The sequence below is a fragment of the Ricinus communis genome, chromosome 5 (genome assembly GCF_019578655.1).
Source record: "Ricinus communis isolate WT05 ecotype wild-type chromosome 5, ASM1957865v1, whole genome shotgun sequence".
In the NCBI taxonomy this organism is placed as follows: domain Eukaryota; kingdom Viridiplantae; phylum Streptophyta; class Magnoliopsida; order Malpighiales; family Euphorbiaceae; genus Ricinus; species Ricinus communis.
The window spans coordinates 1,746,682-1,888,641 of record NC_063260.1 but is presented as its reverse complement, the minus strand read 5'-3'; the positions used below and the strand labels follow the sequence as shown (position 1 = coordinate 1,888,641).

Genomic DNA, 141,960 nt, shown 5'->3' with positions numbered 1-141,960 from the left:
ATTAAATCATTTTACTATTAAAGATAAATATTAGTACAATACTCATATTCATATATATTCTTACATATTAACTGAACCTGAGTATTAAACAAATATAAATATTATATATATAAACTTAAATATAAAATTTAATATCGATACAATATTTGTACCCGTTAACAGGAATCAAATATTAAATAAATAACAAATATTACCTATACAAACATAAACTTATTAAAATACTAATGCTCAAGTCCGAATACAATATATAAATTTTAAACCCGTCATGAAATTAGCCGGTCCATTGCCAAATTAATTATTGGGGGAGAATTTTAAAAAACTTTAGGACTTAATCGCAAAATTCAAAAAGTTTTTGTACCCGTGGAACTATAGATTATTTCCGCAAACGGTACCGTTTAGGAGGCTATTATACCTCGCCTGAACTCTTAAAACCCCAGATCCTTCTTCTTCTTCTGCTTCTTATAGGTTCTCTCTCCTTCTCTTCACTCAAAAGTGGAATCCCTAACCTAGCTTATTTTTCTCCGATAAACGACGCCGTTAGGGCACCTATATTCTATCTTGTGTAGTTTAACTATTTCATTATACAAATACAAGAAGAAGGAGAAGAATGCAGGCTCCGGTGCTCGTTCTCAGTAAGTTTCTCTCTTTCTTTCTAAAACCCTAATTTTATATTCTCTTCATTTTACTGTTTTGTTTGTTGCTGTTTCTTATAATTGATGTTCTGAAAACAAATACAGAGGATTCTTTGAAACGTGAGTCCGGTACTAAAGTACACCATGCCAACATTCAGGCTTCCAAGGTAAAGAAATAAATTCATTAACAAATAAATTAGAGCATCTTTTTTGTAAATATTTTTTTATTTAAACCCTAATTTTGATAGGCTGTTGCTGACATTATACGCACAACATTGGGTCCCCGATCCATGCTGAAAATGTTACTTGATGCTGCTGGAGGTCTGGCTTTTTCTTTAAATTCTAGATAATCTCTTCATTCAAGTCATTCTAGATAATCTCTTTATTTAATAGTTGTTAGAATTCAATTCATTTTGAAAGAAATGAAACCAACCAAAAAAGGAGACGATTTTGGAAGAACTCAATTCAGTTGAATTCTTTTGCAAATGATTTATTCCAAAACAAGGTTGTTGCACGGCATAGAATTAGTAGTAATTTATGAATGCTGTGGGTTTATTCTTTTTGCTTGCAGGAATTGTTGTTACTAATGATGGGAATGCTATTCTTCGTGAACTAGATCTTGCTCACCCAGCAGCAAAGGCAATGCTCTCTTTCTCCATTTCCTAAATTATCTGTACATCAATTCAAAAAAAAAAAAAGAAGCTAAACTAGACTTTCAATTTTCACATGTGCTTAACTTATAAGATGGTTTATAGGATGATGGCTGGAAGTTTTGAATAATCTTTTCCAGATAAGCCTGCACTCAAACTCTTAAGTGAACTGGCATATCATATTTTTATTAATTGATATGCATGTCAAGACTTTTTAGTGATTTGGGATTTGATTTTTCTTTTAATAATATTAGTGTTTGATTCCAGTTGAATGTTTTCACTTCATTGGTTTCCTTGTTTCTATCTTTTGACATGTTTATGCAACAGTCAATGATTGAATTGAGCCGTACACAAGATGAAGAAGTAGGAGATGGGACAACATCAGTGATTGTTCTTGGTATGGTTCTGAGATTAAACTATCATCTTGCATGTCTAAGTGGGATTATTCTTATATGATCTGATTTGGGAACAGTTACATGCGTATTTTTTTTGAATGATTTTAGCATTGGTCTATACTCGACAACCTTTACCATAGCAGTACCACCTAAGATGGGGGCTGATAATTTAATTTATAAATTCTTTTGGAAAAGTTTAATATTTTAATATCATTTCTATGTTTTTTTTTTCTATTTGGGATGTCTATTGCAGCTGGAGAGATGCTCCATGTTGCTGAAGCCTTTATTGACAAGAGTTATCATCCTACTGTCATTTGCCGAGGTAATGTTGCAAGTGCTTTTCTGAATCCCCTTTCTGCTTGTGGGTCATATATTCACTTTGATTAAGAACAAAGGTGTTTCAAATTTGACTTGCAGCCTACATTAAAGCTCTAGAAGATGCCATTGCTGTACTTGATAAAATTGCTATGTCCATTGATGTCAATGACCGTAAGTAGCTCAAATTGCTTTAATGTTATTATTTTCCAGATTTCTTTTACAGATACATCTTCATATTTGGATTTACATTGGTAGATCCTATTGTATATCTATCCTGAACTTCAAATGCGGGATTTAATTTGTAATTCTTTTATGTTTTTATTTATGGGTAAAGTTCAAAAAACTATCCTGTGGTTTGACGTTTTTTCACTTGAGTGATAACAATATTTTTTGCATCAAAGGAGTACCACATGTTTTACTTTCTTAGCATTTTTTAGGTACACATTTTATGTTTTTATTATTTTTACATAGTTTTGCATGTATTTAATATGTAATATTACCAAAATTATGATATTATAAACAATGCATCAAAAAATTCATAAATATACTAAAAATTTATTTAAAAATCATTTCTTTAATTTAATTAAAATTTAAAAATATATGTTTTAATAATTTTTTTTATGATCACAAAATATCTAATTGGATGGTAAATTAATTAAAGATACTTATTTTATCAAATATTTATATTTCTATTAATTTTTATAATCTAAAAAATGAGAAAAACATTAAATGTATCGAAGAAATGCTAAAAGAATGAAACAAATGTTACTCCTTTAATACTAAAAATATCTCTGCTCTTCAAGTGTAAAAGCACCAAACCACAGTGTTGTTTTTTGAATTTAACCCCTTATTTATTAGAAAAACCTAGCATATTTTCTTACTAGAAATTGAACTTGCTTATCACTATGAACAAATACTTGTACTCTTATCAGGAGATTTTTTTTCCTGTCTTTTGTTGTGTTAGTAACATATGGACATCCATGGCAGGTGCAACATTGTTAGGTCTGGTTAAGAGCTGTATAGGCACAAAGTTCACTAGTCAATTTGGGGACCTAATTGCTGTAAGCATCTCTTTCAGTTCTATATGTGATATTCTGTTACTACTTTTAACGAGTCTTTCCTGTTATTCAATAATTATTCTCTATGCGGCACCATGAAAATAAGTCAATAATTAACTTGGGATTAAGTTGTAGTTGAGTTATGAACATTAAGAGATGGAATTTGAATCTCCCGGTTAACATGGCTGAATAATGGGTTGATAAAGTGGTTCAAAATGCAAGACTTTTATATCATTACTAGCAATGAAACAATAAGACAATATGCAACAATGAAAGTATGCCTGGAGCAATGTCATAAATCATCCAAGCTCTTTCTATTAAGTTACAAATAATGAACATTTCAACTGGCATACATATTTATATTCCTTCACACAACAGTTGAAGTGATATTCATAGAAATCTAGAAGGGACTACTGTGGTGATTGATACGAGTAAGAATGAATATAATGACACAACATGCATTTAACAGTTTCTTGTCCTTTTGCATTCCTTTGATACTTCTGGTTTCAAGTCCTCTAAAATAAGGAAATGTTTAAAACTAATCATATTCTTCCACTTCTTTTGCCACTTGTAAGGTTTGGTAGTAAATTTGAATGCTCTTTGTTGGCTTTAATTAACTTCCAGGATCTAGCAATTGATGCCACCACCACAGTTGGGGTTGATCTTGGCCAAGGATTGCGAGAAGTGGATATCAAGAAGTATATTAAGGTTGAGAAGGTACCTGGTGGGCAGTTGGAGGATTCTAAAGTTCTTAAAGGAGTTATGTTCAACAAAGATGTAGTTGCCCCTGGAAAAATGAGAAGAAAGATTGCTAACCCACGTATTATTCTTCTTGATTGTCCATTAGAATACAAAAAGGGTGAGAACCAAACAAATGCTGAGTTGGTTAAAGAAGAAGACTGGGCAGTCCTACTGAAAATGGAAGAGGAATATATTCAGAACATGTGCATGCAGATACTGAAATTTAAACCAGATCTAGTAATCACAGAGAAAGGACTCAGTGATTTGGCATGCCATTATTTGAGCAGGGCTGGTGTCGGTGCAATCAGGAGGCTGAGGAAGACGGACAATAATAGAATTGCTAAGGCATGTGGGGCTGTTATTGTGAACAGACCGGAGGAATTGCAAGAGTCTGATGTTGGTACTGGAGCTGGGCTATTTGAAGTTAAGAAAATTGGGGATGAATTCTTTTCTTTCATTGTTGATTGCAAAGATCCAAAGGCTTGCACAGTTCTCTTGAGAGGTGCCAGTAAGGATCTCCTAAATGAAGTGGAAAGAAATTTGCAGGTATGCAGTTATTTCTTTTTTACATTCAAGGCTGTTCATACATGGGTCATAGATTTGCTGAGCGTTATTCCTATACAGGATGCCATGTCTGTGGCCAGAAACATACTCAAGAATCCTAAACTTCTTCCTGGTGGTGGTGCTACAGAGTTAACTGTCTCTGCCACTCTCAAGCAAAAGAGTTCATCTGTCGAAGGAATAGAAAAGGTGAAATTCTCTCAAGCATAAGTGGATTTCTCTTTACATATTTAGCTGCCACTAACCCACTCATAAGTATTTGTAAATAAACTTCAGTTTATCTTCACATGATTATTACATTGTTATGATTGATGCTTATGTTATATGATTATATAACAGTGGCCATATGAAGCTGCTGCTTTAGCTTTTGAGGCTATACCACGAACTTTGGCCCAGAATTGCGGTGTCAATGTGATTCGAACAATGACTGCCCTCCAAGGAAAAGTATGAACTGTTTAGGTGTTGTGATTGTATTTATGAGAAGAATCAATTTTGAATTTAATTAATCTATTTTCTCTTGTTGGTCCCAAAATTGTTTTAACAGCATGCAAATGGTGACAATGCATGGGTTGGCATAGATGGCAACACTGGTGAAATTACTGATATGAAAGAGAGGAAGGTGAGCTAATATTGTTTTGTTTATATCCTAGAATGGCAAAATTTTGTTTTTTCATTGAAATTTTTTTCTACAAAGGAAGTCACATGATATCTTTTCAAGACTTGTGGCGGTCCCTTCTTTTTGATATATATGATAAGATCTTGGCCTTCAGATGTCTTTTAGTTTATTAATATTGTATATGTTGTGATTCCTTTTTGTCACATCAATGTGCAGAATTTACTAGATTTTTGTGATATACTGTACTAGTTTCTTTGGAATTTAGTAATTTCAAAAATAGAACCTATCATATTGAGCACTCTGATAACTGTCCACTTATGTTATCAGATATGGGACGCCTATAATGTGAAAGCACAAACCTTCAAGACAGCAATAGAAGCAGCTTGTATGCTTCTGAGAATTGACGACATTGTAAGTGGGATCAAGAAGAAGCAGGCTCCAGGAGCAGGTCCATCCAAGCCAAAGATTGAGACTGAAGCAGATGCAGATGGTGAGCAGATACTTCCTGACTGAGGATATGGAGCTAGCTGGCCTTGAACTATTATTCAAATGCGCAGCTGTTTTTTTGGGACGGTTAAACGGTTTTTTAGGTGCGAGTTGAGCATCCTTCAAAATTTTGAGTGCTACTCTGTGGACTCTTGTTTTGCGTTATTGTTCTATCTGAATTTCTACTTAAATAGAGTTGGGATTTCTTCCGTGTGCATTAGTGGGACATAGTATTATTATTTATTGGCACCTATCCAAATTGCTAGCTGGTTGATATATGAATATGGTCCTTTGTATTGTAATGTCCAACTCCAAAGTTGTGCTAGAAGTCTTATGTTGAGGATACCTGTACTTGAATTTTTTGAGAAAAAAGAAGAAAAATTCCAGAGATATTTGAGACAAGATCTCTTTGGGAGTAACTTGAGAAATGGAAAAAGTTGCTATATATGCACATAATCTTGTCACTTTCTCCCTTCAATGTTGAAGGTTTTGTTGTCAGATCTGTCCTTTTTCCCTTTATATTTGTTGACACCTTTATTTGTCAATGTACTTAACATCATCTTATGTTGCAATCTTAAATATTAGCAATAATTTTGATTGTTCACTTAGTTCTTGAAAGGTCAAATTGCTTATGCTGGATAAGCTGACTTTTTCTACCAGATTTATCCATGAAAAATTAGTGAAGTCAAAATATGCTGTTCCATTGAAGTGGAAGTGTGCAGGTTCGAGATTTTGAGGCAAATATCTGTATTTACAGGTTATATCTATATTACAATTTGAATTGTATGATCAATGAAGAGTTTTCCTAGGCTACTAAGAATTGATGTAAGATTTCTCTCTATGATTTCTTTTCCCTCTTGTTCCTCTTTCCTCCGCCCGCCCTCCACTTTCTCTTATATAGGTGCAATTTAAAGAAGACTATCGTTAGTTTAAAATGACTTTTCTTTTAAAAAAAGAAAAAACAAAAAAAAAAAAAAATCTTTACCTAGTTTTCAATTGTTAAAAGAAAGAAAAAAAGGGAAAAAGGGAAAGTGAATAGGTGATTTTCAATTTACATAAAAAATATTAATCCATTAACATTATTAAGCTTTTGGCCGACGACAAGACGTTAATATATCCGCACTATTTCATTCGACGACTCAAATTAGAGATACCTTTCAATTCCACTTAATCCTATTTCCTTTCACATGTTGAATAATTATTTCAGTAGCCATTTTAATTATAATTATTTCATTGGAATAATTATATTTGTAATGTCTGAATAATGTTTCAGTATATAAGTTTTTCTTCCCTAAAAAATTGATTGTTGAACCTGGTAAATAGTGAACGTTTTAGTGTCTTTAGGAGGTCAATTTTAGTTTGCCAAAAAATAATTGCCACCGTAGTATGTGAAAAATGCAATTTGTTTAGCTGGTTTAGGGCTGGCAAATTTTTTGACATGATTTAGTTAAAATAGGTTTAGATTTAGAATAAATAGATTTAGGTTTAAATAAAAAACTAAATTATATCTAATTCACGAATAATATGAATAAACACGTTTATTTAACAGATTCATAAATTAATAAATATATACGATATACATAAATACGTTTAAATATATTTATTCTCTTTTTATATATTTATATAAATAATTTTATTATCTATAAAAATATAATTATATTTTAAAATTAAAAACTTAAATTTAAATCATTCTATAATTAAATAAATATATTTTTTAACATTATAATAATTAGTTTGTTATTTAAAAAAATTAAATTTATTAAACGAGTTATAAGATCAACCTATTTAATCTAATTAATAAATGTGTTTGAATTTAATATTTTGCAACGATTAGCTAGGTTCAAATTAACCCTTTTTACATTATTGACGTATGATTAAACACGATACGAATTCCTAGCACCAACCTAGTTAATGAGATCGAAAAAGACATCAATACCACACTGAATATAAGATTAAGAGCTACTCCTCCAATTCAATGAGGAATTCTGGCCCAAATTATTGTAATGGAACAGGAACGATATTTTGAGCGCCCTTCCCTATTTCTACTTTGACTTTTATAAGATTCATATATATATTATAAATTAATTAATTTTGTTTTTGTTTTCTTTTGAGCATTTTTGTTAAAAATGCTTTACTGAATATTTAGTATTATCAATTTTTTAAAATATAAGTTAATATTATATAAAACTTAACACAGATATAACATCAATAAAACTATATTTTATATATATATATAAAAGTAGAACCCTATAACTGCCCCAAACCCACTCCGCCCAATCCTTTATAGAGAAAGAATAAAATTCTCAAAACCAAACCCCTCCTATCTCATTGCCATTCATATAAAAAGATTAAGAACAAAACTAACAGACCGAAATCTTACGTATTTTTTCAATATCAGAATTTTATTCATCGTATTCATTTAGTTCCAGGCATTGTTCAGAAAAAAAGGAAAAGCAGCAATTCCTTTTTTTCTTTTTCCCCTTTCAGCAACTTCGTTAAAAAGGAAGCAATGGGCGAGGTCGGACTAACACAGTTAAAATGATGAAATCAACATACACAAACCGAAAACTCTTGTTTGCTACAAAACCATTTTACTGCAGCCTAGATCAAAAGAACTGATCATCACACTAAAAAATCAACTCAAGTGAAAATGGATAGTTTCCATGCTTACCTTGATAGAATAAGAAACCGGTAGGTATCTTTCCAAGTTCTCTATCAACTTTATTAGCCTTCTCGTGATTTTAGATTAGCAAGTTCCCCAGGCTCACTGTAACTTCATAAGCATCGACAAATATATTCACAATAATCAATCGGAAATTAGCATAAACTACAGATCACCCTTAGAATTGTTAAATGCCTATAAAATCTTACAGAACCACCAAATGAAATACATGATACGATGTCCACATATATACCTAACCTATATAAAGAGATAGCTTCGGACTGCTTAATATCATACTTTACATGGTTGGCGCAAAGGAGCATAATATTACAGCATATGCTAAGTAGGTCGCCTCATTTCCGACATGCTGCACCAGCCAAAAACAAGAATTAGTTCGTTCAGTACTAATCTAACAGAAGCAATTAACTTCAAAAGAAGTTCACAAATGAAAAATAGATAAAACGTTGCTTGGCATCACTGTCTGTAGATGTTGAGGAAATTCTAATCTTGGATGTATTAGATAAAATCAAATGCAATATTGCTCGAGTTATTTAGCATGTTACTGTAAACTCCAAAATTACTTGGAAGAAATAGTCTCAGACTGCTGTTTCTATAGCATCTCAAATGGGTGTTTTCCACACCCAAAAAAAAAAAAAAAAGTTTCCCTATTTAACACAACCAGTTGAAAGAAATCAGAAGAAAGAAAATGCTTATCTCAGCAAAGTTCTGACCTTAATCTGCATTATGAGATTGATCGTGCTCGATAAAATCTAATGCATCGTCCTTGGAAACAACATTGACACGGCTCACCCTATTTTTATGCGTGACCCCATATATCTTATCAGCAACTTTGACAAGTTCTGGCCGGAATGTTGTTGTTATAAATTGTGTATTTGCCATATCAGCCAAGCGACGAATCATATCTAACAAATAAATATCAAGGATATTCCCCAAAGACAAAACCTTCGGATGAAAAGAAAGTAATAGCAGAACACAATGCAGGAAACAGCATAACCAGCAGCGTAAACTGAAAACAGCACAACTTGTTCATCTCTTTATAAGTGCATGAACAAGTCAATGTTTGGCCACAAAAACAAACAGCACCAGCTGAGAAAGTAAGAAGGATAGGGCTACCTAACCTTGATCAAATGACTCAAATCAGCAGTTATACGGAACAGATTTCACCTATTGACAACCAAAACTCCAAATAGATCATATGTTCAGTTTCCTTGTCCAAAAGCATTTGCATGGTGTGTGCCACAAGGAACCATGGTTTGAAAGACACTAGCAGTCTATATGAATTTCATGGAGTACAAAGGACAATGAGATTGACCCTACCGACTATGTTTCCTACGTGGAAGGAAAATTGGAATCACAAGAGACAATATATCTTCTTTATTTCATTGAAGTCCCTAAATGAAGTTACTTTTGGCTGACATGGTTGTCACTTACGTGTAATTGATTTCACCTCGTAGTCCAAGAGATGCTATGTAAACTTCACTACACGTCAAGACGTATTGAGCAAAGGTTTATGCAACTACAGATAACCTGAGTCCATAAAAACCAATACACCCGTGCATGTAGACACATAAGCTTCAACAGATTTACAAATAGATGGAGTTGAAGATATATTACCCACCCACCTTAAACCCATTGCCAAAGTGAGCACAAAAAATAAGCCAAAGACAGCACAATAGAATTTAAAACATAAAATAGGATACTTCCGACAGCAGTTCTGTACTGAGGGTCTAGAGCCGCATCTATCTCATCAAAAAGATAAAAGGGAGCAGGATCGCATCGTTGTATGGCAAAGATCAATGTCAGGGCAACAACAGTTTTTTGTCCTCCCGACAGTTGCTTCATTGATTGTGTCTCCCCTTGCCCTGTGAATGAAACCTAACCAGCCACAGGAGAAAACACAAAATTGTTTAAATAACAATAACCATATGTTCTGTAGTAAAGATGCCATGAACATTTCAGTGTCCAATGCATCCCCAATTCAATAACAAAGCAAAGGAGAAATAAAAATAAGATTAACAGGGATCTTACAGAAAAGTCCTTTTCAAACAAGTAATGAAATCTTCTATTAATTTACCTTGTGGACTAATCAAAAAGTATACCAACCAGCGCTGCTAATGCATGCTAGACTATATCAGCTACTTTATCTTTATTGCTTTTTCTGCTCGAAATAAATCCTTCTGCAATAATAAGCAAAAAAAGTGCATACCTTTACTTTTACGCCAATGTACTTCTCAACCCTGCCCTCCAAATCTGCTTCCCGAGGGCCATCATCGTCATAGTCATCATCACCATGATCACCATCCTGTAGAAAAGCAACAGAATTCAAAATATCTTTCCAGATTCACAACATTCATTATAACGGCATTTTGATGTTAAAATACAATATTCAATCAGCCCAAAAAGTTGAAAATTCTTGAAGAATGGAAGTTGGAACATGGCCTGACAGCAGAAGTGGAGATTATATAAATATCAAGCACATCAATGTTTATGACATGTTAACTATCATCAACACACAAAGGAATCATATTTCTTAAAGACTACCCATATAGAAGATTTGCCTATGCGACTGACAATTAGATTTCAAGCAGGAAAATAATTATGCTTATGCAACATATCAACAAAGGACAAGAAGTAAATGATGAACTAACTTTTGAACTCTGTTTTTTTCTTTGGTCTGAGTAAATAAATCCAAAGAAAGCATTTACACATCAAAAGACAACTTTTCTTATATTTATTTTTTGCAAGGAAAAAGCGGAGAGCTGAGAAGAAAATGTTTGTATAAGACTAAAATCAGCAGGGTCAAAACCTTTCCCATGAAACTGATTCAACAATGAACAAAAGTTGTTTCATATTCCACCCAACCTTAGTCAATATTGCTCTCTAAGTCCTGCTACAATCAAATTCGAGGAGCTTATCCTTCATGAAATGCCCAATGAACAAACAACTCGACCTTTAAGCAAAATCAGTCGGTTCACTTAACACAAGTCTTTTTATAGTTTGGGGGCAGATAATTCTACTTGTGCTCATGACCTCATCTGGACTTGCTCAGAAGAAAGCTGGTTGTAGTAAGTGCAGCCAATGTAATATTTTGCTACTTCCTTATGATATGCATCCAAACAAAAACATTTATTTGGGTTAATGTAGCCCTAATCAGAGTGAATCTAAGAAAAATATTCCAACAAGGAGTCAAATTGACTTCCTACTCACAACAAGGAGAAACCGCGCTTCATACAAGGACTGTATAGTTATTCCTGGTGAGGACTTAACAACTCAGCATATGTAAGTTGTATTGAATGTTAAGATCAGAAGGAGGTGAAGGTCTAGTAAGTACACCGCACTAGGGCTATGTGGTGGGAATTAAAGAGGTAAAACAAGTGAAGTTCAAGAATGCGCTTCTTAAGATGGGATCATAGGACTTGGGAACTCGGATGTGACGGCCAAAGACATGGCTGCTAAAGTTAGAGAGGTAGCTAGGAAGGTACTTGGAGAATCTGAAGAACATGGTCCACCGTCAAAGAAGTTGTGGTGGACGAGGAAGTGCAAAAGGCAACGAAAAGTAAAAGGGAATGGCACAAGAGATTGTTTAAGTACGGCAACAATGAGGCTTATGAGCAATACAAGATAGAAAAATAAAAAGCAAAAAGAGGTTGTAAGCCAAGCAAAAGCAACAATCCCTTGAGAAGATGTATAAGAAACTCAAGACCAAGAAAAAGGAAAAAGTTACATAAGTGAGCAAGGATGACATAAGTGCAGCAATCCAAGCTTCAGATATGTAATTCTACATTGCCCAACATAATTGTAAAGACACAAGGAAACTGAAGTTAGAGATGCAAGATCAAATAAGACCTAAAAGCACAACTAGCAAACCTTTTTCTTCATCATAACTAGATGACCATGACCACCTTGGACAAGTTCAGAGAAAACTTCTCGAAAATGCCGAGCAACACCTTTAAAAGTACGCTCTATAGATTCATCCTTCCGCTGATCCAAAACAGATATTAGTTCTCTGATTTTCTGCAAAGATTAACAGATAAGACAACCTGTTTAGTAAGCATGCCAACAATTTTTGCAGCATAATGTACTGAAGCACTGATGTCAACATTCTAATACCTCATCACCTGCATCAAGCTCAGCTTGCCTTTTCTGGAGTTCTTCTCGTTGCTCTGTGAAGTTTACATACTGATCTAATGCCTTCTTGTTGACATGGCTGAATTGTTGCAGTTGCTCATTGCACCTGTGGAGCATTTTGTGCAACTCTTTGATGCTCTTGCGCTTATACCTGTTATTTGAATTTTCAAGAGAACCTATTAACTTAAAAAAAATAGCAACATTATGCACCTCTAGTAATCAGGGAAAAAATGACATATAATCGCTGTTGACGAGGGAAACAACAATGCATAATACACTCCAAGGATGTCAACTTAAGTTTATTTGGCCAACATAATCAATCACACCTCAAGGATTTAATTAATTATAGAACTTAACAAAAAAGTAAAATCCAAGTGGCTATGAACATGTTTCAAACTGATATCATTTAAAGCATAAATTAAACATTCGAGGAAGTTCAAAGTTCAGATTAATACGTCTCAAAAGCATCTGATGATAAGGGGCCCAATTCCCTAATTTTGTTCGAGTACTCCTCTTGTTTGGCTTGAAGAACATTTCTTTTACTCAATAACTGCTCTAATTCTTTGGCTTCCTCCTGTAGTGTCCTCTCATAGTTGTCTTCCATACCCTGGAGAAAAAGCTACTGCCTTAGCTAAAGGGAAAATATGAAAAGACCAAGAACCAATATTTAGGAGAGGTTTACCTTTAATTTTGTCTTTTCATCTTTGATCTTCTTGAGTTGCTTTGTTAGTTCAGATATACTGTCAGAAACTCCTGAAAACAATGTCCTCAGTCAACACATAGGCATTAATTTTAAACTTTAAAATTGGATAAATAAAAGTAACATGAAGCTTACTTTTCAGCTCCTGAGTTGTAACTTCAACCAATGACCTAGCATCTGTCAATTCCTGCCCCTTCAACTCAGCTTCACCATGCAAGATATCAGTCTCTGCAGATGATATGACAGCTTCCAACTCTTGCTTTCGCCTTTTCAGATTTGTCGTAAGGTTAGTCTCTAGCTCTGCTTTTCTTGTTTCAGTCTATGAATTGGGCATATAAATTCTATGAGACGACAAATATATATGGCATGCTCTATCATAACTGAGACAACTTGAGTTTTTCAACCTCAATGCGATCAGTTCTGCAGGCAATAAGTTTCTCTTTCAGATCTGCTATTTCAGGATTCAGACGCGATAGAAGATCTTTTTCCTCTGGTGTTAAGTGATCAATGAGCTCTGTGCCCATCTCGGCCTGCTTCATGGCCATACTGCCTCTGAGCTGATCTACTTGAGTTTGGACATCTGCAAGTGATTTTCCCTACAAATATGTAATGGAAAATAGCAATAACATTAACAACAAAAAGTACAAGGACTACTGCCCTTGGCAAGGAAAGAGTAGTCGAGAGATATGAAAATACCTTACTAACAAGAGCTTTTGAAATAAATTGTTTCTGTTTAGTAGCATTAGCAATATCCTGCTTCAGCTGTTCCAACTCTGATTTGTCATGGGCCCGCTTGGCATCAATTTTCTGCTGCTCAGTCACTTGTTCAGTAATCTTCTGGTCTATATGTGAGACTAATTAAGTGAAAGCAAAAGCATTGATAGACATAGCACCAGGAACAACAAAATCAAAGAACGACTTTTACGCACTGAGATGTTTATTGATAACTGCCGACAAACTCATTTGTTTACTTCTACAAAAAAGAGTTTAGCCTGTGCAAAGAAGCATTTCATTCCTAGTATAGAGAAATGGCTCTTCAGCTGTGATATTAAATAGATTGCGACTTTAAAACACTAAAAAAATCAACAAGCAGTTGAGGATTTAATCCATTAGGCATGATTCTAGAATGAATTTGCTTTGTCAGCTTTTTCTCCCAGAAATAATCTTTAGAAAAGAATTCTTTCTTCCAAAAGACACTAAAGAAATGTTCAAATCCAAGTAAAAGGAAAGCAGTCCAGCTCAATGCTACTGATGTTCACTCTGATAAGCACATGGAAAGGAGATTGCAAAAGCATAAAAGCAATTATGCAGTGGAATCCAGGCAGTTGCTATCAAAGCCTAGGGGATCTCAGATGAACCGATGAAGCAACAGAAGGATAAAAAATATTATCCCTATGGGGAACGTAAAAATCAAGAATAAACTGCCAATCAACAATTGGAACTCCACATGACTTCTAGAGGAAATTTCAAGTCTGTGAAAGGCTGAAGCATTAGGTAAGGATAATAGAACTTCATACTGCTAATAATCCTTAGACATTTAGATACTCTAATAGTAAATCAGCAGTAACAATTAATATTAAGAAAAAGTGGAAAAGGGTAAATTACACTAATACCTGGCATATGCATGTAACCACCATCCAAGAACAAAACCAAAATGCTTCTCAAAGAATAATACGAAAGAACTACCTGAAATGCCTAACCAAAAGGTGAATTAAAGACCAAAAGAAAAGGATATCTTGTAGCATAGATCTAACTTTTTCCAGTTCTTCTTCCTTCATGTTGATAGATCTTGTATTCTGCATAATTATATTCATAAACTTCAATTTTGAACGACGATGGTCATAAAATCCTCCTGTCATACCACCTTTCTTGCTTACTTGATCACCTGATAAATGTGGATGTTTTAAGGCCTCATGCTTGATCACAGACAGAAAGGTCAGAGTGCAAAACTAACACACACTAGCTAACCTTCCAAAGTTATGCAGTCCAGACCATCAGCTCGTGCAACTCTAGTGGCTACATCCAAATCTCGGCATATTACAGTTCTAGCAAATACCTGGAAGAAGTAGTATAAACAGTAGTAACATAAGCAAGAAAATGCGTTCTGCGTAGCTCAGGCTCCGGAAAGCCCCTGTTAAATCATTTAACTTGAGCATTTACAAAATGTCTTTTCGCCATAAAATCTTTAAGGAACATAATACAAGAATGAACAATAGGAAGTGCAGCGCACTCATTTATAGAAACACACCAGTCTTGTAATAGGAATGTGTCTATATTAATTGGGGGAAGGTGGGATTCAGTTCACAAGTTACATGAAAATTTTGTTTATGATCACTTAAACAGTAAAATAGACTTATGAGCAAGACACAGGGAAGAAAGCCATTCATAAAGAAATGTTGGAAAAAAACAACACACGATTATGCAATCTAATTTTATTTATTACTTAAAACCTTTAGGTATACATAAATTATCAATTCGTAAAAAACTTAACTGTCAATTATCTTTATAAACCAAAAGCAGCCACTACAAGTTTCAAGAGCAACAAAGATAAGCAACTAGTGAAGTAACAATTGAAAAATTATCAACTATAACAGAATCAGTATGGCAACTACCAGCTTATTAATTATCTGTAAGCCAAGATACCTGCGGTAACAGAACTATTAATATCTTACATTGCTTTAACGAAAACAGTATATTGAACAAACTGACCTGGGCAAAAGCAGGGGTAAAATTGGAAGAGAACTTCAATTTCTTCAGCAAAGGTATCACATCAGAACTCTGCGGATAATGTACATGTGGTGCCTTAACCCTGTTCAGTGGTATAAAAGTAACACGTCCACCTTTCGATGAATTAAGGTGTCTAATTATCTGGGTTGATATTTCATCATTCTCCACCACCACATGAAACAAACTGTTCATAAAACAGAACTTATCAAATATATATAAAATATAGTTCAAGCATGGGATATCACAAGTAGAAGCCTGAGTGATCTAGTCTGCAGATCAAGGAGAACATAAAGCTTTGATGAATGAAATCAAATAATAACTAAGGATAGAAGAAAATAAATTATGCATGCCTGTTTCCAGCAGTGACTTCAACTGCAGTAAAAAATTTCTCATCACAATCAATCAACTCAATAATCGGACCAAAAACTCCATTGATTTTATAGTCTCTACAGATTCGACGAATGGAGTTGAGTCCTCTCCTCACATCCTGATAATATGGAACAAGAAAAGAATATAAGAACAAAAACAAGAAAAAAAATGTGTCAGATGATAAATAAAAATAATAAACTCATCCGAGTCTAAGGTCATTAAGAAACCCATTTTAGCAGCCAGTTATCAACACAACTAAGAGACCAATCAACTCTGACTATTAAATCTTCTATGTGCAAACCTGCAGTTATAAATGCAGTGCATATTGATTATAACTAACAGCTCAAGCTCAAGGAAAAGAAGAAAAAAAAATTTCAAACTTACAATGAAAGGACGCCAATGCTATCAAAAGCGCCAGCAAACATAATTACTTATATTTATTTCAACATTAAGAATAAAAAAACAAATAAACAATAATCATAGCAACCTAAATATGGCATAACATAAATAAAACAGACCCGAAACTTCAATAGAATTACATCCTACCCCTCCAACTGATTCCAAAATTGTTTAAGAAGATAGCAATAAATGAGACTTAAGCTACCAAGCTCATTCAACCAACCTTAGACCTGCGTGGCTTTGGCTTATTTCACAAACAAGCATCACGATCTTATAGGTTTGAATCAGTTACATTAAACAAGCCACGCCAGGGCTGTTTGTGAACAGCTCTGTTCATTTGTCAATCCTATACATAGTGATGGACCCAATAACTCAACAGAAACCAGAATCAAAGTATCAGGTGTATGGATAACTGAGCTCATAGAATCAGACAAGAGACCTCCAAAACAGAATAACTTACACCAGGAGTAGCATGATCAAGGCTCTTCTCTGCTTTTTCAACTTCTGTTCTTAGCTTATCAATTTCAGCAATAAGTGCACTTTCTTTTGCCCACAATGACCTGAAGAGAGAGAGAGAGAGAGAGAGAAACAACCTTAGCTATATTCTGATAGTTGACAAAATTTTCAATAAGCCTGATCAAAACAAAGAAGGAAGAAGGTCATACTTCCGCTCATCCTGCAGCTTGTCTCTCTGCGCTCTATGACTATTAAATCCTTCACGGGACTGAAAAATAACAGATTCTGATACTGCAATTTCAGCTTTGCGATTCTCAATGTAGGCATCTCGCTCTTCCAAGTCCACATTAAGTTTGTGAATTTCATCCTGAAGCTTTTGCTCCTGCAAAACATGGAAGCATAAAAGAGCAAGAGGAACATTATAACACAAACTTGCACCAAAGAAGCTACAAGCTCAGAAATATAGATCAATCAACCAACTGGTCATGTTCATTTCGTTCTAATGAATCAAACACCTATGCTAACCTAGCTGGAAATTAACCAAAAAAGGAGATAAAGTTCTGTGGTAGTTTATACTAAAACAAGTAATGAAGTAAGTCAATTACTTGACGTACAAAGGGTCCACTAGCCCCCTGAATTTGTGTCAGGGTACCAAATAGGCCGAATTCAACTTTTTTGGCAAATAACCCCCTGAATTTATTTCCATGGGCCATTTAAGTCCAAATTTGGAATTGGTACTGCACGTGTCTAACAACACTTTTAATTAATATAAATGAGTTAAAAGTAATAAATATTCATTTTAATATTAAAATTTGAACTTATAAATTTATAATTTATTAAAAAATATTCTGCTTGTTTTGTTAACATGCACCCCACTTCCACCACCACTCACCACTCCTCTACTGACACCAGCATTACTACTGCCAGTATAATTGCCTGAAATTATAAAACCACCACCCACCTTCACTGCCACCCATATACATCACTGTCTGTCCCATACTACTGCCTCCTCCATCCAACAACAGAAAATGAAAAAAAGAAAAAAGAGAAAAGAAAGCAGAAAATAGATCTCCCATGCAGAGACACACCACTGCCTCCACAATAAAAGGTTACACCACCACATCCACCGTAAAAGATTACACCACTGCCTCCTCATAAACAGAGATAACAAATGCAGGTGTAACCTGAAAATTCGAATTGTAAAAAGAAAAAAAAAAAAAAAGATCCACCCATCTTGAAACTTACAATTGCGACCACTCACCATCGCCATCACTACCACCACTACCACCCATCACAACATTACCTCCACCATCACAATAAGTCCACCCATCAAATCCATCAGCAATATCACCAACTCATCAAATATAAATCACAAAAGACTCAACACATCCAGAGGAACAGACAGAGATAAAGGGAGTGAAGGCTGTACTCCACATTTCATCAAATCCGAATAATGGAGCTTTTCTTTCCTTTCTAATTTCAATTTGTTTTAACAAAGATAGAAAAGAGAAAGTGATGGCTGCCGATATAAAATGATGGTAATGGTGGTGAAACTAGTTGGTTAGGTTTTTAATTAAAATATAAAATTTCAAAAAAGAAAAGAAGCTAAAGAGGATGTTTTGGTTTGACAAAGATGATTAGATTTTTTAGGGTTTTAATTGAAATAAAAAAATTAAAAGAAAATATTTATTTTCATTATTTTAGCAGTACAATATTCAGTAACACAATACAAGAGCTTGTTTTGCAAAATTCCAAATCTGGGTTTAGTTGGCTCAAAATTGACAACTTGTGGGTCTATCAGGTGAAGAAGTTGAATTTTGTAGATTTGACCCTTTCACAAGTTCAGGGGCGAAATTGACTTTTTGTCCATTACTTAAATCTTTGGACCCAAGGCTGGCAGCCCATAAACATACATAAATATATTGAGATAAAAAGATTGTTGAAGGGCAAGATTTTTTTAAATGAAAAGAAAATGATAATAATTGAAAGATGACTTCAACATGTTTTATGCATATTTTATGCAGTGCAAGCCTCAGTACTCTCCTAGAAATCAACTATTACAACTCTTGTATCCCAGGTCAACACAAGTATGCATATATGATTCTCATGAGAACTTTGCAGGCTTGAGTATAATTTTGGGTTTCCTCTTCTTGCACACAAATGCACGTATACATAGACCTGGTAGAAAACCTTAAAATGACCCTCTCCTCAAGGTCAAATCACCTAAATATGAAAGTTTAGTGCTTTTGACAATTTTAGCCTCACCATTTAATTATCTCAATCATACTCTGGCTTTGGGAAGTTGGGGTCAACTTATTGCGATTCCATGTATGGGCTTTGTTTGAACATTTTCTTAGTGTTACACGCATATGACTCCCTACATGAACACACTTACGACTCTGAATTAGAAATGTTATATCAGCATTTCTCAGAAAGATAAAATATGCATCTAATCTATTGGTGTTTTTATTACTTGGTTCTATCTTCTTTTTCTTCAATTCTTTGGTAATTGTTACCATAACTAGTCTTTCCAATAATCATCAGGCAAAGCATACCATCTCCACCATGTAGGACTGGTTGTTTCCCAAGGAGGTTCACATAATGGATGGCTATAATTGACACTCAAGATCCAAAGTTGAGGACATAATTGACACAATTGCTTTGTGGGGCTCACACTAAAGTTTTGGATTTTCTAAGGCATTTGGGCTTTCTAATATAATTGACTGAGCAAGAGAATATTAAGTTTACATTCAGACTAAAAAAAAGCAGCTAAGCCTCAAATGAAATAAATTTGTTAATGATCACCTGAGCTAAATTTGAAGAAAGAACGCGTTGGAGATCATCAATTTCCTTTTGGAGCCATTTGTCACGAGCAGCTTTGCTGGAAAACTGGGTGGCACGACCTTGTTTTTGATACAGAATGCTAAGCTGCTTTTCACGCTCCATTATTCTGCATGTCACCCAAATCATGAAAAGATTAAAAAAAGAAGAGATAACAAAAATAGCAGTAGCTCTTCTTCAAACAACAAGAAGTCACAATTCGGTACGGCGAACTGATTCCATATATACACAAAAAGAAAAAGGTTTCTAAGCCAGTAACACACAATTGAAAAAAAAAAAATGTATATTTCAGGAATGCAATTAGGAAAGGAAACTTTTATCAACCTCGCCAACAGCATTAAAAGATCTTCCAGGTGACTTGACATCTTAATTTAACAAAGACCTCATTTAAATTTCATAATAATGAAGTCATGGTCATCTTAGATGCTACCAGAATATTGAATTAGTATTTAGCATTTTTGCTTTACATAACAAGTCTCAAGACTCAAACCATGCACTGGCACCAGCATCAAGTAATCTGAAACATCAATCATTCAACCAAAGAATTGCTTGGTTCTCATACAAACTTGTACGCCGTACCCTTTAGCAATCTCCTTTTCCTTAATTGCTTGGTTCTCATACAATGGAGTAATTTTGTCAAGCTCCTCCATCGAATCTTGTATTTCTCTCTGGAGAAAATCAAGTTGCTTCATTGCATCCTCCTGTAATATGCAAATGCAGCAAATAAACACTGCAATATTTATGCTTACAAACTAGCATGCTAGAGTGCTTTTTTTTTTTTTGACAAACATGCTAGAATGCATTTAGCATCACAAAAATTATTACTTTGGCTTGAGCATTTCCAGAAATCCTCTCCTGCATGTCTTTCACATCAAGCTCAAGCTCCGTCTGCTTCTTTATTGCTTCAGTTTGTCGTTTCTCTACTACCTCTTTCTCTTTGTTCAATCCTTGAACCTCTTTAGTAAGATCCTTAAGCATCTTTTCCAAGTCCTTGGACCTTTCATGTGCATCCAGCACATCATTATACATCTTGGCTGATGTTTCAGAAACCCTATTTCGAGCCTCTTCTACCTGAAGCAGGGAGAATAATCACCTTTAGCTGTTAAAATTGCTGTTGCCGCACAAAAAGGCAATGCTGTAAAGTTTAGATCATAGACAGAGTGTAGTACTATTGCACAAGATACAGAAATAATCAAACCCAACATGAAATAAGAAACATCCAGTGCGGCTCAAATGAAAATATAAATGGTACCAAAATGATAGTTTTTAAATACATCCTTCTTGATGGAGAATATTGATAACGTGAAAGTAATCCCACATAGAAAAGAAAAACACAAACACACAGGGAAACTGGCATATAAATGAAGAAGAATGAACCTTAGCACAAGTCATATTGGTTTTGTGCAAGAGAGATTCCAACTTCACTTACATGACCATGGCTGTGAGGTATATTTAACACTCCCAGACCCACTGAAATTAAACAATCTCAAGTTTATGGCTGTTTCTGTGCAATGTGCTATAGAAGAAGTTAGAGGTCATGGCAGAATCTGGTTCATCTACAAATGTATAAATTGCTAATTCTGAGGATTGACTTAGCTGCGATCTACCATATTTACAATGGCATTAAGATATCAGATCAATGGTATCTTCTAACATCTAACTTTTGCCCACACTCCTGCATCCTTATAAATTAGACACTAAATAAATCACTTCAAACCCTTAAGCATATTACCAATATTTTACGATTTTTTCACTGAATATATAGGGTACAAATCCTCTTCCCAGCATAGAGGAAAAAAAAAGAAATAGAAGATTTAATACCAACAAAATAATCAGCTTTAACATATTTTTAACCTCCTTGTTTGTTATTTGTCCATTAATTCTCAAAATCATAATAAATAGCCTTTAGTAGGAAAATGCTTGTCTTTTCTGCTGCTATAAGCGAAAGGTCCAACATTCTTAAAGAATGAGAAAAGCATGCATGAATAAGTATTTATGCATGTTCAAGCATCTAATATTTTCTTATACGCGTGAAGAAGCCTTACTGACCTCCCCCAACTTTTGCCGGGCATCATGAAGTTCCTTATCATAAATGGTAAATTCTAGAGATTTACGCTGTCTGTCAAGCTGCTGATATTTTCTTAGCTCCTCCTTCTCTTCATCCAGTTCCCTCAGTCTCTCATCCAAATATTGAACAACTTGAATAATCTGTTTTCGTTTGTTCCCTGGTTACCAAGAAAAAGTACATTTAGAACAAAATGCATATGCCAAAAAGGAAAAGGAGAGAAATGCAGCTAAAAAACACCTGTTTCTTGCATAATTTTTAAACTTTCACGACGTCTTTCTTCATATACTCGAGTACCACCAATTTCCTTTAGTAAATCCAGACGCTCCGAGTCTTTCATCAATGTCAATGATGCTATCTAGTGGGTACAATAAAAGGAGAAACTTAAAAAAGACAGGAAAAATATCGCCCACAAATTGTTAAGAGATTAAAAGTACAACTCTCTATATTCAAGTGCTATACCTTCCCTTGCTGCACCACATAGTATGGATTTGAGCGGGAGAACCCAGCACTTTCTAGTAAATTCATAACTTCTGTTTTCCTGTAAGTTGTAACATATTCAATTGTGAAAACAACAGCATAAATAGCAAGAGGAAGCAACAAATGAGATTCATGAAGGACATGGATCTTTTTCAAGAAGAATGGATACTTACGTGATGTGCTTCCCATCCAAAAAATACTCATCCTTTTTCAGGCCAATTGTTCTACGCAGACGCACTTCTTCCTTATCAACCTGTTGACAGGTAACAGAAGTATACTTAAAATGTATGTAAACAAAAAATAGACAGATGAAAAAGGCACCTCAAGTGACATGTCATAAATTCTCTTTCTTAACAAAAACAGCATAAGCTAGATGATTGATTAAAAATGATGGTTGAATCACAACTATTCTTATGAAACGGCCGCATTTTCTTCACATAGGATGCTTATATATGTAATTTTCCATTTCAAGTGCACACGTACAGTGAGATGTCCAGTTTCTGTTGGTTAAGCCAAAGACCCAATAGTTAATTAAATACCTTATCAAATAAATTTATATTAAGAAGGTAGTTGACTTGATGGGCATGGCTACAAAAATTATTTGAAGGAACAACCCAAAGAAAAGATAAGTTTTTGGTTGTGTTACAGCCCTTGTATATTAATTAGGGATGTACTGCTATAATAAATAGGAACATACTAAATAGGAGAACAATTATAGGGATTTGATTAGGAATCACTAGTTGTTTTTTATTCCTAAATTAGAGATGTAGCTTGTGTATATAGATCTAAACCATTAATGAATGAACACACAGATATTACTTCTCACTTTTAATTTCAGAGTCTTAGTTTACAGGTAGAGAATAAAAGATTTCACTGAGACCAAGACTGCAAAGATTGGAAACTCTCAAATAAAGAAACTAACCGATGCATTTTTTCAATGATAAGAATTTAGAAAACCAAAAACTAGTTATATATGACTATATCCTTTATCTTAACCTGAAACTAGATGGTTACAAATAACATCAAAATGCTGCTCCTCTATCATGACTGGAAAAAGCCAATTTTTGTCATTACAATATTCAAAATTACAATGTTGACTCAAAAAGAACTTATGCTCTATTTATAAACTGGGACTTATTTTGAAGTAACAGTGGAGAAAAGAGGTCAAATAATAGATATAATGATAGAAAACAAGAAAACAAACAAATAAATCAAGGTCTTTCTTGGCTAAGATCAATGAAACACAATTGATATCTTAGAGAATATTACTATCATCCCCTCCCCCTAAACCAAAAAAAATGATAGGTTAGAGAACATTACTGGAATTCGATTGTCAGAATTATCAAACACAATCTCCACAAAAGCAGATAAAACTTGGTGCCCTGCACCTTCCTGTTGAATAATAAAATGTCAAAATCAAATAACTTAGAATGAGTATTAGACTGATTGCTCCAATAATTCTAAATGGAAGGAAGACTAATAGTATACATACATGAAGTAGTGCATGCCTATCTTCACTCCGTAGGTTTTGAAAAAGATCACTAAGTACAAAACGAATGGCTGCAAAAAGAACATAATTTAAAGCCCATACTAAAACTTCTATATCACATTCTCCATAAAAATAAAAAAAATAACACCGAAACAACCATGTACTGTGCAGAAACTCACCGTGGAAAAAGTTTGTCTTGCCTGATCCATTAGCCCCAACTACAAAAACCATTTGGAATATGTGTAAAATTTGGTAACAGAACATTGCAAAATACATTGATAACACTAAAATAGATAATGATACAACAAGTAATTTAATCAAATAGTAATAAGTCAAATTCTATTCATGTTTATTATTCCAAATTAAATCCCATTGTGTTAGTCGAATTGCTACTTCAAAATATAGTTTAGTGTTTGTTCATTTCTGTAATTGTATAATCTTCTAATTCCAGCAAATTAAACAAAAATACGTTTGGATTACAGAAACATATTTTAACTAAAATACAAAAATCTTAACTACTTTTAAGCAAATATAATCAACCAAAAAACAAAAAAACAAAAAAAAAAAAAAAAAAAAAAAAAGCCTTACCAACACAGTTAATTTTTGGACTGAAATTCTCAGTAGCAATCTGTTCTCTGTAACTCTTAAAACCTTCAATTATAACCTAAATTGAAAAAACACACAAGTTATCCTAGCTTGTCAAAAAAAAAAAACAAAAAAAAAACGCATAGAATTACCTGCTTTATATACATAGTGAAATTCTTAGCCTATCCAGCCTCTGTTTGAAGAACAGTATAAAGAAAGAAAAAAAACTATTAGTGCATAAATTGAAGAAAAAGAAGCAAATTACACTATAAACTAAACGTAGAACACGTTCTGAAGCAGGTAGCTTACAAAACCCTTAAGAAACAAAGAAATCTAAACAAGTGAAGCAAGAGATCGAAATTTAAATTCTGCTTATGAATTTTATTTTATGTTTTTATCATATAATTAAGAATGTATTGAATTTTATGCAAAAGAATTGAAAATTAGAGGACTGATTTACCTGCGTTCTTGGAGCTGTAGTCAGTGCTCATGTAGACATGTGTGTCTGTGGGGTGGTTTAGTCTTTGAAATGTTTTCGAGCAGCGTACAGAAGAAGAGGGAAAGAAACAAGGATGACCAGGACAAGGAGCGCGTGGGGTGTGTGCAAGGAAAACTACGTCGTTTCAGTGGTGTGAGAAAACGATAATATTTTAGGAATAACCGAATAAGGCTCAGTTTGGCTATTTTCACCTTGACTACTAATTTAGCATGTAACGTTTTGAAATAAAGTGAGTTACGGACGTTATAGTATGGCATAAAAAATTAAATTGAGCTTAAATAACTTAGAAGATTAAATTCAGCTGAGTGATAAATTAGAAAATTTTTCTACTTTAGCCGGTTTAAAAAGAACAATGATCGAATTAAAATATTATTTATTAATTTAATCATTTGACGGGTTGATTTGAATATAAAAAATATAATAATTAATTTTATAAAAATGTTTAAAAAATTAATATAATAATAGCGATACATAAAGTACCTCGTATATTAAAATAAAAATTAGAGACAAAAAGTAATTATCTTAAAGAAAAGTTATTTTTTGATCATTCAAAACTTTTTTTTTTTTTGTTAAATCACTAATTTGATACAAACCCATATCACGTACGTTATTAAAATTCATAAGATTTATAAGATTCATTAGTAAATTTAAATTTTAGTTCTTTAAACAAAATAAAAATTCTACATAACTAAATTTATGTGAAATTAGTTATAGCTAAACTAAATTTTAATAAAATAAATAGAATTTTCAAATGAGTTTCACATAATGAATTAATATATTATATAACACTAAAATATCTCATTCAATATAATAATTTCTATTTTAATTTCTTTGTCATACTTTTTTTTTATAAATTTTAATCTAACATAGCAGTAATATAAATTAAAATTAATAATTATTATATTAGATATATCTTGTTTATTTGATATAGGTTATCTTATACTTATTTATATATGATCCTCATTATGATGCTCGGTATAGTCTCTTAGTATTAATCGCTAGTTGTTTGGTTATGGTATAATGACAACAACTATCTTAATTAGTCTACTATTCAAGCACCGAGCAACTGCATATATAAAACTAGTTAATAACTTTTAATTATAGCCTTTTACAAATAAAGCATCACAAAATCATAATCCTTAACATGTAAAACATCAAAACTAACCATAGTTAGCTACATAAAAAGAAAGCAACACCTTCTGCCTATTCAACTGATGAAGATTTTACAGCTCTAACTACATTAATGAGAGTAATGATTATAAAAAATACAATCCAGAGGATTTTCTACTCATTAGTAAACTTCTATCACAGTATGAAATCATCTTCCAATTTCTTACTGTCGATAATAAGTTGTGCATTCAATACTATAAGGTACACCAAATTGTGATTTGCTACATTTAGATCATCAGCATATTTCAAGAGCTTCTTATATTGCCAATGTTTCTTTTAAGAGGCTGTCAGTTTGTAAACCATCAATTTCTACATTTCAAGCTTTATTTTGTTCTTCAAGTGAGTTTCTTTCGTCTTCATCGATTAATAATCCCATTCTGCGATATGGTACGGCAGATTTAACGCATTCAAAAAATCTGGCTTAAGTAGCAATTTGCCCCTTGAACTTGTAAGCCAAGTTCAATCAACCCCAAATTAAAAATCATGGTCAAATTATTCAGCACATTTGACAATTTAGGCAATTCACCCCTTGCTCTAGTCTTAGCCATGCGCGGGTAAGACACGCGCTTATTAATAATAAAAAAAATTAAATAAGCAATTTTATAACAATAAAAACATGAAAAATAAAATAAAGTCAATTATTTTCTATCTCTCTTCTACTCTCTATTGTCTCTTCATCTCCAAAATTCAACAAAATTTGAACTCCAAATTCAATAAATAACACAACATGCTTTAAGAAAAACGTGGTCTCAACTTAAACTCATTAATGAATATACCCATCTCCAAGAGGGAGCCATCCCGCAGAAGTCGCGGTCTCATCGTCGCCTCATCATCATCTCATACAGAAGTCATAGCCTCGCCCTCGCCATCGTGCAAAAGTCATCGCCATAGCACAACAACCATCCAACAACCATACCCATATATGTTCATCAACAATAGTCATACCCATATGTGCTGATTTGAAATGGGTTTCGAAAGCTAATATTGAAAGTGCTATTAGATTATGCCTTTAATGAAAATATGACAAGAGAAATGAGTGATTGATATTGTTATAGAGTTGAAGCAATAAAGTAAAATAAAGGTGGATAAAGAAAAGCTGCAGCAGAGATAGAGCTTTAACGATAGAAAAGCATGTGATTTTATAAGGCAAATCCAATGTTAGATGAATTTTTTTTCAATTTCTCTCTAATCTATAAATTCATTTTACTTTGAAATATTTCTTTTTCTTCATTTATTTTATATATTATAAATTGAATTGTTTTAAGTTATAGATATGGTGTTTGTGACAATTACGGAGAGAAAATAAAGATGGTGGAGAATGATGATGGTGGTTGTGGCGGTGGCGGTCGATGAAGAGTATGCAGTGTTTAGGATGATGGTGCTCTATCTTTCTTTTTCCATTTCAATTGTTTTATCTGTGATTTTTCTTGAAAAAATTCTATAATTAATTTATATTGAAATAATTTTTGTTTTCTTTGTATATATGTACAATATGTATCAAATTATATATGATCCAATTCTAATAGATTTATATAATAATGATTTTAATTTGTTGAGAAAAGAAATTCTTCAAGAAATAAAAGAAAAGAATAAAAGAAATTAAAGATGGAAAAAGAAAAAAATGAACTTAGTCTTATTTTATATATTTTTATTATAACTTACTTACCCATAAATGCGTGCGATGTCCATTCTCCTAAATTTGGGGCGAAACAACTAGTTTATCAAATGTGTAGAGCAATTGGATCAATAAATTAATTTTGGAGTAATTTGGACCTAGCTAACAAATTCATGGGACAAATTGCTATTTAAACCCAAAAAATTTAGTTATCATACTATATCAAATAGTAAATTACCATAAATTTTAAATTTATAAATTAAATTAAACATATATATAAGCTATTATTTAACTTCTTTATATATCTAACATAGCAATGCTAATATTTTCTTTCACAGTTTAAGAGTTTTGACTAGTTTAGTAAATCGACGTCCAAAATATGCTCTCATTGTCTTTCCATGATCGAGCTTGAATATAAAACATAAGCATAAAAATAACTAAGACCTTCTTCTTTAAAGAACTCAAATTGGCAACTATTTTTAATTATAGAGTCTATTATTTCTAATATATTTTTATATGAGTCGTAAATTTTTTAAAAACACTTAAATTTTGATTGCTATGTAAGATTAATTTAATTCACTTAGAACTTTATGGATCAAATTATAAAATTATATTACAAAATGTGATGAGAAAAGTACTAAAGGTCTTGATTTTTTTAATTAAACCTACAAGATACACACTGCTCTGTATATGTATGTTAACAAATTTTTATAAAATCTTTTAAATCGGGATTGAAATATGAATAAAAGCAAGACTGTTTTACATCGTTGAAGATTTACGAACCAATCCAAAATAATAGTAAGTTATCTAGTTACAATAGAATTTCGATAAATTAATATGAGATTAATTAATTTGTAAGCGGTTCAAAGATCAATGAATTAGATTAATTAATTTATGAGGTGATATATAATAACAAAATTGACAAATTTTTTTAAAAGTCCCATTAGTAATATAAATCTATAAATAATATTAAATATATACCATCTGAGCAGAAATACCTTAAGATATGAATTAAATAGGTATAGCAATTTTAGTATATTTATTTATATAATGTACTAATTTTATATATAAAATATAATTAAAATGTCAACTATTGAGTTACTTTTTTTATTAAAGTATAATTCTCAATTCTAAAATATATATATCAATTATATTTTTAATATTAATATATATAAATATAACTAATATAATAATTAATTATATAATAAAATATTATCATTTTATATAATTTACTCTTAATTATATTTTTATTTCATTTTATTATATATTTATTTTAATATTAGTTAATTTTATATATAAATTCAAATTCTTGAATCAAAAATGTTTATAATCAAATTAATAATAACTAATTTATTTATACGTTGCACGATTTTTATTTTCTTAATCATAAATTTTAATTATAAATTGAGCTTACATAAAAAATATAAATGTCTATAATAATTAAAAAATAAAAAATAAAATATTTTTAGGAATCTTTTTTAAATTGAATTCTGATATTTTAAATTTTATTGATGTAATATTATAAAATTATTTTAAAAAGATACTATAAATATAATTGATTTTATTGTTTAATTAAAAACTAATTTATTATTAATATAATATTAAAAATATAATTTAAATTATTATTTTGTAGGATTAATCATTGTTATTTTTTAAAATTTAAATTATCAATTAGAAATGTGCTTATTAATTAATAAATTAATAAAAATTTTAAATATTAAAAATAAATATATATATATAGAGTAAAATTTTATATATCAAAATATATAAAAATAATTTTTTATATGTCAAATATATTAATATAAATTAAAAAATATTTATATTTTTAAAATAATATAATTAATATCTTAATTTGAAAATAGTAATTTTAATTATACTTATAGTGTTAGTTAAATTAAAAATTAAAAAATATATATGTATTATATATTTTGAAATTTTTATAGTATTATGTTAATAAAAATTTTAAAATATTAATCATTTTAAAGAAAGAGACACCTAAAAATATTTAGCATGTTTTCTAAAGTATTATAAAATGTTAAAATTATATTTTATAGAATTTATTTTATAAAATAGTAATAATAATAACCGTATAATCCAGAAAAGGAAATTGTGAATAATGGGATGGAGAATGTGACCGTTATGATTATTTAGAAAAAGGAAATTGACAGCTGTATTAATCTTTTCCATTTTATATTTCGATGTCTATCCAGAAAAGAAAATTTCTAGTCCCAATTAGGGATAGAGAGCGTAAGAGTCGAGCCAAAACAGTTGTCCTAAGTGACCGCCTCTATTTACTAAATTAAATCCTACTCGTTCATATCATCATTCAAAACTTAATCTCGGCCTTCCACTCCAATCATCGCCCTCTATAAATACTACTTCCCTTCAATGCCAATCATCGCCTCTTTTTACAACTGCGCACGGTAACTTTGTTACTCCTTTCGGTCGAGTCTGGTCTCTGATAAAAATCTTTTAAATAAGCGTTCATTACGTCGAGTAATTTGCCATCGCCTCGTCTCTCGAACTGAGTTATCATATATTTTAAATCGGAATTTTGCTTCCAGGCTTGTTGATTCGATAGAACTCGTGATTTGATTTGTTGTGAATTTACATTTGTTCGTCTATTATTGGTTTAACCTAATATTTTTGGAACTTGTGGTGGTAGAGTTGAAGTAAGCGGATTTAAAGGATTTTGGTTTTGGCAGAGTGAATTTGGGTTGCGGAACTTTTGACAATCTGCTAATTGTTTGGTTATTCCATTAAAACATATGATCATGCTAGCACAGAGATTCAGAGCAGAAAATTTGTACGACTTCTGCATCCTTGAAACATTACCAAATGGAGATTCAGTTGGTTGGTTGCCTTCTACTCAGATGGATTCTCCTGCCATTCAGGATTCCATCTGATTGAAACTGGTTTATGCTTTTTGATAAGCATCGATTTTGAGCACTGTTAGTGCGACCGTTGGGATTTTGAATACTGTTAATCTCATTAACAATTTGCGAATTGTTTGATTAAGTATCTCATGGAGGCGTCTGAAACATATCATCTGCTACGCAGAGATTAAGAGCAAAATATTTATACAACCTTTTGAGGTTGTTGATTTCTGCATCTCTAAAACGATACTAAAATGGAGAATCAGTGTTGGTTGCCTTCTTCTTAGTAGTCCAAATTCTGACATGAGGATGGACTTATATTTATGCTTTTTAATAAGCATCCATTTTGAATATTGGGGGATTCTGAGCATTGGTTATGCAATTCCACTTAATGGGAGATTCTGAGCATTGGTTATGCAATTCCATTAATCCATCAACTCGTGCAAAGATATATGGGCAGAGATTGGAAAAATTAGTTTTCTTAAATCTCTTGACAGTATTTCTCTTTTATGCTTCTTGATAGCAATGGATTTTAAGTATTGGTTGTTTGATTTTTCAGGATTCCATAAAGCAATATGGAGCAGTATCGGGTCTAAAAATTCATAATTGGATTTCTTGAATCTTTCTTTTGAGATTCGAATGGTTGTTAGCGAATGTGAATTAACAGGATGTCATCAGCTCGTAAAGCAATTTGTGGGCAAAATGATTGCAGAATGGGTTTTCTTCGACCTCACTTTTTAAGTTACCTTTTCATAAATTCTTCACGATGGCAGATTTTGAGTGTTGGTTATGTGATTTTTCAGGATCCCAACAGCTTGGGGAGCTATATGTGCACTAAAATTGAAAAAATGGTTTGGCGTAGATCTTGATCACATTTTCTCTTAAATTTCTCTATAATTTCGTCTTCATCTTTTATAGTTGTGGAATTTGAGTATTAATTTTGTAAATTTCCAAGATTTCATCAGCTTATAATAGAGGATCTTTTTGTTATGATCATAAGAGTTTTTGTTTTCTTTTTATATCTCTTTGTGTTTAGCATTAATTATAATTTCCCTTGTACATATATAGAATAATTTAAGTTGGTCTAATTTTGTGTGTTTCCAGGGTTTGGCAAATTGAACTGAATTTTCTTTTTTCCTTGCTGTGTTATTTCCTTCATCCTTGGGTGGAACTTTGGAAGGCTATCTTTCTTCCTATTCTTTTGGGATTCCCTTCACTCCAAATTGTTACCAAAGCATTATAATCCTGAAGGAGTTTTAATTTTTTCTGGGAATTTAATTGATTAATGTTTATTTTGCTTTCCAAATTACAGTTGTAAGTGTACAAATCAAGTGTGTATCATGGTTTTTTTTTTTTTTCTTAGGGTCTTCTTTGAACACTCGAGGACTTTGATTGGACTCCTCAGCTTTATTTGTCGCCATGTCTGGTTTGAATCACCATAATTTTTCTACTCAGTTTTACTTTTAGCTAGTGGCCTAAACATAGAGATTAGCCTCTTGATCGATTATCTCTTAGTCTATTTTCTTAGAAAATCTTAAAGATGGTTACTTTATTTTTCCTGTTGCTTTGCTTGCAGCTTTAATTGTCTATCAATCACTATGGCTCTAAGAAATTCTCTATAATTTTTTTGGGCTGCTGTTTGCATTCTTTAGTCCGTGAATATAACTAATTTAAAACTGGAGATTTGGTTGCTCACTCTATAGTGGTCTGTTGTTTGTGTCGGGAGTACACACAGACACTGTTAACGGGTGCCCCCGATTTTTGTAAGTATTCTATAATTATAATTTGTGATTATAGCTCTTTAGTAGGAGTTTGAGTATAGATTGTGTGACGGAAACGGGTGCTTTGATTTTATAAATGTGGACAAACACGGTGGTGAAGAGTAGGATCTGGGTGCTCTCTTGTCTTGTTTTTTGTTTGTTGTATGTGTTGGTCTGAGTTCACCATTATTACTTCCTATGCAAATGGAGAACTCAGTTTGAGATGGTTTGATTGTATGTATTGTATGTGTTCTAAGGATCTCGAGTATTGATTGTTTGATCTTTCAGGATTCCATTCCATAAAGAAACATATTCATAATGGGATTTTTGGATCTTTTTTGAAATTTTTGTGACTCTTGGCAAATATGATTTAACAGGATTTCATCAGTACGTAGAGCTTTTGTGGGCAAAATGATTGCAAAATGGCTTTCTTCGACCTCACTTTCTAAGTTATATCTCGAGTATTGATTGTTTGATCTTTCAGGATTCCATTCCATAAAGAAACATATTCATAATGGGATTTTTGGATCTTTTTTGAAATTTTTGTGACTGTTGGCAAATATGATTTAACAGGATTTCATCAGTACGTAGAGCTTTTGTGGGAAAAATGATTGCAAAATGGCTTTCTTCGACCTCACTTTCTAAGTTATGTTTTGAGTGTTGGTTAAGGATCCCAACAGCTTGCGGAGATATATGCGCTAAAATTGAAAAAATAGGTTGGCGTAGATCTTGATCATATTTTCTCTTAAATTTCTCTATAATTTCGTGTTCTTTTTTTTATAGTTGTGGATTTTGACTATTAATTGTGTGATTTTCCAGGATTTCATGGGCTTATAATAGAGGACTTTTGCTTTATGATCATAGAGTTTTTTTCGTGTTTAGCATTAATTATAATTTCCTTTGTCCATATATAGAATAACTTGAGTTGGTCTGGTTTTATATATTTTCACGATTTGCTCACACTGGACTGAATTGATATGTGTAAATCAAGAAATTCTTTTTTGCCTTACTGTATTGTTTGCTTCATTTTTGAGTGGAACTCTAGAAGGCTATTTTTCACCTCTTCTTTCAGGGTCTCTTCCCTCCAATCCATTGTTACTAGAGCATGATAATCCTGAAGGAGCTCCAATTTTTCTGGGAATTTGATTGATTAATGTTCAATTTGCTTTCCAAATTACGGTTGTAAGTGGACAAAATATGTATCTGTGTATCGTGTTTTTTGTTTGTTTGTTTAGGGTCTCCATTGAATACTCCAACAACATTAGAAGTAATATTGCAGATTTTTACGGTCTAATACTTCCAATCAAGGACAAATCACGTAGGACCTTTTATTGTTTCTCTTTTCCTTGCAGAACTTGGCTCTTTCTCGGAAGTTCCTCTTGTTTTGAGCAAACCTGTTTCTTAACTTCAATTTTGATTTTTGGTTGCTTCCGTAATATTTTTTCTTTTCCATTCCTCCTCTTTTAGAACTTCTGTTTTCTTGAGTTTGTGTTATAGTTATGTCATTCTCCTTCTCTATAGTCTTTGGAAAAAAAATGTATACTCAATCTTCACTCCATTGCTTAAGAAAAATATGGACAGACATTCAGGAGGAACTTTTTAATGCCTTACCTATTATTTCCAAATTTCTGCTTGAACCAAGAATTTTAGAATTCAGCATACTGTCCAAGGTCTTTTCCAATATGTGGAGCTACTGGACATGACTCGTTGCTATCCTGTTCTTTTTGCGTGATCCAGGATGTTGTTAGTGTTAATCAGAAACGTACATTGAAAATTCACTGTTGTCAATTAAGGACTGAAATTGCAATTTTGATCAGTAAGTGTCTCTATTTGTTGAGCTCTGCATATGGAGAAGTCCATTGTTGAGCTTCGAGTCTACTTCCTCTCTTCATTAATCTGCTTGGATTTTCATATCTTTCCAAAAGAATCTCATCGCCGTTGGATACAGGTTTTCTGGCTTCCAAAATCTTTCCTGTTTAATTGTATGGTGGCCTTTCGCTTTCTTGTTTTCTTGTTTTCTTGTCCAGCTGTGCTCTGCATGTTATTGTTAACTTGCTGATGGTAAATCTTCTGTTTGATGTCGTGCTTGTTTATAGATGCAAGACTGCACGCTAATGTGAAGTAGAGGATTGTTCCAGTACTTTCTTTTAGAAAAAGGGGAACGGAGGGTGAGTATGATCCTGACCGAGACCCTGTTAAAGTTCATCCTATCATCCTGGTTCCCATATTTTCTCTATACTGGTTATTCAAAATTGGAGATCAATGTGCTCTCCAACTTCTGGAAATCATAAAAGGTGCCTAGTTGTAGTCCCGATTTATTCTTGCTATATAAAGATTCCCGTCTTGCAAAAGCCATTATCTTATCTATTCTTGTCTGTTGTATATGTATGTACGTACCTTTGGGTAAATACTATCGGTCCCATGCCTGAATCAAGCAGGGGTTTTGGAAACAGAATTGAACTGAAACAAAATAAAAATTTAAATCGAGTTGAATCGAACTGAGCAGAGTTGGTATGATTCTGTTCACTGATTTTATTCTTTTACTGTAATATAACACTAATGTTACTTTGTTGGAAGTGGGGTTCTTAACTCATTCGTTTGTAAAGCTAAGAAATTGCAGCCCCTAGTCTTGAACCAGGGACACAATGAATGAGCTCACTCATGCTTACCGCCGAGTTCTTACATACACTGCTCGAATCAGAGGATGTAATGTGATAGATTTGGTGCTAGGTAAGATATTGTGTAGGTATGGCTCCTAAATCTTCCAGTTCTCATCTGTCTGTTTATGTGTTTGTATACATGCATGTAACTCCGCTTATTGTAAATACAGAGCCGACTCTAAATTCCAGATCAAGGAGGAGGGTTGCAATGTGAGAGGGAACGGAGGGTGAGTATGATCCTGACCGAGACCCTGTTAAAGTTCATCCTATCATCCTGGTTCCCATATTTTCTCTATACTGGTTATTCAAAATTGGAGATCAATGTGCTCTCCAACTTCTGGAAATCATAAAAGGTGCCTAGTTGTAGTCCCGATTTATTCTTGCTATATAAAGATTCCCGTCTTGCAAAAGCCATTATCTTATCTATTCTTGTCTGTTGTATATGTATGTACGTACCTTTGGGTAAATACTATCGGTCCCATGCCTGAATCAAGCAGGGGTTTTGGAAACAGAATTGAACTGAAACAAAATAAAAATTTAAATCGAGTTGAATCGAACTGAGCAGAGTTGGTATGATTCTGTTCACTGATTTTATTCTTTTACTGTAATATAACACTAATGTTACTTTGTTGGAAGTGGGGTTCTTAACTCATTCGTTTGTAAAGCTAAGAAATTGCAGCCCCTAGTCTTGAACCAGGGACACAATGAATGAGCTCACTCATGCTTACCGCCGAGTTCTTACATACACTGCTCGAATCAGAGGATGTAATGTGATAGATTTGGTGCTAGGTAAGATATTGTGTAGGTATGGCTCCTAAATCTTCCAGTTCTCATCTGTCTGTTTATGTGTTTGTATACATGCATGTAACTCCGCTTATTGTAAATACAGAGCCGACTCTAAATTCCAGATCAAGGAGGAGGGTTGCAATGTGAGAGCATTGCCCAATCCTTGCGGCAAGTTTGGCCATCATTTTAATGTGTTTGCATTTTTTATATGAAGTTGTTCTTGAGCTGTAATAATGCTAAATCAGTCAGCTTGCCAAGTCAGCAATGGAATTGATATACCAGTTATACTGCCTACAAAAGCAGGAGTGTCTAACGGAAATGAGTATTAGAGAAGGAATTTCAACTGAGAAGATTGGTTGTTAGCTTATTTTGTCATTTTGCTAGTTGGTTATTTTCCTTGCTCCTTTGTTTGCTATTCTATTTTGTCTGTCTTGGATGTCATAATGAGTCGCAATATTTCAGGATGATTCTAGCAATGATTGGGACCTATATAGTAGGAAGTTATTGATTAGTGATCATCAGACAATTATCAATAATCATTATTATACTCCATATTCTCTTTATTCTCTGCTCTTTATTCTTTCTTCTTTCTTTTTCTTTTACCATCAATGTTTCTGTCCTATTCTCAGCAAACATAATTCTTATTCCGCTGCTATATCAGTACAGGTGCTTGACCTTACATGAGCCAGGAACTTGATAATTTGGTATCAAAGCATTCTAATCTTTGATAGTACCCTCATTCAACTATTACAGATGGCTCGAAAGCACCCTTCAACGGCTCCTAAAACTATTAAAGCAGCAGAAGTTGCTAAAAACACTGAAGCTGCAAAAGCAACCATTATTGAAATACAACAATTTCATGATCTAGAGGTACATGTGCAAGTAATATATTAAAGAAATCAGGAGTTTATGAGGAAAATGTACAATCAATTAGAGGGCCATAGAAGGCAGGAGCGGAATTCTGTCCAGCAAGAAATTCAAACCTCTCAACAGACTGCAGTAATAGATGAGTTAAATGCTGAAACGATGAAAAATCTTGCTCAAGTCTTTTCAAATTCAAAAAATCAACAACATGCTCAGACATCCAACCCAGCAATGTTCCCGAAGCAGTTCACTATTGGAGGTACTAAGCTTGGAGTCGATGGAAAATGTATCCTGCCTGCTAATATTTCTTCTGTTTTTCAGCACATAGGAGAGTCTAGCAGTGCCAATAATAGTGGTAATAGAATTCCATGGATGCCTAAACTAGAATTGACTCAGTTCATGGGAACCAACTTTAGATCTTGGGTGAGAAAGTGTCGGAAATACTTTTAGCTGTATAAGATTCCTAAGGATAAAAAATCGATTTAGCATCACTGTACTTGGGAGATGGGGCAGATGTGTGATTTCATGGGTGGTAGGGTCAAAATGGAGAGAAAACCTGGGAGGAGTTTGCAGAGGAATTTGGCCAGAGATTTGGATAACTTAAAGTCACTGATGTGGTGGAGGAATTCAGCAAGATAAAATAGAGAAGAAATGTAGAGGAATACCGAGAAAAATTTGAGGAGTTGAAATCCTTGATGCTTAAACACTACCCCTGGCTTTATAAGTGGCCTCAGTAAAGAACTTAGACCTATGGTCAAAATTTTCAGACCCAGTACTCTAATTCAAACATGGGAACAGGCTAGATTGCAAGAGCAATCTATATCAACCATGTTCAAAACCAAACACAGTACTATCAGAACCAACACCAGCAAATTTCCACCTAAACCAAACATTAAACCTTCCCTTGTCAATACCCTTTCAATACCTACAGCTAGTCTCCCAAACACTATCAAAGCACATCCTGGAAATCAAACTAATTTTAAAAATTCAACTCAAACCTTTAAGAGGAATTCAGGCATTTGTTATAAATTTGGTGACAAATACTTTGTAGGTCATCAGTGCAAAACTAAGTAATTAATGCTTTAACTGTAATTAAGGAGGAAGAAACGTGTCAAGAAATTGAAGAACTGGAAAATGATGATCAAAACATGGAAATATCCATGCATGCCGTTAAGGGCAGAGAGGTTGCCAACTCTCTTAAGCTCAAGGGCAAGGTGAGTGGTAAGGAAATAGTTATCCTAGTTGACAGTGGGAGTACACAGCTTTGTAGACTCAAAGTTGGTGAAGGAGGGTGGGGTTCAGACTGTCAAGGCTAAAACGCTATGGGTCACAGTAGCTAATAGACAAAATATGATCAGTAAAACTAAGTGTGAGGCATTTACTTGGGTAATGCAAGACTCTGAATTTAGATTCAATTTCAGAATCTTAAAACTAGGTGGTCGTGACATGATGCTGGGTGTTGACTGGATGAAGCAGTTCGGTCCAATGGTTTTTGACTTTGTGAACATGAAACTGTCCTTCGAAAAGGAAGAGAAGCAAGTGGAATTAACTTCTCATAATGACGGCCTGCGGGAAGTTTCAAAATTTTCTCCAGAAGGCTTTTAACCAGACGTCAGTGCAATTATTCTCAATCTCATGTAATTCTGTGTTAGAAGAGATTCTCCAGTAACAAAAATCACAAACTCTACACCACCAGTTCATCCCTCCATTTACAGCTTGATCACCAAATACAACCCAATCTTTCAAAAGCCAACTACCCTCCCTTACTAAACCAGGAACTCAACCAGTCAATATTAGGCCCTATCGTTATCCCCATTTCTAGAAAGAAAAAATAGAAAGATACAAGTCCAAGAAATGCTGAAAAATTTAATAATTTAGGCAAGCAACAATCCTTTTACTCTCTTGTGCTGCTGGTTAAGAAGAGGGATGGGACATGGAGGTTTTGAGTGGATTACAGGCAGTTGAATGCTGTCACAGGGAAAAATAAGTTCCCTATACCCATTATTAGTGATCTACTCGATGAACTCAAGGGTGCTACGATTTCCTCAAAGCTGGACTTATCATCTGGCCATCATTAGATCAAGATGAAGCCTTCTGATACTCATAAGACTGCCTTTAGAATATGAACAAGGCATTTTGAGTTTCTTGTCATGCCCTTTAGCCTCACAAATGTTCTAGCAGCATTTCAATCCCTCATGAACTCCAATTTTTGAACCTTACTTTAGGAAGTTTATTTATTTATTTTTTTTTATGATACACTCATCTATAGTCCTGAGTGTATAGGCACATCAACAAGTTGAGTATCTTAGTCATGCCATGAACAGAGAAGCGGTGATGACTAATGGAAGCAAGGTAGAAGCTATGGTGAAGTGGCCTGTGCCAACAGATTTGAAGTCTCTAAGGGGGTTCCTTGGTTTATTGGATACTCCAAGAAACTTGTAAAAGATTATGGAATTATAACCAAGTCGCTCACAAAGTTATTGAAGAAAGATGCTTTTGGATGGAGGAAGGTTGCAAAGAGGACATTTCAAGAATTGAAGGATGCTATGTGCAAGGCCCCAGTTCTGTCACTACGTGATTCTTTTAGGCCATTTATGTTGGAAAATGACGCAAGTCACAAGGGTATTAGGGTTGTGTTAATGCAAGACCACAAGCCTCTAGCATACATCAGCAAGCCACTAAGCTTAAGGCATTAAGATGCTTCCATATATGAGAAGGAGGTGGCAATCCTCTTTGCTCTTTCAAAATGAAGACATTACCTAGGAACACTCACTTTCTAATCAAAACTGTTCATGAAAGTATTAAACCTTTGCTGCAACAGCGAATGCACACTTACATTCAAGCTAAAGGAATGACGAAATTATTTGGCTTAGACTACAATATTCTTTATAGGAAAGGAGTGGAAAATCGATTGGGTGATGCCCTGTCCAGGAAGCTTGGGATGATCAAGAGGAAGCTCAGAGTCTTATTCAATCTTTGGCAATATGTAAGAATGCTAAGAGTCACTACCCTTTCACTCAAGGCATTTTAAGGTACAAGGGAAAATTATATGTGGACAATGCTTAAGAACTGAGGGATAAGATCATGGAGTTTATGCATAATTCAGCAACTAAATGGCATTAAATCCAAGTCTTTTCCTCTCTTTGAGAGCTCTTACAACAATTGCAAACCTAAGAGAGGAGCGAGAACCTCCAATTGCTTCACTTACAGTAGGTGAAGAAATTGCGATTGTGAGTTTTATTGATTTGTGATGATTTTACAAGTAAAATCCTGAGATTACAAGTGTGAGTATAATCTGTTATATAAATCCTGAGGGGTAACGGTCCTTAAGCTATCTAATGTCCCCTTATAATCTATATCAACATTCTCTTCTAGATTGGGAAAGGTAGAAGCGACCTTTTTTCCTTAGTAAAGAAAGGTTGCTCTTTTTTGCTTCACAGGCCTGTGATGAGATGTCTGTACAGCTTTCTGCTGTACAGACCTGAGGCCTTGACCTTTGGTCCTTGTCCGGTCCCTAAGTTCTTGCTTCAGAGTTTAGTTCTTCAATACTCCCTCTCAATATGGGTTCGAATAAGTCGATAGAACCCATCTTGCTAAGAAGATTTTGGTGGTTTGCTTTGTTAAGAGCCTTCGTAAAAATATCTGCAACTGTTCGTGGCTTTTGATGAATGGGGTCTCAATTTCTCCAGATTGAACTTTTTCTCTTATGAAATGGCAGTCGACTTCAATGTGTTTAGTACTTTCTTGAAGAACAGGGTTTGATGCGATGTGCCTGGCTGCTTGATTGTTGTAATACATTTTCATCGGGCCTTTGCATTCTATTCCCATGTCAACAAGCACTTGTTGAATCCTGAAGTTGACTTTCTGTCACAGCTTCCTGCCCCAATCTGCATCAGAGAAACCAACTATAGTATTAGTATTGTTATTTTTCATCCAAATACCTTCACCTAGGGTGCTTTTGAGATATCTAAGAATTCTATCAATAGCATCCAAGTGGCTGGTACGAGGAGCATGCATAAACTGACTTACCATACCTACTGCGTAAGCAATATCAGGTCTAGTGATGGTTAGGTATATTAACTTTCCTACTAGACGCTGATAATGACCTATGTTATCTAATGAGTCTCCATCTTCCAAATTAAGTTTGACATTAGTTTCCATTGGGGTATTTATAGGTTTGACTCCCATTTTTCTGTTTCTTTCAAAAGGTCAAGAACGTATTTCTTTGAGACAAGAATAGGCCTTTATGAGATTTGGCTATTTCTATCCCGAAAAAGTATGATAGTTAACCTAAGTCTTTGATATCAAATTCTCCTTTTAGTTTTCGCTTAATCTCTTCAATCTCCTCATTATTATTACTGGTTATGATAATGTCATCTACATATACAAGAATAATAATAGTGCATCTGTGGATGTATTTTACAAACATAGAGGAATCAGAGGCACATTTGTTAAAATTGATGTTTAACAAAAAATGGCTTAGCTTGGCATACCATGCTCTTGGAGATTACTTTAATTCATAGATAGCCTTTTTGAGTTTACATACCAAGGGGTGATCTGATGAAAGACTTATGGCTTGGAGGAAGGGACATATAGACTTCTTTGTCTAGAGACCTTTGGAGGAATGCGTTTTTCATATCCATTTGAAACAGATTCCATCCTGAGTTAGTGACAACAGATAATAGATGCGAACAATACTCATTTTTGCTACGGGTGCAAAGGTTCCTAGTAGTCCACCCCATAGATTTGGGTGAACCCTTTTGCTACTAACATAGCCTTATATCTTTCAATTGTACCATCATATTTGTACTTTATTTTGTACACCTACTTACACCCGATGAGTTTTCTATATGGTGGCAGAGTGATAATATCCCAAGTATCATTTTTTTTCTAGGGCCTAGAGCTCTTCCTTCATAGCTTTACACCAATTGGGATTAGAGTTAGCTTCATAAAAAGATGTGGGTCAGTGTGTGTTGTGAGATTGCCTAGGTATGCCTTATATTGATTTGATACTGAACTGTAATTATAATGAAGCGTTGAATTGGATACAACACCTTCTGGGACACATAGTCCCTTAACCTGGCAAGAGGTCTGGTTGGTCGAGAGGATCTTCACAAGGCAATTTCTTCTTGTGACTCATCTTGTCTATTACTCTCATGCTTTCCCTTTGAATGAGTTGTCGCGGGAATTGCCTCTGGAATTGGCTCCCTCCCTGGTGGAGTATCCTATATTTGACTGTCAAAAAAGGAAAAGTTATGCATAAATAATAAGGTATGGGGCCCGTGAGTTTTAGTTGGTCATTTGTGAAGTAAGGTTCACTTTCAAAAAATGACACAACTCGAGAGATGTAGGTCTTGTGAGTGGAGGGATCATAGCATTTATACCCCTTTTTTTCAGAGGAGTATCATGAGAACAAAGTTTTAACCGAACTCTTATCGAATTTGTGGTGGCGTTTGATATGAACAAAGCTAGTGTAGCCAAAAACTCGAATGTGCTATAATTCTATTTTTTTCCTTTGAGAATTTCTAGAGGACTGAGATTTTTCAGTTTGGTGCTGTGTAATCTGTTGATGAGATACGTAGCAGTTAGGAGGGCATCCGACCAAAAAATATTTGGAACATTATTTTGAAAAAGAAGGGTTCTAGTGACTTCAAGGAGATGCCTGTTTTTTCTTTTAGAAACCTCATTTTATTCGGGAGTATAAATGCAGGTGGTTTGATGCAAAATATCTTCTTTGAAAAAGAAGTTTGAAAGTTTTTTATTTATGTATTCAGTGCCATTGTCTAGCGAAAAATTTTAATTTTGGCATCGTACTGATTTTGAATAAAGTTAAAAAAAATTTGGAAACAAGTAAAGACCTCATTTTTTCATTTTAACAAATAAATCAAAGTAATGCGGGAGTAATCGTAAATGAATGTGATAAAGTATCTGAAATGATTGTATGAGGTGACGGGGTAGGTCCCCAAACATCAGAGTAAATTAAATCAAATATATTTTCAGATACAGTAGAAAATAAAGGGAAAGGTAACCGAGTATGTTTAGAAAATTTGCAAATGTCAAAATAACTAGAATTTATTTTTAAACAAAAAAGCTGGTTTAAAATTTTATCGGACGGATGCTCAAACCGCCAATGTATCAACATTCCTTGATCAACTGGACTGGTCGAGACAAGACATTGTTTGGTGGAGTTCGTGAGATAGTATAAGCCATTTTCAAAACGTCCCTCACCAATCGTCTTCCATGTGATTCGATCCTGAAACAACACTGTAGTAAGTGAGAATATAACATTACAATTCAAGATCCTAGTTATTTTTCCACAGATAATAAATTAGATTTAAAATCAGGTAAGAGCAGAATATCTTGTATATTATTGTAAAATAAATTAGAGGAGCTAAAGCTAGAGATTTTAGCTCGACCTCCGTTGGCAACGTCACATGTTGGGAATCTGTAGGTACAAAATTTTATAATTTTGTTAGATCCCACGTCATGTGATCGGTTGCACCAGAGTCAATGATCCAATCTTAAGAAATTTTTAAAGAATTTGTGCAATTTTTAGATACTAAAACTGACCCACGGGGTTGCTGGTGCTGAATTATGGATTGAAGCTGAGAAATCAACTGGGAGAGTTGGGAATTTTGCTATCGGGTCAGATCCGGGTCAGGTCTGCTGTGCAAGTCGGGTCGGGTCAAATTGCTGGAGCAGGGTCAGGTGTAGGTGTTGGAGCCGGGTCGGGTGTAGTTGTTGGAGTCGGGTCGGGTGTAGGTGTTGGAGTCGGGTTGGATCAAATTAAAAGGATTCGACCCGCTACTTAAGTGATAACCCGACCCTAGCATCTTTTCATAACCCTTAGGGTTACATGCGCTCAAGCCGCCAAACTTCCTCTCTTCTTCCCCCGCCTCTTCTTGGCTCGATTCTGCTGTGACTTGGCCGTAAGTGAGGATGAAGGTGCCAATAATGGTCTTGGGTGTGACCCTGCTTCTTGTAGTGATCGCACCTCTCGACGCTGGCAGAAGCCCCTCTCGCTCGAGCTGTTTCTCGAGGGTTTGAGTGAGTGAGGTAGGCTTTGTTCTCTGTATTATCGAGGTTAGCGGTTGCGCTCATAGTCGTGCGTCTAGTCTCTTCCTGTTGGATGATGGCTATGACGGCATCGATTTTGGGAAGGTTGTTCGATAACAGGATTTGCAATCTCAAAGCTTCGTAGCTTAAGTCTAATTCCCCCGGGTATGTATACACCAGGTCCTGTTCTGCTCTCCTTCTTGCTTCTTCTGGGTCTGTTGTCGGTGGGAGGTAATCTATAGTTCCTCCCATATGGTCAGTACCTCAGTTGCATAACTCGTGCTTGCCCGAGTCCCTTGCTTAATTTGAGCCAATTCTTGTTTTAAATTAAAGATGTGAGCATAATTTTGCTCATGGCCATATAGGCCCTTCATCTTTGTCCAAATAGCCCGTGATGACTCGAGTAACATGTAAAGTCTAGAAATTTGAGGCTCTATGGTGTTTATGACCATATGGTCTGTCGTCTGCCATTCTTCTATTTCTTCTATTTCCTCTTTGGTTGGTTGGTTTGGATTGATCGACTTTGGCTTGCTTTTGGTTCCTGTGATGAACCCTAATTTCTTTCTACCGCTCAAACTGATATAAACAGACCTTGACCATTCGAAGTAGTTCTAATTGCCTTTTAACACAGTGTTGGTTAATTTTGTGATATCACTGTGAGAAATGATGAAAATTTTGAGGTTGGGTTGGTAAGTGATGACAGGTTTAATCCTGCTATGATACCATGAAGAAATTGTGATTGTGAGTTTTATTGATCTGTGATGATTTTTACAAGTAAAATTCTGAGATTACAAGTGTGAGTATAATCTGTTATATACATGCTGAGAGGTAACAGTCCTTAAGCTACCTAATGTCCCCTTATGATCTATATCAACGTTCTCTTCTAGACTGGGAAAGGTAAAAGCGACCTTTTGCTCATTTTTTCTGCTTCACAGGCCTGTGATGAGATGTCTGTACAGCTTTCTACTGTACAAACCTGAGGCCTTGACCTTTGGTCCTTGTCCTTTGGTCCCTGAGTTCTTGCTTTTAGAGTTTAGTTCTTCAACTAGGCTTAAATCCTATTTTTAAAGGTGTAAGGCAGAGCATATGGCATACCCAGGGTTGTTACAATGTATTCCTGTGCCAAAACAAGCATGAGAATCCATTTCAATGGACTTTATCGAGCAGTTGCCTAAATCTGAGAATAAGGATACTATCTTAGTAGTTGTGGATTGCCTCACCAGGTATGTACATTTCATTTCCTTGACCCATCCTCTCTCTACATCTAAGATATCACATTTATTTCTTAACAGTGTACACAAGCTACATGGTTTTCCTAGCAATATCATTTAAGATAAGAATAAGATATTCACTAGCAATTTTTAGCAAGAATTGTTTCGTTTGCTAGGAATTAAACTCAATCTCAGTACTGCCTTTCATCGCCATTTAGATGGCCAAACTGAGAGTGGTAACCAACGCCTAGAGAATTAACTGGGAAGCATGTGTTTCCAGAAACCAAGTTCTTGGTCTAAATGGTTGTCCCTAGTCGAAATTTGGTACAATACCAATTACTATACAAGCTTGAAAATGTCTCCTTTTCAAGCATTGTATGGTATTCATTACCACCTATGACTAATTCTTTACCTCTAGATGGCATTACCTTGGTTGCAGTAGAGAAGTTCAGAGAAAAGGCAGGAAATAATCTAATAATTAAGGGAAAATTTGGTTCAATCACAGGACCGACATAAACATTATGCAGATAGTCGCATGAGTGGAACAATATTTTAGGTTGGAGATTTGGTATACTTAAAATTGCAGTCACACATGCAAAACTCAGTGGCTGTTAGAAAATGCCTTAAATTTTAAAGTATTTTGGGCCATTTAAGATTCTGGCTAAAATTAGGTCAGTAGCTTACAGATTGGAACTGCCTTTTAATTCTCAAATTCACTTGATTTTCTATATTTCATTACTTAAGAAGCATGTTGGAAAAGGAAGAGTTGCTACTACCGAGTTACCTATAGTTCACAAAAATAAGGAATTCAAAGTTTAGCTGTTTTTGATTCCTCAGTAGAAGGCTACTTGGGAAGATCTTCCTTTCTTTCTTTAAAGCTCAATTTCCATATTTCTTTCTTGAGGACAAGAAAGAGCTTGCAGAGGAGGGTAATGTAAAGTATTAGCAGTATAATGCCAAGTTAGTAAGCTTGCTAAGTCAGCAATGGAATTGATATACTAGTTATACTACCAACATAAACAGGAGTGTCTAATGAAAATAAGTATTAGAGAAGGAATTACAGCTGAGAAGATTGGTGGTTAGCTTATTTTGTCATTTTGCTAGTTGGTTATTTTCTTTGCCCCTTTGTTTGTTATTCTACTTAATTTATAATAGCTGTCATGATGAGTTGCAATATTTTAAAATGATTCTAGCAATAATTGGGACCTATATAGTAGGAAGTTATTGATTGGTAATCATAAGAAAATTACCAAAATCATTATTATTCTTCCTATTCTCCCTATTCTTTCTTCTTTCTTTTTCTTCTATCATTAATGTTTTTCAACAAACATAATTCTTACTCCGGTATCAGAATAGGTGCTTGACCCTACATGAGCCAAGAACCTCACAGAGCTTACATTATAATAGCTATTTAGAGTATTTGAGTTCTATAATCCATGGGTTAGTTTAGTTGGATATTATATTTTCATTCATGTTTGACCTTTTTCCCTTGATTCTTATTTTGAGAAGTTGCCTTAAGTTGTGGCGATGAAGAAAATATTATAGCAAGCAGGTGTTGATATTACTTGTGTGTTTTATGTTAAATTATGATAATTTAAATAATATAGTATTATTCTTTATCACAAGATATATTAATTTTAGCTATAGAACGTAAGCATCAACTTTGTGAATTTTTAAACTAGTAATATTTTAATTTGGCAACCTTCAGTTCAATTTTTCTAGAAATTAACAATATTATTAGAAAGTGATTAATATTTGTGATTTCTAATTCTCTTTAATTACGGGTTCAACTTTTGTCTGGATGTTAATTATGCCTTGGTCCAATAATAATAGTTTAGTTGAGTAGAAATGATGTGCTCTATGATAATCTAAGTTGATTATAAAGAATAATTAGTTTTCTTAAATGATGAATAATAATAAAAAAATTAGAACTAAAATCATCAAAATATTTCGTGCATATATTAAAAAGAAGAAATACATGGATTCGACTGTTTAATTAAGACAAAGCATTGTAATGGTTTCTGCGGATACTAACGCAATGTCATTCTTGCTCCAGTCCTCTAAATGGATAATTGGGAGCCTTAAAAACTGGGGATGGTGAGGCACCACTATTTTTAATGTTATTTTACTTATTTCGTGCATTAGAAGTGGGCTACGCTCCTCGTTTTGGACCCAAGGTTGCTTTGGCTATTAATCGAGCGCAATTTGCAATAAAAAACTTGATGATTTACGGGATTATGTAATTTACACTAAGTATCATGTGTAATTTACACCAAGTATCAGTTTTTGCTAGGTATATTTCCATTGAGACAAATGCTTCATTTCGATGGGTATGGAGCGGGCAGAGTAAGAAGTAGAGCTAACTTCAGTGGGGAAAGATCTTTACAGAAGGGGACTGGTGAAGGAGTGGGAAGAAAAGAGGGATTGTCATAGTACTATAAGAAAAAGAAACATTTATGGATGTCGTATATGAATGCCATAATAAAGATTAACTAGAGCTTGTGCTAAGGATGAGTTTTCCAATATAAGTAAATTGACTTCTAGCTTAATAAGCATATAAATACTAAGTAAAGGTTTGTAGACTCAAAAGAAATAGCTTCTTTCTATTCAGCAAGAAGTCATCTACTCTACTAGGGCAAGAATTGAAGACTACGGCTTACAAGTCAACGAATTTCTCAACTAGAAGTCTCCTACTCATGTTTAAGGGATATTGCTAAAAAGGGCTAACAGGTAATATGTTTTTCTATTTATTCAAGGAAAAAACTCTAATTTAAGGAGAAGATGGACATATAGATCAAGTGATATCCAAGAGAAGCCTAGTGTCACGAACTTAGGCTTAGAGGTTAGCCAAGTCGCATGACACTTAGTTAACTTGTATATCAAATTCGAACTAAGTAAGCCTAAATGTAAGTTGGAAGGGACTTTAGGTGAGCAAAGTAGGCAGCAAGGGTTTAGGACTAGAGTAGAGTAGAGTTAGGAGCACTTGAGCTTGAAAGTATGGAGAGCTATGTTGAGTTTTTCAACCTCTTTACAAGTATGTGGGGTGGCATTTATATAGGCTTTCCACCTTCTTAACATGTGGCTAGGATTAGTTCATCTAGACTTTTCTACAAGCATCTCATGTACATGGCTTCCTTAGGAAGCTACTCTATTTACACAAGCATGTGAAGTTTCTGGAAGGTAGCCATCCTTACTCCTTCATGGGAAGCTTCTAGGCAGCTCCTTGGCTTGGCTTGGCAGCACACAGCCTTGCAACATTCCAGCACCTTCTAGTGTCTTCCCTTGATTTCTTAGGCAACACCATTGGGCTAGGCAGCAGCAGCCCATTCTTAGCACATGTTGGGCACATTTCTGCCCATGGATAGGCCTTGCTCACCCAAGATGAGGCGAGCTGTGACACCCTCTCCCACTCAATCTCGCGACGTCCTCATCACGCCTTGAGCCTTGTAGTTTTGGACATGCTCAGGGAATTGCCATAGCAAATCTTCACATTCCCATATAACCTCGGTGTCTAGCAGATTTTTCCACTTCATAAAGTATTCAATGTAGTTGGGAACTCCTCTTCGTCTTATCATTCTATCCGCAAGGATGCGTTCAATTTCCTTGTCGAATTCAGTGACAACGGCCGTTAGAGCTCTTTTAGATTCGCCACGACTAGGGTGTTCCTTGTTTTTATGGTATGGCTTAAGCATACTCACATGGAAGACGTTGTGGATCTTTAACCTTGAGAGGAGTTGGAGCTGGTAGGCAGTAGCACCAACACGTTTCACAATTGGGAACGGGCCTTTGTATCGCCTTACCAAGCCTTTATGCACTTGGCGAAGGGACTTGAATTGATTAGGCAGCAGCTTCACCATCACCAAGTCACCAGCATTGTATTCCTTGGGGCGTCTCTTCACGTCAGCCCATTTCTTCATGCGCTTTGCTGCCTTGTCGAGGCATGCCCTTGTGATGTCTGCCTCTTCGTGTCATTCCCTCGCAAATTTATAAGTAAAAGGGTTAGCTCCTCTATAGTTAGCAGCAATAGCATTTTGTGTCAATGGTTGTTGCCCATGATGACTTCGAAGGGACTCTTGCCCGTGGACTCGCTTCTTTGGAGGTTATATGAGAATTGGGCTACGTCAAGTAACTTTGCCTAATCTCGCTGGTGAGCACTAACATAGTGCCTTAAGTAGAGTTCCAGCAAAACATTAATTCTCTTGGTTGGTTGTCGCTTTGTGGATGAAAGCTTATGGAGAAGTTGAGGTCTGTGCCAAGCAACTTGAACAACTCTCGCCAAAACTTACCGGTGAATCGAGGGTCTTTATCACTGATTATGCTTTTTGGTAAGCCCCATAGCTTTACAACATTCTTGAAGAAGAGACGAGCTGCCTCATCTACCTTGCAATCCGCCGAGGCAGGGATAAAAGTAGCATACTTGCTAAATCTATCCACAACAACCATGATGCTTCCGAATCCTTCGAATTTCGATAGGGCCACGATAAAGTCCATTGAGACACTTTTCCAAGGCATTTCAGCGATGGGAAGAGGTTCAAGAAGGCCAGCAGGCTGTTGTTGTTCCACCTTGTCTTGTTGGCATACAAGGCAGGTTCGGACATAGGTCTCCACATTGTCCAGTAATAGCTTTGCTGGACTAGCGCAAGCGTGCGAGTCATGCTGGGGTGTCCAGCCCACAAGGAGCCATGGCACTCCTTTAGGATTTCTTTCTGCAGATTTCCCCACTTCGGCACATAGACTCGATTGCCAACAGTGAGGAGAAGGCCATATTTCTCCTAAAAGCGTCAAGTTTTACCCTCAATCGCCAGCTTGATGCTTAGCCAAGGTGTCTTACGGCATTCCTTCCTTAATGCGGCCAAGGAAGTCACTCTTCGGCATGCTAGTAGCAATGGCAGCCAACTCCACTTTTCTACTTAGCTCTTCAGCGACAACATTGCCTTTGCCTGGCTTGTATTCAAGCTTATAGTCGAATTTGGCCAAGAAGTCTTACCAGCAAGCTTGCTTGGGACTTAACGTTTTTGAGTTTGAAAGTAGCTCATAGCCACATTGTCTGTTAGAATTGTGAACTTGCTGCCGAGCAAGTAACGTCTCCATATGCGCAAGCAATGGACGACGACAGTCATTTCCTTTTCTTGGACAGTATACCGCCTCTCCGTTTCGTTGAGCTTGCGACTTTTATAGGCAATATGGTACCTATCTTGCATGAAGACGCCTTCAATGGCATAGTCTGAGGCATCCGTGTGCCCTTCAAATGGCTTTCTATAGTCGAGCAGCATCATGACGAGCTCCATTGACACGACATATTTCAAGGCTTCGAATGTAGCTTGGCATTCCTCACCCCAACTCCATGCCTTATTTTTCTTGAGTAGGTCCATCAATGGGGTGGCGATAGCAGAATAGCCTTTGATGAATCCCCGATAGTAGTTCACCAGCCCAAGAAAAGATTGCAACTCAGGCACTTTGGAAGGAGGTTGCCATTCTTGGATGGCTTTGACTTTCGCTAGATCCATCATTAACCTGCCATCCTTGATTCGATGACCAAGGAACTCCACTTCTTGTTTCGCGAACGAGCACTTCTCTCGCTTCACGTACAGCTGGTGTTCGCGGAGTACTTGGAAGACTTGCTTGAGGTGTTGCACATGCTCCTCAAGACTATTGTTGTATCCAACAATGTCATCCAAATAAACAACCACAAACTTGTCAAGGAAAGGATGGAGTACCTTATTCATGAGCATGTAGAAGGTGGCAAGGGCATTTATGAGGCCGAAAGGCATGACCAGGAACTCGAAAGCTCCATATCACGTCACACACGCTATCTTCGGCACATTACCAGGTGCGATGCGGACTTGGTCGTAACCAAACTGCAAGTCCAGCTTCAAAAAGTACCAAGCCTTCCCTAGTTGATCGAATAAGTCGGCTATCAAGGGAATTGGATACTTGTTCTTGATGGTGATCTTGTTCAAAAAGCCTAATAGTCTATACACATATGCAGCGAACTGTCATTCTTCTTTTGAAAGAGGATTGGCACACCAGATGGGGCCTTTGATGGCTGGATGTAGCCCGAATCAAGTAGATCTTAGAGTTGTTTCCTCAATTCAGCCAGCTCTAGAGGTGCCATGCGGTAGGGTGCCATAGCAGGAGGCTTCGCACCGGGCTGAAGCTCAATGTGGTGATCCACATATTGCTTTGATGGCAATTTCTGCGGCAACTTCAATGGCATTACGTCCTTGTACTCATCAAGGACTGCTTCGATGGATGGTGGCAAAGGCGGGGCAGATTGCTCAATATCATCCTTATCGTTGAGCTCTCTCGTGGTTGCGATGTAGCACTCCCCGTTCTTGAGACCCCGCTTGAATTGCAAGGCAGAAATCATAGCGAGTTTAGATTTTGCCATGCTCTTCAAGGGGATCACTTGAAGCTTGAAAGCATCGAAGATCAATAAAGAGCTCATAGAAGCGATCAGAATAACATAGGCTTTATAGAAGAATGCTAGACCAAAGACAACCTTAAAATCGTCCATAGGCACAACAATGAAGTCTAGCGTACCTTGCCAATCACTGACTTGCACTTTCACATTTTCCGCGATGCCATGCACAAGCTTTGCCTCCGAATTGACAGCCTTAGTCGTGACGACTACTTTGGACAACTTCAAGCCTAGGTGCTTCACCTCGTGCACATCTAGAAAGTTGTGCGTAGCACCCGTGTCAAGCATAGGGTAGGCAGCTTTGCCCTCAATGGCAGCGTCGACGTATAACAGGCCTCTCATTGGAGACTGAATGAGAGAGGAACTTTGATAGTGCACCTAAGTGTTGTAAAGAACCCATGCTAGCTTGGGGTTCTTCTTGGCATTTGTCCTTGTTAAATTCTGCCACAATGACATTCATAGCCTTACGATTTGGGCAGTCTCGCACCAATGTGGACCATCGCAAATGAAGCATGGCTTGAGCGGTTTAGAGGCAATAGGTTTATTTTTGTGTGACGAGCCTTTATCGTGCTTTGAGTTGCCGCTAGAGGACTTCTGGTAGCCACTCTCCTTGCCTTTGTTGAAGTCCCTCTTTTGGGCTCCTTCACTCTTGGAAGAGCTAGGTTTCTTACCCTTGTCTTGAGTGGAGTAGTCCTTGAGGTTCTCCACCACGGCAATTGCTTCCTCAACGGTCTGCACTCCGTGTCGTTCGAGCTCCATCTTCACCCAATCCTTCAATCCATCCTTGAAAGCAAAGAGGACTTGATTATCGATCAAGTCTAAAATCTCTAGCATAAGAGTAGTGAACTCCTTGACATACTCGGCAATGCTTTCCGTTTGCCTAAGCCTTCGTAGCCTACTTCGTACCTCATCGTTGGCATTGTGAGTCACAAATTGTTTGCGGAGTTCAGTCTTGAACTGCTCCCACGTGTTGATGATGCAAAGCCCCTTCTCCCTTTTAGAATGTTTTCTTCTCCACCATAGTTGGGCGAAATCCCTTAGGAAGATAGTAGCATTGCTAATCTTCGAGAAGTCATCTGTGACATTCATCCCTTCATAGTATTGTTCGAGACCGAACAAGAAGTTTTCCACTATAGTGGCATTGCGAGTGCCATTGTACATGGCAAGCTTGGGGACTTTTAAGCCGTGAGGGGCAGTGGAACTAGTAGTGGCAGCAGTGCTTGTCGAGGGTAGACTACATCGACGAAGAGCATCCATCTCCCTACGAAGCTCCTTTAGTTTATCTCGCAGGGACTTTTGCTAATCAGCGAATTACTCCCTTAGGGAGCGTAGTTCTCCCCGAAAGGCTTTGCCAAGGTCTTTGATCATGGCCTTGGTAGCCCTCATGATCTCCATGTTCTCATAGATGAGGTTGTCAACCTGATCGTTGAGCTCGCCAATTGTTGAAGTTACACTAACCAAGTCTTTCTTAAGGCTAGCAACTCTAGACTCCATAGGCTCGCGTGTTAAAGCCTTGAATTTGCCTCATCTAGGCTGTGAACGTTGTTCCTCACGCCAGTGGGTCTGCTCAGTGCATTGCTCTTCCACCGCAGCAACGACAATTCTTTCCTCGCTTGCCATTACTCTGATCATTTCAACCAGTGATACCTAGGATTCAAACCGTTGCTTTAATACTACCTGTCACGAACTTAGGCTTAGAGGTTAGCCAAGTTGCGCGGCACTTTGTTAATTTGTGTGTCAAAGTCGAACTAAGTAAGCCTAAATGTGAGTTGGAAGGAACTTTAGGTGAGCAAAGTAGGCAACAGGGGTTTAGGACTAGAGTAAAGTAGAGTTAAGAGCACTTGAGCTTGAAAGTATGGAGAGCTTTGTTGAGTTTTCCAACCTTCTTTACAAGTATGTGGGGTGGCCTTTATATAGGCTTTCCACCTCCTTAACATGTGGCTAGGATTAGTTCATCTAGACTTTTCTACAAGCATCTCATGTACATGGCTTTCTTAGGAAGCTACTCTATTTACACAAGCATGGGAAGTTTCTGGAAGGTAGCCATCCTTACTCCTTCATGGGAGGCTTCTAGGCAGCTCCTTGGCTTGGCTTGGCAGCACACAACCTTGCAACATTCCAGCACCTTCTAGTGTCTTCCCTTGATTTCTTAGGCAGTGGGCTAGGCAGCAGCAGCCCATTCTTGGCACATGTTGGGCACATTTATGCCCATAGACAGGCCTTGCTCGCCCAGGATGAGGCGTGCTGTGACACTAGGTTCAAAAGAGGTGGGCAGCCAACGGCATGTATCACACAATTTAAGTTTAGTCCCTTGGCTTTGACGAGGGTTTTGTTATAAAAAAGGTCATGGTAGTAGGTTTCGTGCAATTCTAGATATAAGTGCATATGCTATTTTCAATGCTCCAATTGTTATTTTGACACCATTTATAGGTAATTTTTTTTTTTTACTTTTACTAGACGATCTAGTAATAGTTGCTATATAATTAATTTGTTTCCCCCTTCATAGAAGGGCGTTATGATTGAGTGCAATCCGTTCTTGATTAAAGCAAGCATCAAACCTTATAAAAAATCCTCCTTCTCCTATAGTAAAGGCTTTGGAAGTGCTGTCAATTATGCTCCTCAAAGAAAAAAAAATTAATATCAACAGTGGAGTAAAAATAATAATATTTTCTGGAGCGAACCAAACTTTATTTTGAATTCTTGGTGCAAAATATAATAAATAAATTTAAGATTGGGTCGAGTAATAAATGGATGAGTCTAGCTTATTAAAAATTTTCAAAAAAATCCACTTGAATGTATTAATTTTTGTAAAAGATATAATACTAAAAGATATATAAGCAATTAAAACTGCAATGTTAGGTTAATTATGTCAAATCTATGAAAAGAAGTAGTAGGTAAAGAAGAGGCGTGTTAAGCTGAGAACGATGCCTCAGAAAATCCCAGAAGACTTGTTTTCGTTGTAGGGTTGAGGGTAAGTAAGGACACATTGGTCATATGAAAGGTAATGCTTGTTTTGAAATTTCGAAATGCTTTGTATGATGTTTGCGCCTCTACAGCATATTCCCATTGCCAACTGCGATAAGCGTGGGTTCGGATCTTAATATCGGCGATTGCATGACCATAGCTGAGTATTGATGGCTGCGCCTCTGTCATGCTGCAAAATGAACAAGATATTTCAAATGTGCACCTCAGTCATCAAATAGGGTATTTCTTGGTTGCTAAGCCTTTAAGATTCCTCCATCACCCATTGCAATGTAAATTGGGGCAGATTGATCTTCTGTTGGACTGCACTTTCTATTTACAATGTTAAAGTCTATATGATCTCAAGTGTCTTCTTATCAAAATGTGATGAAGAAAGGTACCTATCATAACCAATGAACATTTTTCTGATGCTGGTGAATCTATGAGTATGGATATGGTAGAGTGTGGAATGGCACTTGCCCTGAGAATGCATGCAATTTTCATGGATGCTCATCATGCTAACAAAAATGGTATACCTCTTGACATGATTAAAATCTAAAGCTTGTTTCTTTGATGGAAATTAGAATATAGATAAATTGTATATAACAAGACTAAACAAACTCATAACTCAGGAGACAAGATCTATTTCACCCATTGTAATCTCCATAATATAAAACAAAAAGACTTAAAAATATGATTCAATCGCCTATACTCAAGAACTAAATAAGTAGATAAAAATAATGATATAATTTATGTTAAAAGAGAACTTTCTTGAATTAATTTTATAAAAATAAATAAAAAGGTTTAAAAGTCAAGTAGTAAAGTAGTGAATGGCATATAAAATCGATAGAGATTTGAGTTATTAGACTTTTCAATAAAATAAAATAAAAAGAAAAAGAAGAAAGGAAACATTAGATACTAGAACTCGACTGAATAAGACAATTATAGCATTGGCTTAAAATATAAATTCCGCATACCAAAATGCAGAGTGATACTAAAAAGACAATTTTTTGATACGATAATGCAGAGAAAAAGAAGTATATGTATATATATATATACACACATTAATGGACACGACTATCGTCCTTTCTTGATTTCCTGTTTGTTTCCACATCATAAATTTCTATCCATTTTGACATCCTTTGCTAATCATTTCCATAGTTTAACCTGCAATTCGACGTCAATTGTCTTTCTATCATAATTCTTAAATTCCAAGCTTTATCTTTTTTTTAAAGAAATCTGTTGAATTCTTTTGGCCTTTGAAAAACAGTTGAGAACAAAGCCATCAGAAAGCCTAAGTAACAAATGATTCCAAAACCCTTTCCAGAAAGAATGATTATAGTAATAGAAGTGGACGCTGTAGTGGGATGATGCTTACAGAGGAAAGAAATTCAGAAAAAAAAAAAAGATGAAAAGATCTTATCCAGATTTCCTTTACACTTCATATGGCACATCCATGGGGAATCTTAGATGTTGATGGAAGTATTCTGGATTCAGAAAGGAAGAAAACAGCAGTGTCCTTATTGATAAGAGGCACTAATTACAATGCCAGTTTGTGACAATCTCATCAAGTTATCATGCTACTACTCTATACAAAGAAATAATTCTTTAAAAATATGTCTCTATTAATTATACATGTGATCTAATTCTTAGCTTTGTTTTTTTTATACATGTTGAAGTGTCAACTTCATTTGTAAATTTGTGTCTAACTTTTTCAATAAATAGACTCGTAGCTTGTCATTTTTTATCAATTCAATTCGAATTTTAAATTTTGCTAAATATGTTTTTGTATAATGCATCGCTAAACATTGTACTAGTAAGTTATGAAATAAATATTATTTTTAATTTATATAATTAAATTAAAACCTACAAAATTATAATTTTCTACTTTTAATAAAATTTAAATTGGGTGTTTTGAGACACAAAGTTTAAAAGAAGGTTAATTGCTAAAACATTTAAATTAGGTATACTTGATCTTTAAACATAAGTATATAGGACAATTGGTTGAAAAAATATAAATTAAGTGTATTTAACTCTTGGACATAAATTAGGGGGCAAATTGATATTTTGTCCAAATTTTATATGATAATTTATAATTTCAAAATAAAATAAGTAGAAATTAGTTATAGGTGTATGATACTTGAATGGTATTTTAAACATTTAATCGTTGAATTATCAATTAAAAAGGGAAAATACCCTATAGTTCTTTTACGGACTAAAATGAAAGTAGAAAATATGGCACGTCAAAATTAGACAGAGAGTAATTGTTTAAAATTTGCCCTCTATTTTTGTTGATTTTCTCTTATTTTACCTCCATTAATAGACTCTTTTAAATTTGCCACTACTTTCTATCCACCACAACAAACTAGAAACTCAAATCCAATCAAGTAAATCATGTATATATTCTCCAAGTCCGACATTGCCTTCTTCTCTTTAATGCTTTTTCATTGATGAATGAAGTGTTTTTTTGGGAAGAAAGGAGTGAGAGAAACAAGGAAAGAAATTAAAAAAATAAAAGTCTTTTAACATTATCTTTCACTCATATCATTATTCATTAGAAGATATTACTTTTTTCAATTACTTGTGATTAATAGGATAAGCTGGTAACTAATAGTGCAAAGTATTCTTTTGTAACTTTTAATGTATTATATATATATATATAGTAGTTAAATAAATTGAAAAATATATATTTAACACTTAAAAATATAATTCACTTATTTAACAGTTGAGAATAATAAATACGTATATAGATAAATAATTTCTAGTGAAAATTGGTTAAAAATGAAAAATTGAATAAATTAATTGAAAGAACAAAAGGGTTTTCTATCTGTTTTAGGTATTAACTCTAAGTCCTAAAAATATTTATTTTTAGGAAGATTTAAGTTTGCGTTAAATGAATTTTTATTCTATAGCAAGTATAGAAAAATAATTATTTTTGATTGTGCAGTTCGCACCTAGTTGATCTTTCTATAAATAAATAAAAAATCTAGCTAGGCGTATAATTATTATTTTTTTTTTTTTGTAAATTTCTTAAAAATAATAAAAAATTTCTCCTATCCTATACAAGCAATTTCAATTCTCAATTAAAGACCTCAAAGAAGTTTTCCTCATAATGTCAACTATAACTATGAAAATCATTACAGCTTCAACCCTCAGTAAATATACAATTAAGTAATGCTAAGATACTTATGTAGCTTAAACTTTGATCTTTCTGTATAATATATTTATTTTTCAATTGTAATAATATTATATTGTAAGAAGATAGTTTCCAACTTTTTATTTCTAGGCATTATTTTATTTTAAAGAAAAATATTACTTATATTTTTCTGCTTATATTATTAGATCAAAAAATTCTTTATATTTCCATATCAGTTAATTTTTATTATGACATGAATTTCTAGGATTTTATTATAGTTTTATTAATTTTTTTTTGATTTTTACACACATATATATGATTTTAACTTTAAAATGAAGATATGTTTATTAATATCTTTATTTCTTTTCAATGGTGCCCATAGTTAGTTACTTCTGCAAAAACTGCAATTATTAATTTGCTAGAGCATCTCCAATAATATTTTCTAGTTACATATCTCACTATCAGATTATAAATAATTAACTTTCTATTTTAACTTGTTTTGAAATGTGTGCATTTCCATGTCTTTTATTTTATTTTTTAGTCAATTTTTTATTAATAAAATAAAATGAAAGAGAAAAGAGTGAGTTTAGAAAGAGAATTTGACGGTTAATAAAATAAAATAAAATAAATAAATAAATAATAAAATATACCTAAGAGTCATTTTCTCACTCTTTAAATTCAAGAAGAGAGAATGTGGTCTTCAGTCATTTTAAAAAAGAAAAATAAAAAATAAAACTTTTATATTTATTCTTATAAAAAAATTTACATAATGTAAAAATTTGTTGAAAATGCTCTTAGTAATTAGTATTAGAAGAAGTGATAATTTCTAAATATGTGGAATAATCTGCCAAATATGATGGAAGTGGATATCCAACTCAAGACCCTTAGATCTGATGGTTAAAATGTATTTCAATTCATCAACTTCTTTACTAATTACTAGTAAGGCAAATTACCTTGGAAGACAGGTTTCCCTTTCATGTTTCTTTCATTGACTACAACTTGGAAAGGAAGAAGTGGGACTCTGACTTCAAAAAAGAAATTGTTATCAGATGGTAAAGTCATGACCCAATAATAATATTCAAACTTATTAAGAGAGTAGATAATGAAACTCTAGACTGCAAGTTGTTTGGATTGAACAGAACTTGTTAGGGAAGTTGAATTGGATCCCAACTTGTGACCTAAGTTCCCATGCATGCTGTTTGGAGCAAGAATCATTCATCTGTCCTAAAGTTTTCCCTTTTCTTTGAGAAAAAAAGAAATACAAAAATTTACTCACAAGGCAAAAGCCTTATTTTTTAGAATTAAAAATTATTATTTAATTATAAAAGTAATTTATTAATTAATTAAGATATTAAGTATATAAGATTAAAATATTTTTGATAGAGATAAAAAATTCTTATTAAGATTAAATTTTTTTTTATTTAGACCTGATACATATATTAAAATAAAATATAAAAATGATATAGCCATATATAAATATTAATGTTAGATCATTAATATAATATTTTATTATTTAAAACTATATAAATATAAATTAATTATCTATTAAATCTAAAATAAAAATGATGGGTCAATATATCTTTTTTCTTTCTTTTAAATGAATGAATTGTCTTCTTCTTAGAAGCAAAGTCGGTCAATGTAGATAGGCCACATGGTGGATTAGTAGATCACTGTGGGCTGTCCAATCATATCATTCCGCGTTACTTCCTTCCACGTGTTTTCTGTTGGCATTAAGGAGTACAACAATTGTTGTCGCACTGGATCGGTTCTCCGCCTATGGATGATAAAGAATACGTCTTATATTTTCTTCCAAGTGTAAGGTGGAGAAAAATACTATTAATTGCTTTTTTTTTTCTTTTATAGGATATTATTGATAATATCGAGATATTTCAGATTTTCATAAATAAAAATACTAATTAAATTATTTAAATAAATATTTAATTTGTAAACACATCAAAGTGATAAAAAAAATATTTAAATGGTCTTCAAAATGCATAACTGAAATTATACAATCATAGAAAATGTATTTTCTGATAAAAATATTAACTAATATAAATAATTCAGCTAATTCTTGAAATAAAAAGTTAGCAAATAAGTAATTAGGAATAAATTCATTAAAAAAAGGTGTCTTTACAAGATTATGAGTGAGATACCAACTAACAACCCAACTTGATAATTTATTTATAAATAAAGATAATAAGGCAGATGAGTCACATGTCAAAATTAAAAGAAATTCCCTGCTCTTTTATTTTATTTTCCCTTTATATATCATTGGTCGGTTCAAGTGACTAAGGAGTGTTTTATATCGTTTAGTACATTGAGGAAAATAATGGATAATCCCTAAAAGTAAGTAATAGAAGATTCAATTTTTCTTTTTTCTTCAAATGAAATCACTTCTTTTATATGTTTGGAAACAGTTTGTGAGTGCACTTGCTTCAATATTTTGGAGTTTCTATGATAATGTGTTTTCTTAGACATATTTTTTAAAATCTGTTTAGACACAGTGACGATGATGATAATGATTAGGGTTAAATCTATGCATAATAATTTGTTTCACAAATATAATGAGTTGTTAAATGTTTTTATTAAATATATTAAAGTGAAATTAATAAATATAATCGATAATTAACTAAAATTAATAAATACATTTCAATAATGTGTATAAATAAAAAATTTGTGATTTCTATATCCAGTGCAAGGTACCAAAAGAAAATTAGAACACTAGTGGCTGCACCCAATGATTATATATATATATATATATATATAAAATTTTTCTTCTTCCTTTCAATGAGATAGATTGCAATGTTGGTCCATTTGTATAACCGACATGAGCCAACAAATGGTAAGAAGAAAAATGGACAGATAAAAGACACGTAATCCAATCACAAAAAAAAAAGAAAAGAAAAAGAAAAGGGAAGCAGATTCTAGTTAAACTGGGAACAGAGGAAAATCTAAATTTTCCCAGGTAAGAGAAAGAAAGAAAGGAAAAGAAAATATGGTTTTTTCGTAGACATTTCCTAAAGTCATATCTTCACCTGTGTAGAGTGAATGAGGGGACCCTTTTGGGATAAAGAATCGCCCAAAGGCTCCCTTCGCTACAACAGTGGGTGGGGCGGTCTGTTTTTGTACCTGTCTATCTATTCTCTCCCTTTCTTGCTTATTTGTTTATTAACGAAAGCTTTCTCTATAAATAAATACAACTAGTGCATAGCTGATGATTGAGATTCTCCACCACCACCACACAAACTTACCCTCTTCTTCTTCTTCTTCTTCTTCTTCTTCTGCACAGAAAAGATAGACAGAGATAAGAGTGGAATTAATTTGCATGTTTTTTTAGGTTGTATGGGCTGTTGCTGTTAGTTAACTTTGCAACCCCGTACATACATATCTCTCATTCCTCTTCTTTTTCTCTCCGTGTCACCTGTTATACCAACAACAGGCCTTTCCTCTTTCCTTATCATCATCATCATTTCCAACATCAAGAAATGTATTTCCATTAACATTAGTAACCATACCAGCAGTTGTATTGAAAGCATTCAAGAAATCCCATATCAATTCTTACGCTAACAGAACTAACCATTTTTCTTGATGGCTTCATTGTTCTTCATTAGTCTGACGTTTCTCTCTTTTCTTAAAGGTGGGTTCCAATTCTATGCCTATAAGTCGATGTTTTGATTGGTTATGGTTCCAATTCAGTAAGAACATGCTTACTGAACTTTAGTTTCTGGGTCAAATTTTTATGACATGTTTTTTGTTTTTTTATCTTTTTTTCCTTTTCAGGTGCTACATGTGCAACATTCACACTAATTAACAAATGCGACTACACTGTATGGCCTGGAATCTTAGGCAGTCCAAAACTAGACAGCACAGGCTTTGAGCTCCCAAAAGGCAGCTCTCGTTCATTTCAAGCTCCAACCGGCTGGTCGGGTCGTTTTTGGGGCCGAACTGGCTGCACTTTCGACACCTCCGGGCATGGTTCTTGCTCCACTGCGGACTGTGGCTCGAGCCAACTTGAATGCAACGGAAACAGCGCTGCTCCGCCGGCCACTTTAGCTGAATTCACACTTGGCTCTGGTTCACAAGATTTTTATGATGTTAGCCTTGTTGATGGCTATAACTTGCCTATGCTTGTTGAAGTGAATGGTGGCTCTGGCGAGTGTGCTTCTACGGGCTGTGTGGCTGACCTCAATAGGAAGTGCCCTACTGAGCTCAGAGTTGAAGGCGGAGGTGCTTGCCGGAGTGCTTGTGAGGCTTTTGGTAATCCTGAGTACTGTTGCAGTGGCGCGTACAGTTCACCTTCTACTTGTAAACCTTCTACATATTCTCAAGTTTTCAAGAGCGCCTGTCCGAAATCTTACAGTTATGCCTTTGATGATGCTTCAAGTACTTTTACGTGTACTGGTGCTGATTATACCATCACATTTTGCCCTAGTTTGCCCAGGTAAATTACCTAATTCATGCCATTGCTATTGTTCTTACTTTTGGTATAAGTTTAGAATTTACCACCTTTATTAAATTTTAAATAACCGTTAATATTTTAGCATTTAATAGCTATATATTTTTAATTATTTAAAATTAATAAATATACGACAGACATCTACTGTTGATATATAGATAAAAATATGTTTCCAAAGCAAGTATGAATTTCCCTTGGTTCATTGAATTATCATGCTACAACAACATATAGTCATCTTTTTTTTTTTATTTGGAGGTGTAGGTAAAGAAAAGGATGAAGTTACAATGACATTTCTTTTGGGTTGGAATATGTTTTTGTGCAGTCTAAAATCTGCAAGTGATTCATCTCCAAAGACAACAGATCAGACAGGGCCAGGAACAGAAGAAGGGCTTGCAGGGTCTACCAATTCAGAGTCAGGGGAAGTAGAGGAAGCTGCACTAGCAAGTTCATGGCTAGCAAGTTTAGCAACTGGAGCTTCAACAAGAACCCACCATCCTTTTTCACTTGTTCAACTTGCATTAGTTTTGGCCACATCTCTCATCCTTTGCTACATACATTTGTAGCTAGCTAGCTAATGTTAAAATTCTCTCTCATCTCTTGTCACTAGCTAATTGATGATCACTTTTCCAGTGGTGGAAACTTTGAGAGAATTGATAATTGAAAAAGGGAGAAAAAGGAATCAAGAACATGGGGACCAACAGTTATGAAAGCTTGACCAAATCAAGATTTGTGAAAGACCCACTTCCAAATCTTGCACATTTAATGTTTAACACAGCATATTAATTATGTAAAGCATATTTTTAATTTAGAAAGAGAATATATTTGTCTTTTAGTAAATTTTCCCCCCTTGTTTCTTGCATTTTTCCTCTCTTTTGTATCCCACAGTTTGTAGTCCTCAAAGTTAAAGAAAGACAAAGAATCATTCAAGAAAGTTGAAGAAAAACAAGTCTTGAGGGACTTAAGATTATTTTCATTTAGAAGCAACACCATTGAAAGCATGAAAGAGAAAAAGGTTCAAACTTTTGATGTGAATCTTGAATGTGGAAGACCACTTCATGGGAATCCCAAGCTTTGCAATTTGTTTTGCTATCATAGAATATTTCTTTTTACATGGTTTCACATTTCCTTTTAATTTCTTAAGCTCATTTCTTAAGAAAAAGGAAAGAAAGTATAAAAGAATCAAGGAATTTTATTGGTAAAGCAAAATGGACCATCCTAACAAAAAGTAAATAAAAATGATATGCAGGATCAACCACTTTTATAAACAAAAATAAATATCTAAACTTACCTATTTGAGTATATACACTATAATACCGTAGATAATTTTTAAATATTATCAATAATTACATATTTTATTATTTAATAATAATATGTTTATATATATAAAATATTAATAATTTATCATTTTGATATATAAATAAAAATATACGAATGAATTAATTATTAAAACTTCGTTCTTAATATACAGTAATGCTTTTCACGAATCGGATTCCTTTATTGTAAAATCTTCGTGTTAGCTTTTTACTAGGATTGGCTTCATGGCAAATGATATTATGGCAGTTAATGCTTAACTGTATACATGTATAGAGAAAAAAGATATTTTCAAGTTTAAAGAAAAAATCTATTTAATTGACAGTATTATATTGAAGAATAAGCAATCATTATTTTCTTGAATTGTTCCTAAAGATTGATGAATTGCTTGTCAGTGGCATTTCAACAGAAAAATAAGGACTTGAAAGATTTGGCAGCATCTCTATTTTTATAAGATTTCTTTATGGGTTTTATATTAGAGATAAACAGTAAAGAAGAGAAAAAGTTAGTTGCAATCAATAAGAACCCTAATTATGGCATATGTGGTAATCATTATAACAAATCAAATTGCTCTATGACATCAAATTGCAGTAATCAACCATTTCATTTGAGCACAAGAAAGAAAAGAATTTAAAGAAAAAGAATGTGATTAAAATAATTTATAATTGATATGATACAACCCAACTACTTGTGGGTGCCTGATATGTCTAAATTATATATAGATATTTAAAATATTTTAGAATTTTAATAATTAATTTATATATAATATGATAAAAATATGTGTTTTTATCTCACTTAAATTTAATTATTTATTTTCAGATAATATTAATCAAAATAGAAAAATATGGAGTTAAATACTAAAAAAAAAAACTTAATTGGACATGTTCATGTCAATATCCAAAATTAAGACGCATAGCCTGTTATTTGCAAGGCCCAATATACATTTTAGTCATTTTTTTACAATTATTAGAATTTATATTAAAAGTTATTTATGAGATTGTAATTGGTGGAAATAACAATACATATATTCTTATCTATCAGATAGACTTATATTGATATACTTATCTCTAGAGAAATTTACTTAGAGGATAACTCTTATATATATATATATATATATATAGAAATCTAGTTCTAGGGGGAGGATGAGAGTTTTCTCCTATCTGCTATTTGCATCTGTCCACCATTATTTTCTCTATAGTTCTTTTATAAACACTTTAGTTAATTTTTCATTACTCTTTTTAAGATTTAAGAAGTTTTTTTTGAAAAGTGGAGAGTAATGACCAATCATCTTTTACTTGAGAAATTCTGAATCTAGAGGGAGTTTTTACTTTATTGTTTTATGTCTTTTTATTTAATATCATAATCATTGAGTTAAATATGTTAAGCTAGTTTTCATAAGTATTTAGTTTAGCCTTTTTACTTTTGTATGATTTTTTGTTATTTGTTTATTTAATAAGTGATTTCTTTATCTTCATATCTTTATTAGTTTCAGTTATTATTGTTCGTTAACCATCATATTAATTTAGTAATAGTAATTATTTTTAATATATTTAGGTTAAATATATTAGAAAAACCAATTTTACTTCAATCTATGTAGGTTTAAAAAACTTTAGTTGTATTATTAGTTTGAGTTACTAAAAGAAAAAATACATCTCATTCATTATATCTAGGTTTAAAGTAAAACAAAGAGATTAGTAAGTAAATGGCTAGACTAAATACTATCTTTCGCTTATAATTTTAGATCATAAGCATTCGCATTGCATATTTATTTATTATTTAGTTAATTTTTTTATGAATATTATTCTCTCAAAATACTGATTTAGACTGTTTAAATTTACTTTTATTATTTTGTGTTGATAATTAATATTTATAATAAATGGTCTTATAGTTTCTTGAGAGATCGATCTCGTGGTGAACTTATCCTTACTATAAAAACAGTTTGTGTACGAGTACTAACTTGGACACGTCGATGACTAATCAAAATTTATGGTAGGCATTGCATATCTCACTTTCTTTTTGTTATTTTGTCCAAACAAGAACATCACAGTACTAAGAAAAGGATGGATAATCAATATGTGGATGAAATCATATGGATGATCAAACAATAAATGCATGAACACAAGCATCTAATTATTGTTCAAGTACATTTCTAAAAAGAAAAAAGTTCAAGAAATTTTACAATTATTTTTCACATAACAAATCTCAACCACTACCAACGATTAAAGTTATCTAAACATGACTTATGTTAATAATACCTATCTTAATCCAAGTTTGTTTAGTCAAAAATTGCCTCAATATCCACTCTTTCAATTTGAAATCTTAGAGGATTCTCACTCAAAATAACAATAATGAAAATACACTATTGGAAAACAACAATGAGAAATTAGATATGGTAAGTTTACAAAAACTGAATCCTAGGATCAATCAAATATTCATCAATACATCATTCCATTATGAATGTAACAAACAATGGTTGGTCACTTGGTTGGATGTCACATACATTGAAGAAGGTGAGTGAGTATACAAGAAATGGAAATTATTATCAACATTGATATTATTACAAGCAATAGAAACAAAGAAGCGATGGTAAGGCAATTTCATGGGCCTATTTTGGAAACATTGGAAAGAAACATTATATAATAGGAGAAGTAAAAAGAGGTAAAGAAGCCAATATAAGCATGGATGGTACAGATTGCTGCCTATCTTACAGATTCTTAGTCTGTTGGAGACATGAGGTGAGAGGTGATGCTTAATTAATTTATGTGGTGGCATAACCAACTCAAATATTGTAAAGAAGGATAAAAGAAAGAAAACCCACTTTTTACCTTTGAAGATAAGAAGAAGATGGTAGTCCATTTTCAATGGATGATACTTTGCAATTGCTTTTCCCTTAAACATTAACACATCATAAAGGTATTGTACTGAATAATGCATTATAAAGGGATAGTAGAAAAGAAGATGAGATGGAAATGGGGAAGGAATATTTAATTGCTAGATTTAGTTACCCAATTATCCCTAGCCAATAGTCTTATTAAAGATGAAAGTAATAGACAAAGAAACCACTTCCACGGTTTCTTGTCCGACAAATCAGTAAAAGGGTAACTTGAGAGGTTGAAGCTCAGCTCAGTAAGGCCACTAGTGGTGAAACCCCATCCATTTTCATTGATATTAGATGGAGTTGAATAATTGAATTCTCACCTCATCGGTCACCCTCCGGCCGCCGACATCCATCAATCTGATATAAAGTTGTGGAGGCTCCCACTATGACACAGATGGTGGATAGGAGGCTCTAATACTGACATGGAATTGGCCTACAGGAAGTGTTATCCGCTTTCGTTTTTCCTATCAACTTCACAAATTTGTCTCTATATAGAAGGAACCAGACATGGAAAGATAACATCCATGAAAGGTGGAGGTCGAACACTCATCTTTCATGAAACGATTCACAAACCTACAGAATGATGTTAACAATTTATGGTTGAAGGATTGTAGCCAGTATTCCGCTCTGATCCCTTTTCACCAAGAGGGCCATATCTGCACACCCATCAAATAGCATTAATTGCTCCCATTAAATCTTACAATCTACTTGCAAGATATTTGTTCTTTTTTGCTTTGGTTCTCTTTCATCAGATACACATTACTTAAAGATCCAGCTCCTTAACAAACAAAGATTAGCACAGCAGAACTATGTTTCCAGGTGAACTTGCAGAAACAGTTTCACTTTCAGAATAACAAATAATTGAAGCCAAGGCATGTTCAATTTTCTTCTCCGCAGACACATCACGTTCTTTGTTGCCATACCGAGAAAGCAAACAGGAAAACTTGCCTTCAATAAACGCAAGTCTATTTAATCCACAGAGCATCAGATGGCTTTTTGACAATGTATGTCAATCACACTTTAGGTGGAGGGTCATTGTTTAGTCATGGACGGCCATGTCTAAATGCTTTAAAGTAAAAACCTTCGATGCTCAAATGAAGATAAGGAATCTGCTTTCAAAAGCTTCATGGACCTATTGTACTAATAAGTTCAAAAAGAAATCATAATAAATAGACAATAAAAAACAGCATCCGCAATCTTTCCTTTTCAATTGCCAAAACAATAAACCATCCACGGACCCACACAATGTAGTGGTGAGGAATGCAATTTCAATGATCATAGGACCCACCAAAAGAGTAAGCAAGAAGAGAATAGCAGGCAAGTGAATTGATGCCTACCACAGCATACCATTTTGGTTCAACCAACAATGAGAACTTCCTTTGAGATATGAATGATCATGCAGGATCATGTACAGATTAAGAAAGGAAATATAGAGCTCTAAAAGTTTACAATGTAACTCTGACGAATAAAGGGTAGCAGTGGTTTTTTTCATAGCTGGGCCATGAGTTATCACCATGCATAAACTCTTGATGGCGCATCCAAACTTCTGTATCGTAGTTCTCAGCTACACAAGAATTCAAGCCGTTCTTTTCAATTTCCTCAAGAAACATGTCCAGTGAATCACCTCTCTTAGGGCTGAAGAATAATGCTTCGGAGGTCCCAGAATTTCTTAGCAAGAGTTTGACAGTGTGCGCAAGGCCTTTATGGAACTCCTTAAAAAAGGTGCTGTTGAAATGACGCGTCTTTGTTAATAAATATAAAAGAAGATAACTTTAGCATAAAAGGAAAAATACACATAATTCGTGCTTGTGCATCTACATGTTTCCCTGCAGTTTGTATTGGTTTCAAGTGCCTTTTGTATCCTCAGTCCACTAAGGAAATGTGAATGACATAAGTTTTCTTTATCCCAATCAGATTGAGAACTCATTTTTAAAATTTTGGACATGAAAGGAATGAAATAAAGCATGTATCAGATATATAAGGGGAAGTGGAATGTTGCATGCACTCAAAGATTGGATCCATCAAGATTACACCACAGCGAGGGATACTTACGTTATATAAATAAGAGACCAATGAGGATTATATGGCACAAAAGAAATTAGTGGCAATTTAGGTGTAAAATCTTATCATCCTGCTCTCATGATTCTTACAAATTTCTTGCATGAATAAAAAGTATCTCGTGATGCAACTGTATTGAATTGAAAAGTAAAAGAAGCAGAACTTACCAATCACTGGCAACAATGACATCAAAATTGTTACACATATCTGAAGTTCCCTCCTGATCCCAATGCAAAGTCATACTTTTCACTTTTGTACTACCAAATGCTCCAGAATTAGCATCTATATTACGCTGAATATCTGGATGTTAAGAAAACTCAATATGAATATAAAAATAACTGAGAAAATAGAGTGGGGCTTCACCAAACAAAGAAAAAAAGAAAGCGATCGTGCAACACAGCAAAACCAACAAAACTTTAGCAATATATATGTATGCTCCCCATGGCATGATTGTATGACCAGCACAATCTTTAGAACTAAGTCAATATTCAGACACAGAAACTGCCAATAAATTACATCTCCAAATAAATGTGCCTCAAACAAGTACATATATGTATATATATATATATATATATAGAGAGAGAGATAGAGAGAGAGAGAGAGAGAGAGAGGAGATGAAACAAGCATATTTGAACTAGAACTTAAAACCCTAATAATTTTGGTGGGAGTAAATCTTCTCTTCTAATACTCTCAAGTTCAAAGCAGGTCTAAAACTCAATCTTATGGTAGATAACTAGATAGATTGAAAGCTTAAAATTTGCTGAAATTCTGAATGAGCAAATAATGTATCAGCAATTTAACAAAAGAATGGATCAACAGTTTAACATTCTCAAATAAGATTGCAATCAGGCTGTATATTTTCAAAGAACAAAACATAGAACTAGAATGATTAATGAAAATCAAACAATCAGTTCCAACAGTTAGGCATATATTTTACAATAGCAATTTGTTTTGATAAAGCTTGACATCAAGCCAAAACTAAGGTTACTAATGCATTAGATTACATTTATATTATCTCGTGGCTCTCCTCCAATGATCCAACCCAATAAAAAATAAGCAGGATACAAATGAGGAGTGAACCAACTTATTTTACATTGCATAACCCTATTTGTGTGAATAACAGCAGATGAGGAGTTATATTAGTAACAGCAGAAAGGTGTCTCCAAAAATTCTCATAGACTGGGGCATTAATCATACATAGAAGACCTCACAGCATTTCAAAATTAAATTTATTACTTTGTTAGTATTAAACTGTTGCATATGTCTTTGCTTTGCAAATATTTGAGGAAAAGATTTCTATAAGTTCTTTAATTAAGCAGATATGTAAAACTTAAAGTTTCACTTTTCTTCATACACAAACGTAAGAAATAGTCATAAAGTTCTCACTCATATTAACAATAGAAGCAAATCAAAAGGATACAATCAACCACTTGAGGATTTCCATCAGAAATTACAACTTCTGAAGCTTCAGTAGTTGCAGCAATAATTAAACCAGCTAGGCCATAGCCTGATCCAAGCTCAATAACTGTCTTAGACCTAGAAAATCAGACAAGAAATTGGTGCAAACTACATAAGTAGACTGGATATATTAATGAGTTGCAAAATAAGAGACAGAAATACAGAAATAAAGCATAGTTTTCCCACGTGAAAAAATCTCAAACCAAGGAATAATATTTTACAGACCTGAACATTTCTGCATGGCACAAACAAAAATAAGCAAGAACATCTTCTGATGGCCAATGACCTACATAACATCATTTAACAATCAGGAGCATAAAGAAGATTAAATAACCTATTCCCATTTTCGCTGGATTCTTGCTAACATTTAAATTTGCATCTACCTTTTAATTTATTAACACCATTTAAGGTGCACCATTACCAATAGCTTGAACACAAAACTGAACTTCACTAGTAAAACATCCATCCTTTAAACTATGCATGGATGGGGTAGAATTTAAGGGAAAAGGAGGGAAATGAAGGAGAAATTACAACCTATCTGTTTGGCATTATTTTATCTAAATAAAGGGAAGGAAGAGGAAGGGAGCAATTCACTCTCATTCTCTTTATGTGGGTTGAAATTGGTTATATTCCAAATTGAGGTGTAAAAAAGTTCAACTCCTAGTAGAGAATTATGACTTATATGTATAGTAGTACTTCATATCCTTATCAGTTTAATAGTGTATCAAATAAGCCCTTATATATCTGTTACATTAATGTTACCCTAATCTGTATAATAATACTTGTGTATTTAATGATATGTTCCTTAAGAAAGAGAAGCCTCAGCATCAATGGCATGGAATAGAAAATGGACCAAACTCACATTACAGAAGGTGGGCTATTTTCATATACTTGAAAAACATACATCATAAGGAACTTAACTCCTTCACTTCTAACATATAGTGGCAGCACAGACATTTACATAAATCGTGTTTATGCTCTCAATTTCTAGAAAATGATAGAATAGAGGTTTATACTTATTACTGTATTTTTAACAGTAATATTTATCATTCTTAAATTTAATTATCATATTTTTTTAATTTTAATTACATAAATTATATATAAACTTATCTTTCTACTTTTTAATAAATCCATTGCAATGTGTTGAACTATATTCCAAAACTATTACTACTGATCTCAAGTTATTATTATTTGAAATTTATTTTGAAAAAATTAAATATGATTTGTAGATTCTATTCTTGTTGAGAATTTATAAGGGCATTCTTATTCTTTTTATTATTTACTTTGTATTAATTTGTCTTTTTACTATTCTCCCTTCTACCAAACAAAATAGAAACTTTTTCTCTCCATTTCCCTTATTAAATAAATTTTATATGCCAAACAAAATAAGTTGAAAATCTCTTCCTCCCCTTCCATCCCCTCCACATCATGTTGCCCTGGAAAGTGCTAATCAAAGTAACAAAAAGAAAGAGATTATTCTACATCTCTATTTGAAAAGTTACAGACATCCCTACTTGAAAAGGTTCAAGATTAAATAAGTAGCCCGCTTTTCAAACCCCACAACCATGCGCCTGATCTAGGAGTTAGCACCAGTCAATATATATAAGTACTGGAATCTTTGCCTAACATGACTACATGAAACCTTTATCTAATAGGTCTAATAATCACTATAAACTGAAAAAATCAACTAGCCTAGGAGAAACTATTTTTGAGACTGGACCAAAGAACTATACGTTGATTATTTTGGTTGATTTCAGTTCATTATACTTGAAAAGAGTCCAATTTTATTTGAAATCATTGAAAAAATTATTATCAATTTAATCTTAAATCATCTATGACCATCATGATTACCCCTTAACCCATTCCCGGTGCTCTTTTCTCTAAATACAAAGCAATTTACCTTCTTCACACCTTTCCCAAGGTGAAAGAAGAGCTACAACAGCTGAACAATAGTTATTACTTTGGTAAGATGAAATCAGATCTCAATCTTGATTCTTCATAACTCTTCATTTGCTACCCTCTTTTCCTTCCTCAATTTATTAAGTTCGGTAACTAATGAGATAAAAATTATGATGAGAAAGATCTCATGAAATGAAACTTATGTCGACGGTGTGATAGAAATATTGTGTTACTTGGTATTTCCTCAAAAGATATAAGGGGAAAAAGAAGGAAAGAAAGCTACCAGACACTTGGAACATTTTTAAGTTTTCGTACTCTTGTTCCATAAAAGTCAATTTCATAATTTTTTTTTCAATAACAAATGTAGCTGCTCATTTTTGCTTATTAACAAGAATGTGCTAAATCCAAACTCCAAAACCATGCTTGCACATTGTAAACCTTTGTCTTATGATAATCTCAATTCTTTTATTCGAAGTTTAGTCTAGCTGGTAGAATCTAGTTAACCTTTATAGAGTAAGCATAGTTATATTTTTTCTCCTTTTAGTTATCTTCATAAAAGATTTGGCATAGAAGCTCAAATCTCATGAAGAGAAACACAAGACCATTACCATAACTTGACTTCTAGAAACATTCCTTCCATAGACCAGGAACATCTCACTTGTACTTCGGTCATCAAATAAAGTGGAACATATAGAATTCTGAATGAAGCCTTTTATGCTCAAAGTCCATATCTTGTCTTTGGTAACAAAATCAAGAAATGACAAGAAGACTTACAAACAAGTCCAGTGTTGTCAATATTGTATCTATTGGAGATCTCAAAATCACTTAGATCAGCACCATCATCCATCCTTTGACTGCATAAAATTCCCACATACAATGACAAGCCAAAAACAAATCAATCTCAGTTACATTTTTTCAAAGAAAGAAACCTTATAATAACATTCATTCTTTCTATTGTTCAACTAAATTTTCCATCAAGTATCCAATAATTTAACCAATGGAGATAAAAGAAGATACAGTTAAAGGTACATATCATATAGATTGTTTCTAAATGCTCATAATATGTTTGAAGAAATGGCTGACAGGAAAAGAACTCACGTAAGGAAAAGTTTGGGGGACCCATTGATGGGTAAAGTGTAGCAAATAGTAGCATCTCTAGAGTTTGAATCTTTATCAACTAATTGGCTAGGAATCAAGTTGAACCCATGATTGGTCTTTCTTGAAATGCATTTGGTGGCACTTGCTGAATGCTTATCTGCAGAAACAAACAAAGACAGTTACAATTTAAAAAACTTGGATTCTGTTTAGAGAAAAAAGAAAGAAAGTACCTGTTTCCATAGAAGAATTGGGACGAAGAAGAGCTTGACGAAGGATTTCCCATCTCAAAGATGCTGCTTTTGCATTTGGTCTCCTTTCAGTTTTATCCATATTTTCTTCTATTTTACCTCCAGGTAAGAACAGACATGTCAACACATAATACTGCAAAATGGTAAGCTTAGCCATATCAAACTTTTTATTTTAAAAAATAATTATAAATGAATGTTTTATTTTTTAAATACAAAATAAAATGTTAGTTTAACTCTTTTATTTTTTTATTTCAATTTCAATAAATAAATAATTTTTTATGTACCCTGTTAATTAAATTTTTTATTCTTTTATTAGCAAAAAATAGAAAAGATATTTAACTATATATAACATAACATAACATTCAATAGGAGACACTTATTATAACATCTTGAATATAAACTTTCATTTATATACTTATTTCTTTTCACGGTTTACGAAAGAACGGCCTAATGGGTGAATCATGAAATGTTATTTGGCTCTCTAAAATTTTGCCCCAAGCTCTAAGTTTATTTGCTACGACCATATAATGAATATGGTAATTCATATTATATAATCTAATATGAAATAACAAATTAATAAAAAAAATAATATATTGTAATTGAAATATCTAAGGCATACTTGTAAAAACCTAAGAGATTTTAAGTTCGAATTTTCTCTTTTATAACCAGATGAGTTTTCGTATTCGTAACGAATATATATATATATATATAATATTTGATTAAAAAATAATATAATAGTGTTATTTATTGACTTTTTACATAAAAGTCACAAGAGATTGCTAGTTTTTTTTTCTTTTGTAAAGTAATAATGTATTATTTTAAAAATTTTATTATAATTATATATTTAAAATTAAAATTAAATTAAAAAGAACTTTTTGTATCTGCTAATATTTTTCCATGTAGGGCTACTGCCTCCGATCCTCATATAGATACAAAAATCTGACGTGATTTACATTCTTATCTGAAAGGAAAGAAGATGTTCACATGTTAAACGAAAAAGAAAGGAGTTTTTTCTTTTAAATATAAAGAACAAACAACCATATTTGAAGTGAGGAGCTCTCAAACTCAAGACCACAGCCTTCGGTACTAATAGTCTGGTGGTTTAGGATGGATCAGTTACATCAAGCCATGGAATCTCGTATCCTGAGCGATCCAATCAAAAGTAGTATTCTTTCTGTCACCATACAATAAAAAATTGAGATAGTGCATTACCGTTTCTGCCACTATCCATATATTTCGACATTTGTACTTGGCTATCTCTTGACACTGACCATCAGGCTTATGCTTCCTTGATTCTTTGCACCTTTCAGCATGCCTACTTGTTCTTTCCCACAGGCAGGGAATTGAATATGCCTTTAGTCTTTCTTCCTGAGAAACCCTTTGCTGGACACCATGTTTTTTTTTCTTTTTTTTTTTATATGCTTCTCTTCATCTACAAACGTGTCATTTTCTTGAATTTGTTCCCCGCAGAACAGCAAGAACAGTTTGATTCTGAAATCCCAATTCTGTTATATGGACTATCTGTATTTCCTCTGCAACTACTTGGGCCAGTAAGATTACCAAATATTTCTTGGCTTGAGGAACTTAAGACAATTATTTATGGGACAATACAGAATATATAAATAAAAAATATGTGAAGTGGTAAATTACCCTTTGAGCACCCTGGAAGCTCAACCTCTGTTGTTGGACACTGAATTGTCACTGTATGCCTTTGTGACTAAATGCCGGCTAGCCAACCATATACAATTTGCAGAAAGATGCTCATTATTGCCTAGATTAAGTCTAGTGGACATAGGCAGGCCAAAGAGGCAACTGACAGAGACTTTTTATGCTTCATAGTAGCATCACCTGCAAGACATCAATGGAAGCATGTTCAAATCAAGCAACCATCATGGCTGGATGGAATAGGATGGAAGAATCATTAATAGTGTTTGTAGCTGCTTTTTTCTGATTAATTGAACTGGGGGTTCTTCTGTATGTCATTCACAACTGGATAGTTGAAACATACAAGAAACACCATAAATGATTAAACAACATTTTTGTGAGCCATTTTGAGATGAAGTGCATCCTTTTTAACATGACGAGTGCCTTTGCAGAATGAAAAGAAATTCTGTACCTGCTTTTCATGTGGATCTTGAATCTCAAATTTTCGCGGAAATCCTCATAGGCTAACTCATCAAACACATCTTCTGCTTCATAAGCAACATCTATGAGCTTCTTCAGCCAAATCCTGATGGACTCCCTTTCTGTCTGTTGCTTCTCAGCATCTTGGAGCACATGCCATGGTCAAGGATTCTTGCAGCCCTTTTAGGTCCTCCTTGAGATTCCAAGCAAGAGTGATTTCATCAGTTAGAAACTGAACCGTCCTTGACAGAGTTTCCTCAACCACGAAACCAAGCACAATGTCAGCCATGGTCCCTTGCTTTTCTCTCTCAGAAAAGTAAGCAATATTCAAGACTAGAAGATGATTTTACTGTTAGCAATGTTTAGATACTTTGAGTAATGGCAACACATGAAATACAATATAGAGGAAAGGCATAAAATTGTTAGATTTTTTTGTTTATCAGATTGGTCAGGAAGAAAGTGAAACCATCTTTTTTATTTTCACAATAAAAAAGTCAAACCATTTTTTAATTATTATTAACTCTCTTTTTGCTAAAACAAATTCATTGATGGGAGAAGATTAATGCACAATAAGCACAATTTTCACGTAAAAAAGAATTAGTAAATTTAACAAATTAAGTACAAGAAAACTCGTTACAGAATTAGATGTCAGTCTATGATATATTATTCACAATCAATATTTTTTTTTCTGAAATACCAATTAATGAACATATGGAACTTCTAATTCTTACTCTGACAAGCTCAAATAACACATCAAGCAAGCACATATATGACCCTGGAGAACATTCACATGACTGAGTTCATTGTACAGAACTATAGTGAGTTTCAGACTGACAATATCATTCTCAGTGTTTTTCTTTTTTAATGTTCTGGAAGCAAAATGGTGTCAGCTCTGAATCTTTGCATTGATAATAATTTATAACAAAAAACTTTTAATACTGAGAAAGTGAAATACAAGTTGACAAACATTATCACCTAGCTGAATGTTTAATATATTATTATAGGCTTAAAATAAAGAACAAACAGCAGCTAGACAATATCATCAAAAGGGTCAACTCCATAATATTTAAAGGTTCAATCAGTGGCTTTGGTTCCAAAATCTAATTAGCCAAATAATTAGTTTGATGATAATAGTATCAGATACTCCCAAGTGAAATGTTGAGCCCAGTTGTTATTTTGTCCCATAATTTTAGTTAATCAACATTTATTGAATCATTGTTAGCAAAGGGCTATTTACATTAATAAGACTATATATCAACTTGGATCTTGTTCTAGTAAGGTTACCATTGTTAAAATTTAGTAGAATTTTGCTCTTTTATTTTGATAGCAATGGTTGCATTATTCAATCACATAGTTTAATAATATCTTTCCTTTATGTAAGCCTCCTTTGGAGAAAGAACTATCTATGTTATAGCAATTGTCTTTCCAAATGTACAATAGCAAAGAAAAGAGAGAATTCATGTCAATCTGCTCTATGCAATATGCTATTTAATTTGTTTTTCTGTTGATTGATTTTTTAATATATGTACTTCAAATGTAATAAAATAGAAAGTTTATGAACATATAAAAAATTCATTTCAGGAGTGTCCTGAAATAGTGCAAGATCTAAGATATGAGCCAAAACATGTCAAAATAAACAAGTTAAAATGAAGAAATAAATTAATTATGAAATGTTCTTTGAAAGCTTTTCAAGAACTGCAACAAGGAAATGCCAATTGTGCACTGTATATAAATCATTCCCATCTTCTAATGGTTTCAGTTGCAAAGCAAGCTGAAATGGGTCCTTCAGTCATTCCATGAATGAAGGATGTTCACAAAATAGAGAATCAAAGCTATAGTTATTCAAGAAAAGTTATCACTGGTTCTATTTAATCTTATTGTGTGAACTCAAAATGTAACTGACATGCTCTTACCAAGAGATGATTGCAGCCCTCAATCTACCAAGCTTCCTCATGGCAAAGAGAACCAACTGTAATTTTGAATCCTTGTGTCTGCTTGATGAAATCAGGACAAACAGTACTTGTATGTGATTCTGTTCAGTGATATATCAGGTAGATTCTATTAGGAACTGGTCTTTAGTTAATTCATGGTAATTTAGCTTTATAGAACAACTAAACAATTTAGGTACCCTTAAAGATTATAGTTTATTTAGGTGTGGTTACTGATTTTTGCTCCTCCCAGCTATCTCAGTGACAACGAGAAAACTCAAGACTCAAAGCAAGAAAGTAAAATGAATAAGAGGACATCAAAAGGAAGAAAATCAAAATAGATCATTACTGCTCTAAACAGAAAAAATCACAGACAAGGCATTATCTTCGTCTTGGCTAACTATACAAGAGTCTATCATATTTACATAAATGAATCAACTGATCCCCAATTCTATACCAGATTGTAGAATTTCACATAGATAACTAACCTCTGCTCACTATAATGACCTTGCTGAAACACAGTCAAATTCCCTTCCAGCCAAAAAGCATATACAGTAACAGCAAAAGCCAATCTTCTGGCTAGACACAACAAGCTCTTCCCACTACATTTCCTGCTAAACCAGGTACTTTTTTTGTGCCAGGACAAGAGCCTCTCAACTGATCAGACAAGTATTCAACACATTAACCCCCCACTATTAGAAACCCTACATCCAAAGAATTGTTGCTTCACAAATTTAAGAGCATCTATGCAGACACAAACATCATTCTGAGGCAAGTAACCCTTCACTTCAAAGCCTACTTTTAGTGCTTAGCTTGTTAGTAATATCCATCCAAAGAAAAATAGTGATAGCATTTATTAAGAGAATAAGCAAAACAAATGTGTAGAAGAATAACCAAGAAGATGCACACTGTTACTTCATTGAGAAAGGTAGATAAATATTATTACATCTTAAGCTAATAATTTTAAGCTTGGTAACTAGCATAAGCAACTAAAAAAATAAAGACATACATTGGGTGAGAGAAAGACTATTCTATTTAGTTCAATTTATTCTATTTTAAAAGGACTGAAATTTGAAACGATATTAATTAATTCCTTAGTGATAAATATATTAGACTTATATGTATTTAGCTTTAATACTTTAAATTTCATTTCAGAGGTTATTTTCTTAAGGAAATTCAATACTTTAAAACGTCGGCTACACTATAAATGTTGTTCGCTTTAAATTATTGTTTTACTTAAAAAATTATTTGCTTTTTCTTTTTCTGAATCATTATTTTTACTCCTACTACTAAAATGACAAGTTTTGCTTCTTGAGTTTCTTATCTCATTTTTTATTTTTAATAATGAGCAATTCACTTTATTTGTCTACAGGCATTTAACATGTGTGATATTCACACATCAATCAGGTAAAAAAGTTAAAGAGGTGTAATTGAATCAAAATGAAGCTCAAGAGTCCAATTGCATAAACCCGCAAAGTTCAGGATCCCACTTCGGTATTTTGCCAATTATATTTGCAATATTTATGCAATTACGTTCTGCTTTTTGTTTTCTCCGCCATAATAATTGAGTTCCTGTCTATTGCCTGCTCTTTCTAGTGACTTTCTTTCTTTAAATTTCATTCCTTGATGCCTTATAAATCTCTCAATGTACTAAAGCTTCCATCTTTTCTAACAACCCGATAAATTATTTCTTGAAATTGGGAATTGAGAACCAAAACAATGGAAGTGAAAGCAAGAGCACCAGGGAAAGTAATTCTCTCCGGTGAACATGCGGTGGTGCACGGATCCACTGCGGTTGCTGCATCCATTGATCTCTACACTTATGTCTCCCTTTCCTTTCCCTCTTCTGGTAAAAGTCTCTTCTTTTTGGTATTAACACTTCTCATTTCTTTCTTGCTTCAAAGCTGTTGACAACTTCTTTTGGTTTTGGTGAATGTAAGGATATTTTGAATCGGATTTGTTTGTAATGTTGATTGGGAAATACCCTTTTGAGATTGTCTCAATATTTGTGTTATGCGTTACATCTTTTCTGACATTTCGGTTAGTCAAGCATGCATATGTGAAGAATGATTCTTTGACATTAATTTTGAATTAGGTTTGTTTTGGAATGTCGACTGAAGATACTCTATTGAGATTCTGTTCTTTTCATGATTATGTTTTGTATATTTTGCTTATATTGTGTTCTAAACATGGAAAATCCTTTTTCTTTTTGTGTGTTGTTTCTCTTTGGGAATTGTTGAAATATTGATTAAATAATTCCCTCTTGAGTTCTTTGATGTCTTGAAACTTTTAAGGTTAAGTGAAGTTGTCTTTCATTTTCTGCAAGGTTATTGCTTTGCTTGTGGGTGGACTGGATTTGTATTTAACTATTGGAGCTAAGTTTTGCATGGTACATGATCATAAGAAAACTAATAATTCTTGGTCTCATCTTTTGTTTACTGCATTTCTTATTGTACTTTGACCAGTTTTGTTCCATTGTTAGTGGGAGGTAAATTTATGAAAAGGTAGATTCTTAGATTGGTTGTTGCTGAGTTTTGTGAAATTAATGATCTAACCATTAAGATTTTTAATCAGCGGGAATTGGTTAGGAGGGACAGCTCTTTTAATGATTTAACGTCATAACTTATAACTATTGATTTTTTCCTCGAGTGATTAAAATTATAGGTGTTATTATGGTTCTTATTATTTTAGAGGAACAGGATATCTCTAATAATGATCTAACATCATACCAGCATCTTTTATCTTTTTTCTATCCATATGTAATAATATCTGTAATCTCACTTCCTAAATACTAATACACTCTGAAAAACTTTTTTTAGTTTGAATTGGAAATTGCAATTGTCATGCTCATCCCTTCATTCTTGCTAGTGTCAGAGTGATTCTTGTGCTAAATTTCATCAAACATGTTCAACTGTCTTTCAAATTAGAAAATTATGGCTCTCCTATTATAGTGATTGATCACATTTGGATTTAACATATTTATTAAGAATCTTTAGTAGTTTTACGTCTAATTCCGTAACTTTTGTACTTATGGAAGTAGTAAAATCTGGAATTCATTATATCTAACTTTGATGGATTTTTCAATTGTTCCTATCACAACAACAATGTATCCTCCCCCCTTTTGACCTCTTCATTCAAATTGATGTCATTCCAAATATTTTGAGTGGATTTTTGGTGGATTATTGTTTTTTTACATAGGGAATGATGACACGCTGAAACTTCAGCTCAAGGATCTGGCTCTAGACTTTTCATGGCCAATTGCTAGAATCAAAGAAGCATTACCTAATTTAGGTGTTCCTTCCTCTTCAACCCCCACCTCTTGCTCAATAGAGTTAATTAAGTCAATGTCAGCTTTGGTTGAGGAACAAAACTTTCCGGAGGCAAAAATTGGACTTGCTTCTGGAGCGTCAGCCTTTTTGTGGTTATATACTTCTATCCAAGGGTAAGCATGTAGTATTGCACTATGCTATTGATTCTTTATGTTATCTTATTTTATAATCTAATTTGGATCCTTTTATGTCAGATTTAAACCTGCCACTGTGATTGTCACTTCTGACCTTCCACTGGGTTCAGGCTTAGGCTCATCTGCTGCATTTTGTGTTGCCCTTTCGGCTGCTCTTCTTGCTTTCTCGGACTCTGTAAATCTGGACAGGGAGCAGCACGGGTGGTTAATGTTTGGGGTACCTGAACTTGAATTATTAAACAAATGGGCTTTTGAAGGTGAAAAGATAATTCATGGAAAGCCATCTGGCATAGACAATACCATCAGCACATATGGTGTGTAAACTTGGTGAGCTTTATTAGAAATTTTTTTCATATATTACGTGCTCCAGTGCTATGTCTCTAGGTCATACTGATTAGGTCTTGCAGTTAGGCATAGCTTGGAACAAAATATAATGTCTCTCCTGCTGGTATTCTTAGAACAGGATGGCAAACTCTCACTGCCTGGCAAATTCAAGTTCCTGTCTTTGTACCCTATTAGAGTTTTTTCTTTTCTCACTTAATAAGCAGAGGATTGTATAATGATGTGTGCTCATTTTTCCCCTCTTTTAACAGGCAACATGATCAAATTCAGGTCAGGTAATCTGACTCGCATGAACTCTAGCATGCCACTTAAAATGCTTATTACTAACACAAGGGTTGGTAGGAATACAAAAGCACTGGTTGCTGGGGTTTCAGAGAGAACCTTAAGGCACCCTAATGCCATGAGTTTTGTTTTTAATGCTGTTGATTCGATCAGTAATGAACTGGCTAAGATCATCCAGTCTCCTGCTCCGGATGAGCTATCTATAACTGAGAAGGAAGAGAAGCTAGAAGAGTTGATGGAAATGAATCAAGGTTTACTCCAATGCATGGGGGTTAGCCATGCTTCTATAGAAACTGTTCTTCGAATAACATTGAAGTATAAGTTGGCTTCCAAGTTAACTGGAGCAGGGGGTGGGGGTTGTGTGCTGACACTATTACCAACCTGTATCCTTCATGACTATGTATGTTTTCTTAATTTCTTTGCATAGACCTCTGTAGTTTTTAACTAGTACATGATTTCTAGGTTTTTTTCCTCCTGTGGTGCCTTGACCTCATTGCTAGGGCCAGTTGCATTCTGCAATTTATGTTTACTTTTTTTGGTTTGCCTGCTCTTTTATTGATTTGCTTTCTTTACAAACTGCAATTATTGGCTTATTATAGAGGTTCTTGTCTGAATGCCATATCTTTTCATAACATGATAGAAATGTTCTACTGGTTGAACCTGGAAGATTTGGTAACTATAGGTTTTCCATCTTAGCTTAGTGGGTTAGCAATAGTACAGTTCTGTGCTAAAAAAAGTAATTAAAGTTTATAAAGTAGAATTGCATCCCAACAAGAACCTTGTTTTATATTGGCATGCATTTAGTTATCTTTGTGTATGCTGTTTCGACTTATTTTAACTCACTTTTGGCATGTATTAGAGAGTTTTTCTTTTTATGCTCTATGGTTGCTTCAGTATTTGGGAATAAACAACAATTACTAAAGCAAACACTTTGCTCATCATCAATCATCTCGTCGAAATGTGCTTTAATCATTTCAGTCATGTATCTTGGGTCATGGTGTTGCAAGCAAACAATCAAGAACATTATATTAGGAGATAACAAGCTTATGGTATGATGATGATGTCATGAGATGAGTCATTCTACTTCATATTCTTTATGTGTTTCCCTTGAATGTATAAATCAGTGCTATCAGGAACCATTGTGGATAAAGTAATTGCTGAACTGGAGTTCTGTGGATTTCATTGCTTGGTTGCTGGAATCGGTGGCAATGGTGTTAAGATTTGCTTTGCTGGTAAATCCTGATTATACCACTGCAGCCATAAATTAGTTTTAAGATTTGATTTCTATTTTCAATTTTCAAATAACAGCATATCGGTGAAGCCGAGTTCTTCCATCTGATATCAATTATACATTATTTGTTGTATTTTATTTTCTTTTTTTTATTGATTAGAGTTCTTAAATGTTGTGGAACATTCATCTTCATTCTTTTCAGCATTCTCGAGAACTGTAGAGTTGTGTAAAACAATTGTGGAAATCTGTGAATGCTGTTCATTTAATATTATTTTTCAGTCTGCATCTGCATCTGCATCGAGTGATTCAGGAAGAACATCAGCATTGCATCTTGTGTTATGGCCTATTTGATTTATTGTGCAGCGGCTATACAATTCATGAGTTTTCTCGAGGTTTTTAACCAGATTTTTGATGGAATATTGTTTCCAAGTTTTATCTTTTTTATGCTGTTTCTTGCAGATAGCAATCCTGCACAAAGACGAAACACTAACCTAATGTTCATATAGCTTCTTGAAATAAGCAGCTTTCAGAAAATCTTTGGTGAAATAAAGTCTTCTCATCCATGTAAGTTGCTGCAAAAAAACTTGGTTATTTTTTTTAATTTTAAATCTATCTTCACTATAATTGGTTGTTTTCAGTATATAACCTATTCAAGATAGGTAAATGTTATTATCACCCCAAAGCAACTCAAACTTGTCATAACCTCGAGGGTTTTTAGTCGTTCATTCCAAGAACCACTGTGCGAAAAACACTCCGTTCTCTGTAGCTATTCAATGAACTATATCCAACACCTGAAGGAATTTTCAGATCACAAATAACTATTTGGACTTGCATAATTTATTTTTGTGATCAGGTATATGCCCTGTCAACATCTTTCTCCCTGCCCTGGGGACTGTCAAAATGATTTTTTTTTTTCAAGAATTGTATACTAGCTGCCTCGCTTTCGTATCTTTTTCGGAAATTGAATTTGCAACCATCTTTATTAGTTACAGTCAAAACTTGCTTGAACTTGCTATAGCTAGAATTCCTGTTAAACACTTCAGTTTTTTAAATCTATGATCTAGTATCTGGTCAAGTCTTTTGCCTTTACAGTAATAAGTATTACTTAGTTGCTTTGGTATCTGATCTTGCAGAAAAGAGTACGTCATTGCCATAAAAGGATGAAGAAAGAGAATGAAGATTCTTGAATCTTGTACCTTATGAAGAGTATAACTGGAGTTGACCAACAATCGGAATCAGGGGCAGAGAGGAGACCAAATGCCCTGCCAACATCTTTAGCTACAGAGAGATTATTAACCTTGAAGCGCGTAACACCCATGAGAGATTTTAGAGCTTCTGGGTAGTTGGAAAATCTGGAATTATTACCATAGTTTTCTTGTTTTCAGATTGCAGTGAGAAGTCCTAGCCATTTTCCTGCAGAAGATGGAGGAGGTAACAATGCATACAGAATATAATCTAGGGGAAATGAAAAAGAATTTGAAAATGTATTTGCTTTGAGTTTGAACTTTGTTTGAGGATTGAATAAGCTATTTATAGTCTTTGTTTCTTAGCTTTCATTACTGTTACATGTCCTGTCTTGAACTTAATAATTAATCAGGAAAAGAGCTTTTTTAGAGTCCTTAAAGCATGATTAAATAATCCAGGGAGTGAGTCTTTCACAAATACCAGAACTCTGGTAGTGGCATGAATGGAATAGATATAACAACAGATGAAAGATTCTGACTTGAGGTGGGACCATATGAAGACAACAGAATTACAGAGTATATTTTCCTGCTGTAGTTGCTAAGACAGGCTGTGATTTAGATAAACATGAAAAAGAAAGCATTATAAAATAAAATCTAACAGACTTGTCAAAGACCAAAGGAGAAGAGAAAGAAAGAAATGAAGCATACAAAGTATACATCATCAATACAACTTCCTAAAATGAAGGAATCCCCAGCATGAAAACTGCCTACTCTTTCCATTTTTATGTGCTTGACAAAGGGAACCCCAGGAATTAGGCGCCCACCGCTTTCCAACCTCATATTAGGACAAGTAAATGTAAAAATCATTCTGTGGATTTTTCTTTTAAAATCTGTGACATCATTGAATTTCATTTGTTCTTCCTTTCATGTGACAGAAACTCTTAAGATCAAACTAAACCAAAATCTATTGCCAAAAATATGAATTCCTAGTCTTTTTTTTTTTTTTTTTAAGTATGATCAGCATTTCTGTTTCTTGCTTTACCTTTCATGAAAGAGGAAAATTCTAGGGCATAAATCATTGCAAAGTTGGTGCTGAGGTACAGAGGACCCTGACGCTTATATGCATCCATGTCAATATGAAATTTCGGGTCTCTGATAGCTGAGATGTGAAAAGGTCATCAGAAAACGGGAAATGCCTTGGCCTTGTAAATGTCGAGCCAATGCGAAATTAGGGTTATAAAGACATGCATAACAAGGGCAAAACTAGCAGCTACATTTAGGTTGCAAGCAGACAAATCAAACGGTGCCAATTCCTGAATCACAGAGACCTTAACCAAACTGATGGTGCAAGAATGGCAGCAGGAAATATCCAACAGATCCAAGATAGAGAAATATCCAAACTGATGGTGCAAGAATACAAATGAAGGCAACATTGAAAAACCGATTCCTTGTTAATATATCAACGACTCATTTTCACCCAGATCATTAAAAAAAACATATGTAATTTCCTTTCCTGCATCAATCAAGAGATAGAAATTGAAAAGGAATGGCAGTGTAAAATGAGTTTTCATGTTTGAAACAGTGTTTATTACATAAAATATAAAAGACTTGAAGCCATTGTAGCATAAATTTCACGTATAAATACAAGAACTTAGTAGAATCAAGCCACAGAAACAATGCACTTGAGTTCAATTTTCTTCCTACTTCTGCCAACGATATTTCAACGTGTATCTCCGATTTTGGCTACTGACTAAGTAAATGCCATCTTCTTGTGCCCGCCAGTAACAATTGTAGTTTACACAGTGCTCGCGCATAAAATTAACACCATCAAACCAAGGATAGAATGCATCGAAACGTTTCTTTCCGCCTTTCCAAGACAGCGTACACTCGAAACGTGTATTAAAAGAAATATTAATTCTGAACGCCCATACTTGCTCTTGCCGAGGAGCAAGATCATGAACTCCAAGATCATCGTTTACAGAAACACAATGGGTCTGCAGAAGATGCTTTTTTAAGCCGTTCACCACATGCACATGATATTTCGGAAATATTTCAAATGCTTCACTCCTTCCGGCCACTATTACAAGGACAAGGATAAACATCGTATATTGCCTCATAGTACCTCCTTTCATCTTTTCAAGATACTTGCAGAAAGCTGTGATCTGAATTTGAAAACAGATGAAGCATTTTATAAGCAATTCCAAGGGAGGAAAGCTAACAAACTCAGATTTAAGACGGTAATTGAGGTACTTTTGATTAATATAGGGTAACTCACATATAGTTTTGGTAACAAGAAACAAAGATATGTTGCTAATAACACATGAAGTTCCATATCCACGTTAAATATGAAGATAATCCACGAACTTTATGTAATTTTTGTTATGGGACACTCCTATTGCCACAACTATTTTAACTGTGGCCAGCTTAAATTATTAGGCTATAACTTGTTACATAAAAATGCCTCCAAATAGTCAGTATGGCCTATTACTAATGTTCTTCTCATATGATATTTACTTTATCATTATAATATCCTTCTATTTTCTAAGTTTCTATTGCATTTGTCTTTTAAATTTTCTCCCATCCATTTTTTATAAATTATTCCATAGAAATAATAATTGACTGAAAAACACTTTTATGTTTATTCCATATATCTTAAGATATTTATACAAGATATCTAGACCTATTTAAAGTAGTCAACTATATAGGAATAATTATAAGAAATAAATAGAGAAATATTACAGCTATAATAATTACATTAAATAAATAGAGAAATATTACAGCTATAATTCTTAAATAAGTATATAGCTATATATGCTAAATCATGCTAATAGTGTGCCCGGCTGTTGTTATTATTATTATTTTAGTCATAAATACTTTTGATTCATCAAATTTAAATTGGCTTTTCTATTTAGAAACTATTTATATAAATAAAATTGTACATGTATCAGAAATTCTAATAAAATTATTATTTGATTATAAAAATTATTTATCTATTTATTTATTTATTCTAAACATTATTTGGTTGTCTGTCGATTTTAGGCTAATGATGGAGTCCATTATTGCCCGATTAGATTATTTATGAAGTTTTGGCCCGATGAGTTTGAGAGGAAGCCTGTTAAAGAAAAAGGGATCAGATCTCCAAACTGAACACTCTCTTAGTATTTGCTCAATTTGCATACAGTATAGATCCAAGCTAAGAAAAAGCTCAAAATATAAATAAAAGTCAAAATCCGATATAGAATTACACATTTATATCCTTTAGTATCACACCACGTGGCGATAAATCCCTATTTTGCCTGCCCTATAAATTAAAGGTTAACCTTCCCTACTAAAGTTAGAATTTTTCACTTTCCAAATTCACCTCAACTGAAAGTTCATCTCTATAACTTTATTTCACTATAAAATCAGCTATCGAAATACACTTTAATTGCAAATTGCCTCCTTTTAATTAGCGCAAGACAAATCTACCAAAATCTATATCTCCCACATCTTTGGAGATCCAATACTATATCATTACTTAGTTGTTGGGTCACCCCCATCCAAAGGTTGTCGATTATATACATGTCGTTGAGCATTGCTCGTCTTTTCTCCCACATATCGACTTTGCATTACCCATACTTTCCTCACTAGATCAATTAGATTGGTGACACAAGTTCTCATCCTCAAAAAAATATTACATAAAGAACCTATCAGTCTACAAAAATTTAATTAAACACATATAATTATAAATAAAAAATATAAATGGCAATATATCATATAATATTAGAAAACTTCATTAATTTATTAACTAATATATCATATATATTTTTTATAAATCAATATTATAAAATGTAGTTAATATTTTTTAAGGATTAAAAATATTATTTAATTAGAATTTGAAAATAACTTATCGGATGTTATTATTTAGGTTTAGAATCATTATTTAATATTGTAATTATAAATTAAATCTTGAACTTTATACTTTTTAATAATTTTATTCATAAATACCCAATTTTTTAATTTATTTTTAAAAATACATTTCAATAATAATTTTTAAAGTTTCATAGTAAAAAAGATGATGTAGAAAGTCGTTATGCTTACTGAAAGAATAATAATTAACAATTAGCAAAAGTAGTTTATTTAGAATTAATAATATGACCATTAAAAATATTATGTATGTGCATTTTTTTACATATTTTATATCTAAATGCAATTAATTTACTAATTTTTATATTAGTAAACAGAATTGATTTGTTATGTAATTTTTATCACTATAAGATCTTAAAAATTTTACCAAAAAGTGTTTTTGAAAATATAGGTATTTATTTCAAAATTTTGAAATAATTGAATAAAATTGTTAAAAAGTGTAAATTTTAGAATTTAATTAGTAATTAAGCTTTATTTAATTAGAAAAATATCATATTAGCTAATAAATTTACTTGATATCCAAATTAAATGTATTTATTAAAAAATTAAAGACTATACATCGGCATAATATCTATTTTGTTCAAAATAAATACAAACATCAAAATCTTTACTGCGAAAATAGTTGCTATCCAAAAAGTTTTTTGGAAAATGAAACAAAGAAAAACAATAGTGACCAAAATAAGAACAAATTTAAGTAACTATAAAGGTCATCCCGATAAAACTTTAAGATATTTTCACAAGTCAAAGATTTTAAATGAAAGATGCATTTTATATGCATAAATAATAATAATAATAATAATAATATTATTATTATTATTATTATTATAATAGTCCTATTGTGTTTGATTGAAATAATTCTATAAGATTTTATGAAATTTATTTGTCAATCTAAAATTTATGCATTTGATTGAAATAAAATTTTATTTAGAATTTTATATAATTAAATTTATAAAATTGATTATAACTAAAATTATTTCACACAAAATATCTAAAATTTTCAAATGAATTCTATATTAATTAGTTAATATATTTCATAAGAAAATATTTCCTTTTCTTTTTTTTAATTTATTTTTAACACAGTATGTATTTCATATAAAATGAATTTCATAGTTATTATTTAACACAGTATAGAAATTCATTTACAAATACATTCTAATCCTATATGTTTGATTGGAATCCATTAAAGAATTCATTTCTTTTGAAAAAAAATACATAAAAAAGAAAGTAAATATATTAACTCACTAACGTAAAATTTATTTAGAAATTCTACATATTTTGTTAGAATTTAGTTTAGCTATAATCAATTCCACATAAATAAATTTGTAAATAAATTTTGTAACACGATGGAAACATAACCATTTCTAAAATGAATTCTTTGATGTTACAATCAATTGGGAAACCTTGAATTTTGTTGCATATAAACTTATATATATATCTTAATTTTTTTTTGACATGTGTTTTTAATTTTTGACACGTAAAATATTTGTATTGAAATGTGTGTTTATTTTGACACGTGAGATTTAAATTTATGTGTAATTTTATAATTTTTATAATTTATTTATTAATAAATTATATTCCTAATTAAATAATAAGATTAGAAAAATATAAGAATATAAGAATATAAGAATTATTATATATTAAAACTCTCTTTTATGTCATGCCAAACAGATCACAACACAGTAATGAAGACAGCTGAAAGGATAGGACCCGTCTAGCTTAGATTAATATTAACATTAATTGATAAAAACAAATGACAATAAAGAAGATAATTGTGTATGATACATCATGCACCTGCGCAATAATCGTTAAAAGAAGCCATAATTAGCAAACTTATCTTATGTTTTACCAACCAGCAATCTTATATACCAAGGGCCATGTAAGGTTTGACTCCTTTTGAACATCTCTACCACATAAATTATCATTATTAATTTTCCCATCTCATGTTTATATTATGGAAGTAACTAATTGAAAAATGAAAATGCGTACAAACTAATTCAAGTGGCTATAAGACAAATAATATTTTATATGGTCACGTGACAATTTTTAAAGGACCAAATATATATTCAGTTTTATATTTTCTATTGATTAAATAAATAATATTCTAATAAGAATTAAGAATATAAGAATATAAGAATTATTATATAGCCCTTCCTTTTTGTTTATCTTATGTAATACCCTTGTGTTTTTTAATTAATATTTTAATTTATTTATTAGATTTAATATTATAATTTTTTCTTAGTGTATTTATTTTGTTCTCTATTTATTATGGGTGTTTTCGAGTGAAATTTTGGTGAGTTTAAGTTAATAATTAATACCCATCATATCTTTTTTATTTGTTTTAATTTAATAAGTTATTAATATATATGTTATGAACACCTCCAAATTAAACATGATCTCATGGAAAGATTAAAGAACATCAAAGAAATATATACAAAAATATCACCAAATTCAATAAAAGAATCACCCAAAAAGAATAATGTAAATAAAGAAGAAAAAAAAGGAAAAAGAGAGTACAAAACCCTCTCAAACAATAGTCTTTGGTTTATAGCATGATAATTTTGATGGGATTTGCAAGGAAATGATCAAATGTAAATTTAGGCTAAAGGATGACCCAATTCACTGAAAACCTAAAATTTTATATTGATGTGTTTATGTGTTTATTAAATTCTAACCCACATCATCATTCAAGCAAATCAAACTCAAATTAAAATCAATTTTGAGTTGGGTTCAAAATTATAACAACCTTGAGTTTCTTCCTTTTTGTATGTGAAGAGAGAGGTTATTAAATTTGAGAGGGGTATTGATATGGAATGGATTAAATGAAGGGGAAGCTTCAAAATTATTAAATTTAATTTATAAATAATTCATTTGTTATATTAAACAAGCTAAGTTCGAATTCGGCTTGTTAAATATTTTAATACTAATTATTTTTATTATATAATAAATATTAATTAAAAATTGAGTTTAAATTGCTAAACGAGTCTATGGTGAGCTCATAAAGGAACCTACTTATAAATCAGATCATGAGCTTTCTAAAGAAATCGAGTTTGAGTTTTTGAGTTCACGAGCAGACCGTGAGCTAATGATCTGATTTATGTCAAGCTCGAGTTCGACTCGATAAAATAATCGAGCTCGGCTCGACTAACTCACAAACTATTTTAAATGAATTTTTTATCAAACCGAGCTTTAAGTAGCTGACGAGACATTTAAATACATTTACGGCTCTAAATGTTGGAACTACAAGAAGAAAAACATATAGAGTTATAAATAGATGGAGCTATGAATGACAATAAGTGGGTACCTGCTTAATAAGAGCTATCTAAATCAGAACTAGTTAGAAATATTATTCTATATAGATTTAATTGTCAAAAAATATATATTTTGGATTTGTTATTAAATCTAGCATATATTGTTCAAATTTTTAATTTTAATATTAAAGTTTAATATTGATTTCGATTTTAATCTCCAGTAATTTTATCAATAAAATTTGTTGATGTGGCGTGAATTTCAGCAACAATAATAAAAAGGAGAAATTGAATCAGCAACCTCAATATTAAAATATTATCATTTAAACACATAAAATTAATAAAACTCCAAAATGAAGAAAAATCATTTATGTACTTAAATCATAATATTTTAGTAATAGAACGGATTAACAACTCTAATATTGACTCGTTTTTTTTTATTACTATAATTCACGCCTAGCTAGCAGATTTAACAAAAAATTTTATTAAATGCTAAAACTGAAACTAAAATTAAAATATGGTATTAAAATTAAAATTTAAAAACTACATGTTAGATCCAACGACAAGTGCAAAGTTTAAAACTTTTTTAACAATTAAGCCTATATATGTTCATTTTAAACTTCGATCCTACTTTTATATTTATTTAAATTCAGTTAACACTATTAATCTATTGTTAAAATTGTTCAAATTTAACTATATTTATATTTATAAATACATTTTATGGATGTTTAATTGGATATAAATACACTGCCCACTAAAAATATGTTTATATAAATAAATTTAGTTCGTAAAACGGATATTCACTTAATAAACCCATTTTATGTGCAAATATCAATACGATCAAAACAGAAAAATTAAAGTAATAAAACAATCTATTATATTGGAAAAACAATACAAATTGCTAAAGAAAGAAATTTTACAAAACTAGACTAACCAAATAAAAATTAAAAATATAAGTTAAACATTATTCTTAAATGGGTATCTCTGCCTGCAAATATAAAACCTATAAAAAAATAAGCCCAAATTTGTCCAAACTCAATTGTGCACAGTTATAAAGAAAAAAGAAAAACTGTATAATCCGAATCGACTGGTTTGGTAGATATACATTTATAATGAGAAATCTATATATATATATATATATATATATATATATATATATATATATATTTACATGTATATTTAATTTTTAATATATAAGATTATTATTTTGATATATGTATTTATTTTTGACATGTAAGATTCAAGTTTATATGTAATTTTATAATTTTTATCAAATTATTGATCATAAATGTGCTTTTCTAATTAAGCACCGACTCTAATCCTAAAAACTACCATATTAATTATATTCAATATTACATTAACTAATAAATAATTTTTTAATTATATAATAAATTTTTAATTTCAAAAAAAATATCAATTATATTGATATGTTAATTTATATAATATTAAAATTAATTAATAAATAGTATTAAAATAATTTGTATCATATTGTATCAATAGAATTTTAAAAAGAATTAAGAACATTTAAAAATAGTTAGTTTGGCATTAATATTAAAATTTTATAAATCAATGTTAAATATTAAAGATTTTACTAAATTATATAAATTAATTTAATTTTATTATCAAAACAATAATAATAGTATGCAATGCACAATAAACGACTAGTTAATAATTAAATGTAAGAGGCCACTATAATATAATCCTAGGTTCAACTTGCGAAGTCTGCACCTTATGAAATATATTTTTGTTCTATTTTCAAACATATTTGTTCTTTCTTTTAATATTCTTTGAATTTGTTTCTTTTTTTAATTTAATTAAATATTTGCGTCACACATGTCAAATAACACTAAAGTATTGTCCTATTAATTCTTTTTAAGATGATTTGTTAATTAACTTTTTTAGATTCTCAATTATGTAAAACTATAATTCTTAAACGTGAAGATAAATATTCATTCTTATAATTGAAAAATAAAAATAAAAGATTATTTACAGTATTAAAATATTTTTATAATACTGTGTAATGCAGTAATTTCTTAGTTAGTGTATAAAACATATCCAATTACCTTCATAAATTAAAATTTGATATACAAAAGATAAAAATAAAAGTTAGTGATTCAATAAAAACTAATTATAAACTCATAAATAGTATTTTATTTTATTTTGATATATATATATATATATATATATATATATATATATATATATATATATATAATTAAAATGTAGAAGACGAATCATCAAGGCTGAGATAAAAATTATATTAAAGATAAAAATTAAAATTATAAGAAAATAAAATTATCGATTCAAATTGAACCGATATCTTTTAGTTTGGTTCAATTTTATAATTATTTTAATTTTAATTTAAGATTTTAAAATTATTTTAAGCTAGTTTAAAATTTGAATACAATTTTAATTAAAAAAGATAATAAATAGTACAAATGAATAGAGTAAGTTAGAAATTAGAAAATATGGTACGAAAAATAGAAATTACGGTATAAAAACTAAAATAATAAATAATAAATCGTGTATATTTGGCATTGTGTGTTAAAGTAAATTTGAAATTTTCCTTAAGAAATAGAATAATGACATGTGCATCTTGTGCTGAAATCAGTACAGGTACATTTTGACATTCTCCCATAAATTACCTCCTTGAACCCCAACCTACCTACAGGATACTCTGCCAGTAGCTCGTCATCCGTCCTAGGACCGCCTGGTACATTTAAGTTCCACTGTTTAACAAAATATTATTTTAATTTTCCAATTTGTTTTTTCATAAAACTCAAAGTTCAATTGCGTCAGATGCTATGACAGCAGCTATTTAAATATTTTTTATTATAATATAATGCTTTTTGGCTACCATTAGAGAAATCTTTTATAAAAAAAATTTAAATATTTAAATTTTGAAATTTTAGAAAGTTAATAAATATTAATATATCTTAGGGAGATAGCAGTTTTTAGTAAAGCTCAAGTAAACTTATCTTTTTTATACTATTTAAACGAATTATTTCAATAGAGGGTCTTATTAATTAATAAATTCAACTATAGAAACCATAGTATTTATAAAACGTAAGGGACCAATTTTTATATTTTGACATTAGCTGAAGAGGTTCTTGGTAATTTACCCAAGTTGTTTGCCACATTTTTAAATGTCTAAGCAGCAGAGGAGACGCGCGAGAAACACAAAGGAGAGAATGATCGGCAGCCACAGTACTCGCGAAATTACTGCTCCTCTCAGTAAGTAAGACTTTCCTTCACTTTCTCTTGTTTTCCTCTTCCTTCACTTTTCTTCTAATATAGTCATTTTCCCTCACTTTCCTGCTGTCCAAACACTATAGTTAACAAGGATAAACGAACCTCCAAATCAGATTCTCCCTCTGTATCCGCTACTTCAGCCCTCGATGACGTTAACAGCGAAGAGAACTCTCCGATCGAGCAAGTGGCCCTCACCGTCCCAATCACCGACGATCCTATGCTACCGGCCGTCACGTTTCGCACGTGGACTTTGGGGACTCTTGCTTGCATACTCCTCTCTTTCCTCAACCAGTTTTTTTGGTACCGTAGAGAACCTCTCGCTATCACCTCCATCTTCGCGCAAATCGCGGTGCTTCCGCTCGGTCATCTCATGGCTTCTGCAATCACTGACAAGGTCTTCTTCAGAGGGACAAAGTTGGAATTTACACTTAATCCAGGACCGTTCAACGTGAAAGAGCATGTATTAATAACGATATTTGCCAATTCTGGAGCTGGAAACGTTTACGCTATTCACATCGTTAGTGCCGTTAAGATCTTCTACAAAAAGGAGTTGAGTTTTCTGGTGGCGTTACTCGTCGTTATAACGACGCAGGTGTTAGGATTCGGGTGGGCCGGTGTTTTCCGTCGCTATTTGGTGGAACCGGCTGCTATGTGGTGGCCCCAAAATCTGGTTCAGGTTTCACTTTTCAGGTTTGTCATTTTACAAATAATTTAGATTCTTCAGCTTTGTCAACGATTCTTTTGAGATTCTCACGTGATTGATTACTTAAATATTCTTGAATCCTATTAGAGCGATGCTGATACTTGGTCAGCAAAAATAGAATGGAACTAAATTTATTATCTGTTATTATTATTAATCCGCTTCGGTTCAATTTTTATTATAAATTACTTTTGATTCAGTTTCAAAAATTTATAATTCTTAGATTTTGCTAGAGATGTACAAGAGGAACCGAATTTAACATTTATTATCAAATATCTAAATGTAAACTTAATATTTTAAGCATATTTTATGTTATTTAATTAGTTTGTAGTAAAATGAATTATTTTATTGTTATTATATGAATAGTTTTATTCATAGATATAGTGATAATGTGTAACTTTTATGGTACTATAATAGTAATTTTATATTTATTATATTCTATATAATTTCTTATTAATTATATTTTATACATACAAATATTTAGATAAAAAATTATAGTTTATATTTTCCAATTAAAAATATTTATATTTAGATTGATAGCAACAATTCTTATTGTGCAAGGTAGATAACTAATATATATAAAATTTTTGACACCTAAATTTTTTTTTTATTATGTGTGTTTAATTTTTAATATGTAGAATTTTTATTTTGAAATGTGTATTTATTCTTAACACATGGAATTTAAGTTAATGTGTAATTTTATAATTTTTTTATTAATTTACTGATTAATAAGTTATATTTCTAATTAAATATTAAAATAACATATTAATTATATTTTAATATTATATTAACTAATAAATAGTTTCTCAATCAGATAATGACCATAATTTTTATCCAAGAAATAACACATTTAACTTTAATATTATATTAACTAATAAATTATATTTCTGATTAAATTTTGAAATAACATATTAATTATATTTTAATATTACATTAACTAATAAATAATTTTCTAATTAGATAACGATACTAATTCTTATCTTAAAAATAATATATTAATTATATTTTAATATTATATTAACTAATAAATTATATTTCTGATTAAATTTTGAAATAACATATTAATTATATTTTAATATTATATTAACTAATAAATAATTTCCTAATTAGATAACGATACTAATTCTTATCTTAAAAAATAATATATTAATTATATTTTAATATTATATTAACTAATAAGCTACAATCCTAATTAAATCTTGAAATAACATATTAATTATATTTTAATATTATATTAACTAATAAATAGTTTCTTAATCGGATAACGACACTAAATTTTATTTTAAGAAATAGCACATTAATTATATTTTAATATTATATTAATTAATAAATTAATTCTAATTGAATAATACTTTAATTATAGAAAATAACATCTTAAATTATATTTTTATATATTATATTCAATAATAAATTAATTTTTTAATTATACAATAAATTTTTTATTTTAAAAAATAGTAACATCAATTATATTATATTTGATAATATTAATTCATATAATACTAAAATAAATTAATAAATATTTTTAAAATAAAATTCTTATATTATTATACTAGTAAAATTTTAAAATTTTAAAAAATTAAGAACATTTAAAAACAATTAGTTTGCTATTATTTTTAAAATATTATTAATTAATGTTAAATATTAAATTTTTATTAAATTATATCTATCAACTTATTTTATAATCGAAATAATAATAACGGTCGTGCAACGCACAGTTAAACATTTAGTACATATAAAAGTTATATTTTAAAAGTTTTTATTGACATGTATTAACAATTTTAATATAAAGGCGTAGTGATGATGTGTAAATTTTATACCTTTTTATATTTTTAATATTAGTTTATTCAAATATAATTAATGATGTTTTCAGTTAAATAATTATTCTAATCCTAAAAACAGTACAGTTAGTATATTTTTAATATTATAGATATAATTGATATGTTAACTAATAATATTAAGAAAATAAACCTAAAATATTGAAAATTCTATTAGAAAAGAATTCTAAAATATTGGATTTAATTTAATTTATTATTAGTCAAATTTTATGAATATAGAATCTTTAAATAAAAAATGATTTTTAATTTTTCTAAATTTTTAAAATAAAAAATATTTTTAATCAAAACAATAGCAACAGTCCAGGGACAATTCAAGTAGACAATTGGTGTATTATCTGGGTATGTTTTAACCAATATAATTATAATCTAAAATTTAAAATAAGAAAACTGAAAAATCAAACTAAACTATTTGGTTCAGTTGATTCTCTAACATCAATTCAGCTCGTTTTTATTCTTTTTTAGAATTTTTTTAAGGGCTTGATTCGATCTTAAAGCTAACCAACCATTTGCTTCCTCGTGTGCTATTTATCTTTTTTCTTTTGTCGGAGAAAAGTATTTTAAAAGATTAATGTGACATCAAAATTGATATGATTATGCAGAAATTCAATTCCTCATATGGAGACCTGAATACAATGATTAAATCTCTAAAAGCAACCCAGTTGAATTGATGTATGAAGTAGTTTCCATCTACAAAATTGTAGCATGGTTTTAAGATGTAGGAATACTTTTCGTACTTGAGTGATTGAAGATCCATGTAAGTGATCATTATTTTACTGCTATTTAGTGAATCATTACACCCATTCGTATCCTTTTCTTCTGTGTGGTGTTTTATGACACATATCATCAAACTACAGGGCTTTACATGAGAAAGAGGAGAGGCATAAGGGAAGATTAACAAGGAATCAGTTCTTCATTGCTGCCTTCATTTGCAGCTTTGCTTATTATGTATTTCCAGGATACATCATTCCGAAGTTGACTTCTGTATCTTGGATTTGTTTGATATTTCCTGCTTCCATCCTTGCACATCAGCTTGGTTCAGGTCTCCATGGTCTTGGAATTGGCGCTATTGGATTTGATTGGGCGACTACGTCCTCTTACCTTGGCAGTCCACTGGCTAGTCCGTGGTTTGCAACCGCAAATGTAGCTGCTGGTTTTGCCCTTATTATGTATGTTATAACCCCTATTGCGTATTGGCTTAACATTTACAAGGCCAACACCTTTCCCATTTTCTCTGATGGCCTTTTCACATCTTCTGGCCGAAGATACAACGTCTCAGCTATCATAGACCCAAAATTTCATATTGACATGGATGCATATAATCGCCAGGGCCCTCTGTACCTCAGCACCAACTTTGCAATGATATATGGCCTAAATTTTGCCTGCATGACTGCCACTATTGTTCATGTTTTCCTATTTCATGGAAGGTAAAGCAAGAAAAATAAATGCTCAATTCGTATACTTCACAAGATTATATGTTTTTAAGACCAATTTTTCCATGGTGCAGAGATATATGGCAGCTCAGCAAGTCTGCCTTTCAAGAGAAAAAAATGGATGTGCACACAAAACTCATGAGAAAATATAAGCCAGTCCCTGAATGGTGGTTCTTATGCATTCTACTCTTGAACATATCAGCAACTATATTTACATGCCAGTACTACAATGCTCAACTCCAATTACCATGGTGGGGTGTACTGCTAGCTTGCAGTCTTGCCCTTCTTTTCACCCTTCCCGTTGGAGTCATCACTGCCACGACAAATCAGGTATAAAACTTGTATGCATTCCTGAAAGTAAGCATTTGTTTTTGTTTTTTTTGGAATGCTAAAGTACCCAAGACTTAACACTATATCGTGCTTTTGGACGTTGACATCTGACTATTCTGTCGTTGGACAAGTCTCTCATATTAGCTAGTGCATTTAGAGAGTTTTTATTCTCTCTGGGTCTTGGCCCTAAGATCGAGCCCAAATTGTCAAGGAGAACAGCAAACTCCGTTAACCTCTTGAACTCAACCTTGCAGTTAAATAAAGCATTTCTTTTGCACTTGTTACATGAATATAGGTTTCGCCTTTTGGTGTGGACTTGGAATGCTTCTATATTTTCCTTGAACTCCCACACCATCATAACTTCTCATCAAAAGCTTCTGATAAGTAAATTGAAAGTGCTATTAGTACAACAGCTATAGCAATTTTCTGCGTAAGATATAATAAAGAAATTAGCATTCTAACACAAATTTTTGTTCAGACACCAGGCTTAAATGTGATAACGGAGTATATCATTGGATATCTGTACCCTGGATTCCCTGTTGCTAACATATGTTTTAAAGTATACGGATACATCAGCATGAAACAAGGGATCACCTTCCTACATGATTTCAAGCTCGGTCATTACATGAAGATTCCTCCTAGAGCCATGTTCATGGCGCAGGTAAATTTATTAGCTCTCTACCTCCTTTTATATGCTGCTTAAGGTCTTCTGAAATACTAAAAGAAGAATAAGTTCGATTTTGCCTTTGCCATTGCATATCTGGAGAGCGAGACAATCCTATCCATTCGTACTTCGGTGCTCCTTAAAACATTTTCATGAGATGATTGTAATTTATCAGGTGGTTGGCACTGTAATAGCAGCATTAGTGCATTTAGCAACAGCATGGTGGCTCATGGAGACTGTCCCCAATATATGTGAACGTGAATTGCTTCCAAAAGGAAGCCCTTGGACATGCCCGGGTGACCATGTTTTCTATGATGCATCTGTCATCTGGGGTCTTATTGGCCCTCGTAGAATTTTTGGAGATCGTGGCCATTACTCCGCCATCAATTGGTTTTTCTTAGCTGGTGCTATTGCTCCTGTTCTAGTTTGGCTTGCACACAAGACATTCCCCGACAAACATTGGATTAGATTAATTTCCATGCCAGTACTATTAGGTGCTACACTCAATATGCTTCCAGCTACTGCTGTCAACTACACTACTTGGGTTCTTGTTGGATTTGCTTCTGGATTTATTGCTTACAGATATTACCGTGACTGGTGGAGCCGCCACAACTATGTGCTCTCTGGGGCACTCGATGGTGGACTGGCCTTCATGGCAGTATTATTATACTTGAGCTTGGGAATGCAGCATGTTAGCTTAGATTGGTGGGGAAATGATTCAGATGGATGTCCATTAGCTTCTTGCCCAACCGCCCCGGGGGTTGTAGTAAATGGTTGCCCGCCGGTCATCTGAGTTAAAGTAAGTGGTTGTACTAGCTGTTGTGTGTTTTCAAATGTATTATTCTGTATGTTTCATTCTATTGAATTTGTAATTAAGGACCACAAAAAAGTTTCATTGTACATACGTATTCTTTGATTCTCAAATTGAACAATGTATGTCTTATTGTAATTGCTTATTAACTGTCTTTACACTTTAATGTCACTTCCCCAGTCAATTTGAGATGGATTGTTCTGGATTTCATCCCACAGGAAGCGATGATCCTGAGTTAGAATTTTTCATTTCTATAGAAAATTAATTTTTGTTTTCCAGGATAAAGATGACTAGGAACTCATATTTGGCAATAGAGTTTGGTGTGTGTGATTTGATCTTATCTTGAGAATTTCAGCTGTCCACATCTCCACCAGTCCCAATGACATCTGTAGCTAAATTATATCACATGAAAGGAAGAACAAATTAAATTCAATGATGAAACTCAATAGACTGATTTCCTAGGTCTATTTTACCCTATTATGAGGGTACAAAGTGGTGGGCACCTAAATCCTGGGCTTCCCATTGTCAAGCACATGAAAATGGAAACAATAGGCAGTTTTGATTTTGAGTTGTATTGATGATGTACATTCTTTTCCTTCTTCTTTGGCCTTTTACAAGTCAGTTTGTTTATATTTTATAATGCTTTTTATTATTATTATTATTTATGTTTATCCAAATCACAGCCTGTCTGGCCCCTCCACTTAATTTAATATGCTACAGTAAGCATATATATCAGGAAAAAAAATACTATTTCTGTTACCTTCATATGGCCCTACTTTATGCCAGAAAGTTTTTTTTTCTTCAAGTATAAAAAAAAAAAAAAATCTGTATTTATTCTATCTTATTCATGCTACTACCAGAGTTCTGGTATTTGTGAAAAACCCACTTCCTGAATTCTGAAACCATGTTCTAAGGACTCTAAACAAGCTCTCCCCCTGATTAATCAAGCTCAGGACAAAGACATGTAACATTAATGAAGGCAAAAACAAAGACTACAAATAGCTTATTCAGTCCTTCCACAAAGCTCAAACTCAAGTGCAAAATACATTCTCAAATTCTTTTTCATTTTATTGCTCTTTGTTTACATTATGTGTCCATTTTTATCTCCTTCTTCTGCAGGCAAATGGCTAGGATTTGTCACTGCAATATGGGTGCAAGCAATCTGCGGTAACAATTACACATTTTCCAACTACTCTGATGCTCTAAAATCTCTCATGGGTCTTACGCAGTTGGAGCTTAATAATCTCTCTGTAGCAAAAGATGTTGGCAAGGCATTTGGTCTTCTCTCTGGCCTTGCTTCAGATCGTTGGCCAACTTCAGTTCTACTCTTCATTGGTTCACTTGAAGGATTTGTAGGGTATGGAGTCCAATGGCTGCTTGTCAGCCAGCGAATCCGTCCTCTTCCATACTGGCAGGTAACATGCATTATCATTAGACAGCGGGGAGTCTCCTGCAAGGGACACCCCTTTGGATCTTAATTATCTTCAAGATTGACTTTAAGTCTGTTTTTTCTCTATTTTTGCTGCTACAGATGTGTATATTTCTGTGCATGGGAGGCAATAGCACAACATGGATGAACACAGCAGTTCTAGTGACTTGTATGCGAAGTTTCCCAAAGAACCGGGGTCCAGTCTCAGGAATCCTCAAGGGTTTTGTAGGACTCACCACAGCAATCTTCACTGATGTCTGCACAGCTCTTTTCCCCTCTACTCCCTCTACATTTCTGCTAATTTTAGCCATTGCTCCTGCTGTCATTTGTTTCGCTGCTATTCTCTTCCTTCGTGAAACCTCACCTGCTGCTAGCCTTGCAGAAGAAAAGCAAGAAACTCAGTTGATCAATATTTTCAACGTCATTGCCATAGCAGTAGCCCTCTATCTCTTGGCATTTGACATCACTGGAAGTCACGGCCATGTTCTTTCTCTGATATTTGCAGTAGGTCTTCTATTCCTACTAGCTACCCCATTAATTGTTCCATTATACACTGCTTTATTCAAAATGAAACCCAGTTCAGATATTGAGCAACAAGTTAAGGAACCATTACTTGTCGCTCGAGAAATTTCACCAGCCAAGCAAGAGAAGGCAGAGACATCATCATTAACCAGCATGAAAGCGGAGAATGTTGAGATAAAGCGACAGCCATTGATCGGGGAGGATCACACAGTGCTTGAAATGGTACAAACATTCGATTTCTGGATCCTGTTCTTATCATTTCTTTGTGGCGTGGGTACTGGGATGTGTGTGATGAACAACATGGGGCAAATGGGGCTAGCACTTGGATATGCTGATGTATCCATTTTTGTGTCGCTCACTAGCATTTGGGGATTTTTCGGACGCATTATATCTGGTCTGGTATCAGAACATCAACTCTGGTAATTTAACTTGATATTCCCCCTCCCTCTCTGTAACACTTGCTAAAGATTTGATTAAAAGAATAGATACTAACATCTCTAGCATTCATTGTCTGTGCAGGAAATTTGGGACACCAAGGCCTCTGTGGAATGCAGCTTCTCAAATTGTAATGACTATTGGGTTAGTGGTAATGGCACTGGCATTGCCTGGATCCCTTTACCTTGGTTCAGTTATGGTTGGAGTATGCTATGGAGTTCGTCTGACAGTAACTGTTGCAGTAGCATCAGAACTATTCGGCCTCAAATACTATGGTTTGTTATACAACATTCTCATTCTGAATCTCCCACTGGGTTCCTTCCTTTTCTCAGGGCTGCTTGCTGGTTACCTGTATGATGCTCAAGCAAAAAGCACAGCTGAAGGTGGCAATGTCTGTATTGGTCCTCAATGTTATTTCCTCATCTTTCTCATCATGGCACTGGCATGTGTTCTTGGGTTTGGACTTGATGTGCTGTTAGCCATTAGAACAAAGAAAGTGTATGCCAAGATTTATTCAGACAAGAAATCTAGTATGTCAATTGTCGCTTGAGGATTCTTTTCTATTTTAAATTTCTTTTCCTTCTTGTCTCAAATTTTCATTAAGTTGTGAAGAGACAATTTTTAGGGATTGTATTTGTATATATGTAATTTCTTTTTTCTTTTAAATTTTTGGAAAAGGACAGCGACAAAGCTACTTTTACTATCTTATTTTTTTATTTTAAGATACTTTTATGAATTTTGATTTAAGAAATTCAATTATTTCAATATATCAAGTTATTTTTATAAAACTATGGCCTCTAATTCAAAAAATGAAAAAATATAAAAATACAAAAGCAGGATTTTACGTTTTGTTTTTTTTTTTTTTTGGTCATACAGTGTGAACTTTTTTTGAACAAACAATGTGAATGTTTCAAGTACAATGATTTAGTCAGTTTATGTTTATTCTCATAGACTATTTTAATTATTTCAATTATATGCAACTCAGTAGGTCATTTTATTCAAAACTTTATTATCTAGTTTTTTCTGTTCGTATCTAATAAAACGATATTAGTATGAGGTTTAGTTCAAACCGCAACCTTATTTGTTTTTGCGAATGAAAAGTCTCAAATTTTAGTATATTAGATGAGTTTTTGCCTTTATAATAAGTATAATGGACTGACTATTCAATTATGTAATTCATGACCTATTGATTATTTTTCTTGAAATATCCCTTTCTTTGATATCAAAGAAAAAAAAATAATTTTTTCAACATGTAATTATTTAAAAAAAATATTTTAGTTATGATACAAATATTCTTTCATAAAAAAACTTATGGTATTTTTGAATATGTATTAATGGAGCAACAAGTACTTTAATATATATATATATATATATATATATATATATATATATATATGGGAACATAAAAAAAATTAAGAATCTTAATAAATAAAGAAGTATAAAAGTTATGATAATATACTATAATTTAATATAAAACTAATCATTTACTCGCGTTGTATGATCGTTATGATTATTTTTATTATAAAACTAAATTAATAGATACAATTTAATAAATTTTTTAATATTTAATACTAATTATAATAATTTAAAAAAATATTAAACTAACTATTTTTTAATGTCATTATTTATTTTTTAGGTTTTAAAATTTAATTAGTACAATAATGTAAAAATCATTTTAGAATATTTATTAATTAATTTTAGTACAATATAATAGATATTATTATTTTTTAATATTTAAAATTTATTATATAATTAAAAATTAATTTATTATAGAATATAATATTAAAAATATAATCTAAGATGTTATTTTTAAAATTTAAATTATTATCTAATTAAAAAATTAGTTTATTAGTTAATATAATTTTAAAATAATTTTTATATACTAAAATTATTTAATTTTGAAACATGAATTTTTTTTAAATTATAATAAAATAAATTTATAAAAACTAAAATTATACATTGAATAACTTTTTCATATATTTGTAAAATTAATACTTTACCCGCATGTTATATAATTGTCATAATTATTTTGGTTAAATAATAATATAATTAAATTTATATATAAAATTAAATAGAATTGTTAATATTTGATAATTATTTATAATATTTTAAAGAATAATAATAAATTAAATATCTTTCTTAATTTTTTATATTTTAAGATTCTATTAGTACAATAATATAAAAAATATTAATAAATTAATAGTAAAATTATAAAATTATACAGAAAATTGAATTTTATTTGTTGATAATAAGGAGACGTGTTAAAATAAAAAATTTTGTGTCAAAATATAGTAACACGTATCAAAATAAATTTATTGGATCAATGTACATATTAATATTCTTTTATTCCTTTACATGTATTAAATTGTTTATTTTCTATATGTATAAGAGTATTAAATTAATATCCTATTATAATTAATTTTTTTAAGATATTCATTACCTGTGAATTTAATTTATTACGGTCAACGTGCATGTTCATTTTGTTTCATATTTAATTTATCAATGTTAATATTAATATTTATTATAAAGTAAGGCAATGTTTATTTGTTTATATATATAATATTCATTAATATTCATGATACATGTTGAAATATTTTTATGATTTTCATAAGCAATCATCATTTATAGGTATAATATTTATTAATTTATTAATAGATATCTATAATTAATAAAAACCATTCATTAATATATTTAAACTCATATATATAACATAGACATAACGTACAATGTCATTATAATTATTAAACAAAAAAATATCAAACTGAAATTATAATATAAATATTTATATTGTATTAAAATAAAATTAAGTTAATAAACAATGAATATTTAGCAAGGAATATTTACTATAAATTTAATAAATATAATTTTTTTTTAAATGTGCACCAATGTACGTCATTTTAGCATCGAAAACATGTGTACCTAAGTTGGACGATGGTCGAGGGTTCAAAGTATAAGAATTGGCAAGAAGATGACAACTCCATATTGTGTAGTCCATAATGAGTTTTTTTATGAATTGAAAAAAAGAGAGAATTAAAATATAAAATAAATTTTTGATATCATTCAATGAGAAACAAAAACTAGTCAAGCTTGATTCTTTTTTTTTTTCTCTGTGATACAAAGAACCTTAATCTAAATCTTAAAAAAAGAAAAAATGCCTTGGATCAGTTCTTTTACTCCTCAACTCCGGAGCATTAGCCAAAGGCAGGATAATTTACAATGTTGATCAATATGTCCATCATCCAAACTAAGAACAGGGTTTTGATAGAACATCAGATCTACCCAGAGGAAGAACCTCAATCAGAGTCCGGCATTAGTAATTTGCATATTCATCTTCCAAGTAACTTCAACCTCAGTTAAGTGGCCAATTTGATGAACCTGGCAACGAAAAGTCCACTAGTCTGCGAAGTTACAGAATCAAAGCGCAAGGTCTTCTGTATTCTCCCACTTTTACATGGCCAATTCTGAGCAGTATCTATTTCCTGCAACACTGTAAAACAGAAGCATCATCAAGATATAGCAACACTACCAGAGACACTGCTAGCTATGGCCCCTTTTGTTGTAACAAAGTGATGGGAAATTGGACTTCCAACATTCCACCTAATTATGAAATATTAAACAAGAAGAAAATAATGGAAGGTTTGGATTTCAAGCACCTATCAACAGCACATTTTTTAGGCATCTATGAAGTTGCTAAATGAAGTTTATTAAAACAATTCAAACAGTTTCTTTCCTGAAAATTACTTTCCTAGTTAGTATCAAACTTATTTCAAAAAGAGATCTGAGATCTCAAACTTGAGGACACTTTTCAATGAAATGAAAAGGAAGGAAATTCAGTTCCCAAGAATTTCTACCAGCAAGTGCACACATGCAGACACACATGAAAAAAATGCTTTAGGGCATAGCATAAATCCAATTTTCATTCGTGGAACTATAGGTGGTAGAATATATTCAAAATTGGAATAGACAGCCCTCAGAAATTATCTGAAGAAAATGTGAAGGTAAGTGAATTAACATGAAGACATGATTTTCATTTCAAAGAACACAAAACCCTACCGGCAGAAGGATTCTCCTTTAAAAATTGCTGAACCACATCTTCATTCTGAGAAACTGTCAAACTGTGTATCACAAAAATAAATTAAGATGAAAAACAAAATATTAAATTTGATATTATTGCAGGCATGGGATTTGCATATGTAACATACCTGCAAGTGCTGTAGACAACCAAACCGCCAACTCTTAGCAGCTTAAAACCATTTGTTAGAAGCTTTAACTGCACTAGAAGAAAAATGGATTTAACATGCAGAACAGATAAATCAGCTAAGGTGAAACTTGGTTTAAATAAAACTCTTTAGAGCAAGCTTCAATTTTAGAAGCATAGGGAAGAATAAAAATGGAATGTTCTAAGTAACAATACAGCATATATTCAGTCCCAAAAATGCGTGGAAATAATTGTGAAGATTTCCAACGAGAGAATACTCAACAGAAGTTTAAGGGAATACAATATAGACTTAATTAGACGAGAGTAACAATTAAGAAAAACATAAAGCTTCAATTAAACTAACTATGGTGCTATATAATTCTCACTTTCTTATTCAAAGCTCCTACGAAGCAATGGTGGCACTAAGAAGATTCTCCTGTTGTACTTGTTGTGTGAAGGTTTAAGATATGCATCTTTTCCTTTTTCTTTTAGTAAACAATTACCCAATAGAAGTTCAAGGGAATACAACATACTATGATATAGTTAAACCTTTCATTAAATTTACTTAATCTTCTATTCTTAGTAAATGGTCTTACCAAGCTATGGTGGCAATGAGAATCTCTTCTTGCACTTAACAATGTGAAGGTTTAAAATAGTTTCTTTTGTTTTGTATTAACTCGGTTAATCTCATAAAGTGGTGACATAGAAGATCCTTTCACCAACTAACTCTGCTTTGTCCATCATTGAACGTCATTTATTTTACATACATGTGAGGTCCTTTAAACTGAAAGTTAATTTTTCTCCAGTTTACCCTATGCCTGCCATAAGAGTTTCTTAAGATTATCAAAATTCCACATGTCTATGCATACAGAGCCATGGAGAATATAAATATGGATTTTTGATCCTGAAATGCAGTAGGCAGCCTACTTCCTATCACTAAGCAATAACACAAATTTAAATTGTTAAGACAGTTAAAAATATACTCAAGAGGAAAAAAAAAGATTACAAGTTGTTGCTTCTACAGGAGCAAAAAATGCATATCAATTTCTTGATCCGCATTTTTAGCATATGCCAAAACATGGATGCGTAAAACATCCATTGTACTAGAAAAATATCCAGACTTATTGGATGAACATCAAATTATTGTTATAGTTAAAATAGTAGGTTATATAGGGAAGAATTTTCTTCTATTATGATGTCATAGGAGATTTCTTGTTGTAATTATCAGTATACTTATTATAAAAACCCTTTAGATTAGCTAAACTTCTTTTCCCTTGTTTTATTATATTCTACTAATTTTAATATAAGTTATCACTAAGAATTAGGTGCAAGGCATGCGGAAAATGGCTGTCATATGATAAAACAATAAATCAAGTACCTGAAGGCTGGTCAAACTATCACTTCTCTCTGCTTGTAATACACGCTGATAAAGAGTTTCCCATCCCCAATGCTCAAATTTTTGGATATGTCTAATTGACCCATCATGAGTGCACTCTGCATCCACAAGAACCTGAATCGAACTTCAACCAGCCATTAGTTACTATGATTCAGCAAAATTTAATCAATAAGAGAATTATACTTTTGGAAAACAGGTGAGAAACTCGTGGTAAAGAAAAATGTAAAAATGTAGAGGACAAGCTAAAACAAGTTTACCTTATCATAGCCACAATTTGACAATTCATTGCCACACACAATTTGGTATAATTCACTTTTGCTAAGCCCAATAACTCCAGAATCCTGCCCATAAAAGATTAATTCAGGATAATCACTTTCTGCAACCAATGCTGAAGCAGCGCGTTCCCTTGCTTTACTTGCTCTTTTCCTTTCCTTATATGGTCTCCTAGATGTCCATTTCCTGTATGTGTCTTCCTTTTCTTGCGATGCAGATTCACCTGTTCAATGCTAGACAGAATCATAACACATCAAAAATAGGTAAGATATATAAATTTAAGCAGATTAAATTTGAAGATTAATGTATACAATGTTAGCTAAATTATTTACATGATCTTAAATTTGAATGTTCCCTCACAGGTAAAAGGGAAAATGCTGTTCCATCAGCAACAAACAGCCGACACCTATCACCCAGATTATATTTCTGCAGCATTGTTCTACAAGCTGCTAGGCGATCCCTTGAAATATCAACCCCTGTTACAGATCCCGAATCACCAAGAAGTTCCGATATCATACAAAGTTTAGCACCTGAAGATAACAGATACATAAATTAAGCATGAGGCAAGCAATTTATAAGATAATCAAATGTAAATAACCAATGAGAAGTACACTTCAAAACCATGATTTAGAAAACTAGCTTACATACCCAACTCTGAGAAACTATCCCCTTGCAGCTATTAATTTCTTGATATCCCGCTCTCTTTTCTCAGTTACAAGTGGAAATGCATACTCAACATAACTACGGGCCTATTAAAACTGGTAAAGCCATTATGTTTCTACTCCCTATACACTAAGCATTTAAACCTTTAGCAGTTAGCGCCTTTCTGCTTATCACTTCTAAGTTCAAAACCAACCCAACTTAATGCTTTCATACCCTAGGAACACAGCCCCAAATAAGCCAGATAACAAAGATTAGTCTGGAAAGAAACCAACCAAAACGAGGATGAGCCCATTCAGTATCAAAATGGTTGACATACACAGAAATAAAGCCATAATTCATATTATTCCGAAACATGGATTCTCATTTTTTTCCAAAGCAGTAAAGGATCATGATAAATCTACCAGACCAACTAGCCACAAGTAGAGAAAAAACATCACTTACCAGGAGCAGCACATAGATCAAGAACATGATCTCCCACTGAGATATTCAAGGCTAAAACAGCAGCCCCAGAAGCCGCATCGATTCCATATATCTGAGTATAACAATAAAAAATAAACAAATTATCAAAACTAATAAAAGATAATAAATAGACAATCAAAGTCGGCAAAAATCATTATAATAATAATATTACTGTTAAACATCACAATTCGGTCCAATACTAAATTTAAATCAACATAATGTGATAAAATCAATAATCAGACAAATAGAAATCTCTTTTGCTTGATTTAATTACTATTATTAGTTTACTTTTATTACCTTTCCTTCCCTGTATGCCCTTGAGTTAGCAATGTGAACATGATGTGGGAGAGAATAAAAACTAGCTAACCAATTCACTCTCTCCAGGTTACAGTTGATCTCTGTCTTTATCTCTTCAATTTCAGCTTCACTCCCAGGCTTTAACCTTTCACCAAAACAAAAAAGCAAAAAAAAAAAAAAAAAATTCAAGAACTAAGAATTAGCAAAAGAACACAACTTTTCACGACTAAAAGGAAAGTATCAAGTTTTAATATATGAAGATAAAGCGAAATTGAAACTTAGAAACTAAAGTTGGATACCTTATATAGCGTGGAGTTGTATCAATGGCAGTATAAATTGAAGGGTCAAGTCCATTAGCTTCCAGGAAATCAAGAAATGCTTCTGGCAATGGCAATTTCGCAATTTCTTCCATTTTAGCAAAAACAGTCTACCGCCGGCGGGGCTTTTTATTGCGAAATCGCAATGCGTTAACCACTGAAATAGCATAAACCTGAGTTTTCACTTTTACGTTCCACATGCAAATTAACACTTTTAATCCTTCATCTTTTTTTTTTCTTTCTTAATTAGATATATTTTTGTTTAACCAAAATATATAATAGATCGTAGTCTCTAATTTTTTTACTATGATTAATAGTTTAAACCTTCATTTTTAAATGTGAATTTTATTCTACAAGTAACGGACTAAAATATATTGTGAGAATTAAAATATAATGATTTTTCAAAAAATAAGTAAAAAATAATATATTTAATGTTTAAATAAAAATTAAAAATGTAATTCATCTAAAAAAATTTAAAAGAAAACTAATATTAAATACTTCAAATCGTATAATAACTAAAACTAGTTAAATTAAATTAAATTAAATTATAAATATTCTATTATACATTTTATTATTTCTACAAGTAGACTTAAATATGTTTAGCAGGAATTTAAATTAAAATTAAAGCATGTGTAGAATTTTTCAAAATTAAACTTGATTTGGATTGGAATTTTTTATATTTAAGCATGAATCTAATTAAAGCCTCCACATCTATTTCTTAAATATGTCAGTAAAATGATATTTAAATTTTTATAAAAAGTTTACCGATTAATTTTTTTATAAATGATGAAATATATATTAATACGATATTTGGAACTGCTTTTTCGGCATTCTTTTACTTTAAAGAAGCATATTAGACTTCCAAATTAGACTACCAGTTTGTCAAAATCTCAAGAAACTTTTTATATTTGTTTTTTTTTTATGGATTAAAATTTCTAATTGGACTAAATTAACCACTTTTCACAGCTTATTGGATAAACCGGCTAAAATGTTATAATTTGGGTGAATTGCTTATGGATTTGGGTTCAGGGGCCAAATTGATCCTTTAGCAAAAGAAAAAAAGAAAAGGAAAAGAAAACATACGCAAGAGTTATTAAGAGCTCTCTGGTACCCTTTGCTTACAGAATCTCCATTGTTCGAAACACTACTTTGCAATGGCTAATTGTTCCGACACCCTCTCGGTAAAACAACCCATAACTCACGTCATCTTCGACATGGATGGCCTCTTACTCGGTAATTTCATCAAACACTTCCCCTGCATTCTTTAGATTTTTCCCTTTACTCAAATTTCCAAGTCAACAGATATTAGTTACTTAAAAATAAGTTAGATTTTTGGTATCTGATCGTTTCTTATGTTTTTCATTAGTAAATTAGTTCTTTGAAAGGATTAATACTTTTAGATCTGGATTCTTTTTTTCTTTTTTTCATATGTTTCTCAAATTCATAAATTATGTTGAGCACATTGGTCTATATATCAGCAGTATAATAAGGAAATGCATTATATGTTATTTATGAGTATTGTACTGGTGCATATGTCAGACACGGAGAAATTCTATACTGAAGTCCAGGAAATAATACTCGCTAGATACAATAAATCTTTTGATTGGTCTCTCAAGGCTAAAATGATGGGGAAGAAAGCAATTGAAGCAGCTCGTATTTTCGTCGAGGAGACTGGGATTAGTGACTCTCTTTCTGCTGAGGACTTTCTCGTTGAAAGAGAGGAGATGCTGCGTAGCTTGTTTCCGACTAGTGAGCTCATGCCAGGTATCATTTATTTATACCCGTAATTATTTTATTTATTATCGAGGCTGCCAATTTAAAATTTTAATTTAGTAGCAACATATGTACTGTTTAGAATATAAAACTGAAAGGGGAGATTTTAATGAAGATAGCTTTGCTTATGGATATATGGAATAAGCCTGGTTGATATGGTTAAATGAATTGGCTTGCCTTAAATTGTAGCCTCTAAAATACTGAAGAGGCCTTTTAAGCATTAAACACTTTTAAATATCAAATGAATCTCATGTGAATTGTAATCAACCTCTCTCTGTGCTAGTTTAAAAGTTTTTGAGGATAAAGTGGGGAAGAATTAGTGTGAGTTTGAAATTCAGACTCAGATATGACAGAAAGAAAAAAGAACAAATTTGGTCTGAGAAAGATAGTACATATTGCAACACAGAGAGGAAGAAAAATTCAATTAGATGCGATTTATATCCGAGTAGAAAGTTTCTTACATGTGACTAGTATCTAGTGTAATCCATTTAAGTTGAATGGAAATATTGCTTGGGTACAAATGCTGCACCCAATTGTTCCATGACAAAACATTGTTTGCAAAATGACTTTTATCTGCTATGAACAAGCTTAAGTCAGATATTTACTAATTTTTGAAAAGCATTTTGGTGGAGTGATGCTTGGAATGCTATTGAAATTGAAGCGACCTTCCTCTTGTTACTGGAATTCAGCACCGGATCTAAATGATAAATACAAATGCACCTCACCTCATAAGGTGATCACTAACATTGATTTGATATGAAAGGAGAAGGATTAGTGGATCACCTTCCTTGCACATGATCACTTGTCCAAAGAATCCTGCCATATTTGCTGGCATTTGTTGTTTTTAAAAATTATTTTTGACATGTCCTTTTAAGTCTACTCATCAGTCATCATTATCCTGAAAGTGCAAGGTAAACACAATTGCAAAAGAAGTCTCCGTTTATGCAGTTAACTGCCCGAAATTAAAATTCATGAACTGCAACAGAAAATCCCAAGAAATTGTTGCACTTTTTGTGTTATTATTCCAATCCTATTTGCAAAAGCCTTTGATTTTGACATTAGTGCATGTACAGGGACGCAAAGTGAATGTTAAAGTTTTAATACATAATCTCTTGCTTTCTCGTGATGTAAGACTAGTTGAACTCAATCTTCGATATCTTTTTATTTTTTTATTTTTTTTGTTTATCAAGGAGCCAGGCGGTTGATCAGGCATCTCCATGCAAAAGGAATACCAATTGCCTTGGCCACTGGGTATGGTACATTTGTTTCATTTCTCATAATTGTAATCCAATAGAGTTTTTTGATGTGATTTATCTGCAGTTTTTCTTTACCATCAAATTTATGAGATATATATACTGAACAGGATTTATTTTTCAGATCTCACAGGAGGCATTTTGAATTGAAAACACAGAAACACGGTGAGCTTTTCTCCTTGATGCATCATTTTGTACTTGGAGATGATCCAGAAGTTAAACAGGGAAAGCCATCACCAGATGTATTTCTTGCTGCAGCCAGGAGATTTGAGGTAATTCTTCTTGAGGTTTTCTATCATTATCAGTGATGGCAGTAATATAGCTGGGATGTTGTATTTGTTGATTCAGAGTTTTGCTTTATTCCCAGGGTTAAGTTTGTTGCCTTTGGCGTTAGAATAAGCATGTAACAATTTATTAATGTCTGAATTATTAGGGTGGCCCAGTAGATCCAGAGAAGATCCTTGTTTTTGAAGATGCACCCTCAGGTGTTCTTGCAGCCAAGAATGCTGGAATGTAAGTGCACTTATCTTCCAACATGTATTGTGTTCATGATTTATTAGTCATATTTATTCTACTTATTGCCTTTGATATTTCAGTTTCCTTAATGGGTTCTTGGTCATGTTAAAATTTAACCATTTTCTATATATTCACATAGAACATATATGCATGTGTAGTAACTATAAAACTAACTATTATTTGACTGAAGTATCATAGTACTATCTAAATGTAAATATATAATCTATTGATTGACTCGGCTACAAAATGAACTGCAAGAATTGGCTTTCATATCTTTCTGCATATAACTGCATTTTCAAAGGGCTAAACCAGATGAGAGCCATTAGTTAACTGTTGTTTAATGCAATAGTGTGAACTGATATATTATGCATACTGTTAGCTTAACAACTTAATGTTCTTGGTCACAGACACACATCCTGCTAATTTATTCATTCATATGGTGGATTAATATTGCTTCGATCTTATCTCTATGATTTATCTACATGAGAATGAAATTGATAATTCTATGTCAAGGAAAAAAGAAAAAGAGAATTTCTAATCTATGGCTGGCAGTCATTCTTTTCCCTCCCTCTCATTCATATCGACAAATAGAAAATCATGGGTTTTTTATGTTCAGTTAATTTCACTCGTGGTCATAGAATTTATCACAAATTTCAATATGGTCATTGAACTTTTACTTGTATTAATAAAATTACTCAAATTTCCTTTTTGTTTTAAAAGATGACATTTACTATTTTTTTACACATGTTTAACCGATTTTTTTAATAAAACATTAAGTGATTAGGATGTTTATATAGAACTATATCAGTGAAGTATTTAAATGGGTATTATGTCTAGGATTCTAACAATAGGAACCCTATTTTAGAATTGAAATAAAAGTCAATGACTATGAGCGAAACCAATCCTTTCAACAATAGAATGAAACCTTTTTACTTTTCTTCCCCTTCAGGAATAGAATGAAAAACTGAAAAATAAAAAATAAAAAATCATAGTTGAAATGATTTTTAATTTAACACATTCGACTAAACTCATAGATTTTTAGAAATTACATTTATTTTTATTATAATCAAATCCCAATTTTTACTCTTGTCTATGAACAAGTTGTCTCTTTTAATTTTACATGCTTGATTATATTCCATTTTTACTTACTTCCCATCAAACGTAGCCTTAATATATTAAAGTTCTCAATTTATTAGGGTGAGGGAACTGAGTCTGCCTGCCCCACTTTTCATTACAAACTACCATGGCATAACTTGATCTGAATCCATGCCCCTATCTATTTACCATCCATCTATATACTATATGTTCTTTTTCTTTCTTTTAACGTCTTGCAGATGGAACCTACAGGAGTAAGTTAGACAAAGTTTATATTTGCATTTTTCATGAGTTGCAACCCAAATAGTTTGAAATAGCTTTTAGACATATTTTACAGGGCAACCTCGTTTTTGAATATTGAAACAGTTGCTTAGGCCCCTGATTTTTCCTTGCTCACTTCCATGCAGGCATGTAATAATGGTTCCAGATCCAAGATTGGATAGCTCTTATCATGACACTGCAGACCAAGTTTTGAGCTCCTTACTGGATTTCAACCCAAGTTACTGGGGCCTGCCTTCATTCGAAAACTTAGAGAGCTAAATTTGCAATTTTTTTTTTCATCATTCTTATGCCTTGCACGTTGCAAAAAATTAGTAATAATAATGTTAAGTTGGAAATACAATTATTAACCAGATTAGTTAAAATGTTAAATTTAAGAAAAATAAATATATTTAAATGTGTTTATTTGCATTATATATTATTTATTAAATCTAATTAGTAATAATAATCTAATTGTTTAATTGTTTATTATTATTATTATTATTATTTTTTTTGCATTATATATTATTTGTTTAAATAAATATATCTATTAATGACTTTTGTGGTGAAGCGGATCAATTTGTTTAAGCTTAGTTTTTTTCTTTAATATAATAAATCGATTTGACTTGATTTATGATTAGGCATCTATATTACATTTTTGTTCCACTAATGATTTTAGAGGTGAATGCATTTCATTCATCCTTGTTAAAATAATAATAATAATAATAATAATAAATAAATAAATAAATGGATCAAAGTGTATCTTAAGATTCTGGTTAAAAAATAAAAAGTGTATTTAAAAAGAGAAACCGGGTGTTTTACTTTTAACCAAAAAGGTATAAATAAATACGACATGCTAGCTACCCCTACCTCTTACATACAAAACGCACCGTTTTTTCCTTTCGTACCATTTCCCCCAAGAACACCAAACCGTCTTCTTACAGTCGAAGCTCTGAAGTGGCAAACATCTGAAAATTTCAATATCATTATCAAAATCAACATTAAGAAATTGTATCAAATATTATCATCGGGGGAAAAAGAAATAAACACGGAGAGAGAGAAATGAGAGAAGCCGATTTTGGAAGATTATTATTACTACTATTGCTAATTCTCTGTTACTTTACTCAATTAATTTCATCCACTGTCGTTTTAAAACCCTACTTCTTCTCCTTCCCTGACCTCCCCGCGAAATCCGGTAACTTTCTTTCTCTGTTTGGATGCTAGTAAAATGTAGCAAAACATAAAGAAAATAAAATATAAAAGAAAAGAAACAAAAAAGAAAATGAAACTGAAATTATTATTATTATTATTATTTAACTTTTTAAATTTTGTTTGTTTGTTTGTTCAGCTGCTGGTCTGAATAAGTCAGGTATATGTGGAGCGTTACACGTGGCAAATCCATTGGATGCGTGTAGCTGGATACGCAATAATGGTTTTGAGATGAATGAAACAGAGAAAGGAGTGGTGAGATTTGCTTTAATTGAAAGAGGTGGATGTTCTTTCGAGGATAAAATTCGAAATGTTCAAAATGGTGGATTTACTGCTGCTATTGTTTTTGATGATAGAGATAAGAGGAATTTGGTTTACAGTAAGTTCTTACTTTAAATAATTTATCATAGCTTCATTGATTTTACCATTTTAAGTTGCTTTAATTTAATTAATGTTTTAGGCATTGCTTTTAGGCTATGTAATTGTGTCAATGATAACCCTTGTTTGGAAAGTTTTGTTCTCATTTTTGAAAAGAAATGAGGCATGATTCAGTTGAAGTCTTGTACGTCATTTATTCCAAACAATGCCTAACTAAATGTATTTACTTGGAATGTTTTCTTGTGATATTGTGATTACAATCTGAATACAAATTATGCATGATTGTATTTTTATTTCCATGAATGTAAATGAATTACCTACCAAATAAAAGATAATAGCACTAATTTTAATCGTTGTCAATAACATGCACGAGTGATTAGGATCCAGAAAAAATTGAGTGGGAACAGTTATATTTACTTATTTGGAAAGTAATAGTTTGGTGACTTATCCCTTGCATGTAGTGATGATGAACCCTGAGGGCATCAAGGTGCATGCTGTTTTTGTTTCAAAGATAGCTGGTGAAATCTTAAAGGAGCATGCTCGAGGGGAAGAAGGCGAATGTTGCATTTACCCGTCTCATAGTGATACAGCTTGGACTGTTCTAGCAATATCATTTCTCTCCCTGCTTCTTATATTAGCTTTCATCATGATAGCCTTCATCTTGCCCAGACACTGGCTATATTGGCAGGGAACAAATTTTCATTGCAATAGTGTGGGTGTAAGGATGCTGGAAGGGTTTCCACGATTTACATTCCCCTCTGCTCATTTGAATCGCAGCCATAGTGGAGAAACGTGTGCTATTTGCCTTGAGGATTACAAAGAGGGGGAAACTCTTAAAGTTCTCCCTTGCCAACATGGTAGGACTTTGTTCATTTGTTATTCTGAACATTTGTTAAACTATGCATCACTTTGTTGTTTCTGCACCACTTATCTCTCCAATGCAATAATCCAATTTACTTAACAACTACAATCTTTACAAATTTACATGCAGAATTTCATGCAAGCTGTGTAGATTCATGGCTGACTAAATGGGGGACATTCTGCCCAGTGTGCAAGTTCGATATGAAAACCAAATGTATATTTTCTGAGGTGCGTGCACAAATACCATATTTGGGAGGCGCTTATTATTGTTTTCATTTTATGTTTTCAACTTTTTTTACTAATTTTACATTATTCATTTATTTATTAAATAGAAAAACAAAATGTGTTTGTTAAAATTGATTTTGTTTTTTCTTTCAAAAACGTTTTACATATAGTTTAAAAAACAAAACCTGTTTTCAATAAACCAACAAATGCTGTTTTTATAATTTTTATTCCCTATTTTACCCTTCACATTCTCGTCTGTTTAATGATCTCTTTCATTCATATTTTTCCTCCACTTTTTTCTCCTTACATCTTATCTCATTCTTTATTCTTTTTCTTCTCATCATGTTCTTATGTGAAATTGAATAAATAAAATTATTTTGAGAAAACAACAAATATAAAATATTAAACAGTTCTTAGTTTTTTATAAATAAAAAACAAAAAGTTAAAAAAATGAAATTAACTTAGATTTTAGTTTTCCATGGCGGAATTATTTATTGATTTTTTTGGGAATGGGCTGTTAAATAATTTTTGTTGTGGGATTATCTATCAAATATTTGCGCATTGGTGATTTCTGTTACGCACACGAACTAACCTTTTTCTGAACTCATCTACTAAATTGGAGTACCAAGACTATAATGCCTCTTTTCTAGTGAAGCAATCATATTTGTCCCATAGAAGTGTTAAGAGCCATACTTATTCTTGGTGTCACTGATATCACGTACAGCTACAACTTTATGATTTCCCCCAGACTTTTAATCCTTCTTTGACAAATAATAAACTAACTCACTCGTGGAGCTGCATAGCTAGTTCTGGGCTGTAGGCTATAGAGTGAGTTCTGCCATAGATGTGCTTGAACAATTGTGCAAACAATGGCATCTATATTGCCAATCAGTTTATCTTATGCCAAGTGAGTTCATATGTGTGATAATGCGATAAGATGTAACTGTGTGGACATTGTTATAAATAAATCTTTTGTTCTGACATTAACCTATAAACTATGAGGAAAAATCCTCAACCTGTAAGTCAAGCTGTTTGATGAGACACATATCTTGTCCTTGTGTTTGCCAAACTGTATAAGCATTTCTCTATCCTAGTTATTTCCTTGAAGACACCTGCTAAAAGTGTAAAAGCCTGTGGCTGAAGCCCCTTTCACTTAGCTTCAACTTCTTACATGCTGAATTAGGCTTGGAAAAATATCAGACTATGTTGCAGTTAAGAGCATTTGGAATGTGGATGTGAGGATATGAAGTGAAAATGATGCACATACATCAAATGATCTGGGGCCATATTGTCGTCACTTCAGGAATTGTGCATCAAATAATGTTGTCTAGGAAATGCCATCAATTGGTTGTTCATAAGTGCATAAAGGAACATTTGAATTAGGTAAATATGAGTTCCTTGACAGAAGGCGTATTCTCTTCCTAGATGTCTTATTTGTCTCATGATGACTAGTTTTTCCAGAGTAGGGCATGACGGTCTCATGAGAAGAACATAAAGCTTGTTAGCCCCCAGAGAAGAAAAAAAAGATATTCTGGGACAATTGACGATACATTATGGATTTAGCTGAAATTAGAAGATGAATATGTTGGTACAATCTAATTTCTTGAGTATCATATGGTGCACCTGGAGTTGGAAATTAGAATTGCAATTCTGAAATATTGTAATTTTAACTCTATTGCAATTTCATCAGAAATGAAGTACTTTGAATTGATTTTTCAGAATCCAAATGGACCATTTTAGCTGTAATCTATGTCCTTGTACCAATTACTGGTAGAGAATAAAAAAGATTGAGTAGGGGGCAATCTTATTCAACATCAAAGAGATGGATGGAAGCTTTTTTATATTTTATTGTTTTGAGGGTAAGAGATGGATGACATTTAATGCTAGCTTTTTATTGCTTTAGACAGTAACTTTAGATGTTATACAACGCCTTTGTCTGTATCTTTCTGGTGACAGACATGAGTTAAGAGACCCAGAAATGTTAAAGGTGGTGGATACTGGCATATTGATATTGAATTTGTCCAGTTGTTTCATCAATGTTACTGGCTAAACAAAGTTAAAAATGTTCCTATGTCCCTGTGATTGATTAAAAAAAATTGATTTTCCATTAAACAGAATTAGAGTTATTATTGACCAAATTTTTGTTATCTTCTTTATCCAGATCAAGAGGGGAATCTGGCTTCAGAATCAATGAATCCAGCAGGTGGTTTGACTAGCTTTTTAATCAGGTATGCAGGTTATCACTCCTTAAGAAATGAATCTAGTTCATTTTTCATTTGAACATGGAAATAGATCAATTCATTGTCTGAAATATAGTTGAATGGGGAGTGAGAGAGAGAGAGAGAGAGAGCTGGACGACCCTTAAAATTATGCCTATGAATGACCATGTTAAAAAATTGGGAAATAATGGATCACCAGGCATGACTTGATTTCAGTTGGTTTTAGAATTGGTTACCTCAGGGTGTTTCTGGAATAAATCATGTGCAAGAATTCAATTGAATTGAGTTCTTGCAAAAATTATGTAAATCTTGGCATGATTGCATTTCTTTTAAAACCCTTGTTCTCTTTTCCATGTTGAAGTAATTGAAGTCTAGGAAATATCAGCTTTCCAGTCCTAAGAATTGACCAAGTAGGATTCAGTTTGATTGAATTCTAATAGTTTCACTCTTTCCAAACAAAGGGCAAGTGTACAACAATTCAACAATACAAAGACATTACTCTAGGGGTTTACCAACTCAGAGCTAACTCCTTTTCCATTTCCCTAATTTTCTGTTGCAGGCCTTCTGTTTATCAGGGATTTCAACTGAACTGCATTTTACGTTTGTCTTTGATCCCATGTATCTGTGAAGTTTTAACTGGACATGTGAGGCTCACTGCTGCTGCTGGTGGTGCATATTTTGTCATTCACAGCAAACTTACTGTAGGTGTTGTGCCATTGAAGCTCCTCCACTGCTTCAAGCTTAAATATGTTGAAATAAAAAATTGCATATATTGTTTCCATTGATGTTTAGTGGCGTGATCCAGATATGAGTATCGGAAATATCAGTTGTATATACGATTACATGTACAGATTCCACTTGTAAGCATTGTATTAATCATCATGTACTATAGTTACATTAGGATGTTATTTTTTTGCAATTCTGCATTTATGGATTGCCCGAGTGCTGGTTGTGATACATTGGAAGATTATTTGTTTAATCTCTTCAAAAAGTGAAACTCATTGAATGCAGCAGAATCAATGGTGTGAAATCCAGTAAAATAGATAGTGATCAAGGGAGGGAATACCAGCTGATTGAGATGCCAAATTACAAACATATCGAGCTTGGCTCTGCGTACGGATTTCCTGTATGCACATGCTAAATTTGCAGAACCAATATTATATTGCTTTGGAGTTGCGTCCATATATACCAACTATGTCTTATTCTTCCTTTTCTTATTTATGCTGCAAGTCTTCTGGTTATCTGGATCTCCAGTTGAGCTGCACTTCTGTAAGTTTTTTCTTTGATCCCATGTGTCTGAAACTTTTACTGAACTTTTTAGATAGATTGTATATGTTAGAGTTCTTAATTTATAACCAGGATAGAAGAATGCAAAAAGCATTGTAAGATCTTTCTAAAGTATGGGCAACAAAGGGGTACTACTATTACTGCAGTCAGCACATTGTCCACTGCTTTGCACATTTCTGGTGGATGATGAGGAACAGGATAAAATGGTTGTTTCATGTCATTTTCAACAATTGCGTGTCATTATGTTAGTACGCCCAGCTTTTTGCGGAAGTTACGTGTACCATATTTTCCTTATCTAATAGAAAACAAGCGGATGGAACAAACTAACAGCAGCTGCTGCTGCTGCTGTGTTTAATGTATCAGCCCACTTTCTCTTTTTATATATCTCAGCAGCTGGTTTCTCAGGCAAACCCAGCAAACAGCCGTCAGATCTAGAAACAGGCCCCCGGTCAATATTCAACAATTTTTTGGTATAAAAGAAGAACTTGTCTTCATGGGCTCCCTAGACAAAAGGTTATGTAGTATTCCTTTTATTCTTCTTCCTTATCACAAGACATAAAATTTAAGTTCTTTTGGTTGGATTTCTGACATGGGTATTTCTTTGGGCTTGATTCGTTATGGGTTTTTTCTTCTCTTTCTTATATATTATAGCTCTGGAGCTGAAGTTGTCACTGTTGATGTTAAGGCAGCCAAGGGTCTTCTTGAGTCTGACTACGTTTATCTAGATGTCAGGTACATAATAGCTCTCTCTTAAATCTTGTTTTCTCTTCCACAAGTTGGTCTCTGTTTGTGTTTAAATTTCCCTTTCTTTTTTTTTCTTTTTCTCCGTGCTTTTATCCATAGGACGGTGGAAGAGTTCAAGAAAGGACATGTGCATGCAGAGAAGATATTAAACATTCCTTACATGTTCAACACACCAGAAGGTATAAATTTAGCTTGTAACAGTAATTGGTCTCATTTCTTTTTTCCTCTTTCTTTTTCCCTTTTATACATGCATACAGATAACATATGATGTCGGGTTTCAGGTAGGGTAAAAAATCCCAAGTTCTTGCAGGAGGTTTCAGCTGTTTGCAAGGAGGAAGATCATCTTGTTGTGGTATGTTCAAATCACATGGTGTTGGAGAATGATGGCCTATTCTTTTCTTTATCAAGGGCTAAATTTACCTTGTCTTTTTGACAAAAAACAAAACAAACCGAATGAAAAGGTAGTCATCCTTAACATTCACTCGCCGTAAAAATGATAAATTCCCACTAATATTAATAGATAGAGTTCGAAAAGATTCAAAATCGAGAACTTTCTAATTATGAAAACACCAATCAGAACACTCCACAACTTCACATTTTTTAACCATTTATGATGAGATATTAAACAAACAAAAAACTACATCATCTAATGACTTTTAAATTTATTCTTTTGATTAGGGCTGTCAAAGTGGAGTCAGATCCCTCTATGCCACAGCTGACATGCTTGGTGCTGTAAGTTCATCAAATTTCCATTCACCAAGGTTCCCTTGGTTAACTTTGTTTGCCAAATTTAATAATATAAACTCATAATTTAGTTTAAGAGATTAGATATATATAGTAAGACTATGTCATATTTTGCTGTTGCTTATGGTGTACTGATTGAATAGAGATACAAGAAGGTGAGAAACTAATTTCTTGAGGATGAAATTGTAGGGTTTTAAGGATGTAAGCAACATGGAAGGAGGTTATCTTGCTTGGATGCAGAATGAGTTCCCCTTGAAGATTGAAGAGGAGCAGAAAATTGAGCTCTGATTTATAAATCTTCAGCATTTTTTCCCTCTGTTTTGGCCAAAAATCTTATTTCCACGTATGTATCTATATTAGCACCTTGTCTATATTTGAGACTAGAGTAACCAATCCTGTTCTGCATGTATTAGCAAACCAGGTTTTAAATGGAACCTGCATTGCACATGTGATTGGGTTTTCCTGGTTCATTCTAAAACCAGAGCTACAGTAAGAGAATGCCTGAAAGTTGGTGGATGTTGCATTTACCCTATGCCAGTCTTTGGATTGCCAATATGTGGCAGATACCAATAACATCAACATAGCCACCAAATCTCCATAGCATCACTCTCACAAATTCATAACACTAAGGAATGGATTTATTTTATATTTTTTCTATTTAAAATTAGCAAATGAATTTCAAGTATTAATTTATCTGGATGTCGAGTCAACTGTGGTGCTCAACACATTTGGGAAGAACCAACTAGCTCTGAATTACTAGAGTAGTGTAAAAAATGAGTTCTTTAACCCGAATTTATTTAAAAATATTAAAACATTTAGAACTGTTAAGTAATCAAAAATTACTTCCCTTTTTTAAGTCTGAAATCAAGTTAATATATCTTTATTAATATATAAATCGGTCGAGATGTAAATATAAAATACCAAAATAAAAGTCATTTATTTTATTTATTGTAATATATATATATATATATATATATATATATATATATATATATATTTTATAAGTTGAGATAATTTTTTATCTTTGCTAATAAAAATAAGATGAGACTATGAATTCAATAAAATTATATTCGATCTGTTTGTTTGAAATTATATTTACTTTACATCGTCTACTGAGCTGTCATATTAAAAAAAATTAAAAAATGAATATTATTTTATTTTATTCATTCTTATGTACGAGCCATTTGATCTCCATGATGTACCAATTAACTTAAGGAGAAAATAAAATATATAAAAAAAAAACTCAAAATCAATTTCATAAGAAAATAAACAAACCTCAAAATCAATCTAGGAAAAAGGAAAAGACTTTCTGAGCATTTGATTCAGAAATTTTATAAAACTGGTAACTATTCTGGTAGCTTTTTTTATGAAAACATCGTCAACTGATTTGGTAAAAAATACAACCGATAAAAGAAAAAGTATGAACTTTTCTTTAGTTGCAACCAAGTATGATGGGCTTTAAATGATATGACAATTCAATAAATTTTATCTTTTGCAAAACTACAAGCCATGTTTTTTTATATACTTTCTCCTTTATATTTGTTAAATATTTTGATAATTACCGATTATTTCATTTCTGACGAGTGAATAAGATACGGACAGGTTACTCCCTGGTTTGCTTCAAGAATTCATTAAAGAAAAAGGAAATTTCGTAACTAAATAAAATACTACTTTATGCAGCAAGTACTTAATGGGTTCTTCATGATTCCCAGAGCTTCTACAGGGGAATAAAAAGATAGAGATGAAAAGCAGCAGTAGACAAGGGCACGTTGTGTTCTTTCAAACATGCATGACATGGTCGTGAAGATGTTGTTTAATGGGATCCACAATACCCATTCACCTTTGTCGTCTCTTCTTAATTGCACTGAGAAAATAGTCTCTAATTCAAGCTGACAACCGAACCCAATCTTCAAAATCATGGCCCTGAAATGATATCTGTATGAGAAACATTGAAAGACACTTGTAGGTTTTGTGGGATTTTGTTTTTAAAATTTGATGGTTCTATATACTGAATGCATGGAAGCTTATTTGGATCAAAGATCAGATCTTTGAGTTTCTTTGTTTCTGTTGTAAGAAAAACATGGAGAATGGAATGATTGATGAAGATAAATCACTGGCTTTAACGCCTACATGGGCTTTGGCTACAGTTGTTATTATTATGGTTTCTCTTGGTTTCTTCTTTCATGCCTCCTTGAAACGGTGTGGAAAGGTATTTAAAAAAAAATTATTAAAAAGAAAAGAAGAAAAGATTTCATTTTGCATGTAAATTTCTGGATTTTTTTTCTATGCATATAAAGTGTTTGTTTTTATGTGTTTTTAATAGTGGTTAGATGAGACTAAGAGGAAAGCATTACTTTCAGCTCTGGAAAAGATCAAAGATGGTAAGCAAACAAGAGCTCATTGGTTACCCAGTAATGAATATGTTCAATTTTCTTAAGATGCTGTTTTTATTTTGTGATAATCTGTGTGCAGAGCTAATGCTTTTTGGGCTTCTCTCGTTGCTGATGGGTCATTGGGTTGTGATTGTGGCTAAGATTTGTGTCAAATCATCAGCTGTTAGCAGCAGATTTTTCCCGTGTGCAGTAAATGATGATTTGAAATCGGAACAAAACATTCTCGATACAAGTTCAAGCTATACTAATGATTTTTATCCTAGGAAAGAGACGTACACCTTGATAGATAGTCATCATCATTGCCCTGAGGTAACTTTTCTCTCTCTATATATCTTCACAAGAACCGAAGAATGCATGTGAAGAGATAACCAGAAGACAGTCTTTTTATGCATTAATTCCTCAAGCAATCTTTGGATTTATGCAATCCTTTTGAATTAATAAAGAAAGAAAAAAGTTTGTAATTACACTAACTTCCACCAGCTTGTTATATATTTTGAAGGGTCATGAATCTTTTGCTTCTCAAGAAAGTCTCGAACAGCTTCATCGATTGATGTTTGTTCTGGGCGTTGTCCATGTTTTATATAGCTTTTTCGTTGTTGCCCTGGCTATGATTAAGGTTGTTCTTCACTCTTGTAAAATTTCTGTTTATATGCCTTTGGAACTCAACTTTTGTCAAGTAATAACTTTTCATTTTAATTATTGCAGATTTATAGCTGGAAAATCTGGGAAAAACAAGCTAGGAATATGGCTACTCAGAGCGTACAAGGATCAATAGGTGCAGAATTTCACAATCCTTGATTAAAATTTTTATCTTTTCTTTTTGTGTCTACTATTTCTTTACCAAGGATGATTTTAATCCCCTCGTAAAATAAATTTTATATAACTCCTTAAAATACAGGTTCTTCTGAAGCTGCATTTTACAGTAGAAGAATGACACGACTAACAACCTTCATTTCTCACCGTACATCCCATCCTTGGAGTCAGAACAGAGTGCTTGTTTGGCTGGTATCCTCCCATGCTCTAACTCACATATACTTTCCCAGTTAATATCCTGCATTATTTATTTGAGGATGGTTTTTAAACTGAACTCTTGCTTTTCAAAATGCTCTGATCATTTGAATACTGTCATTAAGTATATAGTGAGATTCCTCGCCCTGTCTAATATTGCATATGATAGAATAGTGGGCCCCTCCTCGAGGGCATTAGTTGGCTTACAGTAAAAGAGAAAAGAAATGGTAGTCCTCATTCTGCACTTTCACTTTCATCATCTATCCATTACATCTGTCCATTAAGTCCAACAAATGTATTTATTTTGACCTGCTATCACTTTGTGCAGTTAGTTTCATGTTCATTTCTCAGTGTTTCCAACTCTTGATATTTTAATTTAAGCATTCAATTGACTCCGAGCACCAACTTCTGCCATTGAAGTTGCTTTCAGTGTCAAGATTATTGTTTGAAGGACTTTTGACCTTTAGATATACTCGGATCTCAGATGCATAGAGCTTGATAGAATTCTTTTTTTTCCCTCCAATTTCTTGTTTCCTCGAACTCTCTTAACATGAAGGAATTGCCAAAAAAATGATATGTCGATTTGCAGCTTTGTTTCAGCCGCCAATTCTGGAGTTCTATAAACTATGCTGACTACATGGCTTTGCGCTATGGATTTATCACTGTATGTTTTATCTAAACTCATTCAGATTTTGTTTTTCTTTCTCATGTATTCTGGTCAAGGAAAAATGAATGTTTGCCTATTTCTCTTTCCACAAGCTAGGCTCTATCTGCACATTAATTCAAAGTGAGGAGTGTACCTGGAGGATCATGTAAAAAATGACAAACTGAAGATGTTGTGTGTAATGAAAAGGTTTAATAGTTGCACAAGGAAAATCTTGTTTTTGCTTGTGAGATCTATTAACACAAATGATGATCTTTCAAAAGAATAAAGTTGCACTAAAATTAGAAAAGTATTTTGCATGAGACCGTTTATGCTTTGTAGGAGATGAGACCTTAACAGATTTGCCTTTTGTTAACTTCTCCTTTCACATTTTCAGACACATGAACTTCCTTTGAAATATGATTTCCATAATTTTATACTTCGGAGCATGGAGGAAGAATTTCATGATGTTGTTGGCATTAGGTAATATCTCTTGTGCCTTTGACAATGCCCTTGAATTGTTGTATTTAGTAAAAGAATTATAGCAATTGTACATAAAAATCTACATTAGTTTCATGATGGTAATGGTAAGCATATATGTATAAATCTTTCAAACTCAAATTATTTTATCTAAATGCTGCATCAAAGACCATGAAATCCAATAGATTTGAATATGGACATATTGCAATATACAAGCTCAGATATTACAGGCTAGTTATGTCAGCACTAGTAATGTCTGCCTGCAGCTTCCTTCTAAACATCATCACCTTACTTAGTATTAAACAAAAAGAACTTCAAGCTTTTCCAATAAATCAAATTGATCAGTCTTGTTTGGATTATTTTGCAGCTGGCCTCTCTGGGTTTATGCCATATGTTGCATTTTTCTAAATTTCCATGGTAATTTGCTGCAACTCCTGATAAACTAACATCTAATAAACTTGACATGATTCAGAGCACCGCATTGCTATTCTATTTAGCTTTACGGCTATTATGTTGTTTGAGCTCTATTAAAGCAAGCAAACACCATCTTATATCTTAGCTGTATAGCCTTGCTGCTCCCTTGATTGGTCTTCATTTCCAAGTGAATCCAGAATCACATTAATGATGTTCCATGCCAGTTGAATTGGATGGCTAAACGGGTTTAACATGTGTTAAGAGGTATCCATAGTCAGGAATGGGCATTAATCAATATCGGAAGCATGCTGATAATGATGTTATTCATTATACTTGATTTCTATTTCAGGCCTTTGTTAAATAGTTTTGCAATCTTTAACATCACAGTCGTGATTTGTCATTCCCCTATCAGCCCATTCTTGGTGTTTGTTTCTCCTAAAATAAATATATTCTTAGATTAATCACAAATTCACTTCAAATTAAATCTTAGGGAAAATAATTCCAGATACCCCGACCTTTGAGCATTTTCGCGAATCTATCCTCACCTTTAAAACTTATCAATTTGGTCCACCATGTTTGCGTATTGTATCATATCTACCTACAAGCGTTTTGGCATGTGCCACTCATGACATGGCGTCCACACGTGGCAAGAAATGTTTGCCTACATGGCTCGGGACTTGAAGAACTTCAAAAATCACCGTTTCTTCTCAAATTTTCTCCAATCTTTTCCCCAGTTCTAATTTCTAGGGGGAATTAAAACCTAGGATTTTATAATAGAAAGGAATAGCAAACTGTGGTTGGAATGTGGAGTTGTAGGCTAATGGCAGTTAGGCTCTTCTTTCCCGGTTTTTGTAAATTTAATTTTACTAGAAATGAATGGCTTATAGGTTGTTTTATTGAAGTGATGTTCTATTAAAGTGTCGACCCATGTGAGTTTTTCTTGGTGGAGTGTATTTAATCTAGTCAATTGGAGTCAGGTTTTTATTTTGATAGCAACTCAACACTGTCTCTGCTCTCTTGTATGAATGAGATTGTCTATACTTTACACTAGAAGCCGCAGGATAAAGAAAGTGTTCCGAGCCAGCCAACAGCACCATGGATCAGCACGGGCATGGCCAGCCTCCTGCAGCAAGTGTTGTTGGGACTACTGCTCCAGTGCCATATGGCATGTTGTCTTATCAACCCAACCAGATGATGGGACCTGCCACCACTGAATCACTTCAATCTGCCACATCACATTCTCAGCTTGCTCACACCAGTTTGCTTATCAGCATATCCACCAGCAACAGCAACAGCAATTGCAGCAAGAACTACAGAGCTTCTGGGCTAATCAGTACCAAGATATTGAGCGACCTTCTGATTTTAAGAATCACAGCCTGCCGTTGGCTAGGATTAAAAAGATTATGAAGGCAGATGAAGATGTAAGGATGATATCAGCTGAGGCTCCCATCATATTTTCTAGGGCCTGTGAGATGTTCATTCTTGAATTGACATTGCGGTCTTGGAATCATATGGAGGAGAACAAAAGGAGGAAGCTCCAAAAGAATGATATTGCTGCGGCAATTAGAAGGACTGATATTTTTGATTTTCTGGTTGATATTGTACCAAGGGGGGATTTGAAAGATGAGGTGCTAGCATCTGTCCCAAGAGGGAGTCTTCCAGTTAGAGGCGCAGCTGAAGCTATTCCTTTCTACTGTAAAACCCTAGGTTTTAATTCCCCCTAGAAATTAGAATTGGGAAAAAAATTAGGGGGAAATTTGGGAAGAAACGGTGAGTTTTGAGGTTCTTCAAGTCCTGGGCAAACATTTCTTGCCACATATGGACGCCATGTCATGGGTGGCATACGCCAAAACGCTTGTGGGTAAATATGATACAATACGCAAACATGATGGATCAAATTGATAAGTTTTAAAGGTGAGGGTAGATTCGCGAAAATGCTCAAAGGTCGGGGTATCTGGAATCGTTTTCCCTAAATCTTATTATCTCTCGTTATGAGAGTTTTAGCATACTTTATTGCTGAAAGCATGGTCTTTTCTGAATTTTGCTTAGAAACTGAAGTTTACTTTTGGCTCTCCTTTCTCCCAGCCATTGTAAGTCCTCAAACATATTTCTTCTTGACTCCTTCATGTACCTTATAGTTCTATATTGATATGATTATTCTTTTTGTCTTGGAATTCTAATAGTTAGTACTACTAATTGGTACCAAACTTCACCGGATAGTGGTCAAGCTGGCTGTCGAAATCACAGATCCAGTTCCAAGATTTGGAAATCATCCTTTAAACCTGAGGGATGAGCTATTTTGGTTTGGGAAACCTAGACTTCTTTTGTGCATAATCCAATTAATATCATTTCAGGTGTGTGAAGCAATAAAGTTTTTCTTTATATTGAAGTTTTATAATAAAATCGGAATTTAATACTTTAATGAGCATTTGTTTTGCAGAATGCTTTTGAGATGGCAACATTCTTATGGTCCTTGGTAAGATTCTCATGCTCATTTTAGCATAAAGCAAATCACATGTCAGAAACTAAATGTAGGAAACAGCAACATCTTTGAGGAATTGAGCCTCTAATGTATACTTTCCCCTAATATGATAGAAAGATTCTGCCCAATCCACTTCATGTTAAATATTCCATATCGTTCAACATGCTTGCTCTGTCAGCAGATGGGGAAGGTTTGAAAAAAGAACCATCTTCAATAATAATGTTGCTTTTTTGTTTTCAGTTTAATCATGATTCAATTGAGTGGAACCTAACTTCACTAACTTTAACTAAATAGAAAATTAAGATGCATTACCACACCCCCATTCTAATTTTAGAAGTTCTGGCATTGTTCTTTTTTCTTTCTTCTAAAATAATAAATAAATAAAAGAAAAAAGAAAAGAGAACTATACGCTCTTATTTTTCTGTAATTAATCAATTCTAATCTTTTATGCTTTATGTACATTCTTCCTTTTCTAGTATTTGTTAGATTTACCCTGCATTTTAGATTATGTAATTTATGAAATAAGCTAGTGCTAATTATGGTTTCTGTTTCCAGTGGGAAATTAGAGATTCTTCTTGTTTCATGGCTAATCAATGGTTTGTTGGAGTCCGATTGGTATTCGGGTATTGCCAATATCTCTCTTTGGATCAAAAATTACTTGCTCTAACTACAAAAGAGAATTAAAGAATACTATTTCTCTTATAACAAATGCAGGGTGGTCAGCCAGTTCTGGTGTAGCTTCATCACATTCCCACTATATATTATCATAACACAGGTAAGTCTTTTTTGTTCTTCCCTTTTCATCTATTTGTTTTGGTATCTTCCTGTCTCATTTACAGGGTTATGCTGTTCATAGATGGATGCAAAGTTCAAGAAAACTGTAGTTTCAGAAAACGTAAGGAGATCACTGCATGGATGGAAAAGGAGAGTGAAGGCCAGGCATAATTCCACTTCTGCAACTATGAAAGGTTTATCATCAACTACATTATGGAATTATAGGACACATAAGCACCAAATTGACAAGTCAGCTTCGAGCAGCATACAAGGAAGCACCTGGGGTTTTACAGATAGAACCACCTCATATCAAGAGCCCTCTACTGAACAGGCTAATAGAAATGAAATACTGCCGATGCTTGAAGTTCCACTTTGTTCTTACATTCGCTATGACAGTTGTAGTGAGAACGATAATGATCAGATTACTGACATAAAAGGTTGATAAATGCTTCATTTGATAATCTTGAATTCTTTATTCAAGTTTCATTTTCTTTCCCCTATAGTAGAAATCAATAGGAAATTGCTGAGAATGTTATGGCATCATCCACCCAATAGCACAGTTAGGAGGAAATGTTACTTCTTTTCAATGGACATTGTTTCCTGGAATGAACTTGCTGTGGAGAGATGGTGGATAGTCTTGAAGAGTTTTTGCTTTTGACATATGGAAAAAGGCCAAAAACCATTTGATTAGTATTGGAGTTACAAATGAGGGGAGGGGGACAGGGACTCAACTCTTGTTGGAGTTGAAATATGCACCTACTATAGGTTAAGCATTATTCATATGAAAATTACTCCACTTTAACTTTCAATAAGGTCACAATTATTGAACTTTGGTAGGACTGTAAAAGAAAACCAATAAACTGATTCAATCCAACCAATTCAGTCTGAAAATCATGGTTTAAGAATTTGTTTGGCTGGTTTGGGTTTCATATAGTATTAGAAAACTGATTTTCTGGCTTGGTTTGCTGTTTCAAGTGATTAAACACCAAATCATACTAACCCAATTCAAAATTAATAATTTATATAAATTATATTTATAACAAACATTAATGCTATTTTATTATAGCTAATTTGCCCATACCTCATAGATTCTAAAAAAAAAACTTTTTATTTGTTTTGTTAGGCACATCTTTTCTATTGTTATTTAATATGTTTGGAATAATATACAAGATGATTGAGTAGTGGTGGGAATTTTTTAATTTTTAATGTTCTTATTTATTTATAATAAATAGTATTTTTTTTTTTTTAAATCAATGCTATTATATTTTAAAATAACTAAAAGGTTATCTCAACTAACTCATGTGATGTAAAATCTTAATAAAATTATTTTAAAAGCAAATTCAAATTTTTCTTTTTTTAATAAGTTACTAACACAAATCTAATTATTCCTGAATTGAGTTATGCAAACACCCTATATAAATTAAAAAATTAATTCAAAATCCATTTTTATATAAAGCAAAAACTAACCAATCCAAACCAAACCAAACTCATTGGTTTGACTTGATTCAGTAATTTTTTTTAAAAGCAAAAATTATTGGTTTGGTTTAGCATATGAACCTCAACCCGTCCAAACTAACTCAAAGTTTTTGGTTTAGCAAAAACTTTTAATAAAAGTAATTTCGGTTTAAATGTTAATTAAAGTTAATGATTTATGTGAAAAACAAAAATTTAAATAACTATATCTAGTATTGACTCAAAATTTACCATGTGTGTTTTGTGGATTAATTAATTAATAATTCTACTTCAATATATATGACTATAATGTGATTATATTTGTTGCTGTATATAATTTGAAATACAAGAGAAAGTAAATCTTTGGCATGGTTTAATTGTGTATTAGTAATATGATTGAAAGCCTTCAAGAAATTTTTTAATAATAGTAATTTAATTAAATTACAATATATTATAATTGTCGATTCGATTTTGTTAAATTCTAAAAATTAAAAAAATTGAGTTAAAATGAGACTGACATAATCAAATTAGTAATTCAATCAATCCGATCAATTGAATTATTATATTGATCCTTGACTAATAGTTCATTTTTAGTTGTGCATCTCACTCTCCATTGATACATTAAAATAATATTAAGATATTTATTTATTTTTTTCAAATAAAAAATATTTTTAATATTTTTCGTTTATTTCGTCTTTAAGAAATTTTTTTCCAGAAATATTTTTATTAATAAATATTCAATTCATGCTCTTTTGATAAATGCATGTAATACAAACATTGGATATGTCAAAGATTTGGATTGATTTATCCAATAGAAGTTGTGAGCCTAATTGGTGAAAAGAAATGAAATCGGGTCTATTCCTGACACAAGTTGAGAGAGCAAATTGATCTTTTGTTTAAGGTTAATCCTTATTATATCATAGACCTAATAGTCCAGAAAATTTAAATTTTGTGATTATTTATTATTTTAATAAATTTTTAAAAATTGTCAATTTAATCATGATTTAGCCGATTGAGTGTATTTTGACTACATTGAGTTGCTGGTCAAAAATTAAACAACTCAAATAGTATATTCATAAAATTGTAGTTGTTAGATATTTAATTTAATTTTAAGAAATTTAATTAAATAAAATTTAATATTTACTTTTATTTCAACCCAACATATAAACTTTAAATTCATATATAAATTTTTTTATAAAATTCTTCCCCAATAGAATAAAATGGTAACATACATTGAACCCAAAAGCATATCCCATTTCTAAATTTTACCTTTCAATAAATTAAACAATATATCCTCATTCTTAAATTCTACTCCCAACGTTATTTAAATTAAAGAATATTTACTAAGTTTTTTAAAAGATAAAAAAAAAAATAGTTAAATCAAACTAAATAATCTTTTACAAATTTTTAAAATTTATTACTCTTTTATAGATTTATAGAAGTTTTATAGAACTAATGATATATAAAATTAATATAAAGTTAAAAATAAAAGATTTAATATTAATTAGATATTTAAAATAAAAATAATTATTTTAATTTAAAAAATAACTAGTACAAAATTAAAAAAAATTATCTTTCAAAAAATAAAATAAAAATATATTCAAACATTCAGCGCATGAAATTCCTAAATATATAACTAGTATGTATTTCAAACATATAAATCTTAAAATTATATATTTTTATAAAAATCTTTCCGGTAAAATAAAATGATAATATATATATTGAACCAAAAATTGTACTTATTCCTAAATTTTACCTAAATAATATATACCCATTCTTAGATTCTACTCTTCCTAATTCATACTAATTAAATTTGTTTATTTCATTTTTAATCTAAAAAGTATTTATTAGTTTTATTTAAAAAAATAATAGTCTTAATTATAAAAATAATTGAATAATTTTTTTCTATTAAATACTTTTTAATTTTATCACACCATTCTATTACTTTATAGAATCTTACAAACTAATTATATATAAAATTAACACAAAGATAAAATAAAAAATAATATTAAATACAGAAAAACCACAAGTAATTATTTTAATTTAGAGAAAAGCAATTAATATAGAATAAAGAAATTACCTTTCAAAATTTCTCCAAAAAAAAAAAAAAAAAAAACCTTTCAAGAAATTAAATAAATACTCAAACACTCGTTATGAGCGCGGGAAATTCCCGAGGAAAAAAGATATAACCTCAGTGTCTTGCCACGTGCAATTGTCCCTACTGAAGAATCTCTAACGCGTGTGTTTCACGCACGTCATTGTCTCCGATCAAAACTCTCAACCGTCATAACTGTTCTCTTCATTTCAAGAAAAAAAAAAAAAAAAGATTCACATTCCTTCTCCGAATTCCTTCCAAGATTTCACAATGGCTTCTCAAAACCCTAATCCCAAACAATCCTTATATCCAGAAATAATCCAAACAAACCCTGAATCAAACCCTAAATCATCATCTTCATCTTCAAATCTCTACCCTACGATCGACATGAAAGACCTCGTCGAAAACCTCTTCCCTGATCTCGATGAACAACAAAAGAATCACAATATTCTACCGTCGGCCCCACCGCAAGCACTCGAAGAAGAGCTAATCAAAATCCCTGGCGCTATCCTCAATTTGATAGACAAAAACTACAGTGTCGAACTGGCATCCGGTGATCTCTCTATTGCCCGTCTTCGCCAAGGAAATAATGTGGTTGCTGTTCTGGCTCGGGTCTCTGATGAGATCCAATGGCCGTTAACAAAAGATGAAGCTGCTGTGAAACTTGATGACTCGCATTACTTTTTTTCTCTGCGGTTTCCCGATGATGAAGAAAGTAGAAATGAAATATTAAATTATGGATTAACTATTGCGTCGAAAGGACAAGAGGTATTATTGAAAGAGTTTGATAATATATTAGAGGCTTATAGTTGTTTTACGGTACAGAAAGTTTCGAAAGAGAAGAAGAGTGAGGATTTGTTCGATGAGTTGGCTGTGAGGGAGACTTCGCCTGGGGATTTGAAGTATGAAGAGAAGAGAGAGGTAATGGAAGGGAAATGCGCCGCGTATTGGACTACATTGGCTCCTAATGTTGAGGATTATGGCGGGACTGCTGCTAAGGTTATTGCTGCGGGTTCTGGACATTTGATTAAGGGGATATTGTGGTGTGGAGATGTCACTGTTGATAGACTTCAAAGAGGGAATGAGGTTTTTAAGAGAAGAATGAGTCCTAAGTCCAAGTCTGAGATTAGTCCGGATACATTGAAGAGGATTAGAAGGTGTAACGATTACTTTTTGTTATCTGTTTGTTATTTTGTACATTGTTTTTGCAATGGTTTTGTCTTTATCTTTGTCTATACTTGTTCTGTCTATTGTATTAGTTATTTTGTACATTGGATTTGCAATTGTTTGTCTTTAGCTTTGTCTATACTTGTTCTGTTCCATTGCAGCAGAGATGCTTACTCATTGATGGTCCAGTGTAGACAGTATTGTTCTTAAATGTCAATGCTATTCAAGACTATTAAACAGGATTGGATGCAATTTTCAGATGGTGGAACTTAGATGATGTCTATAGTTCTGACTTGATTATGAATGCAGAGTTAAGAAGATGACAAAAATGACAGAGAAAGTAGCCAACGGGGTCCTCTCTGGGGTGTTAAAAGTGTCTGGATTTTTCACTAGCTCTATTGCTAACTCAAAAGTTGGAAAGAAGTTCTTCGGCCTTCTGCCAGGAGAAATCATCCTTGCTTCCCTGGATGGATTTAGTATGTCTATCATCTTAAGTCCTTCATTTAACTTGCTAACTTAATGATAGATGATGGTACTGTATTGGCTTTTCCATTATTCTTTTAGCTTCGTTTCTTCTTCAGCTTTATATTAAAAGCTCAAATTTTGTGTGGAATACGCCTCTTTGTTTGCGTTTTCTATATCAGTATTTGGTTCTACACATTTCTGTGGCTCTGTTTTTGTCTGAACTCTGAAGTCTGATCTCTTATATCGTTCAAGGGATGTTTACAAAGTTCTCTTACAATATGAAATAACACTAAACCTTTGTAGAGTATAATTTCTGAAATTATTTGCTTGTGAAAACATAGCCAGGTAATCACACTTTTGCCTACCGGTAATTACTGTTGTTATGAGAAATTGAGTGTTTACTGTGTTGACGTAGTTGTTGAGTTAGTTCAGATTGAATGGTGGCAACAGGCCCCTGCGCTGTTTAGAGTTCATGCAATGGGATTAGATGCAGGAAGATTGTCATTGTTATGTTTAAATACTTCAAAATGGCAACAGGTCCCCGCACTGTTGCAATGGGATTAGATCCAGGAAGATTGTCATTGTTTAGATAAGGCATTGCATTAGATTTGTTCATGTTTAAATACTTCAAAATGGTGATAGTATGTGGGCTGATATGTTTGGACAATGTTATTAGTTGTTGGATTTGTTCATTATTAGTGCAAGATTCTATAGTTTCTTTCCCTTTTTCCTTAACTGCATATAGTGAGAGCTCCTTTTCTTGTGCCTTCTTAAATTTTGAATTTTCTGTAAGTTCTTTTATGAAATAACTTTAAAACATCATTTAATTTCTGCAGATCAAACTCTTTTTTTGTTTCCAGTTTTCCTTGGTTGGACTTGTATTACTTACATCCATATTTGCATTTTCTACATCTTTAGTCATACTTACAGTTTCTCTTATTGTAAATAGATAAGGTATGTGATGCTGTTGAAGTAGCTGGACGGAATGTTATGTCAACATCATCTACTGTGACAACTGAACTTGTTAACCACAGGTATAATTAGATTTGATGCTGATACAATTGGAACTATGGTCTCAATAAATTGATGAAAAAATAAATCAATTAACAAGTCTTAAAAAGTCTCCCCTCGGGAGGAAGAATTGGGAGGGGAATAAAAGAAAAGGGAAAAAGAACCTATTAATAATAATGTGAGAGTGGAAGTAAATCATTGCACACATATGAGCCTCATGAAAGTTGAGAATCAGGTCACCTGGCTCTTTACCTTTTAGAGGATGTTGACAGGCACTTAAATCCTGGCCTTTTTACCTTACTTTCATATGTTGGCTTGTACCAATTGACGGGTTTACATATGCATCCTTAACAGCTAGACATGATATAGAGATTGTATAGTTTTTAATAAATATCTAAATGCTACTTTACCTAGTAAGTGCTTACTGTTTTTTTTTTTTTTTTGAGACTGATGTATAGCTATATATTATTAAAATACAGGAAGGGCTAGGTCATGTTTGATGTGAATAGTTTGAGTCACTGCAAATGTTTTGCTAACTGCAGATAATAGAACAGTTTGTCATCTTGTTTACTTGTCAACTGAGTTGGTGGATTTAACAAGTCCCAGATTAATATTGAGAAAACTTGTGTACAGTTTATGGTTTCCCATAATAGGTTCAGATGATTAACTTTAGGCAATTTATAATTGTAGCATATAGTACCATGATTAGTTCATATTATCGACTTCTACTGCAATTTATACAGTTATGGCTTACCATCATAAGTTGATGTTATTGCTTTGGTTCAATGATTTTCATCTTTCTTCTTTTTAGATATTGTTGAGGTTTGATTGTTAAGCTGTCAATTTAAGACATGCTAACTGGCCTAAAGTGAGACTTCACCATCTGAGGTTGTTATGTAGGTCAACTGGAGTCATAAATATTACTTTTTGGTACAGGGTAGAACAGCCTTCCCTTTTTTTTTATCACTTTATTTAGGAGGGCAGATTCTGTTGAAGTTTTTAGTCCCATCTGCGGAGATGTGGCTTCTTTTAAAAGCTGTCAAATATAGGCCATGGTAATCTTGTTTGGCACATTTTATTTCTGCTACAAAAATGTGCTGATGGTCTTTACCCTCTTCTATTTGTGAGGCTTGAACTTCTTAATGGTTGAATTGGGCGCAGCTTTATCCAGAACTGAACTATTTGGACAGTCATGGTGGTTGAATACTTAAACTATTATGTTGACTTATTCTATTTGTGAAACTTGCAAATTCCACCGTCACCTGTTATGACAAGCTGTCCCCAAGATTTCACTGAAATAGATATATGCAGTGAAGGGAAAATGGAGATTGTTCTTGCATGCCTCTGTGCTTTACAATATGTTTGTAGTTGGTTACTTTGGTTGGCACATAGCTTTTATTTGCTGTCTGTATTCCTGACATGATTTTAAATTGAACGCATAATGTTTGTATTTACTCATGTGAACTTGCAGATATGGCGAGCAAGCAGCTGAGGCTACAAATGAGGGTCTAGGTGCTGCAGGGCACGCGTTTGGCACTGCGTGGGCTGCCTTTAAGATTCGTAAGGCACTTAACCCAAAAAGTTCATTAAAATCAAGCAGTCTGGCCAAATCTGCTGCTAAAGCTGCTGCCGCCGAGATCAAGGCTAAGAATTCCAAGTGACTACTGATAGAATAATCATTGATCGACTTCATATGTAGCTGCAACTTTTATCCTTTCTGCTGGTTGTAAATATAGTTATTATTTGTTTACAAGTATTTTTTTTTTTCCTAATAAAGTTGTGTAACTTATAGTGGTTTTATTGCGATGATTATTGAAAAACATATTTTGACTTGAATTTGCAGCATGGCTCTTCTAAAGTTGGTGTTTTCCAGATTGGCTTCTTGATTTTTCTGGTATGCTTCTTTCTAATGTTCCCAGGATATGTCTTTGGTTGATTTCTTTGCATTTTGGTGGTAGAAACCTAATGTTTTGAGTTGGCACTTAGGCTTCTCTGATAAAGTCAGCCATTTCTGGATCTTACCTCATAAAAGAAATTTAATTGCATCAGCTGGTAACATCAACTTTAAATTTGCATCACTATGTGTAATCAAATTATAGAATTCCTGCACCATAAAAAAACCAGCACTTGCACAATGATCTCTTGTTTCTTTCTCCTTTCTTGCAAGTGATTGCCAGTAGAATTAGTTAAACATCATTTTTCTGAGGGATTGTGTTTTTCTTCCCTACCTTTTTGCCAAGTATGCAGCCTGGAAAAAGGTATGTGTTTGGTAGTGTAAATCCCATCCTTTTCATTGGATCAATCTTAACAAGCATCATATTTATTTACTTTTCCTTGGAAAAGATAAAGGTAAGAAAGGATTAGTTCCTACCTTTATTCTGATGCTTGAATCCTAAGCCTGAATTTACATTCAACTCAAGGTCTTCTGGGAAGATCTTTTTTTCTCAGGTTTGAAACTTTTTTTTTTTTCTTTTTGGGTTCCCAGCCACCAACCTTCACTTCCTAAAAACTTTCGTGCTTTAAAAATCTTTTGTGGCAACCACTTATGGGATGGTGGTGGATCATATTCTATCACAGACCATATCTAAGTTACCAATCATATACAAACAATTTTTTGTAGCAATTTACCAAACTAAAGTGCCTAGTGGACCCTAACAATAACTATTCCAGATTGCCATGTCTTTTATCTTATGCATACACAAGTATATCTATATGGAGCACCAACATTTATATATATATTTATATATATAGAAAGGTATGGATGTTATTTTGTCTCTTCAATTTCCAACTTTAATTTTGCACCACTAGCTCTTTGAATGGCCACATACTATTTTGGTCAGAAGTGTTTAATTAATGAATGAAATGCAGTTCCTGTGTGGAAAACCTATCAATTATATTAGTAGGCTGATGCCTATTATCTTATATTTAATCATATCTCCTGTTTGATTCTGATAGTGGGTGTCATTTTAAAAAAAAAAAGTTTTAAGTTTATTCATTTGGGATAAATATTGGGGCTAGCTGGGTTGAGATTCTTTGATCTTTTAGTAATTAGCACTAGCTATCCTACCTAAGATTTTTCCTCCTTTAGCTTCAGCTCAGCTCTAAAGCCCCTTTTTCTTGGCTTCAAATATTTATTGCTTTATTCCTAATCTATTCTTAAATATTCTCACTATGTAATTATATATGAGATTGACTAATCTTCCCTCTACACTACTTCTTCTGACACTTGTATACATGAATGTAATCGACACAAGGACCTTACAGAAGCTTCCATGTCAGTAAAGGCCCCATATAAAAAATTTCAATCTTCTTTTGGGAGAAAGTTCAAACAATATCTCTTATGTTTGTCCATAAAAACACTTTCATCCTTGTATATAATTAAAATAACATCTTTAGTCCCTAACATTAAACCGCTATTCACATGACTACTAATAGATAATATTCAAAATTCGAGCTGAGCTTGGTTGGAATTTTAGATTTTTTGAATCATGCCCGTGTTCGATATAATCTGATTATTGGACGGACTGAACTTATTGGGTGGTCGTAATAACATTCTTAAATATATTTAAAAGATAATTGAAATTTTTCATACTTAAACTCATAGGGGTTAAATAAATAAATAAAATATTCAAACTTAAAATCTTCCAAAAGTGAGTATCTAGCCCTTCAACAAGTCTAATAAGTTTACATTAAAAAGCGTTGTGTAGGGGATCAATTTTCAAGCGATGATGAGAGGATAGTCTTTGACTCCTTAACAATGCATTAATCTATCAGTTTGTAAAAGAAAAGGACTGCAATTCCTAATGTAGTTTTAATGTTAGGGACTAGAATTAGTATTTTTTAAAATATCAAAAAGAAAATGTTATTCAGGCCAAACCTTAGGGGTGTGAATTTAAGAATATGACAAAAAGTTTTGTCTTTTAGTACAACTCCACACACATGTATAATATTAATTTTGTAAATTCTTTCCTTTTTCATTTTCAACAATTTCACCTCTATAACTTAAATTTGTATCATATAAAGACTAAAATAGAATTAAAAACTAAAAAATTTATAATAAAATGAAACGGAAACTCATGAATTTCGCAGCATTAGTATTAATTGTAATAACTAATAAATAATATTACATGTCATTATATAATTGATTTTGTTTATATATAATGCAGTAAATTAAATCTATTTAAAAAAAATTAAAAGAATACCAAAAAGTAAGCAAAAAATATAAATCTCTTTCGCTTTAGGGCTAACAAAAAAAGAAAAAGAAAATTATGTGCAATGAAAACAAAGAAAAAGGTTGAGGATGTGTGTGCTAAGATTTTGGTACGGCAAGAAGGGGATAGCAAAATGGAGTGGAGAATTTCTGGGCATTAAGTTATGTTGCTTTAGTGGTAAACTATGACGCCTTTGCAAAGATGGTGGTTTCTGAAACAGACCATAAACTTAATACTACACAAGTATAAATATAATAATAATATTAATAATAATGGTGATGATGATGATGATGTGGACTCACTAAAACCCTCTTCTAGAGGATGAAGGAAATTTAAGTCAAGAGCATGCTTTTCTTCTTTCTTTTTTTGTTTATTTTATGTTAAATTCAAGAATAATTAAGCTATCCTCCATTTTGTTCATATTTTAAAGTTAATTACTGTACGAAAAATACTAAACATTTTATTCTAATTTATATTAATTTTTGTTCATCTAATATGGTATATAATTTTTCTATGATATTATTTTATTTAAATATATATATAGATATATATAAAATAATTTTAAAATATTAAAAATAACTATATAAAAGCTTTATGTAGCATATTAAATGAATAAAAATTAATATAAATTAAAACGGATTATATAGCATTAGTGTTGCCTCCACCTTGATTTTTTTTTTTTGTTAATTTTGTTGCTCTTCTTTCCATTAGCTTATTTATTGATTTTATATTAGTTAGTTTAAATTAAATGCTTATCTCCTCCTCCTCTTTATTAATTAAAAAATATCAGTTTCTTCTATTGTTTATGAATTTTATTTGACTTTTCATTTTTATTTTAAGTTTAGATGCTTTTAATTGGGGGCCCCAAACTATGATATTAGTGGAGAATAATATATATCTTTTATTTATTTATTTATTTATTTCATTTTAGTTTAATATTTTCATTTTTGTCATATGTCAAAATCACATCAGTTGATAAGAGGAAGACCACCGTTGCTCATTGTGGCTTTGCCCATGCAATTATGCACAACTTCCCCATTTGTTATTCCTTAAGATTGAGGTGGCAAAACAGATATTCAGTATCTATATACAAATAAATCTTGAGACACAAAATTACTTTAATGTATATATTTATTTTTTATATATTTATCTTTTATATATAAATATTATGTTGATCTATAATTATTTTATATTTTTATCCTTTAATGATTTGATTTTCAGAAAATTGTATTTAAATTATTATTCTAAAATTATAAAAAATAGTATATCTTTATATTTTAGTTATAT

At 32.5% G+C, this 141,960-nt stretch overlaps 13 protein-coding genes, 2 long non-coding RNA genes and 1 pseudogene across 43 annotated transcripts; 12 read left to right on the top strand and 4 right to left on the bottom strand.

Annotated features, from left to right (window-relative positions):
- The first annotated feature begins 442 nt into the window (after positions 1-442).
- LOC8260671 (T-complex protein 1 subunit gamma) lies at positions 443-5,876 on the top strand. The gene is made up of 13 exons (XM_002529616.4): positions 443-632; positions 738-799; positions 881-953; positions 1,204-1,271; positions 1,610-1,679; positions 1,931-1,999; positions 2,095-2,166; positions 2,983-3,056; positions 3,678-4,340; positions 4,419-4,544; positions 4,695-4,799; positions 4,900-4,974; positions 5,299-5,876. The coding sequence occupies exons 1-13, from the start codon at positions 608-610 to the stop codon at positions 5,482-5,484; spliced, it is 1,668 nt and encodes a 555-aa protein (XP_002529662.2). The 5' UTR covers positions 443-607; the 3' UTR covers positions 5,485-5,876.
- A 2,351-nt stretch (positions 5,877-8,227) lies between these two features.
- On the bottom strand, positions 8,228-24,992 carry LOC8260670 (structural maintenance of chromosomes protein 3). The gene is made up of 30 exons (XM_048373841.1): positions 24,840-24,992; positions 24,532-24,572; positions 24,383-24,458; positions 23,974-24,012; positions 23,798-23,865; positions 23,626-23,697; positions 22,479-22,558; positions 22,288-22,366; positions 22,066-22,183; positions 21,810-21,985; positions 20,586-20,831; positions 20,340-20,461; positions 19,725-19,869; positions 17,129-17,301; positions 16,924-17,023; positions 16,046-16,182; positions 15,678-15,879; positions 14,937-15,024; positions 14,704-14,853; positions 13,665-13,816; positions 13,373-13,564; positions 13,104-13,287; positions 12,951-13,021; positions 12,724-12,875; positions 12,251-12,419; positions 12,008-12,154; positions 10,347-10,442; positions 9,841-10,015; positions 8,851-9,042; positions 8,228-8,486 (listed from the first exon to the last, which is right to left on the bottom strand). The coding sequence occupies exons 2-29, from the start codon at positions 24,544-24,546 to the stop codon at positions 8,852-8,854; spliced, it is 3,615 nt and encodes a 1,204-aa protein (XP_048229798.1). The 5' UTR covers positions 24,547-24,572; positions 24,840-24,992; the 3' UTR covers positions 8,228-8,486; position 8,851.
- Positions 24,993-29,893: 4,901 nt separating this feature from the next.
- On the top strand, positions 29,894-36,308 carry LOC107262086. Of its 26 annotated transcripts, none has more exons than XR_007216184.1 (4): positions 29,932-34,593; positions 34,738-34,810; positions 34,927-35,764; positions 35,849-36,308. It is a non-coding gene; the product is annotated as an uncharacterized LOC107262086 (long non-coding RNA). The 26 variants fall into 26 exon arrangements; XR_007216183.1 differs by having other exon boundaries at positions 29,934-31,965; positions 32,677-32,748; positions 32,873-35,764; XR_007216180.1 differs by having other exon boundaries at positions 29,934-32,302; positions 32,677-32,748; positions 32,873-35,764.
- Positions 36,309-60,275: 23,967 nt separating this feature from the next.
- Positions 60,276-62,687, top strand: LOC8260667 (thaumatin-like protein 1). 2 transcript variants are annotated; one of them, XM_048374951.1, is made up of 3 exons: positions 60,276-61,031; positions 61,175-61,835; positions 62,112-62,253. In XM_048374951.1, exons 1-3 carry the CDS (start codon positions 60,983-60,985, stop codon positions 62,113-62,115), a joined length of 714 nt encoding a protein of 237 aa, XP_048230908.1. In that variant the 5' UTR covers positions 60,276-60,982; the 3' UTR covers positions 62,116-62,253. The 2 variants fall into 2 exon arrangements, with proteins under 2 accessions (XP_048230908.1, XP_002529658.2); XM_002529612.4 differs by having other exon boundaries at positions 60,321-61,031; positions 62,173-62,687.
- Positions 62,688-67,228: 4,541 nt separating this feature from the next.
- LOC8260666 (calmodulin-lysine N-methyltransferase) lies at positions 67,229-72,972 on the bottom strand. The gene is made up of 7 exons (XM_015725663.3): positions 72,783-72,972; positions 72,553-72,709; positions 72,229-72,308; positions 69,781-69,841; positions 69,518-69,633; positions 68,265-68,397; positions 67,229-67,764 (listed from the first exon to the last, which is right to left on the bottom strand). The coding sequence occupies exons 1-7, from the start codon at positions 72,955-72,957 to the stop codon at positions 67,485-67,487; spliced, it is 1,002 nt and encodes a 333-aa protein (XP_015581149.2). The 5' UTR covers positions 72,958-72,972; the 3' UTR covers positions 67,229-67,484.
- Positions 72,973-73,690: 718 nt separating this feature from the next.
- On the bottom strand, positions 73,691-77,755 carry LOC107262085. The gene is made up of 4 exons (XR_007216137.1): positions 77,341-77,755; positions 76,838-76,956; positions 74,917-75,180; positions 73,691-74,648 (listed from the first exon to the last, which is right to left on the bottom strand). It is a non-coding gene; the product is annotated as an uncharacterized LOC107262085 (long non-coding RNA).
- Positions 77,756-78,347: 592 nt separating this feature from the next.
- LOC8260664 (mevalonate kinase) lies at positions 78,348-83,726 on the top strand. The gene is made up of 7 exons (XM_002529609.4): positions 78,348-78,701; positions 80,051-80,294; positions 80,376-80,629; positions 80,909-81,322; positions 82,064-82,171; positions 82,630-82,734; positions 83,304-83,726. The coding sequence occupies exons 1-6, from the start codon at positions 78,572-78,574 to the stop codon at positions 82,674-82,676; spliced, it is 1,197 nt and encodes a 398-aa protein (XP_002529655.3). The 5' UTR covers positions 78,348-78,571; the 3' UTR covers positions 82,677-82,734; positions 83,304-83,726.
- Positions 83,727-93,643: 9,917 nt separating this feature from the next.
- On the top strand, positions 93,644-100,772 carry LOC8260662 (oligopeptide transporter 7). Of its 2 annotated transcripts, XM_048375062.1 has the most exons (7): positions 93,644-93,739; positions 93,841-94,447; positions 97,147-97,716; positions 97,797-98,052; positions 98,531-98,713; positions 98,892-99,515; positions 100,647-100,772. In XM_048375062.1, the coding sequence occupies exons 1-6, from the start codon at positions 93,652-93,654 to the stop codon at positions 99,507-99,509; spliced, it is 2,322 nt and encodes a 773-aa protein (XP_048231019.1). In that variant the 5' UTR covers positions 93,644-93,651; the 3' UTR covers positions 99,510-99,515; positions 100,647-100,772. The 2 variants fall into 2 exon arrangements, with proteins under 2 accessions (XP_048231019.1, XP_015581152.2); XM_015725666.3 differs by lacking the exon at positions 100,647-100,772 and having other exon boundaries at positions 98,892-99,693.
- Positions 100,323-102,629, top strand: LOC8260661 (protein NUCLEAR FUSION DEFECTIVE 4). The gene is made up of 3 exons (XM_002529606.4): positions 100,323-100,942; positions 101,059-101,897; positions 101,998-102,629. The coding sequence occupies exons 1-3, from the start codon at positions 100,616-100,618 to the stop codon at positions 102,461-102,463; spliced, it is 1,632 nt and encodes a 543-aa protein (XP_002529652.2). The 5' UTR covers positions 100,323-100,615; the 3' UTR covers positions 102,464-102,629.
- Positions 102,630-104,943: 2,314 nt separating this feature from the next.
- LOC8260660 (multisite-specific tRNA:(cytosine-C(5))-methyltransferase trm4b) lies at positions 104,944-109,723 on the bottom strand. The gene is made up of 9 exons (XM_015725667.3): positions 109,499-109,723; positions 109,200-109,344; positions 108,885-108,975; positions 108,113-108,310; positions 107,765-108,003; positions 107,490-107,621; positions 106,116-106,183; positions 105,967-106,028; positions 104,944-105,400 (listed from the first exon to the last, which is right to left on the bottom strand). Exons 1-9 carry the CDS (start codon positions 109,609-109,611, stop codon positions 105,267-105,269), a joined length of 1,182 nt encoding a protein of 393 aa, XP_015581153.1. The 5' UTR covers positions 109,612-109,723; the 3' UTR covers positions 104,944-105,266.
- An 805-nt stretch (positions 109,724-110,528) lies between these two features.
- On the top strand, positions 110,529-114,848 carry LOC8260659 ((DL)-glycerol-3-phosphatase 2). The gene is made up of 6 exons (XM_048374187.1): positions 110,529-110,749; positions 111,056-111,280; positions 112,480-112,540; positions 112,667-112,814; positions 112,976-113,055; positions 114,561-114,848. Exons 1-6 carry the CDS (start codon positions 110,671-110,673, stop codon positions 114,691-114,693), a joined length of 726 nt encoding a protein of 241 aa, XP_048230144.1. The 5' UTR covers positions 110,529-110,670; the 3' UTR covers positions 114,694-114,848.
- A 391-nt stretch (positions 114,849-115,239) lies between these two features.
- Positions 115,240-120,319, top strand: LOC8260658 (receptor homology region, transmembrane domain- and RING domain-containing protein 1). The gene is made up of 6 exons (XM_015725681.3): positions 115,240-115,606; positions 115,760-115,999; positions 116,460-116,855; positions 116,990-117,087; positions 119,246-119,312; positions 119,863-120,319. The coding sequence occupies exons 1-5, from the start codon at positions 115,474-115,476 to the stop codon at positions 119,276-119,278; spliced, it is 900 nt and encodes a 299-aa protein (XP_015581167.1). The 5' UTR covers positions 115,240-115,473; the 3' UTR covers positions 119,279-119,312; positions 119,863-120,319.
- Positions 120,320-120,873: 554 nt separating this feature from the next.
- On the top strand, positions 120,874-122,605 carry LOC107260746 (rhodanese-like domain-containing protein 17). 2 transcript variants are annotated; one of them, XM_048374189.1, is made up of 6 exons: positions 120,874-121,103; positions 121,242-121,322; positions 121,434-121,513; positions 121,616-121,686; positions 122,013-122,066; positions 122,268-122,605. In XM_048374189.1, the coding sequence occupies exons 1-6, from the start codon at positions 121,084-121,086 to the stop codon at positions 122,364-122,366; spliced, it is 405 nt and encodes a 134-aa protein (XP_048230146.1). In that variant the 5' UTR covers positions 120,874-121,083; the 3' UTR covers positions 122,367-122,605. The 2 variants fall into 2 exon arrangements, with proteins under 2 accessions (XP_048230146.1, XP_048230145.1); XM_048374188.1 differs by having other exon boundaries at positions 121,095-121,322.
- Positions 122,606-123,377: 772 nt separating this feature from the next.
- LOC8260657 (MLO-like protein 4) lies at positions 123,378-130,733 on the top strand. Its single transcript, XM_015725679.3, has 15 exons — positions 123,378-124,287; positions 124,402-124,459; positions 124,551-124,780; positions 124,971-125,087; positions 125,177-125,246; positions 125,370-125,476; positions 126,069-126,143; positions 126,520-126,605; positions 126,970-127,019; positions 129,066-129,106; positions 129,200-129,370; positions 129,457-129,492; positions 130,054-130,121; positions 130,213-130,273; positions 130,355-130,733. The coding sequence occupies exons 1-15, from the start codon at positions 124,159-124,161 to the stop codon at positions 130,712-130,714; spliced, it is 1,659 nt and encodes a 552-aa protein (XP_015581165.2). The 5' UTR covers positions 123,378-124,158; the 3' UTR covers positions 130,715-130,733.
- Positions 127,096-129,070, top strand: LOC107262087 (annotated as a pseudogene).
- Positions 130,734-133,768: 3,035 nt separating the features above from the next.
- On the top strand, positions 133,769-138,298 carry LOC8260656 (protein EARLY-RESPONSIVE TO DEHYDRATION 7, chloroplastic). Its single transcript, XM_002529601.4, has 4 exons — positions 133,769-134,976; positions 135,296-135,462; positions 136,401-136,485; positions 137,934-138,298. The coding sequence occupies exons 1-4, from the start codon at positions 134,090-134,092 to the stop codon at positions 138,121-138,123; spliced, it is 1,329 nt and encodes a 442-aa protein (XP_002529647.1). The 5' UTR covers positions 133,769-134,089; the 3' UTR covers positions 138,124-138,298.
- Positions 138,299-141,960: the final 3,662 nt, after the last annotated feature.

Coding starts and splice junctions, on each gene's coding strand:
- LOC8260664 (XM_002529609.4), top strand. CDS start 78,572: ATGGAAGTGAAAGCAAGAGCACCAGGGAAAGTAATTCTCTCCGGTGAA. Junction 80,295..80,375: donor TTATATACTTCTATCCAAGG/GTAAGCATGTAG, acceptor CTTTTATGTCAG/ATTTAAACCTGCCACTGTGA. Junction 80,630..80,908: donor CAATACCATCAGCACATATG/GTGTGTAAACTT, acceptor CTCTTTTAACAG/GCAACATGATCAAATTCAGG.
- LOC8260656 (XM_002529601.4), top strand. CDS start 134,090: ATGGCTTCTCAAAACCCTAATCCCAAACAATCCTTATATCCAGAAATA. Junction 134,977..135,295: donor ACATTGAAGAGGATTAGAAG/GTGTAACGATTA, acceptor TTATGAATGCAG/AGTTAAGAAGATGACAAAAA. Junction 136,486..137,933: donor ACTGAACTTGTTAACCACAG/GTATAATTAGAT, acceptor GTGAACTTGCAG/ATATGGCGAGCAAGCAGCTG.
- LOC8260661 (XM_002529606.4), top strand. CDS start 100,616: ATGTGTCCATTTTTATCTCCTTCTTCTGCAGGCAAATGGCTAGGATTT. Junction 100,943..101,058: donor GTCCTCTTCCATACTGGCAG/GTAACATGCATT, acceptor TTGCTGCTACAG/ATGTGTATATTTCTGTGCAT. Junction 101,898..101,997: donor GTATCAGAACATCAACTCTG/GTAATTTAACTT, acceptor TTGTCTGTGCAG/GAAATTTGGGACACCAAGGC.
- LOC8260657 (XM_015725679.3), top strand. CDS start 124,159: ATGGAGAATGGAATGATTGATGAAGATAAATCACTGGCTTTAACGCCT. Junction 125,247..125,369: donor GAGCGTACAAGGATCAATAG/GTGCAGAATTTC, acceptor CTTAAAATACAG/GTTCTTCTGAAGCTGCATTT. Junction 127,020..129,065: donor CATTTTTCTAAATTTCCATG/GTAATTTGCTGC, acceptor AATTTTGCTTAG/AAACTGAAGTTTACTTTTGG.
- LOC8260670 (XM_048373841.1), bottom strand. Junction 21,986..22,065: donor AAAAATTATGCAAGAAACAG/GTGTTTTTTAGC, acceptor CTTGGTAACCAG/GGAACAAACGAAAACAGATT. Junction 20,832..21,809: donor CCCGGCAAAAGTTGGGGGAG/GTCAGTAAGGCT, acceptor TCCCTGCTTCAG/GTAGAAGAGGCTCGAAATAG.
- LOC8260658 (XM_015725681.3), top strand. CDS start 115,474: ATGAGAGAAGCCGATTTTGGAAGATTATTATTACTACTATTGCTAATT. Junction 115,607..115,759: donor TGACCTCCCCGCGAAATCCG/GTAACTTTCTTT, acceptor TTGTTTGTTCAG/CTGCTGGTCTGAATAAGTCA. Junction 116,856..116,989: donor AGTTCTCCCTTGCCAACATG/GTAGGACTTTGT, acceptor ATTTACATGCAG/AATTTCATGCAAGCTGTGTA.
- LOC8260671 (XM_002529616.4), top strand. CDS start 608: ATGCAGGCTCCGGTGCTCGTTCTCA. Junction 2,167..2,982: donor GTCCATTGATGTCAATGACC/GTAAGTAGCTCA, acceptor CATCCATGGCAG/GTGCAACATTGTTAGGTCTG. Junction 4,545..4,694: donor CTGTCGAAGGAATAGAAAAG/GTGAAATTCTCT, acceptor ATTATATAACAG/TGGCCATATGAAGCTGCTGC.
- LOC8260659 (XM_048374187.1), top strand. CDS start 110,671: ATGGCTAATTGTTCCGACACCCTCTCGGTAAAACAACCCATAACTCAC. Junction 111,281..112,479: donor GACTAGTGAGCTCATGCCAG/GTATCATTTATT, acceptor TTGTTTATCAAG/GAGCCAGGCGGTTGATCAGG. Junction 112,815..112,975: donor CTGCAGCCAGGAGATTTGAG/GTAATTCTTCTT, acceptor CTGAATTATTAG/GGTGGCCCAGTAGATCCAGA.
- LOC8260667 (XM_002529612.4), top strand. CDS start 60,983: ATGGCTTCATTGTTCTTCATTAGTCTGACGTTTCTCTCTTTTCTTAAA. Junction 61,032..61,174: donor GTTTCTCTCTTTTCTTAAAG/GTGGGTTCCAAT, acceptor TTTCCTTTTCAG/GTGCTACATGTGCAACATTC. Junction 61,836..62,172: donor TTTTGCCCTAGTTTGCCCAG/GTAAATTACCTA, acceptor GTTTTTGTGCAG/TCTAAAATCTGCAAGTGATT.
- LOC8260662 (XM_048375062.1), top strand. CDS start 93,652: ATGTCTAAGCAGCAGAGGAGACGCGCGAGAAACACAAAGGAGAGAATG. Junction 94,448..97,146: donor GTTCAGGTTTCACTTTTCAG/GTTTGTCATTTT, acceptor ATCAAACTACAG/GGCTTTACATGAGAAAGAGG. Junction 98,714..98,891: donor GAGCCATGTTCATGGCGCAG/GTAAATTTATTA, acceptor GTAATTTATCAG/GTGGTTGGCACTGTAATAGC.
- LOC8260660 (XM_015725667.3), bottom strand. CDS start 109,611: ATGGAAGAAATTGCGAAATTGCCATTGCCAGAAGCATTTCTTGATTTC. Junction 109,345..109,498: donor ACAACTCCACGCTATATAAG/GTATCCAACTTT, acceptor TTTTGGTGAAAG/GTTAAAGCCTGGGAGTGAAG. Junction 105,401..105,966: donor AAAGGAGAATCCTTCTGCCG/GTAGGGTTTTGT, acceptor TCTGTTTTACAG/TGTTGCAGGAAATAGATACT.
- LOC8260666 (XM_015725663.3), bottom strand. CDS start 72,957: ATGGCTAAGCTTACCATTTTGCAGTATTATGTGTTGACATGTCTGTTC. Junction 72,710..72,782: donor CAATTCTTCTATGGAAACAG/GTACTTTCTTTC, acceptor TTGTTTCTGCAG/ATAAGCATTCAGCAAGTGCC. Junction 69,842..72,228: donor TGACAACACTGGACTTGTTT/GTAAGTCTTCTT, acceptor GATGTTATGTAG/GTCATTGGCCATCAGAAGAT.
- LOC107260746 (XM_048374188.1), top strand. CDS start 121,180: ATGGGTATTTCTTTGGGCTTGATTCGTTATGGGTTTTTTCTTCTCTTT. Junction 121,323..121,433: donor TACGTTTATCTAGATGTCAG/GTACATAATAGC, acceptor TTTTATCCATAG/GACGGTGGAAGAGTTCAAGA. Junction 121,514..121,615: donor CATGTTCAACACACCAGAAG/GTATAAATTTAG, acceptor GTCGGGTTTCAG/GTAGGGTAAAAAATCCCAAG.